The sequence below is a fragment of the Carlito syrichta genome, unplaced genomic scaffold, assembly GCF_000164805.1.
Source record: "Carlito syrichta isolate Samal-C Ts95f unplaced genomic scaffold, Tarsius_syrichta-2.0.1 Scaffold67282, whole genome shotgun sequence".
Classification (NCBI taxonomy): domain Eukaryota; kingdom Metazoa; phylum Chordata; class Mammalia; order Primates; family Tarsiidae; genus Carlito; species Carlito syrichta.
In genome coordinates this window covers 194,291-338,469 of record NW_007011378.1, presented here as the reverse complement: position 1 = coordinate 338,469, position 144,179 = coordinate 194,291, and the positions used below count along the sequence as shown (strand labels likewise).

General features: G+C 36.5%; 1 protein-coding gene across 13 annotated transcripts; it reads right to left on the bottom strand.

Moving 5' to 3' along the window:
• Positions 1-32,489: 32,489 nt before the first annotated feature.
• Positions 32,490-118,549, bottom strand: PRKACB (protein kinase cAMP-activated catalytic subunit beta). Of its 13 annotated transcripts, XM_021709146.1 has the most exons (14): positions 96,984-97,095; positions 96,399-96,477; positions 87,699-87,722; positions 85,988-86,011; positions 84,997-85,005; positions 81,700-81,761; positions 79,214-79,342; positions 78,447-78,545; positions 77,506-77,588; positions 67,761-67,887; positions 66,667-66,762; positions 62,594-62,716; positions 50,945-51,109; positions 32,490-35,786 (listed from the first exon to the last, which is right to left on the bottom strand). In XM_021709146.1, exons 2-14 carry the CDS (start codon positions 96,403-96,405, stop codon positions 35,661-35,663), a joined length of 1,074 nt encoding a protein of 357 aa, XP_021564821.1. In that variant the 5' UTR covers positions 96,406-96,477; positions 96,984-97,095; the 3' UTR covers positions 32,490-35,660. The 13 variants fall into 13 exon arrangements, with proteins under 13 accessions (XP_021564821.1, XP_008049864.1, XP_008049869.1 ...); XM_008051673.1 differs by lacking the exon at positions 96,399-96,477 and having other exon boundaries at positions 96,984-97,222; XM_008051678.2 differs by lacking the exon at positions 96,984-97,095 and having other exon boundaries at positions 96,399-96,764.
• Between the last annotated feature and the right edge of the window lie 25,630 nt (positions 118,550-144,179).

The following is a 144,179-nucleotide window of genomic DNA, read 5'->3' as shown; positions in this document are numbered from 1 at the left end:
TTGATTATTCACTGCCCTCGAGAAGATCTGATCTCTGGACCACAGACGTCCTGGAGGTCAGAGGGTGGAAGCCACAGAGGCAAGAGAAGCCTCTCAGGTCCCCCGCAGTTGTCTGGAATTTCCCTGAGAAAGCAAATGCAGACTTTCACCTTGAAATGCCATAAAGGTAATAAAAGCAGGGCCTCGTGGGTTGGTTTGCAAGGCTCCCACTTCACTTTTTATGTAGTTTCCAAGCAACAGAGCTTATTGAAACTGGAGAAGTAGGAAAGTGAGTGACACGCCCAGCAGATTCAGCCATTGGGTGCACCAGGCAACTTTTGATACAAGAGAGCAGACTGCTCCGTCCCTGCCTCTGCTTGTGAAGTCAGCGCGTCTCCCTGACTTCAACCCTGCTGCCCACCGTCCTCCTGTGTATCTTTACCCCTCACCCCTCCGAACCTTGTGAAATTCCCTGCACAGATGAGCTGTTCGGTCAGTACACATATCCTTGCCTTCATGGATACATACACATCCATCCTACCTATCAATCTTAATTTATCCAGGAACCACCTAATGCTAGTAGGAAAATAGGTTCCGTCCACTGCCTTCCAGACTTTTGTGTGGCCATGTGCTCTTTGAGCTGTGGCTGTCGCCATGTTTCCTGACATTGGCCCCTTTTCCTACCTTGGGGAGGTGAATCTCCTCTTTCCCTCTCTCTAATTTACTTTTTAGATAAACTATATTTTCTAATCTAAAAAAAAAAAAATAGTTTCCATCCTAACTTCCCTTGATGTATGTTGGTTAGGTAAATTAAGTAAGCAGATCAGCGTTTGGGATAGCCCTAGGTTTGAGTTAAGTCATTCAACCTTCGGGACACAACTCTCCTCCATATTGTAAATAGACTGGTTCTGGTTTTGGGTGTTAAAACATCAGCACTTCATGAAAATTAATTTAATTTTAACTTAGCCATTGAGTTTTCTTTTTTTTTTTTTTTTTTTGAGTTGGAGTCTCACTCTATTGCCCAGGCTGGAGTGCAGTGACATGCTTATGGTCACTGCAGCCTCAACCTGCTGCTGGGCTCAGGCATTCCTTCTGCGTCTGCCTTCCAAGTAGCTGAAACCACAGGCACGTGCCACCACACCTGGCTAATTTTTGGACGTACTGTAGAGATGAGGTCTCGCCAAGTTGCCCAGACTGGTCTCGAATCCCTGGACTCAAGCAATCCTCTTGCCTCTGCCTCCCAAAGTGCTGGGATTACAGGCATGAGTCACCACGCCTGGCCCGTTGAGTTTTCTTAACTAATTTTTTTTTTTTTTTGAGTCAGAGTCTCACTCTGTCACCCAGGCTAAAGTGCAGTGGCATGCTCACGGCCACTGCAGTCTCTACCTGCTGGGCTCAGGTGATCCTTCCAACTCAGCCTTCCAATTAGCAGGAACCACAGGTGCACACCATCATGCCAGGCAAATTTTTTGATTTATTGTAGAGATGAGATCCCGCCAAGTTGCCCAGGCTAGTCTCAAACCCCTGGGCTCAGACAATCCTCTCACCTCCATCTCCCAAAGTGCTGAGATTACAGGTGTGAGCCACTGTGCCTGTGTGCCTGGTTTTCTTAATAACTTTTTTTTTTAACACATAATGCTTTTTACCTCTTTTTTCACTCAGTGAAATGTATATTAAGTGAAAGAAAATTGTGAAACTTCCGAAGTCTGGGTTTACAATTAATAAGGTGCTTAGGTACCTATCAATATACCTGTTTGTACTAATGTCATAAAATGTACAATGTCATACAAATGGACTAAGCATAGCAAAAACGAAGTAAAAGCTGCCTGTCTGGAAACTAATCCTCGTCGCAGGAAACCCACGATAATGTCAAATGCTAAGTATATGAAAATTAATATAATATGTTAGCACATTGTTGCTACAAATTCTGTTACTAAGCCAACCATGGGAAAGTTGGCTAGAAAATAGGGCTAGAAAGTAGCCAGTCCATGGACCAACCTTCAATTTGAAACACTTCCACCAGCCATAACCACAGAAACCTTTCAGGCCCTGAATGGTCAACACCTTCTGGAAGCTAGGATTAGGACATTAGCAAATGTTGGCTCCAAAGACTTTAGAATCGATTTTCGGCCTGCACAGATTGTCCAAGTTTTTTTATAATTGTCTTTATACTTGTGTTATTTTTAACATTACTGGCTGTGGACATCCTTTTATACTATTAGTGAAATGGGCACCGTCTGAGAGGTTATCAGAGAATTCAGATTCTATAACTGTATTTCAGAGTGGCATCTGTGATGCGTTTGGTGTTCTCCCCCTTCTTAGGGACCTCCCTAGCCCAGGTGGGGAAGGCACCCCACACCCACGAGTAGCAGGATGCTCAGGCTGGTGCTCTGTGCTTCTGAGGACCAGATGGAAGCAGCCACAGAAATCCCAGCACCTCACTGTGACTCTTCTTTTTATAGTTTAACTCAGGCATGTCCAACCCACGGCCTGCAGGCTGCATACAGCCCAGGACAGCTAGTAATGCGGCCCTACAAAGTATCTCAACATCAAGTATATTTTAGCATTTATTTTCTTCATGACCCCATGCATAGTTCTATTTTTGAAGTTCACAGTTGTGCCTTATTTATGACATCACTTTTTTTTTTTTTTAAGTTGGAGTCTTACTCTGTTGCCTAGGCTAGAGTGCAGTGGCATGCTCACGGCCACCCCAGCATCGACTTGCTGGGCTTTGGCGATCCTTCCATGGCAGCCTTCCAAGTAACCGGAACTACAGGTGCGTGCTACCATGCCAGGCTAATTTTTTGATTTATTGCAGAGATGAGGGCTCGCCAAGTTGCCTAGGCTGTTCTCAAATCCGTAGGCTCAGTCAATCCCCTCATCTCAGCCTTCCCAAGTACTAGGATTACAGAGTTGAGCCACCGCACCTGGCCTATGACATCACTGTTTGGCAGCACATTCATTTGTGAGCAGCTGCTTTCAATTATGAAGCACGCAAAGAGCAAAATTAGAACAAATATTTCTGACGAGCACCTTGAGAGCTCACTAAGAATTGTGACCACTTCCATTGAGCCAGACATTGATAGATTCATTCTACAAAAAACAAGGTCAAATTTCCCACTAGTTTTATATTATTCCCATTTTTCTAAACTTTAAAATAAAAAGGATTAAAAATAAAAAAAGTCTTAACATGTATATACACTAACTGTATTATATAATTTATGGGTGACCCAAGACAATTCCTCTTTACTCGATGTGGCCTAGGGAAAGCAAAAGGTTGGACACCCGTGGTTTAACTCTCATCTTCCTCCAATTTATAATCTCATGAATTCTTCTGATTTAGCAGTTTTAATCCAACTGATGACCTTCCTCCTTCTCCCTACTCCCGTACCCTCCGTACCCTCTGTTTTGATTCCTCTTCTTTGATCTGTGCTTGTTTCAAACAACAATCTCAGTATCTGACCCATCTGCTCAGCCCAGGACCCTCCTGAAATATTCCCAGGAGCGCCGCTGAGCTGGCTGCTGGCCCTGTCCCCTGTGAGGCCATCCCAGTGTTTCCGGGAGACCTCAGCCAACTCCTGGGTTCCTTGCTCTGATTGGAAGAATTTCTGACTCTCCAGGCTACCTCGGTCCCAGGTGAGGCATAGCACATGTGATAAGAGGCATTCCACCTGACCATTGAGGTCTAGGCAAAACCTTCCCATGCGGAAGGGCATTCCCTGTTCAGAAAACATGGGGTCTCGTCTGAGCCAAGACCTATGCACCACATGGATACAGGGATATTCAGTGATTAATAATGATTAATGCACACTTGGCCAGCGGCCAGTCCTGTGAGCCTTGGTGGGTCACTCGTGTTCCCTGAAATAACACCGGCATCCCCAAGCTTTGTCATCTGCATCTCCCAAGTAGAGCATGCTTGTAATGGTATTTGGTCTGAGCCTCAGCAGTGCTTAGGACCTAGTAATCCTGGGATTTCACTGCTTATGGGCTTCTTGGGTGACAGAATGATCAACTGCTCAGATGAGGGCTCACATGAGCCTCTGTTTAGATGCCGCCTCTGTCACAAACATGTTGGCCAAGAGAATGCAAGCCAGGTATTACTGCATAGTCCTGTTTTTTTCCCCTAGAAAAAAAGAAATCTTTTTATTGATTTATTTATTATGAATAAAATATACATAGTACACTTTTTTTTTTTAGAAACAGAGTCTTGTTCTGTTGCTGAATTTTGAGTGCAGTGGTGGCCCAATAGTTCACTGCAAACTTGAATTCTTGAACTCAAGTGATTCTCCCACCTCAGCTTCCCAGGTAGCTAGAACTACAGGCATGCACCACCACATCCAGCTATTTTGATTTTTTTTTAAGAGATAGGGTCTCTCTATGTGGCCTAGACTGCTCTAGAACTCCTAGCTTCAATCAATCCCCTCTCCTTAGCTTCTCAAAGTACTGGTAACAGGCATGAGCCACTTCACCTAGCCCATTTTGGCCTTTTTTTTTTTTTTTTTTGAGTTGGAGTCTCACGGTGTCGCCCAGACTGGAGTGCAGTGGTACGCTCCCAGCCACTGCAGCCTCGACCTGCTGGGCTCTGGCGATCCTTTCGCCTCAGCCTTCCAAGTAGCTGGAACTACAGGCGTGCGTTACTACGCCCGGCTATTTTTTGATTTATGGTAGAGATGAGGTCTCGCCAAGTTGCCCAGGCGGGTCTCGAACCCGCGGGCTCAGACAATCCTCTCGCCTCGGCCTTCCAAAGTGCTGGGATTACAGGCTGAGTCACTGAGCCCGGCCTGGTCATTTTTAAGTGTACACTCCAGTGACATTCAGTACGTTCACACTATTGTGCAATCATCACCACCATTGACCTCCAGAGTGTTTTCATCTTCCCAAAGGAAACTCCATACCCACTAAACAATAGCTACATCTTCCCTCCTCCTCCAAGCCTTTGGCAGTCATTCTACTTTCTGTCTCTGTGATTTTGACTACTGTATGTAATTCATATGTAAATGGACTCATACAATATTTGCTCAATTTTTTTTGAGTTGGAGTCTCACTCCATTGCCCAGGCTGGAGTGCAGTGGCACACACACGGCCACCCCAGCATCCACCTGCAGGGCTCAGGCGATCCTTCCGCCTCAGCCTTCCAAGTAGCTGGAACTACAGGTGCATGCTACCATGCCTGGCTAATTTTTTGATTTATTGTAGAGATGAGGTCTTGCCAAGTTGCCCAGGTTGTTCTTGAATCCATGGACACAGCCAATCCCCTCACTTCGGTCTCCCAAAGTGCTGAGATTTTAGGCTTGAGGCACCATGCTCAGTCAATGTTTGTTCTTTTATATCTGTTTTATTTTGCTTAACATATATATCTTCAAGGTTCTTCCTTGTTGTAACATGTATCAACATTTTCTTCCTTTTTGTAGTTGACTAATATTCCATTGAATGCACATACCACATTTGGTTGATTTGTATATCTGTCAATGAATTCTTGGGGGTGCTTACACCTTTTAGCTACTGTGAATAATACTGTTATGAGCATGGGAATACAAATATCTGTTTCAGTTCCTGCTTTTATTTTTATTTATTTTTTATTTTTTGAGTTGGAGTCTCACTGTCACCCAGACTGGAGTGCAGTGGCCGCTCCTGGCCACCGCAGCCTCGACCTGCTGGGCTTCAGCTATCCTTCTGCCTCAGCCTTCCAAGTAGCTGGAACTACAGGCACGCGCTACCCCGCCCCGCTAATTTTTTTTGATTTATTGTAGAGATGAGGTCTCGCCTGCCCAGGCAGGTCTCGAAGCCGTGGGCTCAGGCAATCCACTCACCTCAGCCTCCCAAAGGCATGGGATTACAGGCTGAGCCACTGAGCCAGGCTTCAGTTCTTGCTTTTAATTCTTTTGGGTATATACTCAGAAGTGGAATTGTTGGCTCATATATAATTCTTTAAAAAAATTTTTTTAAGGAAGCACCATGCTGTTTTCCAAAATGGCTGCACCATTTTATATTCCCACCAGCAATACGCAAGAGATGGAATTTCTCCATGTCCTCAGCAATACTTGTTCTTTTCTGTCTTGTTTGTTTGTTTTATGTAACAGTCATCCTAAGGGTGTGAAGTAGCATGTCCTTGTGGTTCTGATTTTTCACTTCCTTAATGATTAGTGATGCTGATCATCTTTTCGTGTGCTTATTGGCCATTTGTATATCTTCTCTGGAAAATATCTATTCAAGTCCTTTGTTCACTTGACAATCAGGATGGTTTTTTGTTGTTCAGTTGGGCTGGAAATCTGATTTTTAAAACGTCTTTCCCAAATGTTAAATATTGGTTACTAATTAAACATTTAAAAAAAAAACAAACTGTGAAGATCAAACAAATCACACCAGCCAGGTGACCTTGGCCCAAGTGCTGCCAGTTCACCACCTCGTTCTCAAACAGGCACTAAGGAGAATTGTCCAGAAAATGAAGCATGATGGAAGGAACCAAATGACATCTATCTGCCCCATGGGCACGGGTCGTGCTTTCCAAAGCTCTATCCTCACCCACCCCTTCTTTTTTTTTATTTTTATTTTACCAAAGCCAAAATCCATATGCCTGGCCCGGGTTTACCTCAGCAATGAAAGCAAATGACATATTCGACTTTATTTAAGGAGGGCCTCATTGGGTGGTGGGGGTCAGACAGTTTCCCATCCACCGAATGAGAAACGTTGAGCCCTCTGGCCCACTGTACAACTTTTCACCAACAAATACTCCTTTGTAAGACACTTGTTGACTCACTCTGTTTACAGAAGGAGAAAACAGCTCCTTGATATGGAAGTACATTAACTAGATAACTCAAGGAGACGGCCACTGACCTTCATGCTGATCTGTTTCAGTTCTGCTGGGAAATGTACTTCAAGTGGGCTCGGTGGAAACATCCTAGACCGGAGAGTTCTAAGATTGATTTCTGTGCCTGTGACTACACTTCTGTGTGAACTTACTGCTCTGAGCTCATCTTCTGCCCCCTATAAAATAGGCTTAATCACACCTTTCCAGGGAGTCCTTTGCTAAGAGTAAATAAGATTTTATTTTGAAGTGAAAGTGGTTTCTAAGTGTAATGTTCTTTGCAGCACTGATGAATCTTCATTCTTCCGGGTCCCTTTGGTCCCGGGGACAAGCAGGGGAGTGAGTGACACCTATAATGGTGTTTGGTCTGAGCCTCCTGAGTGTTATGCTGAGACTGTGAGACCCCTGGACCTTGCCCCTTAAAGGCCAATGAAGTTTTTTCTACTGTAGTCATTATTGTCCCTTGGCGTTCTGCACTCGGCAGGTGGCCTAGGGGTTCCTCCTGGCTTCCCAGCGTGTCCCCGGCAAAGACATTGCTGTGGTTAGCCAGGATGGCCCTGTCCCTTGCTGTCCACATCCCGGCAGGTTCAGCACTCACTCCTGAAGCACCTGTCCACACCTGCCCAGGGCAGTGTGGGCATCTCCCCAAAGGCAAGCACTGCTCTCCAGGCCAAGGTCTCTGAAGTTCAAGTACAGGCTCTTGAAAGGAGGGAAACCCATGCTCACAGACCTTGAGGACCTATCTGATGACCTCCAGGCATCTTTGGATTCCTGCTCAGGGAATGGTGTAGAACATTGTCCTAAAATGTTCCAGTGATGGAAAACGAGAGGGCAAGTGACAGACAAAGTCACGGGCTTGGCATGCCCCCTGCCCTCTCCTTGCTAACTGTGTCCCCTTGGGCAAGATGATCAGCTCGCTGAGTTTCAGTATCCTCTTCTGCAAAATTAGGGCAATGATCCCCATCTTATCCATGTGGTGAGAGGACGCAATGAGGTATCAAACTTAACATGCGCAGTATTCAGTGGGAGCATCACAAAAGACACTTGACAGCTCAAGGGTGGAGAAACCTGCAGGAAAAGGCCATGGAGTATTTGTTGGGTACCAGCCAGACAGGCAGCCTGCACCATTCTTCATCTCTCATGTGCCAGGGACCAGAAGGGATCCAAGCACAGGGCATTCTCATGCCACTCTTTGTGTTTCCTGCTCATAGTGGGCGGTTTCCTGGGATGTGGTGGGCCATGTCACCTCAATGCTATGTCATAAATGCTCACCCTCTGTTCATCACTTCTCTTGAAAGGCTTGAGAGCCCTTGTACAAATACAGCTCCCAGGGATCTGCCTGATAGCCTAATTGCCCCAGAATGGGTAGGAAGATTGGGCTCCTTGCTGTGTTCTTTCTACACAAATGGCCACAGCTATCATTATTCAGGGCTGAGCCTGTGGAGAAAATTGTACAATTGTGCAGATTAAGGCCGTGACAAATTCCTGGTTTGCAACATCAGTTAACTCTTAAGGACCCTCTGGCCATGGGTCAGCTGTTTCTCCGAGTCCCTCTGCGGCTCTTCCAAGCCTTAACCCTTTCCCACCAGTGCTCAACTGACCACTGCTCCCACCCTCTCTGCACATGTGCTGGCCTCCGCTCCTCTGGGGAAACCCAATTTTATAGGACTCCTTCTCACCCCTGCATCTTTGAAGTTGTCCACGTTGGCATCAACCCTTTCCTCTTTCCCTCCAACCTGAGGAGATGAGTGGCACTTCCTTCTACTCAAGAACAACCCCTTCCGCAGGAGACTCATGCTCTTTCTGCCTCCCGATGTCCCTTCTTCTAGCCAAGGAGTCTGTATATCTTCCCAATACCAGCCCATGGGGTTGAGTTGGCCTTGAGTCCATTGTATTCATGCTCCAGAGGTGGACATGTGACCAGTCTGGGCCAATCAAAATACCCCATTCCCCCCAACCCCAGAGTTATTGGGTCAAAACAGACACAACTGGCACCTGGTACAGTCAGAATCAATCCAGAGTCTCTTAACAGAATTGTTGAAGGCAAGCTCTTGTACTGAAACTGTGGGTCTTAAGGGTCATATAATGATAGAGATAGTGAGCACGATTTTTGCTACTACCTGGGCGTAGACTGCCTGAAAATGAAGCCACCAGAGAGGAAAGTGAAGCTGAAACAGAGAGGAAGGGAGAGGGAGAGTGATGGGGAGATAGAGAATCCTGGAGACATTTTGTTGGATCTTTGGAGGCTGCCCTGCCTGAAATTTTTCAGATACTTGGATTGGTCAGTTCTCTTTTTTCTCTGAAACTGGTAGGGTTTCTGTTATTTGCAGCTAAAGAGGACTGAAAGGATACATTCTCTGGACTGTAAATGTCACCAAGAAAGGACTGTATCTGTCTATGTTGTTTATTCCTGGCACTTAGGACAGTGCCTGGCATCGTGTACGTGCTCAATAACTAGGCATTGACTAATGCTGTCTGTGACTAGGATGTATCCTGTCTCTTCCCCACCTTCATCTTTTTTCCTTTATCATTTATTTCCTATGTTGCAGGTCTCTCCTTTACTCAGATAATTTATTTGTTTAAGCCCCTTTAATCCTAAAAATAAAACCAAGCAATCAACAACAGAACAAACAAAAGCAAAATCTTCCCTCATGATGGCATTTCTTTCTAGCATCCTGAGCTACATCCCCATCTTGTCTGAGATTTTCAAAAGCATAGTCTTACCCCCCTGCCACCTGGCTTCTGTCCCACTTCTGTCACTGTTGCCACAGTTGTCTCTGCCATCAGTGACACAACACATAGCACTCTCTGCCACCCCCTCTTATTCTCTCTGCACAATGACTGAGCCTTCCTTCCTTCCTCATAGGAGGCAGGATGTCCCTCAGCATTCCCCAGACTCCATCCTCTGGGTCTCAATTCGTGACTCTTCCTGTGCCTGGAAGATTGGCTTGGAGTTCCGGCCTTCCTTGCAAAGTATTTGGAATTCTTCTCTTAGTTTGGAACAGAAATGGCACAGCAGTGCCTCCCCTTGACTTTGGTCATTTGCCCCACGTAGCAACGGAGATAGGACCTTCATCATCCAGCATGTTGGGAACCCACCAAAGGTCAAGATTTGACCTTCAAAATTATGACACGCCTCCAAGGAGGATGACTATCCTGGCTCAGCCTCCCAACCCCTCACCCACCCCCACAAGACTGGAGCTCTGAGCTCACCAGGTGTCTCTGAGGTCAGCTCTGTAGTTATTGGACTGGGAATATTCTCTTCATTATCCAGGAGTGATAGAGAGGTGGATTTCATTTTATTTGGGCCAGTATATTATTACCAAAAGCAATTTCAGTAGCGGGGCTGTGAAAGGAGGTGCTTTGTCATCTGATCCAAGAGCGCCTCTTAGGATTAATTCTGTCTGACAAGCCGCAGAGGGTTCCAGGCTTCTGAGTAGAAAATTAGGACCCCACCCATGTAACAAGAGAAAGTGCATAAATAACCTGAATTATTTAATTCATAGAGGATTAAGAGAGCAATTCTCTCTGTTCATTCTGCAAGTTTGGAAAACAATTGAGTCCACAAATGGTTACATTCACTTCATGAATCTATTCGGCAAATACTGAGCTGTAAGGAGTTTATTATCTACATAGGAACAAAAATCACAGAGATAAATCGCTTTAATAAAACGTGCCATTAGATTTCAAATGGGCTTTTTTTTGGTAAAAGTCCACAAGGAACCTCCAAAGTGAGTTAAGTCAACGATATGAAGTGCTCATTTAACTAATAAAACACAGGATCATCCATTCACTGGTGGCCAAACCTGGCTGCATATCAGAGTCTAGAGTGGTCGTCTGGGGTGGACTCTGGGAACGAGTCTTTCTGGCAACGTCCTTGGCTGACTCGGATGTGCTTCTAGGTCTGATCATGGCTGAAGTTCGCCCTTTGCCTTCATAACTGGACTTGACATCTCAGGGTCATTTGATGGTGTCACCCTCTTGAAAACAGGTCATTTCCTGATTCCTAACTGTACTTCCTCTGGCGATCTCCTCTCTCCGTCATTCTGGTTTTTCTCCATCTCTCCTTGGGTTCTCCTTTTCCACCAGCTGTGTATTAGTTTTCTATGGCTGCTGTAACAAATGACCTCCAATGTAGCAGCTTGAAACAATGCAAACTTACTATCTTATAATTTTTATAGAAGTCCTACCCAGGGCTCACCCAGCTAAAATCAAGATGTTGACAGGACTGCAGTTCCTTTCTGGAGACTTTAGGGGAGAATGTTTCTTTTCCTTTTCCAGTTTCTAGAGGCTGCCCCATTCTAGGCTTATGGCCCCCTTTGCCATCTCCAAAGCCTGCAATGACTGGTGAAGTCTTTCTCACGTTGCATCATTCTGACCATACTTACGCAGTCCTCTCCTCTCTCTCTCTCTCTCTCTCTCTCTCTCTCTCTCTCTCTCTCTCTCTCCCCTCTTGTCCTCTTGGGTCTCCCTCCTTCATTTTTAAAGACCTTTCCATTCCTCCATTTTCAAAGTCAGCAACATTTGGACCAAATTCTTCTTGTGTTGTATTATTCTGATCTCCTCTTCTGTCTTCCTCTTCCACTTTTAAAGATTTTTGTAGCTGGGCAGCGTAGCTCATGCCTATAATCCCAGCACTTTGGGAAGCCGAGATGAGAAGATGGTTTGAGCCTAGGAGTTCGAGACCAGCCTGGGCAACTTGATAAGACCTCATCTCTATAATAAGCTAAAAAATTTTTTAGCTGGGCAGAGTGCTATGTGCCTGTAGTCTCAGCTACTTGGAAGGCTGAGGTGGAATGATTGTCTGAGCCCAGCCGGTCAAGGCTTTGTAGCTATGATTGTGCCACTGTACTCCAGCCTGGGCAAGAGTGAAAACCCAGTTTAAAAAAAAAAAGGGGGGAGAAGGGGCCAGGCAGTGATTGATTATCCCTGCAGTGGCTGGTTATCCCTGGCCAGTTGTCACTGTGTGAGAATGTGGACCAAGTGTTGCTGGTCTTCTGATTTTTCAGAAAAGCAAGAACTTTAGATTTTCATTCTTTACTATATCCCCCAACTTTTAAATTGTGGCAATGAATTGAAATATTTCGGAGCATCATGCAAGCCAGGTCAAACACATCTGCTGCTGCATTTGGCCATGGGGTGTCCGTTTGTAACTTTAGCACTGCATGTTTCCCCTGAAAATGATCTCACTACGTTTAAGGATTATGCGCCTATGCTAGTCGTGATGACTTGTAAACCCATCTGCCCATCAGACCTCCCTGACAAGCTGAGAACAAGCTGCATGCTGGACAGCCTCATGACTTGTTAGCCCCTACACACATCTGCTGCTCAGGCCGAAAACCCGGAGTCTCTTGCTTTCTAATCCTTCAATCTGTTCCCTCCTTTGTGCTTTACTTTGGGCTTTAGTTGCCTCTTTACTGTATTATTATAACACTCCTTTTTTTTTCTGAGTCAGAGTCTCACTTTGTCACCCAGGCTAGAGTGCCACAGTATGACCACGACTCACCATAGCCTCGACCTGCTGGGTTCACATGATCCTTCCACCCCAGCCTCCCGAGTAGCTGAGACCAAAGGCAAGCGCCACCACACCCAGCTACTTTTCTTATTTTTTGTAGAGATGATGTCTTGCTGTGTTGCCGAGGATGGTCTCGAACTCTTAGGCTCAAGCAGTTCTCTCCCCTCGGCCGCCCAAAGTAGTGGGATTACAGGCGGGAGCCCCTGCGCCTGGCTGTTACAATGCTCTTTAAACTCACCTCTTAGGATCCATTCTTCCTCCCAATCCTAGCCTACCTTAGTCAGTTCAGGCTGCTATAATAAGAAACCATAGACTGGGTGGTATCTTCTCACAGTTCTGGAAGTCTGAGATCAGTGTGACCTCATGGTCAAGACTCTCTTCCAGGTTACGGACTTGACAACATGATTTTCTCACGTGGCAGAAAGAAAGCCAGTTAGCTCTCTGGCCTCTTGCTATACAGCAGTAATCCCATTAATGCAGGCTCCACCCTCATGACCTAATCCCCTCCCCAGACCCCCACCTCCTAATACTATCCCACTGGGGATTCGATTTTAGCCTACGAATTTGGAGGAAACACACACATTCAGTTCATAACACAACTCATCTCTAAACTCACAAGCCATCATGTCTCTCTTCTGCTTGACATCCTTCAATGGTTTCCAACCATCTACAGGATTAGGTCCAAAGTCTTTAGTATGGCATTCCATGCCTCTGGTGACAGGCCTCTGCACTACCCTTCATCTTCATTTCTTACCGCTTTCTCTCCGGTACTACAGAACATTCATTGCTGTTTTCTATATGTTTAACACTTGGCGTCTAGCACTTGCTGCTTGTTCCCTCTGACTGCAGAACCCTTCCCTATCGGTGTGCATGGAGACCCACTCATCTTTAAGCCAAAGCCTAGGTCTGTCTTACTCTGTGAAATGTTCCCTGATTCACTTCCGCAGCCCTGTCTCCAGGCCATCACTGCGTCTTGCTTATGCATTTTTCATTGCACCTGCCTCACGTGACTTCAATTCTTGGCGCACACGCCTGCTCCATCTTTGTTCCTTACCATCTCTGTAGTGTAAATGCTTAGCACAGGCGCCTCACAACAGACAGGCCTGATAATGTTTCTGAATGAACAAATGAATGAATGAAGTCATGCTAGACAGATGGCATCTGTCCTATTTATGATCAAAATTACCCTCAAGGAGGTGTAATTCTTTGATGAGTCTCTGGTTCCTCTCTTCAAACAAGTTGCTATCTTCCACCCAGCTGCGGAAGCACTTTGAATGATTTAAAATGTGGAATTCAAAATTGGCTGCTTAGAAATGCCACTTCATTTCCTTTCTAGAATAATGTGATTTTCCCTGTGACCCAGGCAAACAACAGGCCTTGGCTAATGTTTCATAAAAAGGAAAAAAGAAGGGTCAACAAGAGTATAACATAGCTTTGCTTGCTTCCTCAGTGTTTCCTAAGTATCTCTGCCCAGGTGTGAAGCCTCCTGTCCCGAGGGCACAGGGGATGGCCTCTTCCGGTCAGGCTTTTACTCTCCGGTGATGCCATCTCAGGAAGTCTTCCAGGCCCCTGCAATATAGTCATAGGTTGAGCAAGGACCATAATTCACACTGCATCGCTCTCTCAGACAGAGAAAGGGTTAGTCATCTTCTAAAAATGGAAGGAACAGGCCCAAAGGGGCACTTGTCCTCACAGGGACCCGTGTCAGCAAAGCCTGTAGACTGACTACAAGAGTCGGGCTGAAGATCAGCCTTAAGGCCACTTTCATGGTCACTCACATCTGCCCAGCCACAGGGCAGACACCAGGCGCAGAAAAGAAAAACCAGCTCCCAGGCCCATATTGTTACAGACATCATCTCTTTGTTGCTTGAAGTGGTGGGAGCTTGTTTCCTCTCTCCCCACATCCCTGGGCCTATCATCTACCCTTCTACTTTGAGGGGAAGAGAGATAAGAGACGGAAAGAATGAATGTTTACTGCATATTTACTATAAATCAGGACATATGCTAGATGCTTTTTCTTTTTAAATTTGTTTTACTTTATTTATGTGTTTAACCCTCTATTTTACAAATGAGGAGGGTGGCGATCAGAGAGGCCAAATAACGACCTCAATTTTACACATCCAGTAGATGATAGGGCCAAGATATTATTCCAGGTGGATACTATTTTATTATTTATTTATTTATTTATTTGGAGTCTCACTCTATCGCCCAGGCTGGAGTGCAGTGGCAAGTTCACGGCCACTCCAGCGTCGACCTGCTGGGCTCCGAGGATACTTCTACCTCAGCCTTCCAAGTAGCTGGAACTACAGACACGCGCTATCATGCCTCGTTAATTTTTTATGTATTGTAGAGATGAGGTCTTGCCAAGTTGGCCTCAAGCCCACAGGCTCAGGCAATCCACTCGCCACGGCCTCCCAAAGTGCTGGGATGACAGGCTGAGCCACCGAACCTGGCCTGGATGCTATTTTAAAGCCCAGGCTTGTTCCATGTATGCTGCTGCTGATATAGAAAATAGCTGTAAAATCTAACTTTTGCATTTGTGTACCAGAATCCACAGCTTATGTCAGCCTATTCATTTATGACCTTATCGGGTCAATGTGTTTAGAGTATTCTCAGCCCAACATTTAGGCCATCAACACACATTATGGGAAGGAACTACAGGTTGATTCAAAGCGGCCTAAGGCCCAACCCCTGCCTGCCAGGTCAACACACCGTCTGGTGAGATGAAGACGGCAAGAAATAATACAAGAGCCATGTGATAACACAGGAGCTGGCTTGAGGAGGCCTGCCTGCAGTTCTGCTCTTTTATGCTATGACACACACCATGGCGATGATCTCATGTGTGACACACTCCCCTGGGTATTTGTGGGGCCACAGCTATCACTCTTATTTTGCTCGCACAAGGAAGCATGTTAGATTGCAAGTAAAATTGGGAAAATGCTTTTAAAGGGATTACTCAAATCTGCTGGAATGCTAAATCACAATAAACCAGTGAGGCACTTTGGCCTTTTAATTATGAGTAACTAAATCCCAGTAGCTACCTCACAACAGATGACAGTACATTTTGTGCTCAGAGCCGTTGTGTCTGAGAATCATTGCACGGGGCAACCAAAGGTCTGGTGTGGACAAAACATGCTGGGACTCACGGCGGCTAAAGCAAACTGTGGTGTCTTATGGGAAACAGTGATGATGTAGCCTGGTACCTAGCACAGTGCTTGACATGTGGAAAGCTTCACAAAGGAATTGAATTGAAAAATGCAGGGCACACATGAGAGCATGCCAAAGAGCTGCAGGGGCTGGCCAGTCACACCCAAAGTCTAGCACAGGCCAGACCCCTGTTTCCCAATGCAATAAAGATACCCGGGTAAACCATGCCCCCTTTCTACCTGCGGACATGTTATCTCAGGTGGAGAGTTGGATGGAAGGGGTACTTTCTGACAGACCGACTATTTTCTAAAGGGAGTACTTTATCCAGCTGTATTGTGCTTGAAAATGGATAGCATAAAAATGATTTTCTCCTTTATCCAGTTAGAGGGGTCTTGGAGAGAAAACCAGATTGATAAGGAACTTAATAAAGGGGCTATATTCTCTCTGTCCTGAGTGGAGTGTGAAATAATTGTGTGACTTCATTGTATTTCTATTGCTATTTGCTTATTTAATCATGTTAGCTATTACCTTATACCCTCATGTCCCTTTCTCCCTCTTCCTCCTAATTTTTGAGAGTTAATAATGATATCTTTAGTTCTATGGGTCACTTTGTGGAACTTTTTATCTACTTAAATCTATCTTTCTTGTTCTATCACCTTCTTTCTTTTCTTTTCTTTTGAGTTGGAGTCTCTCTCCATTGCCCAGGCTGGAGTGCCGTGGCATGCTCACGGCAACCCCAGTGTTGACCTTTTGGGCTCAGGAGATCCTTCAACTTCAGTTTTCCAAGTAGCTGGAACTACAGGCGTTTGTTACCATGCCCAACTAATTTTTTTTGGTTTGTTGTAGAGATGAGGTCTCTCCAAGTTGCCCAGGCTGATCTTGAACCCGCAGGCTCAGGCAATCCTCTCACCTCAGCCTCCCAAAGCTGGAATTACAGACTTGAGCCACCACACTCGATCTTTTTTAATTTTAATTTTAAAGATGTGGGGTACAATTCAGAGTTAGGTATACAAGTGGTCATTGCACAGGTAAAGTTTGGGCTGCCCTTTGGTCCCCACTTTGTCTGGTGTTCTATCAACTTTCAATGATATCTCTATACCTTCGTTTTGTAAGACAAGGCTGTTTTTTCCATCCACTACTCCTTCCACCTTCATTTGAATTATTCATGTTTATCTTCTGTTCTATATCCTTGCTTTACTCTTATTTTACATTGCCTTGTAGGTTGATTCTAAAAAGGTTGAGAATCAAAAATAAATTTATGCTGTTTTAACTATGGCAATATTTTTCTCAGCAGAGCCACCTGTCAATACAGTGACTCTTGCTTCTCTCAAGTGCAGCTTGTTCCAGCTGCTGCTATAACAAATTACTATGGACTTGGGGGCCTAACACAACGCAAATCTACTTCAGTTCTTTTTTTTTTTTTGAGTTGGAGTCTCACTCTGTCGCCCAGACTGGAGTGCAGTGGCCGCTCCCGGCCACTGCAGCCTCGACCTGCTGGGCTCCAGTGATCCTTCCGCCTCAGCCTTCCGAGTAGCTGGAACTACAGGTGTGCACTACCACACCCGACTAATTTTTTGATTTATTGTAGAGATGAGGTCTCACCAAGTTGCCCAGGCGGGTCTCAAACCCGCGGGCTCAGGCAATCCACTCACTCAGCCTCCCAAGGCGCGGGATTACAGGCTGAGCCACCGAGCCTGGCTTACTTCAGTTCTTGAAGTCATAAGTTTGCCATAGATATCACTGGACTAAAATCAAAGTGTCAGCAGAGCTGTTGGCTTCTGAAGGCTCTGGGGGGAATTTTTTTCCTTGTTTTTTCTAGCTAAGAGAGGCTACCTGTATTCCCTGTCTCATGGTCCCCTTCCTCCACCTTCAAAACCAGCAAACATTGCTTTTCTCTTAACTATCATCATTGCTTATTTCTCTTACTGTAACCTGGAAAGGTTCTCTGTTATTAAGAATTCATGTGGTTCAACTGGGCTTGCCTTGATAATCTAAGGTAATCGCCCCATCTCAAATTTCATAACCTTAATCATATCTGCAAATTCCCTTTTTTCAGGTAAAGCATATCAATAGATTCCAAGGATTAGGGCAGGAACATCTTTGAGGAGCCATTATTCTGCCTACTACACAAAATAAAATATTCTGGATGTGAATAAAAATGGATTCTCCTTCTTATATACCTGTGCGACCCAGAGAAGAGTTTACCAAGACCCATTATTATCAAACTATCAAAAATCAAAGACAAAGAATTCTGAAAGCAGCAAGAGAAAAGAAGCCTATAACATACAAGGGAGCCTAACTATAACTATTAGCCAATTTTGCAGCAGAAATCTTGCATGCCAGGAGAGAATGAGATGAAGTGTTGAAAGAAAAAAGACTGCCAACCAAGAGTACTTTACCTGGCAAATCTGCACTTCAGAAATGAAGAGAAAATACTTTGTCAGATAAACAATAGCTGAGGGAATTTATCACCACTAGACCTGCCTTAAACCATAAACTTAATATTAATGCACTGAAAAGCTCCACCAACAAAAATGTATTATTATTTAAATTTATTATTTTAAATTTATTATTTTAAAATAAATAATATTATAAAAGAAAATGTTGCAATATATATTACAAAGGATTAATCTCCACTATGCACAAAATAACTCTTGTAAAATAACACAAACACAAAAAAAGAACATGAACAACTTGTAGAAAAGAATATAAAGGACAAATAAAAAATCATATTAGGAATCTGAATCAAGGAAAGGCAAACGAACACGAGATGATGATAAAACATCAAGGTGTTAACAGAGAGAAAAATGGAGAGGAGTCATTTTTTACATGGCTGTTGGATACCGAGGGAAAAATAACAAACATGAAGATGTGGAAGACGTAGAATATAAGAAATGGTGGGTTTTAAAAATGTAAATAGGGAGAGGCAAAATGGCAAGCAGCCCATTACTGCCTTTCTCATGGAGCAAACCAAGGAAGAATGCCTAGCAGCTAAAGACCCCCAAACAGTGGGACCAGCCTGAGATGGAGTACATAACCCACAGGTGAACAGTGGGACCCACAGGAGCAGGGAGGAGAGAGGACAGGCCACCTGTTTTGGAGCCAGGAAGCCAAGTTCCAGCCAAGTTCCAGACTTGGAGATGTGATTTCTCAACCCGCCTGGGGCATATCAGAAACAAAGAGAAGCCTCTGGAGGTGGGAAATGGTGAGTTTGGAAAATGAGGAATTCCAGACCACCAGGGTCCCCCTGGGACTCATGGGACTTCAGTTCCGCATGAGAAATGGCCTGTGAACGATCACAGAAACAACAAACGGAATACCCCATGTGCTCACTCATAAGCAGGCCCGACACACTGGGCATCAAGCACAAAGACAGGAACAACTGATGCGGGGCCCCACTCGAGGGAGTGGGGTAGGGAGGGAGCCGGGGGAGGAACACACCACCACCCACTGGGTACCGGGTCCATTCCCGAGGGGAGCAAGAGTCCACTAGAAGCCTAGATCTCACCTGCACACAGTTTACTTGGTAGCAAATCCTTCCATGTAGTCCACCGCTCTAAAAGTTTTTTTAAAAAGAGAAGAGAGCCGGGCTTGGTGGCTCAGCCTGTCATCCCGCGCCTATGGGAGGCCGAGGTGAGTGGATGGCCTGAGCCCGCGGGTTCGAGACCCGCCTGGGCAGCGAGACCTCATCTCTACAATAAAATCAAAAAAATCAGCTGGGCGTGGTGGCGCGCACCTGTAATTCCGGCTACTCGGAAGGCTGAGGCGGAAGGATCGCCGGAGCCCAGCAGGTCAAGGCTGTGGTGGCCAGGAGCGGCCACTGCACTCCAGTCTGGGCGACAGTGAGACTCCAACTCAAAAAAAAAAATAAAATAAAATAAAATAGAAGAGAAATGGTGGGATCAAACCGGGAGTTCAAGGGCAAGAAATCTCAGATAAAAAACAGAGCAGCAGGCCTAGAAAGCATTTTATCCTATTTTACTCATTTTTCATCTCTCGGTGCTGCATTTTGAGTTGCTTATTCAGTTCTTTCCAATTTTACCTCCCAATAGCTACGTGCTTTGTTTCTAGAATTTCCGTTGGATTCTTTTCCCAATTTTTCCATCCTTTCCATTTTTAATTTTTGAGGATAGATTACTTCATTTTCGTTGTTGTTTTATCACCCCAAATTGCTGGAGTGCTGATTTCCTGTTTTGTTGTGTTTGCTAGCTCTCCTTCATGGCAGTTGACTCCTCAAGTGACTTATAATTTTTTTTTTTTTTTGAGTTGGAGTCGCATTTCGTCGTCCAGGCCGGAGTGCAGTGTTATGCTCATGGCCACCCCAGCATCGAACTTTTGGGCTCAGGTGATCCTTCTGCCTCAGCCTTCCAAGTAGCTGGTACTACAAGCACGTGCTACCATGCCCGGCTAATTTTTTTTTTTTAATTCATTGTAGAGGTGAGGTCTTGCCAAGTTGCCCAGGCTGTTCTCAAACCCGTGGGCTCAGGCAATCCCCTCACCTTAGCCTCCCAAAGTGCTGGGATTACAGGCTTGAGCCACCATACCCAGCCTGTAATTTTTTTAAACATTGTTTTTAGCCTTTTTTTTTTCCCCAGGGGAAATATTGAGTTGTAGAGATGTCAGCATCTTATGATTTTGCGTTTACATCTGACCAAGGGGGTTTAACTAGTTCCAGGCAAGTTTCTACATCAATTGCTCTGCTTGAGGTTTCCCATTATATGCTTGATCTCACATTTGTGTGAGTTCCAGACTTGGAGATGTGATTTCTCAAACCGTCTTTTTTTTTTTTTTTCCTTCATTTACCCCCACATGGTGAGCTTCTTTTCTGCAATGGACCAGGGCTGGAGGGCTCAACATTTAATGCATAAGTATCTGTTACTGTCCTTGTATGTGCTTAAGGCCCATCTCTTGACCCTAGTGGGTAACATCCCAGTGGCAGTCCCTAGAGCTTCTAGCAAGTTCTCTATTCCATGAGCCACAAGAGTATCAGCTCCTGCTTGCACATGGCTTTGAGAGCCCTTTTCATTTATAGCAACTGGGGATTTCCACTGAAATTATCTGCACATTTGAGCTGTTGTTGCTCTATTTTGCTCAGCATTTCTATGTGCTTGTTTATTGAGAGAGGCATTTTCTTTTTTTTGAGTTGGAGTCTCACTCTGTCACCCAGACTGGAGTGCAGTGGCCGCTCCCGGCCACCGCGGCCTTGACCTGCCAGGCTCCAGCGATCCTTCTGCCTCAGCCTTCCAAGTAGCTGGAATTACAGGCACGTGCTACTATGCCCGGCTAATTTTTTGATTTATTGTAGAGATGAGGTCTCTCCAAGTTGCTCAGGCGGGTCTTGAACCCGCAGACTCAGGCAGTCCACTCACCTCAGCCTCCCAAAGGCGCGGGATTACAGCCTGAGCCACCGAGCCCGGCTGAGAGAGGCATTTTCACATGAGCTCAATCCAGAAGTATCGTTTCACAGATTTAATATGTATATTTGGTTAAGATTTTCCCAGAAATCTTGTAATAGGCTTTATTAGTTGTTTTCACTAATCATTATGGGATATTTAAGACATACAAAAATGTATAATAGTATAGCAAACACCCATGTATGTATCATCTGAGTTACAAAAGGAAACACTGATATTACAATGTAAGTTTCTCATGTCACTCACAAGTCTCATCTCCATTCCTTTTCTCTTCCCCACCCTAGAGGTACCATTATCCTGTATTTGGTGTTTATCATTTCCATGCATTTCTTTACATTTCACAAATAATACTATTAGACAGATGAGTACTTTAAAAGTTCCAGGCACTCTTCTAAGGGCTTTAAAAATACTACAGCCTCATAATATCATTTATAAGATAGGTAATATTATTATCACCTCCTTTTTGCTAATGAGGAAACTAAGTTCAGAGAGATTATGTAACTCTCCTGCAGAAGCTTGGTTAGTGTATGTGTGTAATTTAAACCCAGGTGGTCTAGGTCTTTGCAATCTTTGTAATTAGCCACTACGCTGCTACATATATGTGTATCTTTAGATATTATATTAAGTAATAATAGTCTTATTTTACATGATATTAAACTTTATATAAACCTTATACTTACACATTTTTCTGCAGTTAACTTTTTTCTACTCAGCATTATATTTCTGAGGTTCATTTATGTTGATGTTTGTAGGTTTAATTCATTTATTTTCTCTCCTAATTAGAATTCAGTCACACAAATTTACCCCTACTTATTAATTCATTTTCATTTTGGTGGCTACTTAGATGGCTTTCTTTTTTTTTTTTTTTTTTTTTTTTTTGCTATTATAAGTAATTTTGCAAAGAACTTTTAAATACATGTCTTCTAATAGACAAATGTGTTTCTCTAAGCTATAGTTCTGTAATAAAACTGGTAGTCACATGTACTTTGGCAATTTTACTAGCTTTTGCCAGGTTTGCCTGCCTTTTAAAATGGTTGGTCAATTTACGTTTTCAGTGGCAAGTGCTTGAGAGTTTCAATTGCTCCATACCTTTGCCACAATTATATCATTAGGCTGTTGAGTTTTTGCCCAGCTGATGTGTATACCATAGAATCTTATTGTGACTTCACCATTACATTCTTAATATCTGGGCATACTTGTCCCATTTCTCTATTGCTGCCATAACAAATTACCCCCCCCCCCCCCCATTTAGCTTCTTAAGACTAGTTTATTAGGTTTAGAAATTTCGTGGATCACAGATTCAAAAGGTAAGAGAAATGGCTTATCTCTGCCTGGAATGTCTGGTCTCCCAGCTGGGAACACTGAACTGCTGGGTATGGCTCAATAGGTAAGGGCTGGCATCCTGTGAAGGGATCTTTACGTATGCACGCGACTGGTTCAAGCCTCCCATGAAGACACAAGTCAAAAAGGTAAGCACATGTTCAGAGGGAGGGGACATCAGACCCCACTCCTCAAATATCTATGTGTGGCCTCTGTCTACAGCCTGGGCTTCCTCACAGCTTGGTACTTCAGGATAGCTGGATCTCTTATGTGGTGACTCAGGCCTCCAAATTAGAGTATCTCAGTAAACAAGGTTGAAACTGTGTTGCTCTTTTATGACCTAGCCTGGGAAGTCACAGTTGTTCCTTCTCCTGGGATATAGGAAGTAGAAACAAGTCAACAAGGTAAGCACATGTTCAGAGGAAGGAGACATCAGACCCCACTCCTCAATGGAAGGAATATCCGATAATTTGTGGACAGGTTTAGAACTGCTATAATGTGTCCCACAAGTGTTTAATCATTTCCCCTAAAATAATATTCACGTAACAGGGTACAGTTGATTTTGAATATCTTACATTAATTGCATGCTATTGTTAGATTTCATACTTTATTGTTAAAAAGTCTTCAAAAAGCTTACTGAAGGATGAGAGTAATGATAGCAATAACATAATAAAGACCTCAGACATTTAAAAATGCTAACTAGGTAAGTGGATTCTATTGAGACTATGAGGGAAGATTCCCCCCAAAACTCAGAATTATCTTTGGAGGGTGGGCCCCTTGTAGGACAGGCTCCCTTTGCTGGGTACATGTTCGAGGAATCCATTGGCATTAGTGTACCAGCTAGCGTTGTTGTGAGAAGCTGTGTTGGGCTTCAGTGCATTTTTTTTTGGAGATTCTTTCAGCGTGTTTGTCCATTTCATGATGGATCGTGATTTACACAAACAACCTGCCCACACTGTGCTGAGTGTTCAGGAGTTTTTTACCAAAATGACATGAGCCCTCTCCCATGACTCTACCCTCCCTATTCCCCTGATCTTGTCCCAGCAACTTTGTTTCCTCGGATGAAAAAAAGTCCTGAAAGGGAAATCTTTTGCTGAGGTGGAAGAGGTGAAACAAAAAACAGGGGAAGCACTAAAAGGCATAAAAATTGATGAGTTCAAAAACTGTTTTGAGCAGCGGAGAAAGCATCTTGATAGGTGTATTGCATCCAATGGAGAGTAATTTGAAGGTGACAAGTTTAAACATATAAGAATAAATACTTCTTTTTAAAAAATGAATTCCATTTTGGGGGACTTTCCTTTGGGCTAGTTGTGAATCTGTGTATCGGGAGAAATAAATCTTTAAGTGTGAGTATTTCTCACAAGCGGAAGAAAAATAAAAGTGAAAAGAGGAAACAAACATAATCTTTGAAAATAAGATTTTGTAGGATTGGGCAGTCATTGACCCCTCATTCATGCTGTCGTTTATTAGGCTACCTTCTTTTTTTTTGTTTGTTTGTTTTGAGTTGGAGTCTCACTCTGTCGCCCAGACTGGAGTGCAGTGGCCGCTCCCGGCCACCGCAGCCTCGACCTGCTGGGCTCCGGGAATCCTTCCGCCTCAGCCTTCCAAGTAGTCGGAATTACAGGCATGTGCTACCGTGCCCGGCTGATTTTTTTATTTATTGTAGAGATGAGGTTTCGCTGCCCAGGCGGGTCTCGAACCCGCGGGCTCAGGCAATCCGCTCACCTCAGCCTCCCAAAGGCGCGGGATTACAGGCTGAGCCACCGAGCCCGCCTAGGCTACCTTCTTAATACGTGGTTTGGTATCAGTGAAATTTTACATCTGCCACTCTGTTCAACTCCTAAAGTTTTTCCAGAACAACAGAAAGTAATTATTTTCTGTACAAAATTGTTGGATTTTATTTTTAAAGATGTAGAAGGGATTTAAGTGAACATCAGCTATTTTCTTGCCTGACCTGCACGTCTTTCACTGGAGAAATAGCCCTCTCCCAATCCACGTAATTCTGGTGAGGCTGTCAATCAGGTATTTCACCTTTCCCAGCTATAGAAGTAGGCTCTGACCCAGGCTGGACAATGAGTCCCCTCTGGGGCTTGATATAGTGTAGGAAGGATGTCCTTCCTCTTGGATCAAAACTCTTGAAAATGCGAGTCTGGGGCAACTCGCATTTTCTGTCCCATGGAGCATGCCTACGGAGGAGGATGTTAATTCTAGGAAATCAGGTCCAGAGGTGGAGAGAGAGTGGCAGAGTTCTGACGATATCGTTTGACCTTTTAGATTTGGAAGTCCACCCTCGGTCTTCCTGGTTATGAGTGCCAACTGTTGCCCTGCTTTTGCTAAAGTCACTTTGCACTGTGTGGCCTGCCACTTGCTGGGGAGGTGGTCTTGATGACCATCAATCCCAAAAGTACAAAAGCAAGGTTCCGAGTCTCCCTCCTTGGTCAAAATCAGTATTAGTCACACCATTGCTAGGAAACGTGTAAAACCAGTCCCAAATAAATGACAAGTGTTATGTATGAAACAAAAACAAAATGAGAAAAAAAAAAAAAATTAGTGGCACACGGTCTAGAACAAAATATTTTTACCTGAGACCTGAGTAGGACTGCTGATGGGGAGATGCTGAATTGGTTTTTTGGCTTTGGGTATCATGAAGGAGAAGCACTCAGCAGCTTTTTGTTTATCACACGGAGGAAAACCTTTTAGGTTAGTGATGATTTTCTGAGCCATGGTATAAGCAGAAATGTGGTTATCAACAAAGAAGTGAGTGACCAAAGAAGGGGATTGCGACTTGAGTAAAAGAAGGTTTTTCTGGACACTCATTAACCATGTGATTTTTTTTCATAGCTATGCAATTTCTGACATGGACTCACTTCAAAAAAATAGTAAACATTTAAATAACAAGTTGACTTTGGTGATTGTATTTTTTATGTTTTTAGCATACTGTGTGAAAAAAATGGGCAGTGAAGAGTTATCTTCCCCCCACATGACAGTGGTCTGGCTGTTAACGGTAGGGTTTTTGTGAGCTTGAGAAATGAGAAATGAGATAAGAACATTTCTTCATGGCAATCATAATGCTGGTGAAGCCATTTCTGTGATATCTGGTGGCTTGCTCAAAAGCATGTTGGTGATATAACATCTCATTTTCGATCTTGAAAGTAAGGAATCAGAATTTCTTCAAAAGACTGAACTCGGGTGAAAATGCCTTGGTATTTTCAAGTAGGATTCTTGCAATATTGCTGATTTTTTTAATGGCTAAAAAAAAAAAAATCAATGCTCTGTTACGAGATCTATTATTTTTATTTTTGATTAATTTCTTTACCATTATAAAGAATGCAAACAATTCAGTGAAGTAAGAAGGAGAAATTAGGAAATGACCCCAAATGTCATACATCAGTAACATGATCACACTCTTCTCTCTGGACACAGACAGAAGAGTGGAGGGACAGAGAAGTATAGAACTGCATACCAGATAGCACTAATTTTATAAAAATTGTATCATACTTTTTAATAGAAAGTGTTCAGTTTAATTTTGCCTATATTATAAAATTCAATTTACCAGAAGAAGAAACAGAGATGAAAATAAATATAATTAAACTCAACACAATAAAAGGAAGTAGAAGTGAAAATGAAAACTATTGATTTATGTTCCTTCCCCACAAGACAATTACAAAATCATAAAGAAAAAATTGCAAGGTCAGAGTCATTATCTGACTCAGCCGCCCGCACTAATTTTAGACTCTATTAATTGACTTCCTGCTATAAACAGTACGGAAGTTAGAAGTCTTCTATTTTCTCTCACTTCCTTCTTTCTTCACCTTCCGATTTTGTTAGTTATATTATTCTAAGTTTGTCCAAGTTTAAAGCATTTCTATTCGGTTCTATAATTGCAATGATCACAGTTGCCTATAATTAGAACTACATCTAGACAGACTCAGGGTTTACCATGGATTTTCTATCACTGCTTCTGTGTTACTAGGTTCTTCATTTTGATTCATATCCTGTTGATGAGAAAAGCTCATAGACTTTCTTTTTCTTTTGGGTATTTAAAGGGGTCTGGCTTGTGCCTTTAAACTAAATGTGGCTCTTGGTTCATATTTTCTCTTCTCTAGAACTTTACAGCCATTGTCTTTTGGTGCTGAGTATTTTTGTGGAGACTTCTGAGGGCTGCCCAATTCTCTCCTGTCTCCACATCTCAACCTTGACTTTTATGCATCCAATTTTAATTGTTGGAATTCAAAAATCTTCACCAGAATATGGCTTAGTGTTGAAACCTAGGGTCGATTTTTCCTCAACAACATTGTTCTTTCAGTAAATTTAGTTCTTCCTTCATTTTAGGGAAAAGTTTCAGGAGGGTAGATCTGAATATGTTTTCTATTTTGTTTATTCATTTCGGATGTCAATAGTGGATTTTTGTTCTCAATATCAATGACCATCTTGAAATTTTCTTTAATCTCTTTACCCTTTTCTTCTGCACTTGCAGAATTATCTCACTGTAATTAAAGTCTTTTCTGTATGTTAGTAAGTCTGTGGCTTCAGCCACCGCATTTCCATTCTGTGTCCGGTCTGTGGAGATATTTATCTTTTTCTGAGTGCAATGTATGCTGGTAAAGATATTTTAAAACATGCCCTGTCATTGCTATGTGTTTGTGGAGGGATAGTGAAGAGAGGAAAGAAGCATTTGTGTGTCTTTAAAGTTTTAGTATGAGTAGAATTTTCTTCTAAGTTTTAGAAGCTATTCTGTATCTCTCTCATTTCTTATTCCTAATGATGTTTTATTTTGAGGTTTTCTCTTCTCTCCCTCCCTTCCCCCCCTTTCTTTCTTTTTCTTTCTTTTCTTCCTTCAGGCTTCCCAGAGGCTGTTTTTTCTTTCTAGAGCCATTTTCTTTCTTCCTAAAATGATTTTGGAAGTTCCTTAATGGGAATCTGTTGGTAGAAGATTCTCTCTCTTTTATTTGATATGGTATTTATTTTGCCATCGCTGTTTCTTCTATTAGAGTAATGACTAGAATCATTCAATACAATGTAGAATAGAAGTAGTGATAACAAGAACATCAATCCGTGTCTACACAGGAAAGCAGAAACCATTCTAGGTATTTCAACTGAGGAGTTTGACTAGCGGAACACATTGGTTACACAGGTGATGGATAAATACAGAGCCAGGTAACTGCACTTCAGGTAACAAAAGCAAGTCACAGTCGCATTATTTCTAAGAAGTGTATAAGACCAGCTAAGAAAAAAGACAAATAATAGGCTGGTAAAATAACTCACAGATGAGCAACAGCTCATCTTAGAAGAAAATTCAGGTCAGGCTGAAACTTTAAAGACACACCAACGTTTCTTTCCTGTCTTTACTATCTCTCCACAAATACATGGCAACGACAGAGCATGTTTTAAAATATCTTTACAAGGATTGTAAGTAAAAAGGAGAAATCAGGGTTCCCAGAGTTCAGAAGCTGGGGTCCCCCAGTGGAGCATGGAGCCATGACCATAACCAGTTGGGACAGTGAAGACCGGGAGATTATAGTACTCAGAAAGCAGAGGGAGAGAGGTGAGGAGAGAAACACTCTGGCTTTCCCTTTCTCCTGCCCTTCAGTCTCTGACCATTACTTCCCTGGTCAGGTCTATCTGGGTGCCTGAGGGTTAGGGTGTCTGAGAACTACAGTCCCCCACTTGTGCACTTTGCACACTGAAGCAATAGTTTGCTTAAGTATATAATGCTGAGGAAAAAAATATTCAGAAAGTTGCAAACATTACTTCTTTACCTCCTTGTGTAAATAAGAAACTGTTCTTTTAAGGATAATCTATTCTTTTCCCCTCTAAAAGCTAACTGGATTTGGTTTCTAAAACCCTAAAAAAATATATCTATATGTGTTCATGTGTGAATGCATATGTTTTGTCTTCAAAACATAGCGATTTTTGAGTCACTTGATTAGAAGACTTGAGTCTTCAGCTCAGGGATATTTCTTCTGTAAATTGTCGATTTCCTTTCCATTTCCTCAGTCTCCACCTTTTAGAGCTATTAGACAAGTACTGTGTTTCTTGAGGTAAAATTCTGCCCATTGAAAGTGGACTGGATCAAGAAAAGGTGGTACATATACAGATGGAGTATTATGCAGCCATAAAGAAGGACAAAATCATGGACTTTGCAACAAATTGGATGGAGTTGGAGACCATCGTATTTAGTGATCTATCACAGTAACAAACGTCACTTGCACATAGATTACTTATGTACCTAATCCTGATTTGTACCCACATTTCTATAATAAACTTATAAACAAACAAAAAACGAAAATAGCACAGACTTAAAAACCCATGAGCTAAACATTCACTTAAGTCATTTAGGGCAACCCCTTTGGGTCCCCTCCTGCTGTGAGAGCTTTTCTGTTCTCTCAATAAATCCTGCTTTCTAAAAAAAAAAGTCATTTAACTTAGCATAATGTGCTCCAAGTTAATCCATGTTATGGCAAATTATATCACAACATCACATTGCACCCCATAAATAATTATTATTTGTCAATTAAAAGCAAAATATAAAGAAGTTTTATAACTTCAAAAAAACATAAAAACTTTTTTGGGGGTATTTTTTCTATTTCTGTCTTTTTTTTTTTTTAATTTTTATTTTTTGAGTTGGAGTCTCACTCAGTCACCTAGACTGGAGTGCAGTGGCCGCTCCCAGCCACCGCAGCCTTGACCTGCTGGGATCCTGCGATCCTTCCGCCTTCCGAGTAGCCGAAACTATAGGCATGCGCTACCATGCCCAGCTGATTTTTTAAAAATTTTATTGTAGAGATGAGGTCTTGCTGCCCAGGCGGGTCTCGAACCTGCGGGCTCAGGCAATCCACTCACCTCAGCCTCCCAAAGGTGTGGGATTACTGGCTGAGCCACCGAGCCCGGCTTATTTCTGTCTTTTAAAGACTCATTCTGAGAGCTTCCCCAGACCATATCATCTAGATCAGGGGTCCCCAACCCCAGGGCCATGGACAGTACCAGTAAGAGGCCTGTTAGGAATTGGGGTCGCACAGCAGGAGATGAGTAGCAGGTCAGCAGAGTGCCATGTTCTGTCAGGTCAGCAGAGTGCCATGTTCTGTCAGATCAGCTGCGGCATTAGATTATCATAGGAACTGAACCCTATTGTGAACTGTGCATATGAGGGATACAGGTTGCCAGCTCCTTATAAGAATCTAATGCCTAGCCGGGCTTGGTGGCTCAGCCTGTAATCCCTCGCTTGGGGAGGCTGAGGTGAGTGGATTGCAGGGTTCGAGACCCGCCCGGCCAACTTGGCGAGACCTCATCTCTACAATAAATCAAAAAACTAGCCGGGCGTGGTAGCGCGCACCCGTAGTTCCAGCTACTTGGAAGGCTGAGGCGGAAGGATTGCCGGAGCCCAGCAGGTCGAGGCTGTGGTGGCTGGGAGTGGCTTCTAGTCTGGGCTACAGAGTGAGGCTCCAACTCAAAAAAAAAAAAAAAAAAAAGAATCTAATGCCTAATGATTCCCCCCCACCCCACTCCTGTCCGTGGAAAAATTATCTTCCATGAAACTGGTCCCTGATGCCAAAAAGGTTGGAGACCACGATTCTAGATTACTAATCTTCTATGATAATCAATTCTCAATTTTATTTTTTTGTAATCTTAAAAATCATCTTTACTGAGGTATAATGTACTTATTTTGAGCACACAGTTCAAGTTCTGATAAATGTATATAATGAAAAATGCTTTTTAGATGCATTCATATTGTTGCTTATCTCAGTAGTTTGTTCCTTTTTATTGGTGAGTAGCATTCCACTGCATGGATATACCACCATTTGTTCATCTATCCACCTATTGCTGGAAATTCAGATTGTTTTCAGTTTGAGCTGTTTTAAAGCTGCTGCCAACAATCACGTCTTTGTGTAGACATATGTTTTCATTGTCTGGGGTAAATACCTGGAGGTAGAATGGCTGACCATATGGTAAGTGAATGATTACTTTGTAACAAACTGTCAGTTTTCCAAAATGGTTGTCGCACTTTACATGCCCACTAGCAATGCCTGACAGTTCTGGTTAACCTACATCCTCACCAAGACAAGATATTACCAGTCTTTTAAACCGTAGCCATCTATTGGGTACGTAGTGGCATTTGAGACTTTAATGTGCATGTTGCTCGTGGTAGAGCAGATTCACTAATTACCAATCCCAAGGAAGGATTCCCACTGCATGGACGGATAACAAAGATCATCACCAAGCCAACCACCAGAAACAGGAGTCCCACCACTTCTGCCCACTGCCTCTTGGACTAGTTCTACCACTTGCCTGAGTCTGGTAAGACCGAACGTGACCGTACACAAGTTACATGAAGACGGTTTATTACCTACAGATAGGCAAGGAATAAAAAGAAGTCTCAGATCCATCCTCAGTCCCTCGAGGGTCGAGGAAGCTGCTGGGAGCAGATGGAGTCTCAGCTGTGCATGTCCCACTTGCAAGGTAGCTGAGGAACCCAGAAAGGCAGCCTACCTGGGGTTATACACCTGAGGAGCCACATGACTCGCTGGGCAAGCTTTGAAGGACATCCTGTCCCAGGCTGTTCCTAATTTGAGACGTTACATTTCCTTGGAGGGACAGGAACAAGGCCAAGCTTCTTTCAGGGAGTTCCTCCCTAAACTGGGGTATTGCATTCCTAGCACATTCTGTGGTTATTTTGAGCATCGCATGCAGGAAATGTGGGGAGGGAGAAATGAGTTGGTCCAAGGCTACTCAGAGAACTGTCCTACAGTGGTAAGTAGTGATGCTGAGTATCTTTGAAGGTATTCAGAATTGACATGGTTACTCAATTAAGTTCTGTAACAATGCACTTTAATACTCCTTGCATGCTAAACACTAGGCTTCAGGGAAATCTCAGTTTAAACCGTTATGGTCTTCGAATTGTGAAAAGATTGCCTTTACTCCCATCTTTCAGATAACAATATTTTCCATCTAAAACGACACCATTAAGCATGGTAGGGAGAATAATGCCTTTCTCCCCACAAAATGTCCACGTCCTAATCTTGAGAACCTGTGACTATGGTCAGTAATATGGCAAAGAGGAACTAGGGTAGTAGATTGGAATTAAGGTTGCTAATCAGCTGATCTTAAACAGATTAGCCTAGGTTACCCAGATGGGCCAAATATAATCATAAGAGTTTTTAAAAAATAACAGGGAGGCAGAAGAGAAGGTGAGAGTGTTTGACAAGGACTTGTCCCAATGTTTTTGGCTTTGAAGATGGAGGAATGTGACAAGTTAAGAAAAGCAGGTGGTCTCTAGAAACCAGAAGAGGCAAGGAAACATTCCTCCCTAGAGCCTCCAGACAGGAAGGCAGCCCTGCTGACCCTGTGAACTTAACCCACTGTGACTTATTTTGGAGGTGAGACCTCCAGAGCTGTAAGATAACACATTTGTATTGTTTTAAGCCTTACTAAGTTTGTGGACATTTGTTAGAGCGGCAGTAGAAAATGAATCTTATTAAGGTAACTATGGGCTGTGAGCCTTGCTAGCCCCTAAATCAGGAGACAGTGGACTGCTGGGGCATCGTCATCAACCCTCAGTTGGCATTCCTACTTTTCCTTTCAGTCCTTGTACTGTTAGAATCACCAATAAGAGATGGGCAGAGACTCCAAACCCAATGAGCCTGGTGTGCTCAGTTTTATGTGGCATTAGCACTTTTTTTCCTTTGAGTTGGAGTCTCACTCTATTGCCCAGGCTAGAGTGCAGTGACACACTCACGGCCACCCCAGCGTCGACCTGCTGGGCTCTGGTGATCCTTCCATCTCAGCCTTCTAAGTAGCCGGAATTACAGGTATGTGCTACCACGCCTGGCTAATTTTTGATTTATTGTAGAGACAAGGTCTCACCATGTTGCCCAGGCTGGTCTTGAACCCATGGGCTCAGGCAATCCTCGTACCTCGGCCTCCCAAAGTGCTGGGATTACAGGCTTGAGCCACCGTGCCCCAGCCAGCACTGCTTTGAGGGGAGATAACTTGATGCCTGGGATTAGTCTGACAGGAGTTAGTAGTTCATTGTTACAATATAAGGATGAGGGCCCTTGTAGTAGCAAACTCTACAAATATGACTACTTCTGACTTTATGTTAGGATTAATTTGGAGGCATGAGAAGAAAGTAGAAAACACTTGTGAGAAATAATGAAATGAATGGAGCAGTTTCTTAGTAAACATTCAGACTGAGTAGACTGATGGACTCTCTTCCCAAATACATAAAACTAGGAATCTATAAGCATCTGTAGTGTCAACGGAAAATAAGCCAGGAGATAAGGGCATCAAATAGAATTCAAGATTCAATAAATTGTCATATCCATTGAAGATACTTTAATTTTGCAGTTATTGATTAATTAAAAAACACAGTTGTTTTCAGCATTTCCTAGCTACAGCAGTGCATAGGAAATTCCATTCTAAACAAAGAAGTAATTAATGAAATAACAACACATCTTAACATTTTACATTGATAGGTTACAGTTTACAAGGTGCCTTCACATACATTATTTCATTTGATTCTTACAACAAGCAGAAAAAACAGTCAGTGAGAAAGAAAAATGATTTGTTTTCAGGCTTACAATGAGTATTTTCAGGCCAATGGGCAGTCAATACACGAATATACCAAGAACAAGACAGCAATACCCATAAGCCACAGTATCTGTTTTGGTAGGTTGACAGTTTTATATCAACTGGGTAATTCAGTATCAGTGAATGAGGAAGGAATTAGGACAGACATGAGGTTCTTATGATATTCAAAAAATTGCAAGAACACTGTCATAGATAAGAAGAAAAATGCCCTCACAAAATATATCGCCTTACTGAGACTTACTTCAAAGCATGATATCTTTTCAAAATATGAGATAAGAGAATCTTGTCATAATTCATGAAAGTTAGAACAAACCTTAGAAACTGCCTAATCCAAGTCTTCCATTTTATGGATATGAGAACTGAGGCCAAGGTCATACTGATCATTTGCTGGCCTGAAACTCAGCTGTCTTGACTTTTGGTTTAGGGCTCCTTCTTATACAATGCCATCTCTTAATTATTTACAGAGCCAAAGCATAACGTCTTCTGTTTCAAATAATGCAATTTGAGGTTAAATACTGATTTATACCACTTATTTCTTATTCAAGTGTTTATCTTGCTCTTGGCTAAATTGTGGCTGAAACTGGGAATGTCACATAATTTAAACATGCTCTAATTTAGTGTACTTGACTGGCCAGACACAGACTCCCCTGACTCGCTGGCTCTTGATGAGCTTGCTCGTGCCCTTCAACAGAGAGAGGGGGTGGCTGAACAGCCTGCAAGAGCGGTGCCTGCTTGGGGCCACCTCCCCAGGTGAACTCATAGCTGGGCGCTAGTGAGTTCACAGAGAAAAGTATTTTTAGAATTCACAGAAATCTTTTCAATTACTGAAAACTAAATTGCAATAGTCACATTGTCATCCTCATGATTTATTAAAATAACTTTACAATAATATACAACAAAGCTACCATAGAATTTGTAGTATACACATAGAATACAATGATCAGCATGTTCTTGGGTCTAAATGAAATACAAAAAAATTAAAATATTTTATACAAATGATGTTTTAAATTTATCAACATGAGAACATATCTTTGTTACATAAAACTTGCTACAACAGGGTATTTCAAATTTTTCTCACACATTTTAAATATAGGTGGACCAACTGAACTCAGTATCAGTTTATGTGACATTACCATGCAGAAACACTTGACAACCAAAAGACGAATAGAGAATATTTCAAACAGGATTTTCTAATGTCTTCAAAGGTTCTACGAGGGTGTGGTACAGATGAAAAGAAGTGGTGTCAATGACCTACCTGCACCGATAGTGAAGCAAATAGGATGGTTATATACATTGAGATCGCTTTGATTAAAAACAATTCACTCTGTATGCATGTAAATTGATCATAAAAAATGAACACAGTTTATTTTAAACTATTCTGGTGTGTTGTTTCAAAGTAGGTCACTGAGACACAGAGATAAAACCGGATGGGGAAATAAAAAGCAAAGAAACAAACAGCAAAACAACTGGGTTAAGCCATGGATTCTCAACAAACACTGAACTAAAATGTGCAAAAGTGCTTGAAATTTCCACCTGACAGCAATGTTGTTAAGTCAGTGGCAAAAAGTATAGGAAAAAACCAAGACAAAACTGGAATATTAAAGTCATATCTGCATGATTAATCATACGTTCTGCTTACTGAGAGAAAAGAGGCCAGAAATTATGACAGATCTGAAAATATCACACCTCAAAATTAAAATACAATTGTGGCAGTTTTATAAACATTGTCCCTTTTCCTCATCGAAGAGGCATGGGATGAAAGCAGAGGTTACAAGCAAAGTCCCTCCCTCAGGCTCACAAATATAGTACACCAGGACAATCAGCTGGTAACAACTCTTTGTTCTTAACTGTTACAAAAAACACAAATATTTAAATAAGAGTACCTCTACATTGTTTGCAATAATCAAGCTATTTATTTGGCTTAGCAAAGTATTTATCCAAACCAAGGCTCTTTTCAGTTTACTTCTTTTCCTTTAAAAAGCTTACAATGAAGACTATTAGAGAAACTTTACAATTTGTCACTTTCATTAATCTCGTCCTATTAAAATACTGGCTAAAATCCTTAAAGAAGCGTAAAGGTTTAGAAAACTTCAAACTCCTCTCTAATGCCTGCAGAAATGCTGGTACCAAGTGAGAGAATCAGGGTGATGAGCTACATCATTAGTTTTTCCTGCTGAATGAGACACATTTGTCACACTATACAGTCTGGTCATTTCATTATTCAAGGGGAGGATATAAAAGGAGGCAAAGGGAAATAAAACCTCTGATCTACAGGAATCCAAAATGCTGGGTCAAGCTATTCTATATTATCCAAATTTATTGCCAGAATATCTAATTTCAAGAAAGTTATTGTCTTAATTTATATAAATTTCCTTGGTGACAAAATATTCTGTCTTTGAAAACTGTCAAGAGTTTTGGCAACACTGAGTCAGAGTTACTCGAAGTAAAAGTAATTATTAGAAAGTCTACCTTCAAGCCATTGACCAACAAGAACATTGGCAAGAACGACTAAAAGCAACACACATCCTTCCCTTCAAATATCACATAGCCATAACACTGCCCGTCTTCAACACCGACAAAGTAAAATGGAGCACTGTTTAGAAAAAGCCAATGAAACCGAAAGAGGAAGAGATGGACACAGGGGAAGAGAAAGACAACCCAGAGAGAAGCAGGAAAGGGGTCTGGTCCTGTGTGGTGGCACAGACAGTGCTTGCTCAGCGGTGCCTCGTTACAAAGGTGGCTGCAGACTGCACACACGATGACGGCGATGAAGGCCTCACTCAGTGGCTGGAATGAAGGAACTGGGTAACTGCTTCAACAAGGTGGTCTCAGCCCACCTCTCTCAACAGGGTGCAAAGACTAAGTGTGAGCTCTGATGTCATCTTGTTGCTCTCTAAAATTCACCAAATTCTTTTCCACATTTTTCTGTTATAGAGACACGGATATCTTCTTCTTCATAGTCATCAAAGTTGCTGGTATCTCCAGAGCCTCTGAACTTTGGTATGAATGGAGCTTCAACCTATAATTGAGAAAGGAAGATGGGAAAAATGAAAAACAAATTCCAAGTTTCAAAATACTAGGAAACATAAATTCCCAGTGTTGCTATATGCTGGCATCCTTAAATGCCATTAAGTCTCTAAAATATAGTAGCATTAGAAGAAGCAAACAGTAGGTCTGCTATTAATTTCAACATTTTTATTCAAAGAATAGTGTAGGCCAACAAAATATCTCAGAAATTTCTAGGATAATTAACTGTTGGCATCCAAATGCTGGCTCTTAAGTTTACAAAAACTTCGGTTTTTAAAAAAATCAATTCCTTATTTCTAAAGCTTTAATTTTTCTATCTCCTTTGTAAACATTCTTTTCTCCTGAAGTTACACTTACTTTTAATCACCTTCTCCCAAAATATCTGGCCATGAAAATTTTCTGGGAGGTTGAAAAGAAATACATCTTTTGGAATCCCAGAACTGTTAAATTTTAAACATTTTTCTCCTTTGATCCTAAAAGTAAAATGTCCTTCCACTATTTAGAATATGGTCTTAATTTTTTTTAGTTTTTAAAAAGTATTTTATCTTAATTTTAAAAAAAATTTTATTTTAAAGAGTGGGGTACAATTCAGAGTTAGGTATCCAAATGGTCATTATGTAGGTACCCTTGTTGATGAGATGTGCCCCCCTCCCCTGGCAATTTCCCACTACTGCCAATCCTTTTCTTATACTATAATGATAATTTTCAAGGTCCGCTTATGAGTGAGAACATGTGATACTCAGCAGTTTCCTATGTGGCAAAACATTTTAAAATCAATCATTCGGGTAAATACCTAGGAGCACAATGTCTTGACTGTATGGTAAGACTAAGGTTAGCTTTGTAGGAAACTGACAAATTGTCTTCCAAAGTGGCTATATTCGTCTCACCAAGAATAGGCAAGTCCCTGTTGCACCACATCCTTGCCAGCAATTGGCATTTTTGTTAGGATTCAGTCATTTGAATAGATGCTTAGTGGTAGCTGGTTGTTGTTTTAATTTGCATTTCCATAATGATAAAGAATGTTGAGTGTCTTTTCATAAGCTTATTTTATTTGCCATCAGCTACCTTCTTTGGTGACGTGTCAGTCAGATCTTTGACCCAATATTTATTTTTATTTTATTTTATTTTTCATAAAGAAAAGAATTTTTTATAAAGATTACATGAGGGTGCTGAATGCATTTGAGGAAAATATTTTAAAAGCTGAAAAAATTTCACAATTTGCACAGCATACATGGAATTTATAAGCAATAACACAGTTGTTTAATTTCTTTCTCAATACAGCACTGTGAGGAAGGCAGGGCAGGTATTCTTACTCCCATTTTGCAGATTATAAAACAAGAGTTGACCAAATTCATTTGACTAAAAAGTGATTAAAGCAGTTTACAAATTCATGGTTCTCCACTTGTGGTGCAGAGTGCTTTCTACTATCTACACTAGTGGTTTTCAAAGATTTTTGGTTTATATCTCTTTCAGTAAAACATTTTCTAGTATACATCACCAATATATGAAGTTTTTTATTTCTAAATTACTTGTACCATGACTATACTAATATAAGATACTCAAAGAAGACATTTAAAAAGAGTAAGGTAAAAAAATAAGTAGGAACGGAAATTCTCACATTCTCTTTCTGTTTGCCAGCTGGTTGCCATGCATACCATGCTTTGGAGACTGCTGTTTTGTAAGAAGAAGCAGCAAGAGCTAAGCAGATAGCTGCTTCGTGTCCAGCCAGGTAGCAATTTAGAATTGCAAACCTATTGGGGCAACCGGGTCTAGAGAATGATCGTACAGTTTGAGCTGTCCATGCCACTTCTTTATTCTTTTTTTCCCCTTTCTGCTAGATGTATTTGGATTTCTCACTGTTGATGAACACTGGTCAGGAGATAAAGAAGACTATGAAAACTATTCAAATATACTATCATTTCCGTACTGCTGTGAATAGTTATTATAATTGAGAAGATATTAAAGCAAATGGCTAAATTACAATACTGGATTATTTCTACTTGTAAATTTTCCAGGGATCTTCATGTCTGTTTTACCATAATCAAGATTTGGCTGTCAATCAATTTTTCCAATACTACAGTCTGTTTGTTATAGTGTGCCGCTTCTTAGTTAGCTGTTTACTACCTGGGACAAGTCAAGCCCTTTGAGAAGCAAGTAAATTCTAAACAAGCTGTAGTAGTTCATTTCTACCCCATTTTAAGAATGATTGTTTAAAATTCAATTCACAGCATGAGTAGATTAGTAAATGATTGCTACTTGGCAGACGTTTTTATTTCTAAATATAAATATAAAATGATTCACAATATGTAATAAGCCAAGTGCAGTGGCTCATGCCTATAATCCAGTATTTTGGGAGGCTAAAGTGGGAGGACTGTTTGAGTCCAGGAGTTTGAGACTAGTTTAGGCAACATAGTGAGACCTCATCTCTACAAAAATAAATAAATAAATAAATTAGCTGTGCGTAGTGGTACACGCCTGTAGTCCCAGCTATTTGGGAGGCTGAGGGGGAAGGATCATCTGAGCCCAGGAGGTTGAGGCTGCAGTGAGCCATGGGGGTAACAGAGTGAGACCCTGACTCAAAAAAACCACAATTATATATATATATAAATCTTTGAAATACTAACCACATTGACACACCTCAAGGAAACATAAAAAATACACCTAAACATAGCATTAACTAACAATAAATATAATAAAGATAATACAAACAGTGTTAATTACAAAGGGATATGGACGATTTTATAGAAAAACATGTTTGTAAAACTGACTCAAGAAGAAGCAAAAACTTGAAAAGACCAATATCCAAGAGTTAGTTTGTTAGCACTCACAAGGGAAAGACATAAGATGATTCCATGTTCCTGAATTTTCTGAAGAAGAAAAAACATGTAAAATTTCCACATTTATTTTATGAATCTCATATAATCCCAAGTCCAGAAAAACAAAGACTACAGATCAATGTATGACTATGGAAGTAAAAATCCTAAGTAAAATTGTAGCAAATTGGTTTCAGGCAAATACTAAAATAAGCACTCTATGATTAAATGATGCTCATTCCAGGACTGTGAGGATATCATACTGATATAATTAATCACACTGACATGGCAAAGAAGATCAAGGAGGGCCTACTGGGAATCAAGCATATTGTGTTAATCTGATAAAGAGTACATATCTCCACTAGCTTCATCTTTGGTGACAAAACATGAAAGGCATTTCCATTCAAAGCAAGAATGAGTCAAGAAAGCTCAAGAGCCCTACTGTTGTAAAATATTGTTCTATACATTCTAGCACATATATTAAAGCAAAACTGAAATAAGAGATGTGAATATTGAAAAAGAGCAGACAAAAAGATACCCCAGCCTTCGGTGAGTGTCAGTAAAAATCCAAAGGGATCACTGAAAAACCTATGGGAATCAATAACAGAATTTAGTAAGGTGGCCAGTTATAACAGCAACATGGAAATCACAGTTTTGCCCATATCCTACCATAATGGGAAAGCAAACACATTATAATAGCAACCAAAATATAAATTTAAGGAATAACTTTAAGACATACATTGTAACTGTAGGAAGGAAGGGAGGGTCTCTGAAATGTTACTAAGTGACAGAAAATATTTGAGTACATGCAGAAACATATTCATTATGGCAGGTTCTCAAGATTCAGGTTCTTCCCTAATTAATTTGCAACTTTCCTGTAAGCCCAAAATACAATATATATCTTTAGAAAGACCAGTAAAACAAACCACTGACAAAAGAAAGGAAGAAAGAAAGAGAGAAAACCTACAAGAGATACGATTTCCTAGGCAATATAAATTACAGAAATTGACTCTAAAATAATGGACATGGAGCAAGAGAACAAAATTTGGAAAAGGTAAACAGGGATGAAGGAACTGAATTCATCTGATATTAAACCACATTGGAAAGCTGGCAAAGTGGTAATGTATATAGGACAAGACCAGAAAAAGAACTCATTAAAAAGGGAGTTCGGGGCTTCAAGATGGCTGAATGGAGGCACCTGGCACTCTCCTCCAAGGAAGGACCAAAGCAGCAAATAGATAATCACATGTCGAATAGAGCATCTAGAGAGCACTGGGACTCAGTAGGGAAGTGACAGCTGGCCTGGCTGGCACCCTGAAGAGCTTCCTCAGTGCAAGGACAGGGTACTGAGATCCACAGTGGGTCACATTCCCATCATAGACTCCTGCAATCCTAGCCATGTAGTCCCGGGACTAGACTGGACGCGCCGGAGTCGACGCAACAGCACTGCCCCAGAAAGGGAGGGTCCCGCATACCCCTGAGACCCAAGACACTGCAGCACGCCCGCTTTGAGCGCCCAGCCCCCACAGCCTGCATCCCGCCCTGAGGCCTGACAGCCCCTGTACTGTGCCACGCTCCTTGGAGCCCTGCTGACAGTTCCCTGTGTCCACCTGGGGGCTGCAGCAGCACAACCCTGGCTGGACCCAGTGGAATGGAGGGTCCCCAGGACTCTAGCTCACACAGTCTTACACTCCTAGGACTAAGTGGGGCAAGATGCGAGGGAGGGTGCTTCTGACACCAAGAAAGCGGAAGCGCATGCTCCCCAGAGTCTGAGAATCGTCTGTCTGGGGCCACTGTCACCAAGAGCAACTGTCCCCACTCCCACCTCATGCACCTTCGGCAGGCCTAGGGACCGACCTGCCTAGATGCTGCTCAGGGCACGAGAACAGACTTCCCCGGCTCACCACCGCCCAAGGACGCCATCCGGGGCCTGGGAACAGCCCTGCCCACCCCAGCTTGCCTCGGTGCGCTCCGAGGAGGGCCTGAGAAGACCTGCCTCTTCACGCTGCCCCTCCGAGGCGAAGCGTGCTGCCTGGGAGCTTGAGGATCACTCCACCCTGTCCGTCAGGCTGGGCACATACGCACACCATCAGGAGGCACAACAACAGACCCCGCCTACCTGGCGCCAGCATTCAGGCATGCTGTCCAGGGCCTGGAGGTTTGCTCTGTCCTCCACATCCTACACATAGGGTCACCAAAGGGGAGATGGAGGACAGGCTTGCCCCCCTGGTGCCATCCCCACAGTGCCTGAGTACACCATCGGGAGGCCTGGGAATCTCTCTGCTCTCCCTGCACTTGAGGTATGTACATGCACCACCAGGGACTGGTGCAGACCACGTGTCACTGGTACTCAAACACACCGAGGGCCTGGAGATGGCCCTGCCCTGCATGCCACAGTTGTGCCTAAGTGTACCATCGAGGGGCTTGAGGAAAGGCCTGCATCGACACTGCAACTTCAGTACCCAAGCATGCTGTCTAAGGGTTTGGGGATTGTCCTGCCCCTGCTACCACTGTTAGTCTCTGCACTCCCCCAGGGACTTGAGGACGCGTCCACCCAGCCAGGCAGTCCACCACTACCACCACTGGCACCCACCCGCATATACCACCTGGGGGCATAGGGACGGCCTACTCAGTGCATCACCACTGAAACTGGCAGCAGCGTGTGTTGCCTGAGAGCCTGAGGGTTGGCCCGCCACTGCTATTGCCATGGCTGATGTCACCTATGTTGTTTAGAGGCCCAAGGACATGCCCACTTGCCCAGCCTCCTGCTGCTCCTGCCAGCACCTGAGCAAGCAGCATGAAGTTCCAAGAATTGGCCTACCTGGACCCACTAACACTCATACCGGTTTATGCCACCCAAGGGCCCAAAGACAGGTTTGCTTGACCTGCTGCCACTACCACTGGAGCCCAGGAACCAATCCGCCTGGTGGGCCCTTTCCCAGCAAAGCCTCACTACTGCCTCCACTAATAACTGCTGTGTAAGTCACTGAGGGAATCACAGACACTGATGCTGATAACAGCTGAAGAAATCATATGGTGCCTATAGTATTGCACACACTTAGCATCAAAGCTAAAGTGCCCAACAAACCAACACTACAGATATATATATAAGTCTTACCCTAAAAGAGCCAGTCCTAAAAACTAGAAGAAGTAACTGTCACACCAGATGTGCAGATATCAATGTAAGGACACAAAAAACATGAAAAAGCAAAGGAACATAACACCTCCAAAAGAACAAAATAATTACCCAGTAAGATTCCCCCCAAAAAAGCTACGAAATGCCTGACCATGAATTCAAAATAATATACTAAAAATCTCAGTGAGATATAAGAGAATACAGATAAACAATGCAAAGAAATCAGGAAAACAATTCAGAATCTAAATGAGAAATTCCACAAATAGATATCATTAAAAAGAACAAAATAGAAATCCTGGAACTGAAGAATTCAATGAATGAAATAAAAATTACAAACAAGAGAGGCTACATAAAACATAAGAATTTCAGAACTTGAAGACAGATTTTAGAAATGACAGAACAAGAAAATAATAATAATAATAAAAGAACAACGCCTGCATGAGATGTGGGGCAACTTTAAGTGACCAAGTATTTGAATTACAGGTTTTCCAGATGGTGAAAAGATGGGTAAAGACACAGACACCTATTAATGAAATAATAGGATGAAAACTTCCCCAAGTCTTTAAAGAGATTTATACATCCAGATACAGGAAGCTCAAAGATCCCCAAATAGCTACAACCCAAAAAGGTCTTCTCCAAGGCACTTTATAATCAAACTGTCAAAAGTCAAAGACAAGGAGAGAATTCTGAAAACAGCAGAATAAAACATTAAATCACATACATGGGAACATCCATTGGATTAAGACTGGATTTCTCAGCAGAAATCCTACAGGCCAGAAAATAACAGAATGACATATTCAAAGTGCTGAAAGATAAACCTGCCACCCAAGAATACTATATACAGAAAAGCTATCCTTAAAAAAAAAAGACTTTCCCAGACAAGCAAAAACAGAGAATTTATCACACTACACTTGCCCTGCAAGAAATGTTTATGAGGTCCTATATCTGGAAGTGAAATGACAAGATCTACTATAATGAAAACACATAAAAGTAGGACAGACACATAAATGAGAAAGAGAAAAGACCCAAATATTACCACTTCAGAAAACCACTAAATTGTAATAGTGAACAATAAGAGAAAGAAAAAGGAACAAAGGATATACAAAACAACCAGAAAACAATTAACAAAATATCAGAAATAAATCCTCACCTATCAATAATAATCTTGAATGCAAATGGATTAAGTTATCCACTTAAAACATAGATTGGATGAATCAATAACATAATATGATCCAACTGTATGTCCTCTACAAGAAACTCACTTTACCTGTAAATACACATATAGATTGAAAGTGAAGAAATGGAAAAGATATTTCATGCAAATGAAAACCAAAAGTAAGCAGAAGTAACTATATACAGATCATGTGGATAATCAACAAACACTGGACTTAAAGTGTACTGTACAAAAAATGGACCTAACAGACATTTACAGAGTATTTTATCCAACAGCTACAGAACACACATTTTTCTCATAAGCACATGGAACATTCTTCAGGACAGACCATATGTTAGGCCACAAAACAAGTCTCAACAAATTTTTAAAAACTGAAATCATATCAAGATTTTTTCTTAGACCACAATGTAATAGAGAATTAGAAATCAATAACAAGAGGAACTCTGGAAATTGTACTAATACATAGAAAAGAAACAACATGCTCCTGAACAACCATTGGACCAATGAAGAAATTAAGAAGAATTTTTTTTTTAAATCATGCAACAAAATGGGAAACAACATACCAAACATTTATGGAATACAACAAAACCAGTGCTAAGAGAGATGTTTATGACAATAAACACCTACATCAAAAAAGTAAATAACCTAACACATACTTCAAGGAACTAGAAAAGCAAGAACTGAACTGAAAATTAGTAGAAGGAAAGAAATAGTAAAGATCGGAGCATGACTAAATGAAATAGAGGAAAACAACCAACACAAAGGATCAACAAAACAAAAGTCTGGTTTTTTGAAAAGATAACTAAAATTAATAAACCACTAGCTAGACTAATCAAGAAAAAAAAAAGACCCAAGTATATAAAATAAGAAATGAAAAGGGTACGTTACAACTACTGATATCACAGAAATACAGAAGATCATCAGAGACTGTTATAAACAACTATTTGCTAACTAACTGGAAAATCTAGAGGAAATGGATATATTCTTGGACACATACAATCTACTAAGACTGAACCAGAAAGAAATAGAAAACCTGAACAGACCAATAATGAGTAACAGATTAAATCACTAATAAAAAGATTCCCATCAAAGAAAAGTCCACGGTCAGGTGGCTTTATTGGCAAATTTTTGCAAACTTATTAAAAAGAACTAATACTAAATCATCTCAAGCTACTCAAAAAATTGAAGAGAGGAAATTCTGACTTATTCCATGAGGCCAGCATTACCTTGATACCAAACCAGATAAGGACACAACAACAACAACAGAAACTACAGGCCAATATGCCTGATGAACATAAAAGCAAATCTCATCAACAAAATACTAGCTAACAGAATTCAACAGCACATCAAAAAGATAATATGTCATGATCAAGTGAGATTTATTCCAGAGATGTAAGGATAGTGCAACACACACAAATCAATAAATGACATAATCACATTAGCAGAATGAATGACAAAAACCCTATGATTATCTCACTAGATGCAGAAAAAGCATTAGATACAAGTCAACATCTCTTTGTAATAAAAACTCTCAACAAATTAGGCACAGAAGAAACAAACCTCAACATAATAAAGACTGTATATGACAAACCCACAACTAACATCACACTGAATGGGGAAAATCTGAAGGTCTTTCCTCTAAGAACTGGAACAAGACAAGAATGCCCACTATCAGCACTCCTATTTAATGCAGTATTGGATGCTCAAGTCAGAGCAATCAATCAAGGGAAATAAATAAAAAGCATCCAAATCAAAAAAGAGGAAGTCAAATTGTCCTTCTTTGCAGATGGCATGATCGTCTATTTAGAAAAACCTAAATATTCCACCAAAAATGTTTAGAACTTAAACAAGTTCAGTAAAGTTACAGAATACAGAATCATCATAAAAATCAGTAGCAATTCTATGCACCAATGATGATCTAGCTGAGAAAAAAATGAAGAGGCAGGCTGGGCACCGTGGCTCATGTTTATAATCCTAGCACTTTGGGAGGCAGAGGTAAGAGGATTGCCGGAGCTCATGGGTTTGAGACCAAACTGGGCAACCTGGTGAGACCTCATCTCTACAATAAATAAAAAAATTAGTCGGGTATGGTGGTGTGTGCTTGTAGTTACAGCTTCTTGGAAGGCAGAGATGGAAGGATTGCCAGAGGCCAGCAGGTTGAAGCTGCAGTGGCCGTGAGCATGCCACTGCACTGCAGCCTGGGTGACAGTGAGACTCCAACCCCCCCCCAAAAAAAAGAAAGAAAGAAAGAAAGAAATCAAAAGGCAATGCTATTTATAATAGCTATAAAAAAATAAAACATCTAGGAATAAATGTAACCAAGAAGATGAAAGATCTCTACAAGGAAAACTACAAAACACAGACGAACAATACTAAAAAAGACAAACAAATGAATAGACATCCCATGATCATGAATTGAAAGAATTTATTTAAATGACTATATTACCCAAAGAAATCTATAGATTCAATGTAATCCTTATCAAAACACCAATGACATTCTTTACAGAAATAGAAAAACATTCCTAAAATTAATATGGAACCACAAAAGAACCCAAATAGCCAAAGCAATCCTGAGCAAAAAAAAAAAAAAAAAACCCCAAAAAACCAAACAAACAAAAAAAAACACAGCTGGAAGGCATCACACTACTTGACTTCAAAATGCACTACAACGTTATAGTAACAAAAACAGTGCAGGATTAGTGTAAAAATAGACACATAGACCAATAAATAAATCCACACATCATAGTCAACTGTTTTTCGACAAAAGTGCCAAGAACAACATACACTGGGAAAAGGACACCTTCTTCAATAAACAGTTCTGGGAAAACTAGATATCCATATGCAGAAGAATAAAAACAGACCCCTGTCTCTCACCATATACCAAAATAAATTCAAAAGGATATAAGTACTTAAACATATGATTCCAAACTGTAAAACAACTAGACGAAAATACAGAGATAACTCTCCAGGATATTGGTTTAGTTAAAAATTTTATGACTAAGACCCAAAAGCACAGGCAACAAAAACAAAATTAGACAAATGGTACTATGGTAAACTAAGAAGCTTTTGCACAACAAAGAAAACAATCAAAAGAGCGAAGATACCACCTGTTGAATGGAAGACCACATTTGCAAACTATTCTTCTGAGAAAGGACTAATATCCAGAATACATAAATAACTCAATAGTCAAAAAAATAAGTAATCCCACTAAAATGTGAGCAAAAAATCTGAGAAGACATTTCTCAAAACAAGACTTCAAAATGATCAACAGGTATATGAAAAAATGTTCAACATTACTAGTCATCAGGGAAATGCAAATCAAAATCACAATGAGAGATCATCTTACCCTGTTGAAATGGCTATTATCAAAAGATAAAAAATGAAAGCTGAAGATGTGGAGAAAAGAGAATTCTTATACACTGTTGGTGAAAATGTAATTACTATGTGTGGTAGCTCACGCCTGTAATCCCAGCACTTTGGGAGGCAGAGGCACTAGGATTGCCTAAGCCCAGGGGTTTGAGACCAGCCTGGGCAACTTGGCAAGACCTCATCTCTACAATAAATGCAAAAATTAACCAGGCATGGTGGTATATAACTGTAGTTCTAGCTCTTGGAAGGCTGAGGCAGAAGGATCACTTGAGCTCAGCAGGTTGAGGCTGCAGTGGCTGTGAGCATGCCACTGCACTCCAGCCTGGGCAACAGAGTGAGACTCCAACTTAAACAAAAAAAAAAAAAAAGAGAAAGAAAATACTTAGTATGAAGAAATCTCAAAAAACTCAAAATAGAATTATCATACAATCCAGCAATCTCACTACTGGGTATTTATCCAAAGAAAGAGAAATAAGTATACGAAAGGGATCTCTGAACCCTCATGTTTACTGCAGCACCACGCCCAGCCATTGCATTTTCTTTATCTGTCATCTGTTGGGCGACTTGCACTTTGGGAGGCTGAGACAGGAGAATTGCCGGAGCCCAGGAGTTTGAGAGCAGCCTGGGCAACATAGTGAGACCTCATCTCTACAAAAAATAATTTTTAAAGACTAGCTGGGCATGGTGGTGCATGCCTATAGTCCCAGCTAATTGGGAGGCTGAGGTCAGAGAATCTCTTGGGCCCAGGAGGTCAAGGCTATGGTAAGCCGTGGTTGTACCACTGCACTCCAGTCTGCTGGGTGACAGAGTGAGACTCTCACTCAAAAAAAAAAAAAAAAAAGAAAAGAAAAGAAAAAATAAAATAAAATGTGATACATACACACAGTGGAATACTATTTGCTTATAAAAAGAATGAAATCTTGTAAAGACAAATATCACATGTTCTGACTCATGTGTGGAATCTAAAAAAGTTGATCTCATGGAGGTAAAGTGTGGAATGAGAGTCACCAGAGGCTGGTAAGTGTGTATGTGTTGTGGGGAGGGCAAAAGATGAAGAGAGGTAGGCTACTGTGTACAAAAATACAGTGAGATAGAAGGAATAAGTTCTAGTGTCTGATAGCACAGTAGGGTGGCTATAATTAACCATATGGTGTATATTTCAAAATAGCTGGAAGAGAACATGTGATATGTTCCCAAAACAAAGAAATGATAAATGTTTGAGGTGATGGATAAATGCCCAAGTTTGATCACTACACTTTCTAGGCATGTATCAAAATATCACATATACTCCACAAATATGTAAAAATATTATGCATCAATAAAAACAAATTCATTAAGCTCAGAAATCGACCAAAATATATATTAATTTTACATTAGTAAAGGTAGAATTTCAAATGAGGGGCCAAATAAGAGTTATTCAGTAACTGCTGAGGGTATAATTGGCTAATTTTTATACAATAACAAAAAATAAGTTAGAGTTTAAAAAGCACTAAAAGAAAATACAGGTGAAACAGACACACTTAGGGTGGAGCAGACTATTTTTTTTTTTTGAGTTGGAGTCTCACTCTGTCGCCCAGACTGGAGTGCAGTGGCCGCTCCCGGCCACCGCAGCCTCGACCTGCTGGGCTCCGGCGATCCTTCCGCCTCAGCCTTCTGAGTAGCTGGAATTACAGGCATGCGCTACTACGCCCGACTGATTTTTTGATTTATTGTAGAGATGAGGTCTTGCTGCCCAGGCGGGTCTGGAACCCGCGGGCTCAGGCAATCCACTCACCTCAGCCTCCCAAAGGCGTGGGATTACAGGCTGAGCCACCGAGCCAGGCTGAAGCAGACTATTTTAAGACAACTGTGTAATGTGGCAGTAAGTCATTCAGATGTAACTGTGTAATAGGTAGCAACTGTAACATAAGGGATTGAAAGAGAGAGGAAAGTACAGAGCTACATTAAGTGGATCTTAGATGGCTACTTGGAATGGACTGCAGTGTTAAAGAGCAAAGAAAAAGTGAAAAGACATATCAAATATTAACAGAGGTTCTATCTGGAGGGCGGAATTATGATGATTTCAAATTCATCTGCTTAACAAATTATCTGCTTATAAGTGTATAAAACATATCTCAACCCGACAGAAAGACGGAGCCTGGGTTGATCTATCTAATCTTTCTCCCCAAACTACTCTTCTTCTTGTATTTTCTATCTTAATGCAAATTTTAAGGATGATAAAACGGATACTTTGTAGAAGGTAAATTATTTGCTCAGGATCATACTGCTAAGAGTTGGTTGATCTGAGATTCTGATTAATGTCTACCTAGACCTAGATTTCATAGTACTCTTTGGCTACCTTTAGAGGCAGAGTCTTCCTACCGACAAAATGCTCAAAGCATAAAAGTTAAGCAGATAATATGGAAAAGCTATGAAAATCTTATGAAACAATGTATCATATGATGGTTTGTGGATTCACTTTAAGAACCATGTTAAAAGGACTTTAAAGGGAGAATGTGACCCAAGATTGGGAATCTGAAGAACCTGGGATCAAATATAGATGTTATTTAGCAATTGTTTAAATTAATTAACCTTTCTTCACTGATTTCCATATCAGTAAAATGGGCAAAATGAGATCACCTATTTTACCAGGATTACTTCAAAGACCATCATGAGAAGTTACAGAGTGTTGCTTTTATTAATTATAGAGTACTACATTGGTGCCAACAAATGTAGAAAACATATACAAATATAAACTTTTTATGAGGTCTACAATGTATCTTAAATTGCTATGGACCTTGTTCTTGCCCTCATGACACATCCATTTGAGATAACAACACCAGCAGCTATGCGTCATAAACTTCACCTTAGAGACTTTCAGGATACCTTGTGAGATAGGAAACAGTACTATACTCCCATTGTTTTGGTCTTGCTATATTTTCTATTTACTGCATTTTAAAATTCTTTCACTGCTTTGTTTTAATAATCTTTTGTAAAAGATATAAAGTAGAAAAATTATGCTTTTGATACTTAATTGGGACATCACAATTTTTTCCCAAGGATGTTCACTCATGTTGCTGCACAGCACTGCTAAAGAAGGCAAGTCTCTAAAATGTTACAAGTTTGGGGTTTATTTTTAAAATGCAAACAAAAATTAATAGATTCAAAATGAAAACATTTTATTCATCTGTAAGTCAGTATTAAAGAAGCAAAAGGAGAGATAAGAGTAATTTGGCACCGCAAAATCTTTTCTTAAATGTCTCAAATTATTACAAAGGTGAAGTGATAACTACTATTAATTAACATGCTACTGTTACCACAGGTATTATACCGGCAACTTTGGTTTTTAAAAAACTGGTTTCTTTTAAACATGCTACTGTTCTGCTGGGGTTTATTCTTTATTATGGTGGTATATTAACACTAGATATTAACTGGGTTTTTACTTAAAGTTAAGCATTTGAGTTGCCTGGATTTTTTTACACCAAGAAGCCCTTTAGCAAACAAACAATACAAATCCCAATAATCTCAGATATAAGTTTATTCTTTCTGCATTTCAGCATTTCTCATAGTTGCACCTTTACGTTTATATATGGACTTTTGATTAATCTCCTTGTCCCCTGAAAGCATGAGCTTCATATGGGCAGGAACACAGGTTGATTTTGCTCATCGTTATGTTCTCAATGCCTTGCAAAATACCCAGCATACAAGCAGGCACCTGATAACTATCTGGGAAAGTATCACATGAGTAAATAATTGTTAAAAGAAAAAATGTAGTAGTTTCAGATAAATTTTTTGAACTTCCAAAAAGGCATTAATTATATTCTGTTTCCTTATTTATGTTCAAAATAGCTTTCAAATGGATAAAGGAAACATATCTGAAGAAAGACTACTGCTCAGTAAGTAGTTTAGTAAATACTTAGTGAGCACAGATCAACCATAAGGTTCTTGCCAGATGACAGGAATATGAAAATTAATGAATTAAGGTGCCTATTCTGAATGGGATATTTTAAAACAGTGAGTATATAAAATACTAATGAAGAATACCTGTCAGAGAAAAAAATGACAGAAGAGGTAATATTTAAGCTATGTCTTAAAAGATCAATAAGATTATGGCAGATGTGCAAATAGCATAAGTCTTTCAGAGTAAAGAAAAACACTTTTATAAGGACATAGAGTGTGAAAAAACATGGTCTGGATGGGGAATACTACATAAAAAATTTGGAATCCTGATAAATAGTACAAAGAGGTCAAAATAAAGACTGAAAAGTGATAAATCTAACAATTAAATGTTATTGGTTGTGCACCAATTCTGGATAGGGAACATTTGTTTATATATTATGTTTCTAACGCGGCTTCACATCACTTTTGAAATGCAAACCCTTAGGACATTGTCTAATTTCCATAGTATTATGAAGACTAAAAGGCGTGGGAAGAACAAATTTAACAAATAAAACATTTCAGATTGGTGGTCAAAATAGAATACATGCTTTCCCTTAATTAAGAAAACTCACTTTTAAGTTGTGGGCTATAAAGTACTTCAGATACTGCACAGGATTAATTAAAAAGGTAAAAAAAAAAAAAAAAAATTAAAGCCATATGCTAAGTTGAAAATATCTTTACCACATATAATTTAAACACCAACTTTCAAAACGCTTTTAAATTAAAAAGAAAAGTCTCACCTTCCTCTGGTAAATAGCAATCCAATCTGTTGTGGCAAACCACTTGTGAGTTTTTATATCACTGACACCATTTTTCAGATTTCCAAATCTCTTTGTCAAATCCACCTGCAGCAGGTTCCGTAGAAGATCCTTGAGATCTGAACTGAAGTGGGATGGGAATCGGACCTGCACAAACACACCATGTGGTAAAACACACATGCCAAGACTCACAATTTTTCTGTTTTGATTTCAAAGAGGCTTTTTTAAGGTGGTAGGCCATTATATAAACAAAATATATGGTGATGACTTTCGCACACTTTTAACCACACATTACAATCCTCCCAGTAGTCATAAAGGACAGAATTATTTGGGTGAATGAGCAACATCTGTTATCTTAGGGCCTTGATTTGGCCATGAGCTTCTTTAAAAACATGGATCACTCTCCAGAAAAGTGTGCATACATTAACAGAACTTTTGCAAAAAAGAAGTTTCACCTATCTTCAAGAGAGAGCCCTTTGGATCTTATATTATAAATTTGTCTCTGAGATATACAAATTTAAATTTGTAATATAAATAGAGCAAGCAACATATGAAAGAAATCAGTATGTACATTTTGAAAAGAGACCTATCAAAAAGGAAGGCTAAAAATGGTTGTAAAAACCCACACTGCCTTTCAAAGCACAGCAAACCAGTTTTCATTTATCAGTAGTTGGCTTTTAAGCACAATTTTGCTATTATGCAACAGTATAAAAGTAATTTAGGCTGGTTTAAAGGTATTTTTCTTCCTCCTAAATTGTGAAGACTTTACAATTAGTAGACTGGCCTCTGGCCTCAAAAACAAATAGAAAACCCCAAGTAACTGAAGATGTTACATATTTGGCAATCAATAAAGTACCATGCATAGGAGACCGAGGTTTATTTTTTTGTTTTTGTTTGAACACATTCTTCTCCTCTACCCCAACCTAACTCCCAGTTCTCCCTTTTTTATATGAGTGCTGAGAAATTAAAATGGGCACTGCTGAGCCATTTTAATGCTTTTATTCTCAGCATTTATTAGATTATTTCATGTTCTGTATAGTTCATTCACTTGACAATTACTTACTGAGTATCTACTAGGTTCCAGGCATTTTATTCTAGGTGCTAGCTATATAGCAGTGAGCAAATTCAGGCAAGTCTCTGATTTCATGGAACTTACATCCTAATTGGATATGACAAACTTGATAAATATCGTCTTAAATCTATTCTAAATATGGAGAAACTAAGATTCAGAAAGGTTATATAACTTAATCATCAGGCTATTCAATGGCAAAGCTGGGACTAGAAATCTAGTCTTATGATTTCATAGCCTCATGTATTTTGATCTTTATTACAGTGTCTTCAAATATATCAAACTCAATTTATATTTTGACTTTCAAAAAGCTTAATGTACTTGACACACATTCTCATGTTCTCAAAGTAGAAGTTAAATCATCATGCAAAGAGAGATATTTGGCAAAACTAGATTTATAACCATAGTCTTTTGACTGACACCCTTGTGTTATTCTTTCAATAACTGTTTCTCAAAATGTGGCCCTAGGACCCACTTGCATCAGACTCAACTGGGAGGATAAAAATGCATTCCTGTGGCTAATCTCAGATGATGGGGGCATTCAGCCTGAAAATCTGAACTTCTATCTCCAAGAGATTCAGATTCTTGTGAACATTAAAGCTTGGGAAGCACGATTCTCAACTCTATTCACTACTTTATGTGGAGGTTTTATTTTTGATACTAGTGAAAGATCATAAAATGTTAAATGTAAATAATAAAATGTAGTAAACTGAAATCATCATCATACCAGAGGAAAGCTAATATTTGTGTCTAGCAACCAAAGACTACGAAGGCTGAATCATTTATGAATGACCAGGATTTAGGCTCAATTCATAAACTAGCAACTAAAAGCCTCATTTTTGCAAGGCCTGTATTATCACAGATTATGAGTGGTTTTATGTTCTAAAAAAGCAAGACGTGATCTAATTGAGACCTACAGAGATTAAGGATCAGAGCTGATAAATAGTACAGCTGTAATTCCAAACTGGGTATTCTGACTCCAAGGTATACTTTTAATTATTTTATACTCCTTCCATTATTCAATAACCTGAAAATAGCCACTGTCAGAATCCTTCTAGAAGACTGAGACTTTTTATCTTAACAGTATTTTGCTGCACGTTTCCTCATTTATCTTGAAGTCATAAATAAAATAAGAGATAATCAAAAGGCACAATCTCTTCTTTAAAAATAACATGATGTTTTTCCAATGGGTTAAGTTACCTCAAGTTTTTTCAGTAGTAAATCTAAACTTCATTTAGATTCCTCCCAAAAAATAACTTATCTGAAGCACACCTATCTTTGTTTAAGATAAAATTTGCATGAGCTATTCAATGCTAATGTGCAAGTTATCCCCTTCATCATGTTCAGAATGTGGATAGTAATGTATTACATATAAATTATATTCTAAACTCAGCTAATATGCAGTGCAATGCATGAAGATTATAAGCACCTAAATAAAGTAGTTCTTGATTTTGGAATGCAAATAAAGTGATGGTCTTGAATTAGTCAATGTGGGTGAATTTTGTGTGTGTGTGTGTGTGTGTTTAATATTCAGAACAGTGATTCTCAAATGGGAAGTGGTTCTGGGTTGTGATGTCAGATACCAGAATCATTTGGGAAACGTCAAATTACAGATATAACATCTTCACCTCTATATCACACCCTCTTCTTCCCAAGAGATTCTGATAGGTAGTCCATACTCTCACAGTAGTTCACACTAATGATGGAAATCTTGTCATATCTTTAAAGTATATTTGAGGGAGAAATAATGAAAGTCATTTTAAAAGTGTTTTTTCCATGACTGTTCTGATATGTAACCTGAAATGTAATTTTCTTGTTGATTGAACTTTCCAAAGAGCCATGTTGCTTCATCAAAATGGAATTAGCAAAAAACAGAAAATAATTTCAACCAAATTGATGCAAGACCTTTATTGCAAAAATTGACCTGAAAAAACCAGAGGCCTCTATGATGGAAAGAGTGGCTATCTAATTTTTCCTTCAATACTGTATGAAGAAAGTATTATTTTTATCATCATTATCAATTATAACTACTACAGAAAATAATATCAGGATCCTAGAATATTGGAACTAGAGGAAGTTTAGTTTAATTTAGTCTGAACTCTCATGTTAAAGATAAAGAAGCTGAGCGCCAGTGAGGATACCAACTCAGTTAGTGGGATCACTGGGAAAATGACTTAATCCTCCTCACTTCTGCATCTATGAGCTTTCTGCCAGTCTATGAAGGGCCAATAATGTAGAAGTAGTTGTAAAAAGCCAGATACAGAAAAGAGAAAGTCAGTCTAAATTCATTAAATCATTAGTTTTGAGAGATGTGGTTCCTGGAAACTGACATCATTTAACGTGGAAGAGGAGTCTGTACAACATAGAAAAGGTGTTTATGAAACATACACTTACTAAACTGTTTTATTTAACCTTTTTTTCTTTTCTTTTCTTTTTTTTTATTGAGTTGGAGTCTTACTCTGTCACCCAGACTGCAGCCTCGACCTGCTGGGCTCCGGCGATCCTTCTGCCTCAGCCTTCCAAGTAGCTGGAACTACAGACGAGTGCTACCACGCCCGGCTGATTTTTGATTTATTGTAGAGATGAGGTCTCGCCAAGTTGCCCAGGCAGGTCTCAAGCCCGCGGGCTCAGGCAATCCACTCACCTCAGCCTCCCAAAGACGCGGGATTACAGGCTGAGCCACCAAGCCCGGCTAACCTTTTTTTCTTAATATTATTTCCTGTTTAGGATTCTTTTCTAACCATTCGAGACCTGCTACTTCTGGTTTTCCTAATGATATGATATATTATTGATATATATCTATTTTTCTAGAGTGGTATAGATACACAAAACAAGTTTTCAACACATGGTGTGTATCAGAATTGTCTGAGGCAATTTAAAAAACACAAGATATTTAGGATCTACAGAAGGCCTATTTAATTAGTATTTCTAGAGAGAGACACTGAAGATGAAGTACACTTTATGAAAACTTCATGATGACAGAAACCATAACTGATTTGCTGTACCCAGCATGTAGAACTGGTAAGGCACATGCTATGAGCTTAATAAATGTTTAATGAATGCAGGAATTCATATTTGACAAAATGTTGATTGAACCCCTGCTATGTGCCATGCTTGGACCAAGCAAGTACTATGGGCTTACTCATATATCACAGGACACGTGCTTGGGATTTATTAGTAAACAAGACAGGGTGAAGATTTCTACCGTCATAAAATTTACCTTCTAGTGTGGAAGACAGACAATAAAAATTTGGTAACAGAATTATCCTTCAACAATGCCTATCACTACTCACAAAACTTTGCATTGCAAGGTATTTGACTTTTATTCTGAAGGAAATGGGGAGTCCATGCAAGGTTTTGAAAAGAATAACAGGATCTAATTTAGCATTTTAAAAGACCCACTCTAGTGACTCAAATGAGAATGGTAGCAGTCAGTGTGGTAAGAAGTGGTTGAGAATTTTGTATATATTCTAAAGGTGGAGCAACAATGGTTACCCTGTGCATTAGATATGAGGTGAGGACTCCAAGGTGTCTTGGCCTGACATGCCAAAAAGTTAAAGTCACCATCAACTGAGATGGGGGAGGATGTGAAAACAGATTTGCTAGAGGGGGACAAAAATCTGTCATTTTAAGTTGAATTTGGGATATCTGACATCTGAGTGGAAATCTCAAGTTGATATAAGAGTCTGGAATTAAGCCGGGCACGGAGGCTCAAGCCTGTAATCCCAGCACTTTGGGAGGCTGAGGAGAGATGACTGCCGGAGTCTAGAGGTTCGAGACAAGCCTGGGCAGCTTGGTGAGAACTCAGGTCTACAATAAATCAAAAAATTAGCCAGGCATGGTGGTGCACGATTGTAGTTCCAGCTACTTGGAAGGCTGAGGTGGAAGGATTGCCTGAGCCTGGCAGACAGAGGCTACAGCGGCTGTGAGCGTGCCACTGCACTCCAGCCTGGGCGACAGCGTGAGACTCTGACTCAAAAAAAAAAAACACATAAAAAAGTCTGGAATTCAGGAGTCAGGTATGAACTGAAAACAAAATTTGGGAATTGTCAGTGGTATTTAAGTCATGAGCCTGGCTGAGACCACCAACAGAGGAAGGGCAAAGAAAAAAGAGAAGCAGACCAAGCCAAGGAGGTTGAGAGGGAATTATCAGTGACTTAGTCACTGAAGCAAGTGAAGGAATAATGAATAAGCCCCTGAACTAGACACTTTTTATTTCTTGCTTTGCCATAAACTATCTTTGTCTTTGGAAGATTCTGAGTTTTGATTTACATACTATAGAATAAGAGAGTTGAACTAAATAACATTGAACATTCTTGCCACCTCAAGAATAATAGAAATAATTCTTGGGTTCTAATTCCAACTCCAATTACATACATGCTGTTACTTAGTGCAAATCCAGAAAGGTAAAAACCTTTCTGAGTCTCAGTTTCTTCATCTATGAGAGTAAATCCCCTCTGGAAGTTTTGAAATCAAGTAACTTTTATGAGACTTCCTCCATTATACCGATATTCTATAGACATTAATTCAATTCATTTTTCATTTTTAACCTTCCCATTGGAATACTATTTTAATGACCTGAAGCTGAATTTTTTAATCTAAGAAGGAGCTTGGAAGATAGCAAGATCTTCTGTTATATTTCCAGACTAGCCAGGGACAGCTGTGCTAGAAACGTCACTTGGCCAGTATAGGAAGTTCCTCCTTTCTTTTTGTCTCATGCTCCACCTATTAATTTATAGAACATATTCATCTTTTCTTAAATTTGATAGGGTGAGGGAGAAAATGGATGACTATAACTTTGTTTTCTAAGGACAGCATTGTCAATATTGCTGAAATCCTAAACTACTTTGCCAAATTACATTATGTAATATGTTAAACAAACTATAAAACTCACTCTGAATTGTGCAAACTCAACAGAATACTTGTTCTTCTTTCAGCACTGATTATAAAGTCTTATACATTTTGGTTTTAGGAATGACTATTACTTTCTAAAAATTTAAGAGAATGTTACACCCCAAAAGTAAATCAGTTCATGTTGTTATGATAGCCATTTTGAGAGATTTATTTATTTATTTTTGAGTTGGAGTCTCACTCTGCCACCCAGACTGGAGTGCAGTGGCCGCTCCCGGCCACCACAGCCTCAACCTGCTGGGCTCTGGTGATCCTTCCGCCTCAGCCTTCCAAGTAGCTGGAACTACGGGCGCGCGCTGCCACACCGGCTAATTTTTTGATTTATTGTAGAGATGAGGTCTCGCCAAGTTGCCCAGGCGGGTCTCAAACCCGCGGGCTCAGGCAATCCACTCACCTCAGCCTCCAAAGCGTGGGATTACAGGCTGAGCCACTGAGCCCGGCTTTGAGAGATTTAAATTCACTAACTGGTTTGCTGAGTTTTTTTTCCTTTAGAAATAAAGTGAAGCCAAATCAAATTTATTTACACTGAGCTTAATCACAGATATTACAAAGCTAATCTTTGAAAGAAGGAAAAAGTCTCACTGCTGAACTGCAATTATGCACAGAGGAAAAGATCATTTAACTAGTAACATTATCTTTTACGTACTGGGATCAAATTTACTAGGCTTAAATGATTCAAGAGTTTGTACACAGTCAATAAGCAATAATCTATTAACTTCTGGTCATAAACATGCTGGAATACATTTTAAGAAATTATCTCTCTGAAGTAGGAGCAATAGATTCAAAAAAATCTGCAATTCCAGTAAAGGGTGATCTAGCAAAAATGAACATATACATTAGTCTATTTCTCAAAAGACAAATTTCCTACAGATTTTCTACAGACATGGTGTCAACCTTCACACTGCCTCATAGGACCTGAACAACTTTAATCAGCCTGGATTCTAATATAAAAAAGAAAGAGCAAAGACATTAACAATATTTACTTATAAATATTGGTACCATGTCTGTGGACTGTTTAATCTGTTCTCTTTCTTTTGTAGAAATAGTGGTAGATACAGTGAATCTAGGCGGTTGCAGAAGGCTACAACCCACCCTGTCCCTACTCCCTCCCGGCAAAATAAGGAGCCAGTGTTGGAATTATTTGCTCATAGAGCCACTAGAGTAAAGAGCTGTCACAATGTAGGCATTAATAAGATTTTTAAATGACCACAGCAAAGTATTAGGAAATAAGTCTGAGTTTCATGCCAATAGTAAATCTGCTTTTGTCTTTTATGAAAATGATTTCAGAGTACCTCTAAGTCTCTTTAACTATAACCACAAATAGAAAATGACATTTTGGCCATTGCCTTGCTAGACTCTGGTGTGGCCATGTGTTCTCTGAGCCATGGCTGCCACCATGCTTTCTGGCTTTGGCCCCCTCCCCCACCTTGGGGAGGTGAATCTTCTCTCTCCCTTCTCTTTCTCGCTCTATTTTAAATAAACTATATATTAAAAAAATAAAATGACATTTTACCTTCTACAAAAGCATTGACAACAGCATCTTAGAAAAAGTGTAGTGGCATGTTTGTATATGTGTATGCTATTCTGAAAACAAAATGTGTGCAGAAAAGAGTGAACACAGCAGGCCTGGGACTGCTACCATTAGAAAGGACTGCTTCAAGTTTGGCCCTTGGTAGGTATTTGGCAACTTGAATGGTACCAGTTCTTTATAACAATATGAAACTTTCCCTAAATAATTAAAGTGAGTCACTCTGCCAAGATTGTTTGTATAAACAATATGGTTTATGCTGACCATCTGCTTTCATTGTGGGAGACTAGGATTTTGGTATGTGCTACGCAGAGGGTGCATATGTGACTAGCTCCCAATAAAAAACCTTGGGCTTTGAGTCTCTAGTGATTCTTGAAAATTTGTGCCTGGTTTTCTCTGAATTTTGCCCTGCCTGCCTTTTCCCTTTACTGATTTTGCTTTGTATCCTTTTATGGTAATAAATCTTAGTGGTGAGTACCACTATATGATGAATCCTGTGACTCCTCTTAGTGAATAACCAAACTTGAAGACAGTCTTGGGAGCCCCTGATACAAAAGGGGAATAGTCTTTGGCTGCAAATCAATTATCTGTCATGTAAATGTTCAATTTCCTTTCAGGAAATTGAGCACCTCTTTGATCATTCAGTATATACTTTGTTTATACCTTTGTATTTTGTACAGTGTGTCCTTGTACATTGTTCATTAAAAGTAAAATAATATTTACACTAGATATGATAAAGTTAAGAATTTTTTAACATTGTATAAGTCAAGGACATTAAGTAATGGTTTCCACAACAGTTATTACTTGAGTAGCTTATTTGCAAGTATCATTTTTGACCACAATATAAACGTTTATATTTTCATGGGTAATGCAGCCAGCTAGAGTTGCTGTGGAAACCATAACTGATTCTTGTCATGGATTATATGGCACTGAAGCATGAAATTTAAAGACTATATACAGAAACTCAGCATATGCATTGCTAGGATGAGGCATAGTTAATGAAGGAATTATAAATCATTTCTGTCAACTATGCATTTCTAGACTTGAACTTTAATATTGCATGAATAATTTGACATTTAAATACCACCTCCTCTGTTTTATTAAAGGCAAAATATGTGTAAGAGAGAATCTAACAGGCTGATTGATCATCTTTCTGTGCACTTAAAAACACCAGCTTGAGTTAAAATATTGTAATAGAGAAAGTGTTTAAGATCTAATGTTCAAATATATGTGCTTTAGTGAATTAATCACTTAATAAATTTTATTTTGATTTTGATAAGTCTCTGACACCTTTAATCTTTATAAAATAGCTCCAGGATAGAAGATATAATAAATAAAAAATGTTGCATAACTAATATGCTTTTAAAAATCAGAAAAACAATTCTGAATGAAAAGTATATTCTTAAATAATATATTATGTCATTAAAACCATTAAAAATTCAAATGCAAATACAGGATTTACAAATATAAGACTAAAATTGGATTTTTTAATAACTTGAACAATTAAAACAGTTTTAAAAACTAGTTGGTTTCCACTTTAGCTTTTATCTACTAACTAGAGAGACAATAATATTTTTGTAGTGTGGATAGAGATACATTCTAGTTTATGTTTGGGTGTTGAAACAGACAGTTTTATTGGGTATGGTGAATATGATCTGTATTTCACATAATACAGATTCAAGAGATCATTTAATGGCAATATTCTGTTTTCAGAAGCTCTATCTTAGACTAGTAAAGAGAGTAAAGTATGAGAATAACTTTATATCCAATATAGGAAGAAATAATCTGGCACCTTCAGTTAAAAACAAAAGTACATCAAACACTCTGTCACATTTCTACATAAATTATGGGGAAAAATCAGATACTGTGATATGTTAAAATTTAATATTGTTATCTTCTAAGGTGACTAGGGTTTAAACTATTATGATTTTAGAGCATATGCAGATTATTCGATACAAAATGTTACAGCTTTATATGAAATGAAAACATATTCATAAACAACTAAAAAAAATCTTATCCAATGTAGGATAATTGGCAAACAGGTCAATATATAAAAATGAAGTACATATCTTTCAACTGAAGCAACTGTTCTAAGTAAGTGTAAATGTAGTTATGACTGCATCTTTGTTATAAAATTTGAATAAGTATAAGTAATGCAATAAATATTTAAGACCTTCATAATTACCCTTAATTATTTGAAACTATTATTGTAATTTTGCATTCTTAGACCTTGTATTCTTCTAAAATATCTTCTGAAATATTCTTCTCCTGTTTGTGATATTAAGGTATTTTATTTCTCTCATCATCCTTCATATGGTTTTTGGCTATTATGCTCTTGAGAGTCTACATAGTCATTACTCAAATTCTTCAAAATCAAATCACTGTCTTGGATATTAATTTTTTTCAATGTTTTGTTTTGTTCATATCAAAGGTTCTCTTACTGCGAATTTCATATTCCTGCTTCATATTCAATTGCCGGGGGAAAACAATTACAAAGATAAAAAATCTGAAGCCTAGAGATCTATAAATGTAACAAGAACAACAGTGAAAATTATTTAAAATAAATACTGTAGTCTGCCTTTCTGTATTGCCTTTATCACTGAAAATCTTTTAACACCTAAGCTTGGTTTATTTATCTGTAAGAAGTATTTAATTTTGACCTTTGACATAGTTGAGACATAAATTATTTAGTTAATTCCCTCATTTGTCAACACTGACATAACATACAACTTTCCCCATATAATGCAGCAAAATATAAGGGAAAATCTTGTGACCGCCATAGAATGCATATGCCCTACGAGACACAGAACAATACTATGTTGAGATGTGGATTTTTGCTGGTTGGATAGACTCATTCTGTCGGTATCTTCTTCCTATAGCCCAGATGTACAACATTCATGATTTAAATTTGGTTCTTGACAAAAAACATTAATTACTACCTTATGGATATTCAGGGATCCTTACGAATGGTTAACATTGTAAATTTTAAGTTCATAAATGCCAAGAGTCAGCTTTCATACTAAATGTAGAGGTTGAATCTGCCTGAGATACAAAGAAATAGAGACTTTGCTCTATTTCCTACCAGATTCTTCAGGTTGATTAGGCTTACTTCTTCCCAAGAAGTCACAGAATACAAAACATAACTCAACTATATCACATCTCAGGATAATGTGATGCTCTATTTCCTGGTCCTATTCTAAATGCGGCTATGAGGTCTTTAAAAAAAAGAAAAGTAATAGAGTATACCACATATAAGAATAGGAAGAACAGAAAACAAGCAAAATATCCCTTCCCATGTACTGTGTTTTTAATGTATATAGAAGGCCTCCTGGGAGTGTTTAAAAGTCTACCCTACTCTTTCTTTGTTACGTGGTGAGATATCAGGCTCTGTTTTACTGGCTGAAAAGATTTGAGATCTGAGCTAAAGCAAGAGCAAATGATGAATCCTAAACCAAATACTCTTGGAACAAAAATTAGAGATTATCAATGCAGAAGAAGGAAGGTTTATGGAGTAATTTACAAAGTGCAAAATACTATGCCATAATAAATCTCATGTTCAAGAAAAATTAAAATTATTTCAATATTTGCTAAAAATCAATGACAATTTTAGTCACAATTAGCATGAACAATTGTTAGAAGCCAATTCTAAGAATTTCCATCTTAAAATGGCTTATCCATTTTATGTTTACTTCCAATTTTGTGGTGTTTGACATTAAAAAAAGCAGTCTTTCCTGAAAAAGCAAAGGCATATAAAAAACAGCCTCAACACTTTTCTCCAAGGTGATATTCACATAGAAATAATTACCCATTTTTAAATTTACTTGAAGAAATACTGAGAAGTACAGCAACGATAATGATAAAAACATTAAATATGGAAATTGTCTTATTATTTTGCTATTTTCTTGTAAAACTGCTCTTTTTTTCTTTAGAGATGTCAACTATTCAATACTTAGGCTATTATCGTAAATGAATGCTAGATCAAGAGCAACAACTATTAATTTTTCTGTATTTTTCCTAATTTAAGATTATATTCTGATGACCCAATATGGTTTCAATCTACAAAACTCAAAATTCATGTATAGAAATAATGAATATGAGGGTCATAATAAAACATATAACTTACCTTTCCAGAAACAATCTTTTCATAAATCTGAATTGGTTGGTCTGCAAAGAATGGGGGGTAGCCAGCTGCCATTTCATAGATTAGCACTCCTAATGCCCACCAATCCACTGCTTTATTGTAGCCCTGGGACAAACCGACACCAATGCCAATTATTACTTAAGTTACTCAGTTGTGCTCCACATCTTTAAAATAAAAAAATTTTTTAAAAGTTACTCAAAAAAATGAAATTATAGGTAATTTCAAGATGACCTAGAAACATATGAAACGTTTTCAAAGCAGTGACTGAGCAGTTATTCAGGACAGACTTTTAAAATGAAAAAATATATCAGGTCAGATTTAAATTAAGCAACAGGAGAATTTCCAGATACTGAAATTGGATATCAGGAAAGATTATTAAATCTTCTTCCTAAAATTGTTAAGAATACTGTAGACAATGAAATGTGCTTTATTTCACCAGGATAATTTAGTTCTTACTCAGTAACGGGAAAAGAGTAGGACCGAACTACTTCTTAGGGTCTAGGTCCATAATCTTAAGAATCATGTTTTCAATAGCATACCTGGAAAGATCAAAAGTTTTGAAGCAAAACAGTAGATACTGGAGTTCATAGTAATAATGGAGCTGAATTCAAATTACTCTCTATGGTTGAAGTTAGGAGGGTGAATGTACTAAAAACAATGTTACCAACTTCACAGGATCCTGTGAAAGCTAAAATTTTAATGTGGAATCCAATTAATGTAAAGATTTAAATATGTTTTACTTTTGCTATCTACTGTTTTATGTCTCATCTCTAAAAGAAGGTATACAGCACAGAAAATGAATTCACAGGGTTTTGTGAGGACTATATCAAACGAAAGGGAGTAACATGTACCAATAGTGCTTTGCAAGCCACAAGTACAATTCAAAGGCTATGTTTAAGCCGGGCTCGGTGCCAAGTTCTTCCCAGATCTACTATTCTGCCTCCCTCTACTATCCCCATATTTCACCCTTCTGTCAAAATTTTTGCTTTACAAACTAGTTTTCAAATTACTAGCTAAAATACAATACTATAATACTACAGAGATTCTCTTTTTTTCACCTGATTTTGCATGTTTTTTAAAGGAAGGGACTGTCATAATAGGTCAGCATTTTGTTTTGCTAACAGAAATAGGCAGCAACTTTAACTCTTGCTGGGCTTGGTGGCTCAGCCTGTAATCCCGCGCTTTGGGAGGCTGAGGTGAGTGGATTGCCTGAGCCCGCGGGTTCGAGACCCGCCTGGGCAACATGGCAAGACCTCATCTCTACAATAAATAAAAAAATCAGCCGGGCATGGTAGTGCATGCCTGTAGTTCCGGCTACTTGGAAGGCTGAGGTGGAAGGATCTCTGGAGCCCAGCAGGTGGAGGCTGCGGTGGCCGGGACTGGCCACTGCACTCCAGTCTGGGTGACAGAGTGGGACTCCAACTCAAAAAAAAAACCAACAAAAAAACTTTAACTCTTTGATTTCTATATTTTAAATTGTGTGCTAATGTTTACAGTAAATATGCCAGGCTGGGCGCAGTGGCTCAAGTCTGTAATCCCAGCACTTTGGGGGACTGAGGCGAGAGGACTGTCTGAGCCAGTGGATTCAAGAACAGCCTGGGCAACATGGTGAGACCTCATCTCTACAATAAATCAAAAAATTAGCTGGGTGTGGTAGTATGCATCTGTAGTTCTGGCTACGTGGAAGGATCGCCGAAGACCAGCAGGTCAATGCTGGGGTGCCACTGCACTCCAACCTGGATAGTGGAGTGAGACTCCAACTCCAAAAAAAAAAAAGAATGCCAGATACAAGTTAATACCCTAGGCATAGAGAATTAAAATAAGTTAATAAGAAAAACATTAAATTGCAATAGATAAATGGGCAAAGAATATGAACTATTAATTTACACAGACACATAGAAAATACCTAATGGCTATTATGTATTTGAAAAAAATCTAATAATAAGAGGTATGAGAATTAAAGCAGTAAGATACCATTTATTGCCTATTGATTTAGTAAATCTTCTAAAAATGTGAATACCTAGTGCTAGAAAGAGTGTGGTAAAATAGGAACTCATACACTGCTGATAGTAGTGTAAGTGGTACAATCTTTTTGGAAAGCAATTTGGAAATATGTATCAATAGCTTTAAAAGTGTTCTTATCTTTGGACCCAGTAATTCTACTTCTGGAAATTTAGCCTGAGAAAACAATGTAAAATGCAGAAAAACCTTATGCATAAAGATGTTTATCATAGTTATTTATAAAGCAAAAACAAAACAAAACAAATAAAAGGAAAATCTGAATATTTAACAATAGAAACAGCAAAATAGTTGACAGTACATTTGCAAGCAGTCCGTTAGAATGATGTTTACAGGCTTGTTCTCATGCAAGTAAAAACAGATATAAGACTATACATTCACCATGATTTTAACTATGGCAACATGCATTTTTTAAAAATCAAGAATTTTAGCCGGGCTCGGTGGCTCAGTCTGTAATCCCGTGCTTTGGGAGGCTGAGGTGAGTGGATTGCCTGAGCCCGCGGGTTCGAGACCCGCCTGGGCAATTTGGCGAGACCTCATCTCTACAATAAAACAAAAAATTAGCTGGGCGTGGTAGCGCACGACTGTAGTTTCAGCTACTTGGAAGGATGAGATGGAAGGATTGCCGGAGCCCAGCAGGTCGAGGCTGCAGAGGCCGGGAGAGGCTACTGCACTCTAGTCTGGGCGACAGAGTGAGACCTCAACTCAAAAAAAAAAAAAAATCAGCCGGGCGTGGTAGCACACGCCTGTAGTTTTGCAGCTACTTGGAAGGCTGAGGCGGAAGGATCGCCGGAGCCCAGCAGGCTGTGGTGGCTGGGAGCGGCCACTGCACTCCAGTCTGGGCAACAGAGTGAGACTCCAACTCAAAAAAAACAAAAACAAAATCAAGAATTTTTTTAAAAAAGGCTGCCTTTTTTGGTGGTGGGATTATATACAGGATTTTTTGGTTGTTTCTTTGTATTTTTCTGTATTTTCCAAATTTTGCACAGTGAACATCTATTACTTTTACAATATGTATACATTTGTCACAGTTGTATGTGTTTATCCTGGTCATATTATTTTTGAAGAGTATTTAAAGAGAAAGAAATGTGTTACCAGCAATGATGTTTAGATTATAAAGGACTAAAAAGTTATATATAATTTGAATATGAAAGATAATGACAGGAAAACTTAAAGAAATCTTTTATTTTACTATAACACTTCTATAGGTTAGTCAAATTTCAACAAACCATTTTGCAAACCATCGAAGCTCATGTTTTAACCCTTTTCTTTTCCTCTCCTATTTGTGCCCAATTATTGTTAGTTTCTCCTTTCTAGCTTTCTCCATCAAGGGATGGCAGGGAAAAGGAAATTGCCGGGGTGGGGTGGGGTGGGGGGTAGAATTGGCAGTTGAAGGAAACTGCTAGGGGAGGGAGGAGCACACCTCATCAACAAGGGTACCTGCATAATGAACATTTGTATACCTAATTTGAATTGTACCCCAGATCTTAAAAAAAAAAAAAGAAAGAAAAGAAAGAAATGTTAAACCATTCTTTTAGATATGGTTTCAGTTTCTCTCACTGCAGTTCACTATTTTGAAAAGTAGCACTGCCTTCAATAGTACTAAAAACTATTCAATTTCTGTAATATTTCTATTAAAGTAAAATTTCCAAACAATTCTCATGCATTCCTTTCATGGAAGTGGTAAATTTGAAACAAAGGAAGAACTGAAAACTAGTACATATCATTTCAAGATTTGCTTCTCGGTGTAATTCAGAGCATGACTCCCCTACCTTCGCGTTATTGGGAATAATCATGAAAAGACTATATTTCTGGCTTTAAAACATGGATGTAGAGGTCAGACTTATTCACACTACATCTCTAAGATCTAGAGTTAAAATTGACAGAAGTTATGGGATTTGCAATAGACTCTAAATAATTCTTCTTTAGTAGTCAGGCACAAATAGATTTAAATGTATAGTGTTTTTACAAAAGTCCATAGTGATGCATGCATGCCTTGTATGTCTACTCCTTACATATTGACATTATGAATATACCTTGCTGAGGATTATTTCCGGAGCCAGATACTCTGGAGTGCCACATAATGTCCAAGTTCTGCCTTTAACTCTTTTGGCAAACCCAAAGTCTGTGACCTGAAAAAAGAAAAAAAATACTCATGAAAATTTATTCCTTCACAATAAACATATTTACTGTACCTAAATTGAAAGTTAAAATTTCAAGCGTTAAAGTAATGAAAAAAAGGGAAAAAATAAATTAATATAATTGAGACTCATTCATGAAGGCCATTATGTAGTGAATGAGTTTAAACAACCCAAGTTGGAAACTCTTTATCCCACTCAAAATAAAGAAACAAATGAACAACATCAAAATCCTTTTCATTCACTGCCACAGATCCCATTCCCAGGGAATTAAAAAGTGAAAGCAAAAGTTAAAAATAAATAGCAGTAATAAAAATGAAACAATGCTTAAAAGTACGCCTTCAGTCCAACGTGTCCCTTCCCATTAACTGCACTATCAGTATGTGAACATATCAATGGGAGGCTCTATTTATAACTGTATAAAAAAGGATGCTCCCACTTGAATAACAGCAGAGGTGAAAAGACAATATTGCCACCAGCCCAGTCTTGGCAATCAAGTCTCCCTTGGAAGCTGCATTTTAGTAGTGAAGATCATGAGCTCTGGGGTCAGACTGGGACCAAATTCTGACTCTACCATTTACTGGCTACATAACATTGGTCTGCCTTAGTTTTGGTCATCTTAAAATGAGGATAATAACAGTAGTTCTACTTATAAGGTTATTGAGACAAAAAGAGATAATACATACAAAACACCTGGAATATGCCTGCCACTAACAAGTGCTCGGAAATTCAGCTACTGTTATCTCCTTATGCAGGAGCCTGTGCTCAGTTCACGGCTACAGATTATGGAAGAGATGAGCAGGTTCCTTTCTCAATGGGATTTTTGCTTCTCTGTAACAGCAGTAGAATTATGAATTCAACGTAAACTATTAGGAAGAAGTAATTGTCTCCCTCAAAAAAAAAATTCCAATATTGATAGTTGAGGATAAACACATAAACTTCTTGCCTAGTATTTTCTCAAATATATTATATTTAATATGTTCAAGTCATACCTGGATATAACCTTGATGGTCGATTAAGAGATTTTCAGGTTTCAGATCTCTGTAGATGAGGTCTAGTGAGTGGAGGTACTCGAATGTTAGCACTATCTGAGCTGCATAGAACCGTGCATGGGGTTCACTGAAAAGAAATAAAACATTGATTTTTTGTAAAATGTGTTAACATGTACTAATTAGATTATATATCAAAATTAACATGAGGTAGAGGTATTCTGGGAGCAAAAAGTATTTTCTAAACATGCAAAAAGTGTTCTTTCTGTTAAACATATATAATCTTGTTAGTTTCCAAATAGTAAATCTCTAAATTGCCTTCAAATAATGCTTTGATAAGTTTAGGGGTCACCATATGTTGGAAAAAAACACCTAAAATAGTTATCTTATTGTAAATTATTATTGCCTATATTAGAAGACATGAATGGCTTTATAATTATGCCCTACTTTGGGAATGATTGGAAAGCAAATGTGCCAACTGGATTGTCTGTAAGGACCACTGTTCCACCTAAGAGCCTTCATCTACTTTTCTACAAATTGCAAATGTTATAGAATTTCACTACATAGAAGCTTTTTAACTGCATTAATTGACAGATTAGTGTAATTTTGATATCACAATCTGAGTATTACTCCAAAAGGATATATCAATTTTCTAATTTGAGTTTGCAATTCATCTTCTAGTATATCCACTGAATTCTACTAATGTACCTGATAAATTGCAATGACTTTCAGATTTGTGTCCTCTATGAACACCTTAACTATGAATAATATTTCCTTCAAGATGGTTGCCATGAATTTGATCCGGTAACACCAGAAATAGAAATTCCGAAAAAAGGTTATATATGCTTCTCTTTTTGCTTGTCACTACATTTCAAAGGTCCTAGCCTAATACACAGCAGTTGCTTAGTAAATATTTGTTGAACAAATGAATATGTAAGGATAAATATTTTGAGGGACAGAATTTTATAATATCGTTACGGTTTCAGCACTGTAACAATCCATTCCAGCACTGTAACAATCACTTTGTATGTCACATAACAAAGAATGAGGTGAACATTGTAAGCAGAGATAGAACGAATCACTCTGGTCACTGCAACATTTATTCTTAAACTTGGAAACGTTTGACCTGGGAAGTCCCCTCTAATTTTTTCCTTATTTTTATAAATATCTTATAAATATAAGATGCATCTTATATTTATTTCCATACAAGGGTGTTTGATTAGAGGAATACAGAGATTACATAGATCTATAATCAAATTGTTGAAAGGTGAAAGTAAAATATTCTAAGTGACTTATTATTAGGTATTTCTACTTAATATTTAAGGGAAGGCAGGAAGTCAACAGGAAGGTTTAATGTAGAAGTTGTAAGTATAGACAACTATCTAAGAGAGAATCATAATGACTCCGTTGATTCTGATTAAAGCCATGCTAAACAAGAACTCATATTCTTCTCGCCTCAATGTTTCTAAGATGGAAGTTAGCAGGCTTTCAAGTGCATGAATAGTATTGAAAGGTTAGACAAAACATTGTCTCCGGTGTGAATTATTTCAACCAACTTACTTCCTTGTAGAACCAAATTGAGCATTTAAAAAACAAGAAAGTAGGGAGCTGCAAAGAAAAGTTACTAATGATAGAAAATGAACAAAATATTTTTTAGAACAGGTTTAGGTACGATACTTTAGTGTAAAACTTTAAATAAGCCGGGTTCGGTGACTCAGCCTGTAATCCCGCGCCTTTGGGAGGCTGAGGTGAGTGGATTGCCTGAGCCCGCGGGTTCGAGACCCGCCTGGGCAGCGAGACCTCATCTCTACAATAAATCCAAAAAATCGGCTGGGCGTGGTGGCGTGCATCTGTAATTCTGGCTACTCGGAAGGCTGAGGTGGAAGGATCGCCGGTAGCCGGCCACTACACTCCAGTCTGGGTGACAGAGTGAGACTCCAACTCAAAAAAAAAAAACCAAAAAACAAAACTTTAAATAATCAGTGGGTAATATGAGGATTCTGCTTAGACAAGGGGCAGTAGGAAAGAGAGGGCAATAGGAGGTGAAAGAAAATTAACAAAGATAAACAGAAGCTACTTTGCATTAGTACAGGGCCTAACACATATTAACTGGCCTAGACATATTAGATCAGTAAATGAATTTTGGCTTAGGCTTCAGGTAACTAAAAGAACTAATATTTGTCCATTACTAGATATCATCTTGTGATAATTTGAGTCTACCGTGATCTTTTTAAGAATCAAATTACCACCATCAATTCTGTTTAAACTCATATTTATGTTTTAATTATGCCAATAATGCAATTGTGAAAGTTGACTATACAAATTGAGTCATTCTTATCATACCCGATTAAATCAGAGTTGAGGGGCCAGGGAGATAAAGCACTCAAGGCACATAGCACTTGCTCCAAGGATTAAATTCTCCACAAGTTCAGCTGCTAAAACTGCCTATTGCAATCTGAAACCAGTTTTATCTAATAGCTCCTGAAATAATCCACTGCCACTCTGAGATTGTTTTATCCATCAGCATCACTCACCAACCAGAGCTTGCCAGCTCCCCCAAACTTTACTGTGTGAATGAACTTTGTTTCAAAGCTAACATAAAATTTCTCCCTTCTATAAAACCTCCAAACTTTTCTTTGTTCTTTGGTCATACCAAGGACCATCTGGTCTATGTGCATGCCCTGAATTTAAATTCTTGCTTCCCAAATAAAACTTTAAATTTAGAGATTCATCTTTGTATTTTTATTTTGACTTTGATATATTTGACTTTGTCAGAAATGGAATGCCAAAGCTGACTCACTTTTAGGAGAATCACTGGTGCTTGGAACTATGGCATGAAATACCCACACTGGGGCCCTTTAAGGCCCTCTGCTTCTGTGGGTTGTCTCTTTTCCTCTGGTGAGTCTCTCTTGAACCAAACTCCTAATTTTGGTTAAGTTCTGTATTATTTGGGATTTGGTTGGGGAGGGTTTTTTCTCTTCCTGTTTGAGAGGGGTCTTTTACCTCCTAGTTGGGTGAGCTCCTGTTAGGGACAGTTATTATTCTTCCTGTTGACTTCAGCTGAAAGATTTAGACCTTGGCTTTGAAGTTGGATGAGGAGGTTTTCTTTCATTTAGAGAAAGTGTATTGTTCTTCCTGGTAAGTACATACTTTATTTTCTGTTGGCACCTGTGATTACTTGGCCTTCATGTAATCAGCAATTGCATTTAATTGAGACCAAGAAAACACTGTATAGATATTGTTAGAGAATTCTTATCATTTGGGCCTCCTTACATAATCTAGTCACATGTTCACAGTTAACTATTATTTGTCCAATCCAGTATGTATATAACTGACTCAATTGCTTTATCAAAATTTGTCGCACAGACTTCATAATATTACCTATTTTAAGGATATCTTAAAGTTTACTTTTATCTCATTTTGTTAGAAAAATAATTTGAATCCAACTGTCTTTTATAAATTGGTGAATTTGTTTTACTATCTAATGACTGAAATTCTAAAATAAAAGCTAGAAGATTTTAATTTAAATATATGTCTATGTGTTTAGATGTGTTTACACATACATACATACATTATGTTGCATGTTGTGTCTATCTACGTGATAAAATCTGGTGTAGTTGGCTAATAATCCCTTAAAGAATTCTATTTAGATAAATGGGCACTCATATAAAATACCTATTAGTAATTAATCAAGATGCTTTTCAATTCATATGACTTAAGTAAATATTTGATAAATGAATTTGTTTTAAAATTATTGATAAAATTAGAAATGTTTTCAAAATTGTCAACATACATTTTTGCCTGGGTATCCAGGTCAGACAGTTTTATATTTGCTTCTGCTATATATATAGAGAGGTTGTGAAGCTATAAAGCCAGCCTAAAACTAAATGATCTGTTTATACAAGTCTTTGAAAATATGATTAATCTAATATTGTTGCTGTAGCTCCTAAGTTATTGACAGAATATTCATATATTTAATTTTAAAGTTTTTTTTTAGTTGGAGTCTCACTCTGTCGCCCAGACTGGAGTGCAGTGGCACACTCCCAGCCACCGCAGCCTCAACCTGCTGGGCTTGGTGATCCTTCTGCCTCAGCCTTCCAAGTAGCTGGAACTACAGGCGCGTGCTACTACACCCAGCTAATTTTTTTGATTTATTGTAGAGATGAAGTCTCACCAACTTGCCCAGGCGAATCTTGAATCCGTGGGCTCAGGCAATCCATTCACCTCAGCCTCCCAAAAAGTGGGATTATAGGCTGAGCCACCAAGCCTGGCTTACCTTTAAAGTTCTTACTTAGGGAAGCATTTGATATTAACAGGCTATAAAACTGTCTTAAATAATGAATGATTTTCTAATATCTCAATTTTTATAAGTATTCCTATAATCTACATTTTTATAGGTTATAAATATAATTATAGGCATACCTTCACAAGGATACCGATAATCAATTTTCACAAATATACTTTGGTATACTTGCTAAAAAAATAAAAAATAAGGTAGTTGCAAATAGAATAAACATTTACAAACGATCTTTTCATGTAATTTAAGATCTCAAAGTTATGTATGTTTTATTAAATAACAGGTACTCATTAAGTTTCTGAGCCCAAATAAGATAAAAAGTTGAGCTGTATTGATAAATAAACATAAGTTTGCTAAATAAATATGAGTTTACTCTTTGCTTCTTAAATTTTATAAAAAGACTCAGTATATTTAGGTTTACTAATCAAAAGATGACATTAAGAAAAAATAATCTGTATGAGAAATTGTCTTATGTGGTACATTTTTGTCTTAAGATAAAATGACTGGTAATTCCAATGAACAAAAATAAGAGAGAAGTCATAGTATCAAGATTGGGGGTTGGAAAATGATGAATGGTCTAAGTAAGTCAACGTGATTTATAAAAGATGAACTTTGTGAAGGAAATTTTATGTGTGAATGATTTGTCTGGGACTGGAAATAAATTATGTGTTTTTCCAAAAAGTAAAGATTGGTGTCCGGGGTGCACTGATATAGGACTACGGTCTAGTTTTCTATATTTAAAACAACAGGTTTTCTTGAGGTATTGATCTGTTTTAATAATATAGCAGGAGATCTGATTTGTTTCTTTCATAGCCATCTTCCAAACTGCAGGCAGTTTCTACTTCTGCCATGTTTTCTTTTCTGAGATCTAATTAATCTCCTAGGTTTCATGTTAAAAATGCTGTCTTCTTCATTTAAAATGGTAATTTTAATTTCTTGAGTTAATGCTTTCCTTCTTTGAAATTTCTCAGATTTATATTTCAAGAGCTCAACTTTTGCTGTACCTTGCTACACATGATTGGCAGGTCATACATTATCACCTTCATGGTCAAACATCATTACCTTCTGTTTCTTCCCCCCCCCTTGAAACAATGTATCTTTTTGCTTGGCTCAGGTGATAACTCCCTCAACCTTTTTTTGTCAACTACTGTAACTTTTTTTCTCCAGTTCTAATTCTGCTTTTATGGCCTAATGCTAAAATGTTTATCTTAAAGGCCTAGTAAAGCAAAGTGTTCCTCTAGTATAACTTGATTCTGTATTCTTGGCTTTCTTAATGTCTTAATTGTTTCATGTAACCAGAAAACTTCCCATGCTTTTAGTAAGAACCTTGTAGTCCCCTGCTCAAGATACTAGTTTCCTTGTTCATATTCCTCTATAAAATAGTGTATGTTCATAACTCTGCAAACTTTTTGTCTGGATTCGATTAAACTCAAGTGTCCAAGGCATTAGGTCTGACTTCCAGGTTATCTATCTAAACTAGTTTCCTATGCGAAAAATAAAACAAAACAAAACAAAACAACAAACCGAAGAATATTTTTCTTTACTTTTTTAGTAACTGGCTAAGAAAACAAACGCTTTATGCTTTATCAAAATAATTTCCTATGTTGTTTTTATTAGGTTCTTCTTAAAGACAAAGTGATCTTTAAGAAGAGTAAGGGGCAGTTTCTCTCGCCCATGCCACCAGCTTTGGCATGTCTCCCTTTCTTCTCTCTCTTCTTTCTCTAATAAACTTTGTTTGAAAACTTAAAAAAAGAAACAAAAAAGAAGAGTAAGATTTTCACATCCAAGTAACTCTCTGTATTGATTTGGTATCTTTTAATTATTACTCTGGTTAAATGAATGGTAGTTACTTTACACTGACCTGTGGTTGTTTTGATCAAGTGTTTTGAGCATTTTAACATCTTTGATAAGCTTCCTCAAAAGCAAATCCTAAATTAAGTGTTCTTGACCTAGAATTACTTTTGGGTATTTGCAGTTGGGTTCCTGGAAAATCTCAAAAGATACAGCTCTCATCTTGTAGTGCTATTAAGTAATTAGTTATTTGGTAAATTATAAAAGCAACACTATCAAATATAAGTGATATTAGATCTTCTTTTAGTTGCTAATGGGTATGCTGTTGATATGAATGTTTCAAAGATTATATAAATTCATAGAAATCTAACATGTCATCAGTCTTTTTTTGGTAGTTATCTTAAAATGCTGTATATAATATAAATTTATTTTCTTGTTGATTGTAAGCTTTCATCAGAATTTTAACCATGGGCATTCTGTTTTTGTCATGTGCACTTCCTGTTTTGAATTTTTCTCAAAAAATATTTACAATCAGATTCATGGAAAAGACTTTAGCAAGTTATCTTAAATACTAGTTTCTGATAGCTTTTAGAGCAATTAACTAAATGAAAGTCTTCAAACTAATAAAGCAACTCATGAGTTCATGAAAGCACAAATCTAAATCAAGTAGAGCAATAATTAATTACATGAAATTAAATAATTGATAAAGATAATGTTTTTAGGATTCTTATTTTAAACATTGTTCATTATTAAATGTTTTTGTTTTCCAGATTTAAGAAAAATTTATCTCTTAAGCTATAATTCACAGTAATTTGGTAAAGTATATTTTTATAAACAAAAATAAAAGGATTTTTCTCCTTATTGATTCCTCAGGAACTCAAAAACTACTTGTGAGTATTCTTATGACAATATGGTTTTTTGCAATAACCCTATAAAATATGCTCTCTCTTTATAGCATAACACAATTGAAAACATTGATCACATTACTAAGGCTTTGACTAAAATGTCATATCTGCAAATATGCATAAAATGTCTGATTTCAAGGACTCTCAGTCTTACAATAAGTACGTAAAACTGTCACTTCCTGGCAGGTCCAGGAACCTTAAGACTGTAAGTACAATCTACAGTCTGCCTTGGTTTGGCTTCCTAGCCACAAGAGGTTTTTAAATCTGAGATTCTTATGTGATTAATGTAGAGAAAAAAGTTATATTTCTAAAGAAAAGCTATAATACACCTTTTATTAGATTGGAACTATGTACATTGTTTTTGAATTCTTGTTATCTACTTATAGACTAGATTAGGTCCTAAATTAGCCTAGGTTCCTCCATAAAATTACTAAAATGGAAACTTCTCTGTTCTTGAAGCCCTATAACTTGAAATTAGATAAACTTTACGGAACAAGTCTCATGCCGGATATACGGGTCATGCCAAAAGTTCACCACAACATCCAATGCAGTAGCCAGAGATATTCAAACTGCAAACCAGGACAAGAAAGTTTTCTATGCTGTAAACGGCTTTTCTCAAGACGTCAGAATAACGAAACTCTTACTCCTCATAATGCCCATTTTTCACTTAAAATAATACTGTAATTAAAATTTCACAAACAGTAACTGCTATAAGTAACTTGACAAAACTTAACCTAAGTAATTATTTTGGTCTACCCAGTAGGCAATTTTGACAATATCCCTGACATCACTTTTTGTTCAAATTGTACTGATGGTCCCTTTTATAAAGGCGGCATTCTCCGCTTTAATTCAATAAGTTATAAAATGCTGTCTATAACAGGTCTCATTTAGTTACTCCTACAGATTTGTTTAGCTTATTGCCCTTAGGTTTGGGCTTAAACCACTACACAAACTAAATTTCTTATGTTGTTGTTAATTATTTTGTATTATTATTTTTAAGTTTTATTCGTTTGCCTATCTCGTCTTTGTAAAGTCAGCTGTCCCAACAGAATAATGTTAGCCCAACACTTCAAGATGATTGCTAATATCTCTGGAAGTAAAAAAGTGGAACTCGATGCTGGACTCCTGCAAAACGTACCCTGAGGAAAAAAGTCTTCCTTCTGGCCTCTTTGATACCCAAATGGCCCAGGTCCCTGACACAGACCCCAACGACCTCCTAACACACAGGACAGAGAACACAGGAGCAGGTTCATCCTGACACTGAGAAACAACTAAGCCTAACTTCAAGATGGCTGATCAGTGATACCTTCAGAGAAAGATCTTTATCAAAGAGGGAAATATGAAAGTTGATAAAATAAATTGGGTCATTCTAGTCATACCCAACCAAATCAGGATCAAGGGGCTAGGGAGATGAAGTATTTGGGGCACATAACACCTGCTCTAAGAATTAAATTTTCTACAAGCCTCTCTTCTGAAACTGCCTATTGTAACCTGAAACCAGTTTTATCTAACAGCTATTGAAATAACCTACAGCGACTCTAAGACTAGTTTTATTTACTGCCACTACTCACCAAGCAGAGCTTGCCAGCTCCCCAAAACTTTACTAGTGCCAATGAACTTTCTTTCAATACACTATGTAACACTGCTCCTTTTTATAAAATTTCCATCCTGTTCTTTGGGCATACTAAAGACCTCCTGGTCTGTGTATATGTTCTAAATTGCAATTCTTGTTTCCCAAATAAAATGTTAAATTTAGTGATTCATCTCTACATTCTTATTTTGACTTCAAAATACTGTATGAGTGAAACTGTCCCTCTTCTTGGTTTTAGCTTTATATATTAATAAACAATAGTGACTTACAAACTATTACGCATAAGTACAAACTAACAGAATCCATAACCTATTCTAATAACGGTGAGACCTTATTAGTTATAATCTAATGATAAGGTATAAGTTCCTTTTAAATTATATACATATTTAACAAACTCAATTTAGTAACAACTTTAAGGAGAACTAAATTAAACGTGTGAAGAACAAATTCTTCTAATTTCATCACCATAATAACATGATTAACATTCTATATACATATATTTCTTCCTCATTTTCATCTTTATACAAATCTCTGTCTCAGAGTTATTTATTAATATTGGTTCAAGTTTGGGCTTGGTTGGCTCAGCCTGTAGTCCCAGCACTTTGGGAGGCCGAGATGAGCAGATTGCCTGAGCCCACGGGTTCACGACCAGCCTGGGCAACTTGGCAAGACCTCATCCCTAGAATAAATCAAAAAATTAGTTGGGCATTGTAGCGCACGCCTGTAGTTCTGGCTACTTGGAAGACTGAGGCAGAAGGATCACTGGTACCCAGCAGGTTGATGCTGGGGTAGCCATGAGTATGCCATGGCACTCCAGCCTGGGCAGCAAAGTGAGACTCCAACTCAAAAAAACAAATTTTTGTTCAATAAATGTTGGTATTTTAAATTTAATTAATTTTTGCATTTTCAGAAAACTCTTAAAATAATGGATCCTCACAATATCTACCAATGGTATAATATTTAAATTAGTTTCATAGTGCTTTTATTTAAATTTTAAAAATTAAGTAGGTATGGCCTCATCTTAATGTTTCCACTAATGCTATATATGCCAAAAATATTAATTCATAAAATAAAATAATTTTTTTGCATTGACATTCACTTAAAAATTTAGGTTAAAAAAATACAAGCATATAAAGATTTGAGAAAGAGAAAAGCATTAGTTACCTGAACCTTCCAATTCTTCTTAGGTGTGAAAACATTTCACCCCCAGGGACATATTCCATAACCATGTATAAATTAGAATTATCCTATGAACAAATAAAAAGTAAATAAATTAAACTTATGAAACTTAGGTAAAACTTATTTTAAGATTACATTATGTTCAATTAGAAAAAGAAACATTTTAAATCCATCTGACAGATTAATAAAATTGGGAAATAGAGAATAAATAGAAAATGCTCTAGTTTTTCTATACTGGGGTACTCATCCTTTTTTTTCCCCTAGCTTTCTTGCCACAGATTAGTCTGAGACTTTTGTTGGTCCTGCTCTTGCAGGAAACATTTAACTCTTGAACAATTAAACACTAAGGCAATAAGATAATGCTATAGTGCAAAGGAACAATAAAGTAAAAAAACAATCTGAAAATGATTAATAAGAATACTTATATTTTTATGTTTGAAAATATAATGATTTTATATCTTACACACATAGGTTTTCATTTCTTTAAAGCATAAAGAAATGAAGGTTAAAATGTTTCACCTGATTTAATATTGCAGGAAGATGCCAGGTATTATTCCAAACAGTAAAAGAAGATGGTGAAATCATGGCAAAAAGGGTTTTAAAAGTAGGTGTGTTGGGTATATACATTTGCAAGAGTGTAAGAATTGCTTAGTAAGATATCCCTATGATTTTTGATAAATTAAAATATTTGATTTTTTAATACCATCTAATGGAGAATTATACATATCATCTTGAATCATTTCCCCAAGAACCAAACCTTTTCAAATGTTACCCAAATTTATAAGCACAAAAGATTTAATTACATAATTATTAATTATTAGTATTTCTCCACGTTTACCATCTGGTCTAGAATATTATTTATAATTTCAGATTTTGAAAAACGTGTCAAGTTGAAAATATCTGATTTAGATATTACTAAAATTTACCTTAAAAGAATATTCCAGTCGAACAAGAAAAGGAAAATTCACTGCCTGTAATATTCTTTTCTCATTCAAAGTATGCTCTATTTGCTTCAGTTTAACAACCTGTAATTGAAAGATAAATATGTTCTGTTACATTTAAGCAAATTTAAAAAGTTATCATTTTATAAGAAAAAAATAAAATGCTTTCCATTAAATGATGAATATGGATAAGCAAAATTGCTAAACTTAGATAAGAAAGATAATAGTCCATAATTATCACAAATTACAGTTGTCCCTTAGTATCTGTGAGGGATTGGTTCCAGGACTTGCTGCAAAAACCAAAATGCCCGGATGCTCAAGTTCCTGATATAAAATGGCATGGTATTTGCATATAGCCTATGCATAATCTCCATATACTTTAAATCGTCAGTAGATTACTTACAATACTTAATATAGTGTATATCCTATGTAAACAGTTGTAATACTGTATTGTTTAGGGAATGGTGACAAGAAAAAAGTCTTCACATGTTCAGAAGAGACACAAGTTTTTTCCCAAATATTTTCAATCTGTGGTTGGTTGAATCCACAGATGTAGAACCCATGGATATAAAGAACTGATTGCATATTAACTATGTATCATATAGTCACAATAAATAAATAAGAATAAAAATTAAGTGCCACAATAAAATTATTTGAAGGTGTCAATGGTAAGTTATTATATTGCATCTGTTTAATAGTATAGCTGATTTAACTAAAGTTCATTCTGCAGGTAAATAAACAAATACACTAACCTTCTGCTTATCTAAAATCTTCATGGCATAATACTGTTCAGTGGCCTTATGTTTCACCAACATTACTCTTCCAAATGAGCCTGTTCCAAGGGTCTTTTTCCTTTCAAAATCCTCAAGTCCAGCATTATTCTACATATATGTAAAAAAAATTTACTTTAAAATTAGACATTCTCATAAGACCATAATAATTATAATCATTTTAATAATATATAATCAGAATGGATAATTCATTCCATAACTACCAACTTTAAAACAACATAAAAAGATTTTGAGATCCCAGGTTATTGATGTTATTTTCACCTTTGAATAAGAAAGGATCTAATATCTGAGAACAGAATTATACTGTAAAACAAAGCATAATAATAACAGGAGGAGATAAGAGCCTCAGCTGAAATATTAAAGGTATTATTCCAATATGCATTCCTAGTACTGGAATTCTAATAAAAATTAGTTCCATATTTTAGTAATTACAAATTGATTATATACTGACAGAGTCATATAAGTCATAGAGTCTTAGTGTACTTGCAAGTAACTGCAATGACTCGCTGAGAGATCAGAGTCCTTTACTAAAGCTACCTGTGAAAAAGCACTGTCTTACTTCATTTCTGTCTTTATACAAGCTTATAGAACTAGGTAACTAGCATGAGTGATCCTAGTGGCTTGCTTTCTCTGATGCTATAATAATCCAGTATTACCTAAAACAACAATAAACAAAGAAGGGTTCCTCATTTCACAAAGAACCAAAAGCCAGAGTCCCAGAACAATAAGCAGACTCTTAAAACTTGAATAGATGTTTTGTTACAAGGAAACATCTTTGTTTGGCTTTGACTACAGCATAGAAGCAAAGAATTGGCAGAATCAACCTATGAATTTGTTGCTGCCACAACAAAATGAAAATTACTAGGAAGAAATTACGTGCTAAATAGCAACAAGTAGTAATTGCTAACCCATTTATTTTACAGGTTTTCATTACAAAGTCTCCCTTAAAATTTCCAAAAAAATATTTTGAAGGCCCAGTTTGTACAGCATTTAGCTTGAGAAAACTGTGATGCAATATAATTCTTGTATAAGTGAGGAATCTGGATAGTTATTGTGGTTCACTGTAGCTAGATGTGATCTCTTACAAATCAAACTTTGCCTTTTAAGACACATTTTAGGTTCTTGTTGGATTATTACAGAAGAAGCAAGCAATTCTAAGTTTTATTTATAACTTGTTTTCATTGTATTCTAATTTTTCATTGCCATGAGATACCTTATTAACGCAGAAAAAGCCCTTACAAATATGATTAAATTAATTGATTTTTTTGATTAACATTTAATTTCTGGTTTTATCAATATAGATTCATTAAAATGTTTAAGACAGTCCCAACCAAATCGTGGAAACAACAGAACATGTCTATGCTAGTCACTGTTTTTCTTTGTAAAAAATGTCATCTTCCTCGTCTCCCTTAATGTTTCATATTACATAATGTCTAATGTTTTATAATCCATATTATGTCTAACTTTTGAGACTATGTTTGAAGTTATAAATCATCCTCTAAATCTTGTGATGGCATCTTAAGAAAACATTTACTTATAATTCTTTAGTGAAAAACATAATTGAAATAAAAACATTTATGTACTAGAAAGAAAACAGGCTTTCAGTATGTAATGTACTATTAAAGTTTATTCATTATTTATAACTCCAAAAAGATTTTTTTGAAAGTACAGATGGCTTATTTTAAATACAGTTTTTAGACCTCAGTTAAGATTTAAAGCATCTAAATTATATAGAACATGCCTCATCAAAATGTTGATAATGGATCCCTGTTGTATTTGGTATGTTACTAATAATCAAACATTTGTGAATAAAAATTTGGAACTGCAGTTAATAAAAATAATAAGTATGCTATAAAAGGCATAATTCAAAATGAATATATTAAAAAATATCAATATTTAATAGCATCTTGGAATGAGTATCAAAATTATAATAATCAGGTATTCTACTGAAAATTAGTTCCTTCTCCTATTTAGGTATACATACAATTATTAAATAATAAATCAAAATATAACTATGGCAAAATTCTAATTTTAAGTTTATGTTGACTAATGCTACTTAAAAATTAAAATTTCTTTTTTTTTTTGAGTTGGAGTCTCACTCTGTCGCCCAGACTGGAGTGCAGTGGCTGGGAGTAGCCACTGCAGCCTCGACCCACTGGGCTCTGGCGATCCTTCCGCCTCAGGCTTCCGAGTAGCCGGAATTACAGGCATGCGCTACTATGCCCGGCTGATTTTTTGTAGAGATGAGGTCTCGCCAAGTTGCCCAGGCGGGTCTCGAACCCGCAGGCTCAGGGAATCCATTCACCTCAGCCTCCCAAAGCACAGGATTACAGGCTGAGCCACCCAGCCGGCTTAAAATTTCTTAAATATTAAGTTTCTTAAGCAAGAGTCATGATTTTACATAACACAGGACTTTTAAATTGTAGAAAAATCTAAATATTCCTTACCGGAGCAGGATTCTCCCATTTTTTCAAAAAGTCTTCTTTGGCTTTGGCTAGAAACTCTTTCACTAAAAATATATGTAAAAACAAAATTGTCTTGTAAGAATATTTACATTATGTATAGGGATATTTACATATGTTTTTATATTACATGTCTATATTTTTGTTTAAGAAAAACAGACATGTCAACTTTGTGATGAAATGTATATTCACCACCATGATATACTAGAGAACTATTCAGTATCTCTAAGCAAGAAGCAAACACCTCAAATTTCTAAGAATCTCTAATATTGCTCTATATGGAAATCATTTTGAGAATTTCAAATCTAATAACAAAAATACTGTTCCTGAAAACATACCAGAAAGTAAGAAAGTAAGACTCAATCTAGGATAAAGCAGTGATTATAAATAATTCAGCAGTGATATTAGCAGAGTCTTTAAACACAATAACTAAAAACATCTGAAGAACATGAATCTGTTTTCTGTGGAATTTAAAAAATAATTGATCTTGATAATGATCTGTTTTCAGGTATAAGGATTTATGTTATGTATTAGATTTGTGTTTTCTTTACAAAGGGCGGACAGAAAAGGAAAACTACAGACTAACACATAACGGACACCCACAAAAGACTTACAAACAAAACAGAACAAAACATTACTCACAAAAAATCCAAATGGCTTAAAAATCTCACTCTAAATTTACAGCAAAAACTAAATGTCTGAATGTCTAATTTAAAATGTACACTAAAGTAAGTTAAAACAAGATGATGCTTTCATGATGATCAATAATAATCGCATTTTTTAATGGAGCTATGAAGTTTTAAATTTATTAAATTATGAAACATTAAAAAATTTCCCCTTCACTGTATTTCCACAAAGTTATTATTAACAATGACCTCTGTTAGTAAAATAATTCAAGTATTTAAAAACAAGCAATAAGAAAAAAATACCAAAGAGATAAAATGGCATTAACAAAATGTATTCTTGTTATTTTTAGTTATAAGAATAACACATAACTATACAAAAAGTAATTAATGTTTCTTTTTATACAGAAAGTTCCCAATATTTCTCTATTTTAATCTATAAATAAGGAATAAAATGACAAAAAATAAGATTTAAATCATGTTGAAATAGTAAAAAGTTGGAGTAGACAAAATGAACTAACTTGCAGTGGTACAATGGCAATTATTTCAGAAATATTAAGAATGATGATTATGATGATGATAAAAGAATTAAAAGTGGGAGTGAAAGCCTCACAAATTCTTTAAAATCCTTAATTATACAGCAATATTAAAGTGAAACATTTAAAGATATGTATTATTATTTCCTCCTTTATCCCAAAATAGTAAACTTTGGCAAAACAGTTACTAACCAAAAATACTATTGGTATTCTAAACATTTTGATTTCAAAATGACGATGATAGGCACCAAAAGCAGGCATTAGTTTTGAAGTGATGCTAGAGTATAAGTTTCTGAAAGTTACTACTTTCTATAAACTGTCCTCTTTATTTTGCAGTAAAATACTCTCAAAATGCTTGTTTTAGAAAATTTGAGGAAAAAATTGTTAAACTAGGATTTTCCCATTGTCAGAAAGTCTCATGCACCAAAACAATGAATCAAATAATTTCACCTAATTACTCAAATATGATCTAAGTCTTTCCCAGGTAGGGAGATGGATTAAGAGTGGCAAATTCTTACATTTTCTCGGAGTTTGGGATAGTTCAAGTAATACTACTTTTAAAAGTTAATGTACCAGCTACAATTGAAGAGTGGTTTTATAATTTTTTTTTTCTTTTGCATACAGCAGACTTATCTGCACATGGCCTTGACTTGGGCATGATGGCTATAAAATACACTCAAAACATGATTTATTGCAAAATGCAACTGTAGTTTTTAAGAAACCACAACTTGTGAGTCTCAAAATAACCTCTTATTTCCTTTGAAAAATATTTTTAGGTATCTTTTATTTATAGAACTTGCACATCAAGTTACAGTATAAACTCTCCAGATGCCTGCATGAATATAAATAATTTAGAGACAAGGAAGAGAATCAGGGAAAGAAAAAAAATCCCTAACATCCCATTTCAGCTTCTGCTGTCACTTTATGCTAAGTGGATCTGGAGTTGAGAAAAAAACAACGATCAAAGGAAGGTTTGGAAGTATTTACCAAAGATGGTAGGTTGAAAAATATTCCATTTCCCTGCCAGTGATGAGCTAAAAGAAAAAAAATTCAGGTACTACTTCATGTTACTCACTAATAGAATATTCAGGAAATATTATATGTACTCATCAGTATTCTAACTTTACCATTAAGTAACAATGTAGAAAGTAAATAATAGTTCTCATAAGGTCTTATGTGAAAATAATCAGAAGTGGATATTAAATGTATTAAATTTTGTGAATTATTTCAGTATATAAAGGGATTTCCTTTCAGAGTAATGATGAGCATTAATTATAATGTTATTAAATAGTTATATGATGAAAATTCTGTTCCTGAAACATTTTTTGTCATATAAAAATATATACAAACATGAATTCTACAATTTATATGTGCACTATTTAGGTACAAAGATAAACATTGTTAATGTTTTGTAAAGATATAAGTTAATCAAAATATACATCTTTTAATAACAAAATAAGATTGCCAAAAATAAAATATTTTACACTATTTTGGATTACAAATAGCCCTAAAACAATAGACAATACAGAATCATATGTATTTGTTTTGAATTTTATTATTTTTTGATAGTGGGAGATTTAATTTTTAAATGTTCTTCTCTAGTTATTTAAAAAATTTCTATCCACTGTCATAAGGTTAGCAGCTAATTAATAAGAGGATGGAGAGACAGCCAGATTCAAACATTGCTCCACATTCATCCAGAGTTCCCTGTAAAGTATATACTTTGAAGTTCTTGGTTTTTAGTTTGCTTGTTGTGTTCTAATGTATAAGCCAAATCTGTATTTAACCATTGTGATGATTTTTGAGCGTGGCACATCTGAGTTAGAATATTAGCTCTAATCCTTCTTAGCTGTGTGATCATAGGTACCTATCGCCAAAGCACCCAACAGTGCTTAGTAACTCTTCATGAAAAAAATGCCTCAAAGAAGAATTTTCCATAAATATATTTTATACTGTATTGGTCAATAATGGAGCAAACTAGGTACTACAAAAATGAGAAGAATACACCAAAAATCAACTCAATTTATTTCCAGAAGTATACATTTTAAATTATATTTATTTTCTTTTCAGTTGGTATCATATAAAGAATTTATCACAATGCAGTCCAGAGGAAATGAGCATACCAAAGGAATCTATATGTTCACCCAAGATTTGTTTGCAGGAATATTCACCCACATTCATGAGATGTAAAAAGAAAAAAAGAGATAATTTTTTATGCATTTCCATAAGTTCATGAAAACAACTTAATTCTTATCCCTCCAAATATGTTTGAATACATTTATATACAGGATATAGTTTAAAAATTAAATTTCAAAGTGAATTTTAAACATTAGGAAAACTAACTAAAAATTCATTCACAATATAACTTTATCTTCCATAATTGAAATAATTCTACTATGATAAAAACATTCCACTAATAACATTTAGCAAATGTATTTATTAGATATTTTTGAGTACTGTTAGATAAACTAGATTACTATTTATCATAAAAAGAATGTGTTGTTAGTATATCATTACCTAATTCTTAAGAGTATCATTCATATTTTCTAAGAAGAGTTTATAAATCTATCTTAAGATTTATAAATAAATAACAACTACTCTAAATGTTGCATTCTCCAGTTACTTTGTAATGAGACAAATTTCACCCTCATCTTATATTCAACTCTTTTATTCAATTTGTGTGAGAAAAATAGAAAGGAAATAAACAGACAATGGGACAAAATAAACTAAAATCTTTCCAAGGTAAATACCCAGTAAAAGTATTAGCCACTTCATTCTAAATTTGCAACAGTATATATGTTTTCAAAAACCACTCATTAACTGAGAAGTCTAAGTGGTGTGTATTAATCTATCTTCTGCTACCCTATACAACTTCCACTAATTCATGGTGCTATATTCATTATTTCTAAAATATCACACAAGAAACTGTAATACAAATAATTTCTATAGATAAAACCCAACATAAAACTAAACAAACCATTTCCTTCATCAATTAATATATTTTATTAACTCCATATACTTAACAAAATATAACTTTATAAGGGGGAAAAAACTTGCAAAAACACATAAAAATTGTAAAGGTAATATTTGTTTTATTAAAAAGTAGTTGCCTACCAGATATTTCTGAAGACGAGCAAGCTGGTGTCCAAAAAACAAATTAAACAATGATTAAATTACACACATAAAAAACATATTAATATAAAGTCATCTATACATATTTCCCAGAATGTTAAACACAGAAAAAGTTAGCGTAGAAACTCAATTATTTGACTGTATGTATTCAAATAGTATATCCTAAAATTAACTGGTAAAGAAATGAAATTAATAACTACTGTTAAGTGCCAAAATTAATACCATTGTAATTTTCTTTAAAATAACAACTAACAAAAACTTTAACTCCTCATAACAATAGGGCTGATATCAAGAAACAAAGACACATCTGTGCAATACCATCTCTGGACTTCTGTTTTTCAGTCAAACTCTTATAGGAAAGGCACTGTGAATTATAACACCTTGTTTATTCCCTTCTGAAAGACAGTGTCTTTCAGGCATTCTACTTCCTTGATGCTGGTTTAACAATCTTTCGCCATTTACTGAGCACTATTCAGTGGTGTCAAAATCACTGGTTAGTAATTTTGAGCTATACTCTATGAATACTACAAAGAATAAACATATCTCCACAGTTAAGTAAACGTAAAGTCTATGGGAAGATAGATGCATCATAATGGAATGTGACAAGGACTATGACAAAGGCAATTATAATGTGCCATGAGAGCCTGAATGAGGAAATTCTTGGATAGTAAGTTAAGACCTAATAGAGGACACAGGATTTGTGCTGAATCTTGAAGAATAATGGATTCCTCTGGCAGATAAAGTTGGGGAAGAAGACATTCTAGGCTGAGATGATTTTGTATAAAAGGCATGGAGGAAGAGCATGGTTTATCCAGGAAACGTCAACTAACTTTAACAACTGCAGCATAGTATAGAAGTGTACAACAGCAGCTGGAGGTGAAGTGCACAGGCAAGCAGGTGCCCAATAATGAACGTACTCGCTCACCATAGTGATGCTTTTTGATGTGTGGGAAGGAAGGAGAGTAAACTGACTTTAGTTCACAGTTGCTAGCCTCTGATTCTCCTGGGAAATAGAGGGCAAGACCTCTTGCTAAGGGACAGGGAGCAAGATAGTAATGAGGGATGATGAGGATTAGAGGCCTATTTAAAACCTTGATGGCCATCTATGTAGGGAATAAGGGACTGGGCTGTTCTAAAATTTTCTATTAGGGAAAGGACAAGCATTATGTTCTATAAGCAATTATTTTTTTAATGGTATCATTTTTGTAATAACAGTTTAAAAATTTGTTATTAAACAGATTATAGTTTATGTGCTGTTGCTGTCTTTATAATTATTTTAACATTACTCTTTTGTCATAAAATTATTATTTTATTTAATAATTAGTGTATATTAGCATAAAACAGGATGAAAACTGAGGTAAATTAATTACCTATGAAATACCAAGTTCTATAATCAAAAAACAGAAAAGGACAGTCTCTCAGAATCTCTGGAGAGGGTAAATCCTGTGGAATGCCATTAGTCTGTCTTCTGTCATCACTAATTTCAAACACACACCTCTTCATGGCTCCATACTTGGTATTTCTAAGACTACCCTTTCTTTCCCCACATATACACACTGTACTATCAGTATTTTCAGTAAATAGAACCATAAAAACAAAATATAAATATTTCAATTGTCACAAAACAACTCATAAAAGTCCAACTTATAACAATCAAAGCAAGAGAATTATTCTGTAAAAAGCATTTTCCTACCAGATGCATCTGATGATTTGCGTGCTTGATCAAAAAGAATAAATTAAACAGATTAAATAACATATAAAATAACATACCCACAAGAAATTACCCCATCCATACATGTTCACTAGTAAATTACACAAAGAAATATGATAAAAAAAACACTTGAACATGCACATTAAAAGTATTTTATATAAGGATTACAACAAATTCTTTGGGTAGATATATTTTTTTAACCAACCAAAACCTTACTCTAAAAATGTGTTAATAAGTTATCATATTCTATCCTTTTATTCCGAAGGATAATTGTGTTTACTTTGCTGAAAGGACATTTTACTTGCCTCACTATATTCAAACAAGTTCATTCAAAATAAACTTACCATAACCTTAAACTGATAGTAGGTATAAAAAACAACTTTAATACTGCAATTGTATTTGTGCAGTTTAGTGGATTAGACCATGTCTAGTTTTCATTTTTAAGATATTAATTTGTCTTTCTATAAAGACTAAAGTCACACATGAATGAGTGTTTGGAAATTTAATAGGCATTAAAAGTTGCATTTCCTATTATAAAATTTATTTACCTTTCTTTTCTCTTTTTAATGTTTTATTCTTTGGTAATTCTTTATTAAGTTTTGGTTAAAAGCGAACAGTATAACTTATTGACTCAATGAATTGTGAATAAACAAAAACTTTTATGATTTGTATATAGATAAATATATAAACTTTTAAAGAGACATATATTCAAATAATCGTTCTAGAAAGAAATGAATAAACTTATGTGACTAGCATGTATATACGGGGATGCCAAAAAATTGTATCCTCATTTTAAGAGATATTATCTATGTATTACTTTTAGTTCTCTGTAATCAGAAGTGTCTGGATGCTGATGGTAACCACTTTGAGCACCTCTTGTAATTGCAGAAGTCAAAAGTGACTTGTATTCATCTTTTGTTATTGGTATATATTGAGTTTTACAATTTTAATAGTTTTCCGTCCTTAAAATGTGTATACATGTTTTTGGCATCCCCTGTATACATGCTTTCTCTACCAACAGTTCTCTATCGAGGGATGCTGGGGATTTTATAGGCCCTCCATGCCATGTTTGACTGGAGATGTCTTCTAAAGAATTTTGTAACGAAAACTTAGACATAGTTTATAGTCAAAACTAATGCCCCAGGCAATCTTTGAAATGCTACTTGAAATGCACTTAACTTGCTTAATTGTTTACAGGCTTTTTCTCATAAGAATATTACAACTACCACAATCATATGTTCAAGATTTTACAGACAGTTTTGAATTTGAATATTCTGTCGCCAGACAATACAGTATTAGGAGCGAATCCCTAGGTGATAGGAAAAGCACATTATCAACCTAGATTGTAACAAATGGATCAATAAATGGTAGTATCCTACCATATTCTTGATGCTCCATATCCTTAACAAAATATGTTAATGTCAGATTTTCTAATTTTTGTTAATATAATGAGTATCTTCTTGCTAAAGATTAGCTAAATATCTCAGTAGAATCTTATAATTATTCTCTTAAAGATCTTATTACTCTTTTACTATATTTATTGCTAGGTTCTTTAGATGTTTGGTTGCTAGTATAAAAGGGGGATTTTCTAAAATTACCTTTTTTTCCTAAAATAACCTGTTGTTGCTGATGTATAGAACATAGTTGATGTTTGTGTATTGAGTTAATTATTTCTGGCCATCTTGCCAGATTCTCTTACCAATTCTAAAATTACATTGGTAGATTCTCTTGAGTTTTGTATGTAGACAATCATACATCAACTGTGAATAATGACAATTTTGATCTCTCCATCTTTTTCTTGTCTTACTGTGCAGGTTATAACTAATAGTGCAATGAGATGTACAACCAGGAACAGTGTACATCATTTCCCTATTCCTAAATTAAGAGAAAATGCTTCTAATTTTCTTTTTCCATGCTTGTAAAACTATTCTACTCTCAATAGAAAAGTTTAAGAATATTTCCTCTTTTCTAATGTTCTGGAGGACTTCGTACAGGATTGAAATTTTTGATCTGTGAATGTTTCATAGAACTTGACTGCAAAACTGTCCAGTCCTAAGTTGTTAAGTTTTAAATACAGATTTCAACTGTGATTTCATTTCTTTTTCTTTTCTTCCTTTTTTTTTTGAGTTGGAGTTTCACTGTGTCATCCAGACTGGAGTGCAGTGGCCACTCCTAGCCACCGCAGCCTCAATTTGCTGGGCTCTGGTGATCCTTCCACCTCAGCCTTCCAATAGGTATAGTTCTGATGGCTTTTTTTTTTTTTTTTTTTGAGTTGGGGTCTCATTTTGTTGCCCAGGCTGAATGAAGCGCAGCGGCACAATCATGACTCACTGCGGCCTTGACCTCCTGGGCTCAGGCGATCCGACAGGCATGTACCACCATGCCTGGCTAAGTTTAGGAATTTTTGTAGAGACAAGATGAGGCCTCGCTGTGTTGCCAGGCAGTTCTTGAACTCCTGGGCTCAAGCAATCTTCCTGCCTTGGCCTCCCAAAGTACTGGTGTGAGTCATGGTACTCGGCTCCTAATCACGCCTTTTAAAAGGGTTTTCTATGAACTAACCTTTTGATTATTACGTATCTTTGTTTTTTAATCCACTGATCTTTGCTCATTTCTTCTTGTTTTTGTTTTGTTTTGAGTTAGAGTCTCACTCTGTTGCCCTGGCTGGAGTGCAGTGGCACATTCACAGCCACTGCAGCCTCGATCTGCTGGGCTCAGGTGATCTTTCTGACTCAGTCTTCATTTTTTTAAATTAGTTTCTTTAATCTATCAACCAAGCTGTGCTTTTCCCAACTTGTTTACTTACATCTTAATTTTCTTTCTTCTTTTTAAATTTAAGTATTAAAAGTTTATCTCTAAATCCACATTAGCTGCATTCCACAAGTTCTGATATATTGTTGAATTTTAAATTTACATTATGTTAATTATTGACCAATGAATTATTAAAAATATTTTGATCTCCAAATATAACAAACATTTGTTAGGTTTTTTTCTTTTTTAGCTTTTTATTATTGATTGAACTTAGTTGCCTATGGTCAGAGACTGCAGTTTATAAATCAATTCTTTGAAATTTATTGAATACGTTTAGTCATATAACCAATTTTGTCAGTGTTCTATATATTTCTGTATATTCTCCAATTACTGGGTAAAGAATTCTCTCTATATACTGATAAATCTTATCTATTATAACTTCTCTTAAATGGGTCAATTTTGTTTTATATATGTTGAGGTTCTGTTAGACATGTACATGACTTTTTTCTCTTATATTTCTTTTCATGTCATTAATTTTAAATAGTAGTCTGTACGTGACAATACTACTATGTCTACTGATGTTCTTGGGAGGGTCTAATCCTGTTGTGTCTAAATATCATTTGTAGTACATGTGTGTGCATATCTATTTTGTTTTCAGATTGTAAACTCAAAGTTAAGTGGGGCTTTATCTGTGAGAAACCTGCAGAGCTTGATCTGAGGGTGTGTCTCAGTGCAAAGTTTTACATTAGCTTATATTATGTTACCAGTCTTTCTGGAATGTTCTAAAACCACCTGTTCTGATACTACATTTTATTGGTAGTTCCTAAACAACACAATTAATACAGATTAAAAAGTGAAACCTGCTTGAGAAGAGGCAGTTGATTACAAATTCTCAGAGAGGCATCTCATACATGCACACACATCTCTCTGCTACCCTCAGGAATCAAAGCCAAGAGACACAAGCTTTCTTATTTTTTCCCTGTGTCGGTAGAAAAGTTTATTTTCTAATATGTACTTTCAACTGAAATTATGATCCTTTGAGAAGCCCGGTTTTATATAGTGGCCTAAGAAATCCTTAACTGCATGAATCAAATAACTTGTCTTCCATCTCTGGGAGGCCATTTTAAGCAAAAGCTTTTGGGTCACTAGGGTCTGCAAATTTCCTCAGGGCAGACGAAGTATGCTTCTCCTTATGGCTCTGGTTTTCACTTATTACTTCATTTTATGCACTTAGGAAATTTCTTTAAATTCTTATAAATTCAGGCATTCATTTAAAGGAATGTTTCTCGTAGTTAATTCAAGGTGCTGTTAGTCTTCAATATTTTTGTTCTAAAAAGATTTTAAGTTATTTTGTCTCCAATTTTGGATTATTTTCTTTATAGGACAAGCTTCATGTTGTAAGATGCAAAGACCCCTAGATGTTTGTGGAATTCATTTTTATGCTTGAAATTCCAATTTTCGCCAGGATATATTTAGGCATTGCTGTCTTTGTTAAACTTACCAAAACACAATGAGCTCTTTTAATCTACAGACTCAGGTTTTTCTTCAACTGAGAAGTTTTCCTGGATCCTATTTCTGACTATTGTTTCTGTTCTATTAATTATATCCATTCTGTGGGAATGTCATTCATTCAATTTGTAGACTGTCCTACCTTATTTTATTTGTTTTTAATTTTTTTGTTTTATTTAACATAATTTTCGCCTCATAATTTTTATCTTGTCCATTTCCCTTGCATTCTGGTAGAGTTTATCTGGTTAGCGCTTCATATTACTAACTTTTCTGCAGTGGTTATTCTGCTCTTTACTGCCTTTAATGTAGCTTTATATTCTGCAAATATTATATTTTGTCAAGTTTATTTTCTTACAACCTTTCCTTATTACACCCATTATGCTTCTTTTCCATCCCAGCCTAACTCCCAGCCAGTTCTTTTTTCATTCTAGTCTCATCTTATCTTTCAAGTCTTAATTCACTGATTCTTATACCCTTCTGCACAAATGTTTTCTAAACATAAGTTCATTTATCTTCATCTTGAAGACTATGATTTTATTCTTTCATAGTACATAATCTCTTCTGTAGGTTCCATGTTGTTGCTTTTCTTACTTATTCATAAACAATTTGAAGCTTTTCAAAACTTTACAAATGCCTCAAATAAGGTAGGTGGTTTTACTTTGGACTCTTTCACTTCCTATTTAGGTGCTATTAAAATAATCTTCTCAGATCTTTTAGTTTATATATATTTACATTATCAGTTAAACAATCCAGTGACTTTCGGGAATGGGAATGTAGCCAGGACTATAGGCTACATAGTCTCCTTGCTGGTGGTTATGCCTTCTGCATCAGAAAAGAGACCATTCCTGCCTGAACGAGGGGAAGCCACGTTTTCAACTTGTAACAGCAAGTAACTGACTGGGCTAATCACAGTTCTCACCTAGGATTTTGATATAGTGATGCTAGTTATGTGGATAAGCACATGAACTAGGAGTACACATAAATTCTGAACCTATCAAATGACTAAGTTCCATCTTGTACAAGCAGCAGAGAAACCTATTCTATATCTAGTTATGATATTAAAGCAGATACAAAGAGAAAAGTCATGGGATCTCAGAGAGAAAAACTGAGAAAAGTATTGTTAGGATTCCAGTTAGTTTTCCAAATCTCAATGCTAGTCCTTGGTAAAGCTCAACTCTACTTTTTGTCTTTGAGTTCCTTGACATACTCTGCTCCTTGATAAAACGAAACCCCTCCCTCCCTCTCTCCCTCCCTTCAGGTTTCCATACACAGCATTGAATGTGCATCTTTATCTGCTTAAGCCTATTTGAGAAGGTTGCTATTTCTTCTAATCAAAAGGGCCTTATAGACACTTCAGTAGATTTTTACAGGGGTTCCCTTAGTACTTCTTTAAAAAACTTGTTTTCTTAACAAGAGCAAAAATTTCATTAAAAGGTTGTAAGAAAAAAAAGTAGAAAGTGAAGGCTCTTTTCACATTTATAACCAATTTTTTAAATACTAGAAAAATAAAAGTTCTAATTGGTACAATTTAGTTTCTTAATCATTTTATATGACTTCATACTTCAAAAATGGTACGTAAGTAAACACTAAGATTAGTATATTTTTTAACCAAAAAAATCAAAACACACAACTGATATTTTTCATTGATAAAGTAAGAAAAGTGTTCAAATATGTAAAACTAAATACTATTAATCATTCATTTATTCTACAAGTACTTATCGGTTCCTTATCATGTCTGGTGTATTGAGATGATTACTGGAAACACAATAAGCAAGGCACGATCCTTGGCTTATGCAGTTCAAAGTAGAAAGTAGAATGCAAATATATGATTTTGATATAATACAGTAATTGTTATAGTTTGTAAGTATACTTTGGGAGTGTAGATAAGTCACCTAATTCTACAGTATCTATGTTGGAGGCACTGAAAATCATACTTGGTTCTTAGAATTTTTATGATTAAGAATATAAGTGTGGAAAGGTAGCAAAGAATTATATATAGTATAGTATAGGCTAGATCAAAATTGGTAAGAAAGATGCAAATTGGTCACTGATCTTGTATGCCCTCCTAAGAAGTTTACCATTTCTTGGTACAGGCAGTAGGGAGAAATTGTACATTTCCATGTTGGGTTAAGAAATGGGTATATTTGCACTTAAAAAATTGCAGTGTGGAAAATGGTCTGGAGGAATATAAAACTGGAAGCTGGGAGACCAGTGAAGCAGTTATTACAACAGAATTGAAAATAGATCTAGAATGCCTAATCAAAAAGCAATCCTATGTCCGTGAGACTGGAGAAAACTGAAAAATTTCAGATGTCAAATCAATAGAACTTTATGCCTGGATGCATGTCTCGGGGTAAGAAACAAGTTAAAAATGACTATAAGGTTTCTGTTTTTGCTTTCTACATGGGCAGTGGGATCACTGACAGAAATCAGAATCTATAAAAAAGGAGCAGATCTGGGGATGGGAAGAGAAAATTTACTCATGGACTGAACTTCCAGGTAATGATGGAAGATGTCGGCAGGCATGAGATTATTCACAGAGAATGTAGCACTAAAACAAGGCCAAAGACAGATTCCCAGAGAAAACGAACATTTAATTGGCAGGAAGGAGAAAAGGAACAGCTTCACTAGGAAAGTACTACATAAACATAAATATCACATATATAGATATCTATAGTGATAGACTTAGATAAAAGGGCCCAGCATTTGCTTATTTTTACAAATAAAACCATACGTCACTTGTAATTTTTCACATTTTGAAATGGCTAGAGCATTTAACTGTTTATGACATGATTAAAATTAGTAGAAATTGGACAATCCAGAAAAAGTCGAAATGTCTGGTTGTGATTACTATGATTACTATGGTAGAAAAAGGCTGTAAGAAAGACCAATATGATCAAGCATATAACATACTATTTATAATCTATACCTTTCCTGGGGAAAAAAAAAAAATTCAAGCAATAGAGAAGCAGCAACAATTTTCTTCAGCTAAATCCAACACACCCTATTGTAAAGTCTCCAGAATACCACAGTAGCTACCTTAAAATTCTAGGTTATATACCAAATTTCAGTGAGAAAATATACATCGGGCTGATTCAAAGAAATAAAAGTATGATAGCCAGATATAGTCAGTTTTGATATCTATAGAAATCCTAAGAAACGTTAACATGTTGGTTTTGTAATATTAGTTCAAATTTAAAATACCAGATCAGAAAGATCTACTTTGATAACAGCAAAAAAAAAAAAAAGTCCAGTTGATTTTTAATACTTTACATGTAAAAACGTTTCTTTAATGTTTAATATCATTCCATAAACAAATGTATACCAGTGTTTAAGAAGTCTTACAGCAGAACAAATAATATTTATTGGTGAAAATATGATAATTTCCCATTATGAAAGAAAAGCTTCATTGATTTTGAATTCTGTTATTATATAGCAAAAAAACAACTCTCTTAGGATCTGAATTTCAATCCCAAATCCTTTAAGTCTAAATTATAGAACTGTATTATCAGAGAAACCATATAACACTTCTAAAAATATCTGAATCAAAGGTCAATTTCTAAACATCCTCTTTTTTAGCTAAGCAAAAATGCTAATGAAATATGCTCTAAGCAAATATTTCTCACTCTAACAACAGGATATCTATTTTTAGCTGCAGGACTGGCTTGAAGTGACAGCTTATACCCTATGATAAATTGCAGTATATACTGTAGTATATTTTCTAAAAAAAAAACACACACATTTGTAGATGTTTAGAAAAAATAAATCATATTATAATAACAAAAAGGAGACTAGTTATCACAAAAGTACTTATTCTAATATAATTATTCCCCCAAAAACTGTTTCTTAAAAATATTTACAAAGCCTCCAAAACCAAAATGCATATATTTATTTCATTATTAAATCCTTACTTCTCAATAAATTTTATGTAAAAACAAGCAGTAAACAAGCAAGATTTGGGGAACATCTTATTTTCAAGACAAGTATTTAAAAAATATAATAAAAAAGAAATAACAAAAATTAGTATTAGGATGACAGAGCTAAACAAGGGAAAGTTAGACTGTCTTCAGGGTCAAATACTTAAAAAAAAAAAAAATTATCTTACCATGGTGGGTTTTCTACTCACTTCTACTCAATGTATAACACAATTAATAACAGTGCATAACAAATACACTAAATCAAGTCATAAAGAAAATTAGAAACCGATTATTGGCATTGACTATTAACCATGGCATTAACTATTTACAGTTCTTAATAGTTTTAAAAAGCAGTTTACTATAATACCTAATTGCAAAAGCATCGACACAAAATATAATTCACTGTAGCTCTGGCTTTATAACTGTCCCTTTAAAAAATAATTTTTCTTCTTATAGTTAAATATTTTTCAAAAATAAACAGCTGCAGAGTCTCAGAGAGCATACTCACCACTCATGATGACAATCAACCTTTCCAAAACATATTGCTCAAAACAACAATCCAACAGCAAAGGGAGTTATGCTAATCTCTAGAGGGAGAAGAACCGATGGTGTAAACACATGCACTGGAACATGCAGCCCACAGAAAAGGAAAAGAGCTTTCTTTTGTTTTAAAAAGAAAAGCCTCTAGAAGAAAGCAAAACTGCCTAGCATGAGATATCACTCGTAAACACCAGATTCATGCCAAAGAAACTAGATTTCATTTCCTTCAAGCTAGTTATCCTAACCTCCTTCATATACCACCAGAACAACTCAAAATGGCAGGGAGAAAATGTTCAAACCAGGATGTATAAGATGCTCTCAATTATATCAGCATGAGTTGTTACCACGGCAACATTAGACCAGAATTATCGGTTCACTTATAACCAAGGAATAGGTTTTCTAAAGCTCTAATCAACCAAGATAAATAAAACACCTTTTTATTTTACAGTCGTATGATTTCAAAACTACCACGTTCCTTAAATTTAAGCACTAATCTACCCTTTTTACATCTTTCAAAGATATTTTTAAGAAGCTGTTTTCTTCAAATACTCACACAATCCCATGTTGAACCTGGCAAGGAACAAACAGCAGAACGATTGCACCTAAACGTCTTTCAATTACACCAGCTCTTACTGCTAGCTGTGGACCTCACTGATATTAAAATGCTGTGTGCTGTTGCTAGTGACTATTGGCGATGAATCTTATTGCCCAGATCGCTGATAGCTTTCATTTTTCATGAGCCAGAAAGCTCTACTGCAGCACAAATGTTAACCATTTAAACATTCTGTTTTATGAGAGAGACTAAATATAATGCCATATATGCATATCTGCATTTATAAAAGAGAAAGAGAATCATCGAATAATCTATTTGTAGATGTCCATTAAATTCAGCCTTACAAACAGTGTCAGATGCCATCCATGCAGTATTCAAAAGAAGACAATACACAAAAAGTTAATTATCGCTGAAGTGTAAAATTCCTCACATCAAAGGATTAAGATGACAGATTGTGTAGTAAGGTGGGCAGACTGGATGGCATGGTGAACAGACTGCTGTGAATCCCAGAGACCCCACATTTGCACCAAAAATCATACAAATAATCTACAGAATGGTGCCTTGTTAAGTGGAACTTGAGCAAGTGAACTTGCCATTTTGAAAGCTGCCAGGTGAGGCAGGACTTCTGGTGATGGGGAAGTAAGTCAGGAAGTTTCCCCAAGAAACTGGACATAACTGTCAAAAACAATGATTTCATACCTCTGGAAATTGAGCAATCATAAACAACAAATTGAGAAGTATTTACTCATGAAAAATTGCTGTCTTGCCTAAGAAGCATGGAAGTCTGTGGTGCTCTTGCTGGCAGCTACTCCTATTCCTTCACAGTTCAGTCAGTAGAGTACTCCCACCAGGGAAAGGCTGCTCAAGAGGCCCCCAGCTTTACAGCTGGAGGGGCTGACTTAATTTGGAGAGAAGGCCAAAAAGCCAATTTGTGATATTATCAATCACAAAAAGTGAATTGTTAGAAATTAATGAGTAAAGTGCTCAGCTCTACAAGTCTAAGGTAGCAAGAAATTTAACAGGGAAAATGGAAAGGAGAGAGGCAGGGAGAGGGTGGATAAGCTCTCCATGCATCCTTGGCTGACTAGGAGGCAACGACATGCACAAAGGAGATCCAAAAGGACCCAGTGGAAAGTTAAGGCAGAAACAGACTTGAAAACTACCTGAACACTGAATGTGCTCCATAATCTGCACACAGTTCCATCAGCACTGAGGGGTCCAAATGTTTGAGGGCAACTTCGGATCAATCACTGAACAACAACTAAGCTATGGAAACACAGGGCAATCCCTAGGAGGCCAGGTTAAAAAATAAAAATTAGAGTAAGAAAAAAAAAACTGAGCATAGAAATCAGCAGTCACACATCATGGGGTATATAGATCCCATAGATTGAGACCAAAGAAATTACTTTTTAAAAAACCAAACCAAACCAAAAAACATTAAAAAACCCAACCCAGGGAAGAAACAATAATCAGAACCCAGAGCTATTACGATATGTTTTTAAAAGTCAATTTTTGACAAAAACTTGTGTGAACTATAATAAGGGAAAAAAGCAGTCAATAAAAAATGTCCCTGAATGGGCTCAGATGCAGGATTTAGCAAAGACTTCAAAACAGCTAATGTAAATATGTTAAAAGAATTATACTGTGCTTAAAGAATTAAATGAAAGTATGATGGCAATGAAATAACAAGTGAAACTTCAATGCAGGAAGAAAAAATAAAAAGTACAGACTTGAAAATACAATAACCAAAATCTAAAAACTCACTATAGGCCCAGCAGCAGATGTGAGAGAGTGAAAGACCAAGTCAGTGAATCTGAAGACAGAACAATGGAAATTATTCATCAGAACACAGAGAAAAAGACAGGAGAAAAATTAGTAGAACCTCAGAAACTTGTGGGATATCAAGGGTACTAACATACGTCTAATGGGAATTAGAAGAACAGGAGACAGACAAAGGGTAAAGACAAAAATATTTAAAGAAATTATGGCTGAAAATGTCCCAATTTGATGGAAAACATTAACCCACAGATCCAAGAAGTTCAACTAATGACAACTATGATAAACATAAAGAAAGAGATCTATACTTAGACCCATCTTAGTCAAATTCTTGGAAGATAAAAACAAGGATAAAATCATGAAAGCTGCAAGAGAAAAGTGACAAATTATTCCAGAGGAAGGGCAATATGATAACAAAATAAGAGAGGCCAGAAAGCAGTGGGGTGACCATAGGTAAAGCACTCAAAGAGAAAATAAAATAAGCCTGTCCACCAGCAATTTTCTATCCAGGAAATCTATCCTCCAAAGATGAAATAAGGCACTGCCAGAGAAACAACTGAGGATATTTGTTGCAAGCAGAAATACTTAATGCAGTATTTAAGGCTGAAAGGAAGTAACACTAGGCAATAACTCAAATTCACAGAAAGAAATGAAAAGACTAGAAATGGTAAGTATACAAGCAAAAAGCTGTGTAAATATATATTTTTCTGTTTTCATCTCTTAATTTCTTTAAAAACTTAGAACTGCATAATGCAATAATTAAATTCTATATTGCTGAGTTTATAAAATATAGAGCTATAACACAAATTTGAAAAATATTGGATCAAAGTACTTCTGTTTCACTAGAATAATGTCACTACTATCTTGAAGTAGATAAGATAAAGTGCACAATTATAGCTCCTAAAGCAACTATTAAGAAAGTTACTTTAATTTAAAAATTTAGTTAAAAAATCAAAACAGAGGAATTAAAATGGCATACTACATATATTTATTTAATACAAAAAAGGCAGTAGAAAAGGAAAAGTGGGACAACAGCAATAGCAAAAACTATGAGACATATAAAAAACAAACAGTAAGGGCAACCCCTTCAGGTCCCCTCCTACTGTGGGAGATTTTCTGTCCTCTCAATAAATCCTGCTTTCTAAAATAAATAAATAAATAAACAAATAAACAAATAAAAATAAATAAAAACCAGTAAAATGAATGCTGTAAGTATAAGAGTATCAGTAATCACATTACAAATGAACAGAAGAAACACAAATCAAAAGTCAGAAATTATCAGATTGAATAAAAAGGCAGTCAAACTACCTGTTATCTACAAAAGATGCATTTTAGATTCAAAGATATAAATAGGCTGAAAGTAAAAGGAGGAAATAAAGATTTACCATGCAAACAGTAACTATAAGAAAAACTGGAGTGCCTATACCAATATCAGACAAAATAGACTTTAAGTCAAGACATATTACTAAAGACAAAAATGACCTTTCATAAAAGGCCCCAAACAAATGGAACATTTAACAATTATAAATGGATATACATTTAACTGAAGAGCCCCCACAATACTAAAACAAAAATGGACAGAATTGAAAGGCGAAATAGATAATTAAATAACTATAATTGGGGATTTCAATACCCCCCTCTCAATAATTAATTAAAAAAACTAGACAGGAAGTTGAAAAAGATGCAGAAAACTTAACACCCTCAAAAATTTACACTAATAAGATACAGAACCTAACACCAGCAGAACACACCTTTTTTTCAAGCGCACATGGAAATTCTCCATATTAATCATATGCTAGGCAATGTAAGTATCAATTAATTTGAAAAGATTGCTAATTTCTTTAATAATATGGTCTCTGATCACAGCAAACAAATTAGAATTAAACAATACAGAGAAATTTTAGAAATCTCCAAATATTTGGATATGAAATCCCAAATAAATTAGAAAAATTTTGAACTGAATGAAAAAAACCTACAACATATCAGCATTTACTGAATCTAAATAAAGCAGAGCTTAGAAAAAAAATTCATTGCCTTAACCACTAAGGTTAGAAAAGAAGAAAGATCTCACAAATCAATAATTTAAGCTTCCACCTTAAGAAACTAATAATAATAATAATAATAATAATAATAATAATAAAGAGCAAACCAAACCAAAAACAAAAAGAAGGAAAGATCAGAGCAGGATTGAATAAGATAGAAAACAGAAAAACAACAGGCAAAAATGAATGAGACCAGAAGTCTTATTATAAAACTTATTCTTATTAGCTAGAATAACCAAATATTAAAATAAAACAAAACAAACCAGAGAAAATATTACTTATAAAAATCAGAATGAAAAGACAATATCACCATTGATGTTAAAGAAATTACAAGAATTTTAGTTACAAGGGAACACTATAAACAACCTTATGCCAATCATATAAGATAATGTAGATGAAATGAACAAATTCTTAAAAAGATACAAATTACCAAAACTATTTCAAGAAGAAATAGAAAATCAAAATAAACCTACAACAAATAAAATTATTACATTAGTAACTAAGGTTTTTTCCCACAAAGCTCAGGTCCACTGGGGAATTACATGAAATATTAAAAGATAATACAACACTACACAAGCTCTTGCCAAATTCAGAGGAAGAGGAAGCACTTCTCAACTCATTTTGTGAGGCCTGATACCAAATTCTGAAGGCAAAGATCAAAAGAAAACTATAGACCAATATTCATCCCAAACATTGATGCAAAAATTTTTTTCAAAATACTAACAAGCTTAACATAGTAATATGTAAAAAGGATTGTATATCATGGACATGTTCCAGAAAGGCAACGTTGGTTCAACATTGAAAATCTATTAATGAACAACTCCATATTAATAGAGTAATATGCAGAAGAAGCATTTCACAAAATCCAGCAGCCAGGATAAAACCACTCAACAACTAGGACTAGAAGGGAACTTCCTCAAACTGAAAAAGGGCATGGGGGTCGGGGGAGACCCTACAGCTTTTGTCATATTTAAATGGTTGAAAATGTAATGTTTTCCCCCTAAGACTGGGAAGAGGGCATTTACTGCTTCTATGCAACTTTGTACTGGAAGTTCTAGTTGGTGCAATGAGGCAAGAAAAAAGAAATTAAAGGCATACAGATTGATAAAGAAGAAATAAAGCTGTCTTTATTTATTTGCAGATGAAATGAATCTATATGCAGAAAATTGTAAGGAATCTGTAAAGAAACCATCAGAACTAAAAAATGAGTTTAATGACATCATAGGATATAAGATGAATATGTAAAAATCAATAACATTTATACATACTAGGAACAAACAATCCAAACTGTGAAATTAAGAAATAGCTCATTCACAACAGTATCAACAGAAATATAATACTTAGGAATTACTTTAATAAGACTTGTACACTAAATAAATTAATAAAGAACACTTACATAAATGGAGAGACATTTCATTTTCATGGACCTCAAGACTCAATATTGGTATGATGGCAATTCTCTATAAATTAATCTATGGATTCAACATTACCTCTGTGAAAATTCCAGCAGCCTTTGCTTTAGAAACTGACAAGTTAAAACCAAAATTTATATGAAAATGCTAAGGACCCAGAATAGTCAAAACAATTTTGATAAAAGAAAAACCAAGTTGGAGGACCTGACTTTAAAATTTACTTTAAAGTACAGTAATCAAGATAGTGTGGTACTGACATGAAGGTAGACGTATATAGTCACTGGGACAGAACTGAGAATTAGAAAATGAACCCTTACATTTATGGTCAATATGGTCAATATGATTTGACAAAGGTGTCAAGACAATTTAATAGAAAATAGAAAGTCTTCTCAACAAATAGTATAGTAGAAACTGTATAACCATATAAAGAAGAACTTCAATCTATACCTCACACCATACACAATACTCAAAACTGAATTTTTAGAAGGAAACGCATATTAAAAATCTTTATAACCTTGGGTTAGACGTAGATTCTCTAAGATCTGGTACCAAAAGTACAATCTATGGAGGAAAAAAAAAAAGATAAAATGAACTTCACTAAAATTATATACTTCTGTTGTTCAAAGACATCATTTTTAAAAATGACAACAAAAGCCACAGACATGGAGGGAATATTTGCAAAGTATATATCTCAAAAAGAACATGGTTCAGCATATATGAAGAATTCCTGACTTTATCATAACACAAACAACTAAATTTCAAAAGTGGGCAAAAGATTTGAAAATACATTTCTCCAAAATAGATACACAAATGGCTTATAAGAACATAAAAATATGCTCAATATCATTGGTTATTAGGGAAATACAAACTGAAATGATAATTTTGAAATACCAATTCATATCCACATGATGGCTGGAATGAAAAAGACTGATGATACCAAGTACAGACAAGCATGTGAAGAAACTGGAACCCTGTTACATTAGTGGTGGAAATGTAAAATGGCATAGTCATTTTGGAAAACAGTTTGGGAGTATCTTAAAAAGAAAAACATTAATTCACCATATGACCCAGAAATTCTACTTCTAGATATCTACCCAAGAGAAATAAAAATGTATGCCCACACAGTTATTTAAAAATATTTATAGCAATATTATCAAAATAGTCAAAAACTAGAAACAATTCTCATGTTCATTGATTGCAGAATGGATAAACAACAAAAAAATAACCCAGCAATAAGAAGGAACCAACGATAAATGTATTCTACAACATGGATGAACTTCAAAAATACTATTCCAGTGAAAGAGGCCAGAAACAATAGATTACATATTGTATAATTCCATTCATATAAGATGTCCAGAAAATAAAATCTATAGAGATGAAAACAGATCAGTGTTTATCCGAGGTTGGATGAGAGTGGGAATTGACTGCATATTCGTAACAAAAGAACTTTTAGAGATGGTGAAAATATTCTAAAACTGAATTATGGTGATGGTTGGTTGCACAACTCTATGAATTTACTAATTAACATTTAATTGTATACTTACAATGAGTGAGTTTTATGTAAAAGTGACAGTCTGTTTGAGACTGATTTTCTTTGTTGTGGGAAGAATCACTTCAGTGGACAACTTAATTATGTAAATGTAAGGCTGGTAGACATCCATTACCTGAGAGAGTAACCTAACAAAATCCTTTGGGGCTAGGTAAAAGAAGTTTCTTCTAAAACTCTGTGGTAAACAGAGATAATTAAGGGAAAAAAGATAAATAGATCTGCATAAAAAATAGAGCAGGAATTCTGAAAGGGATTGTGTTGGTCCATTTTGCATTGCTCTAAAGGAATCCCAGAGCTGAGTAATTAGTAAAGAAAAGAAATTTATTTGGTTCAGTGTTCTGCATGGTGCCAGCATCTGCTCAGCTTCTGGTGAGGCCTCAGGAAGCTTTTACTCATGGGAAGGGAAGGAGAGGCAGCACAACACAGCAAGAGCAGCAGCAAGACAGAAGGAGGAGGTGCCCGGCCCTTAGCCCCCAGTTCTTGCATGAACTCAATCTTTGGAACAAGAACTCATTCATTACTTCGGGAGGGTACCAGGCCCTCCTTGAGGGACCCACCCCATGACCCAGACTTCTCCCACTAGGCTCCATCTCCAACACTGGGAATCACATTTCAATATGAAATTTGGAAGGGACAAACATCCAAACCATATCAGAGAGTAAAACCTAGATCCCATCCTTTCTGAGGTTCAGAATGACCAGAATCTCTTTCATGAATATTAATAATAGATCTGTGTCCATGAGCAGGAAGGCACACAAAGAAGGCTTTATCAAAGAGAAAAGGATAATCTGAGTTGGTGATTTAGGCTGAACTTTAGAGACATTGCAGGCCAAAGCCAAGTGCCTACAAAGGCTAGGTAGGTAAAACAACAGAAGCAGTGAGGTTAGAACAAATCAAATTGTATAAACCCAACTAATGAGGACAGTTATTCAGTGCTGCCTATTTTTTTTCATGTGAGAACAAGATGCCACTAAAACTAGTTTTTCTAATGGTTTTAGACTATGAAAGTCCAGATATTTATATGAATCTCTTGATTTAGAATCATGGTATTTTATGTTTATATATAAAATACTGACATCAAATTCAATTATTTTAAAAAATACCACACAAACTAAACAAAGCATATCTGTGAGCTGCATTTGGGTCACAGACCACTGGTTTGCTATCCTTGGACTAGATATTTTAGAAAGGTCTGATTCTTGTACGGTGTGGAGATGGGCTGAAAGTACCTTCTCACACATTCAACTTGGCAAGGAAGCCAGGATGACTAAGCATATGAGTATAAATTAAGAAAATGAAATCTTGTGACATAACCCTTGAAGGAGCATAATACTGAAAATATTGGCTCATCCTGTCATCAAGAACCACTGAAGTCTCTGCAAGGATCAGTAGCATCCCATCAATGAGAACAATGATACATCAAATTCAGTGGGACCACTTTTTAAATCATAAAACAGTACAGCAGTGGCAAAATCAACAACAGCTGAAAATGAAATCACTAGCTTACATACTAGTAAAAAAACCCCATCTCTTTTCAACTAACCTTTGGAAAAAAGATTAGTTCCTTCAAAATGGGTAAACTCCTAGAAGTTCAGCAAAACTTGAAGTGGTTGAAAGAAGATTCCAGGAAAGAGGTACTTGTAAGTCCTGATAATTTGAGTAGGTAGATGTGTTAGTGATCAATTAGAATATTTAAAAGATGAGACCTTATTTGTAACCCAATTGAGCCATACTTTAGTTAAACAATAATAACTAGACCCCAGAGCTAAAAGCAGCATTGTTTTAGAATTTGCCAGTAATATTCAATCCCTTAGACAACATCTCATTTTCCCAGTTTCAACTTCTTATCTCTTTCTAGCTGACATCTTATTTTCTTTTTTCTTCTTCTTTTTTTTTGAGTTGGAGTCTCACTCTGTCGCCCAGACTGGAGTGCAGTGGCCGCCCCGGCCACCACAGCCTCGACCTGCTGGGCTCTGGCGATCCTTCCACCTCAGCCTTCCGAGTAGCCGGAATTACAGGCGCGCGCTACCACGCCCGGCTGATTTTTTGATTTATTGTAGAGATGAGGTCTCGCTGCCCAGGCGGGTCTTGAACCCCCAGGCTCAGGCAATCCACTCACCTTAGCCTCCCAAAGGCGCAGGATTACAGGCTGAGCCACCGAGCCCAGCTTGACATCTTATTTTCAAAGTTCTTTATCTCTCAGATCAATTGCTATTACTAACTGACCAATTTTTAAAAGCGAAAATTTTTGGCCCCAGCGCAGTGGCTCAGGCAGTAATCCCAGCACTTTGGGAGGCCTAGCTAAGAGGATTGTCTGAGCTCAGGGATTCGACCAGCCTAGGCAACTCGGCGAGACCTCATCTCTACAATAAATATTTTTTAAAAATCAGCCAGGCATGGTAGTGCACACCTGTAGTTTCTGCTACTTGGAAGGTTGAAGAGGAAGGCTGCCTGAGTCCAGGAGGTTGAGGCTGTGGTGCCCATGAACGTGCCACTGCACTCCAGCCTGGGCAACAGAGTGGACTTCATCTCAAAGAAAAATTTTTTTGCTAAAGATTACATTGCTTATTGGAATCTTTTGTGATTCCATATAAATTTTAGGATTTTTTTCTATTTATGTGAAAATGTCATTGGAACTTTGAAAGAAATTGTATTGAATCTGTCGATTGCTTTGGATACTATGGACATTTTAAAACTATTAATTCTTCCGATCCTTAAACACAGATATTTTTCCATTTATTTGTACATTCTTCAATTTTTTTCTTCAATGGTTTATACTTTTCAATGTACAAATCTTTCATGTCTTTGGTTAAATTTATTCCTGAACATTTTTTTGATGCTACTGTAAACAGGATTGTTTTCTTGATTACTTTTTGGCATAGTTTATTGTTACTTTTGAGAAACACTACTGACTTTTTTTACATTTTGATTTTGTATCTTGCATCTCTATTGAATTTGTTTAATAGTTCTAACAGTTTTGGGTAGTCTTTAGGGTTTTCTATATATATAAGATTATACCATATCATCTGCAAAAAATGTACTTTTTTTCTTTGCAAATTGGATGCCTTTTGTTTTTCTTGTCTCATTGCTCTGGCTAGGACTTCCAGTACTACAATGAATAGAAGTGCTAAGAGTGAGCATCCTTGTCTTGTTCCTAATTTTACTAGAAAAGCTTTCATGTTTACACCATTGAGTATGATATAAACTGTGATTTATGGGCTTTATTATGTTAAGGTATGATATTAACTGTGGTTTATGGCCTTTATTATGTTAAGGTACATTCCTTATATAATTAATTTGTTGAGAGTTTTTATTGCGAAAAAAATGTTAAATTTTGCCAACACTTTTTTTGCATCGATTGAGATGATTATATGTTTACCCTTCATTCTGCTTTTTTGGTGTATCACAGTAATTGATTTTTATATGTTGAACAAAACTTGCATCCCAGGGATCAATCCTCTTTGTTCATGGTATGATCCTTTTAAAGTGCTGTTAAATTCAGTCAGCAAGTTTTCGATAGAAGACTTTCGCATCTATATTTAAATATATACTACAAAGCTATAGTAATCAAAACAGCACTGTAATCGTATAAAAACAGACACAGAAATAATGACATATAGAAATAAATCCATGCATTTATAGACAATTGATCTTTGACAAAGGTGCCAAGCACACATTATAAAGAGAAGACTTTTTCTTCAATAAATGGAGTTGGAAAAACTGAATATCCACATACAGAAAAATAAAATTGAACCCTTATCTCACACCATATATAAAAATCAATTCAAATTGGATTAAAGATTTAAACATAAGGCCTGAAACTGTAAAACTACTCAAAGGAAACAGGGGAAAAGCTTGCTGACATTGGTTTGGGCAATGAGTTTTTGACCCCAAATGCATGAGTAACAAAAGCAAAAGTAAACAAATGAGGTTGCATCAAACTAAAAAGCTTCAGTACAGCAAAGAAAACAAGACGGTGAAAAAACAACCCACAGAATGGGAGAAGATATTTGCAAACCACTATCTGTTAAGGAGTTAATATCTAAAATATATAAGAAACCTCAATGACTCAATAATAACAAATAACCTGATTAAAAAATGGGCAAAAGATCTGAATTGACATTTCTCAAAAGACACAGAAACTGTCAACAGGTATATAAAAAAATACTCAATACCACTAATCATCAGGAAAATGCAAATTAAAGCTCCAATGAGACAGCCCTTCATATCTGTTAGGAGGATTATTATTAAAAAAATGAAAGATAACAAGTGTTGGTAAGGATGTGGGGAAAAAGGAATCTTTGTATACTATTGGTGGAAATACAAATTAGTACAGCCATTATAGAAAAGAGTATGGAGGCTCTTCGAAAATTTAAAAATGGAAGTATTATATGACCCAGCAATCTCACCTCTGAGTATACATATCCAAAGGAAATGAAATCAGTATGTTGAAGAGATATCTGCACTCCTATGTTAACCGCAGCATTTTTCACAATATCCAAAATATGGAATCCACTTAAGTGTTAACTGACAAATGAATGGATAAAGAATATGTGGTGTATATACAATGGAATACTATTCAGGTTTTAAGAAAGAGAAAATCCTTTCATATGTGACAACATGAATGAACCTGGACATCATTACACTAAGTGAACTGTTAGACACAGAAAGACCAATATTGCGCAGTCTGATTTACACGTGGAAATTTAAAACGTCAAAATCATGAAAGCAGAGAATAGGATAGTATTGTCAGAGGCGAGGGGTGAGGGTCAAGGAAGGTGGAGATATTGGTTAAAGTGTACAAAGTTTCAGTTAGAAGGTGTTCTTAGCAGATATTGTCCTTTTTACAAATTGAAGGTTTTTGGTAACCCTGTGTCAAGCAAAATTTTCAGTGCCATTTTTCCTACAGCATGTGCTCACTTCATGTCTCTGTATCACATCATGGTAATTCTCATAATATTTCAAACTTTTTTATTATTTATCTGTTATGGTAATCTGTGATTAGTGATCTTTGATAACTGTAATTGTTTTAGGGTACTACAAATTGTGGTCAAGTAAGAGAGTTAACTTAATTGATAGATGTGTGTGTTATGATGGTTTCACCCACTGGCCATTCCCGTATCTCTCCCTTTCTTTGGGTCTCTCTATTCCCTGAGACACAACAGTATTGAAATAAGGCCAATTAATAACTTTTCAATAGCTTGTAAGTGTTCAAGTAAAAGAAAGCGTTGCACATCTCTCATTTTAAATCAAAAGCTAGAAATGATTAAGTTTAGAGATGAAGGTGTGTCAAAAGCAGATAGGCAGAAAACTAGGTTTCTTGCACTAGGTAGCCAAATTATGAATGCAAAAGAAAAAAGTTCTCAAAGAATATTAAAAGTGATACTATAGTGAACACACTCATACTTAAAAAAATTTTTTTTTTTTAAAAAGCAGGCTCACTAGCCGGGTTTGGTGGCTCAGCCTGTAATCCCGCGCCTTTGGGAGGCTGAGGTGAGTGGATTGCCAGAGCCCGTGGGTTCGAGACCCGCCTGGGCAACTTGGCAAGACCTCATCTCTACAATAAAACAAAAAAGTAGCTGGGCGTGGTAGCATGCGCCTGTAGTTTCAGCTACTTGGAAGGCTGAGATGGAAGAATTGCCGGAGCCCAGCAAGTCGAGGATGCAGAGGCTGGGAGAGGCCACTGCACTCTAGTCTGGGCGACAGAGTAAGACTCCAACTCAAAAAATAAATAAATAAATAAATAAAAGCAGGCTCACTGCTGATATGGAGAACGTTTTAGTGGTCTGGAGAGAAGTTCAAACCAGCTACGACATTTCCTTAAACCCAAGCCTAACTCAGAACAAGACCCTCTCTTCAACTCTATCAAGACTGAAAGAGGTAAGGAAGCTGCAGAAAAAAGTCTGAAGCTAGCAGAGGTTTGGTTTATAACTTTTAAGGAAATCAGTTATTTCCATAGTGCAAGGTGAAGCAGTGTGTTGATGGAGAAACTTCAGCAAGTAGTCCAGAAGATCTAGCTAAGGTAGTTGATAAAGTTGGCTACACTAAACAACAGATTTTCCATGTAGAATTAACAGCCTTTATTGGAAGATGTTATCTAGGAGTTTACTAACTAGAGAGGAGAAGTTAACGTCTGCCTTTAAAGCTTCAAACAGGCTGACTTTCTTGTGAAGGGCTAATATATCTGGTGATTTCAAGTTGAAGTCAATGCTCATTTACCATGACAAAAAACTAGGGACCTCAAGAACTATGCTGAATCTACTCTGCTTGTGCTCTATAAAAGAATAACAAAACTTGGATGACAGCACATCTGTTTATATCATGGTTCACTGAATATTTTAAGCCCACTGTTGAAACCTACTACTAGGAAAAAAATATTCCATTCAGAATATTATTGCTCATTGACAATGCACCTTGCTAACACAACATCCATTCTGCAGTCCTTGAATCAAGAAGTAATTCTACTTTCAAGGCTCATTATTTAAGAAATACATTATACAAGGCTATGAAATGCTATAGAACATGATTCCTCTGATGGATTTGGGCTAAGTAAATTGAAAACATTCTGGAGAGGATTCACCACTTTAGATATCTTTAAGCACATTCTTGATTCATGGGAAGAGGGTCAAAATAAAATATTAATAAGTTTGGAAGAAGTCGACTCCATTCCTCATGGATGTCTTTGAGGGAGGATTTCAAGACTTCAGTGGAGAAAGTAATTATAGATGTGGTAGAAAGAGCAAGAGAACTAGAATTAGAAGTGAAGCCTGAAGTTGTGACTAACTTACTGCAACCTCATGATAAAACTTGAATGGGTGCGGATTTGCTTCTTATAGATGAGCAAAGAAAGTGGTTTCTTGAGATGAAATCTAATCCTAGTGAAGGTATGGTGAGCAGTGTTGAAATGACAATAAAGGATTTAGAATATTTCATAAACTGAGTTGATAAAGAAGCAGCAGGAGTTGAATATTGCCTCCAATTCTGAAAGAAGTTCTACTATGGGTAAAACGGATGCTACAGAGAAATCTTTCATGAAAGAGTTCATTTCTGTGTAAACTTCATTGTTATGTCATTTTAAAAAATTGCAACGGCTACCCCAACCTTCAGCAAACACTGGGATCTGTCACCAGCCATCAACATTGAGGCAAGATCCCTCAACAGCAAAAAGGTTACAATTTGCCGAAGGCTCAGATGATCGTTAGCATTTTTAGAAGTATTTTTAAATTAAGATATGTACATATTTTTAGACAATGTTTTTGCCCACGTAAGGGACTATAGTACAGTGCAAATAGAACTTTTATGTGCACTGGGAAAGCAAAAATTTGTGTGACTCACTTTATTATCATATTCTTTTGATTGTGATGGTCTGGAACCAAATCTACAATATCTCCAGCATATGCTTGAACTTGAAAATTGCTATGTGAGTCTATCTTAAATAGGATTTCACCAAAAAGTATTAAGTACGTGAAATGATAGATATGTTAGATTGTTTTAATCATGCATATGATGTGCACATATATTGAACCATAATGTTGTACACCAAGAATATATACAATTTTATTTATTATAACTTAATAAAGCTGGGGGGTGGGAGCAAAAAAGAAATTTAACTTTTCAGTGTCAACAGCCTATAAATGATGGAGTTAAATTCTCAGATCCGTTTTGTGCTTCCACATTTGTGTTCTTACCATGGCACAGTTGTAACATAAGTATATTATGCCTTAAATTTTATTTAATGTCAATATGTTTTGAGAGAATTTATTTCTAAATGTTAGATTTCTTTAAAAAATCATCTCATTAAGGATAACAGCTATACAATTACTTTTAGAGTCTCAACTGCTATAATTTATCAAAAATAATTACAATAAAAATTTTAAAGTACCTTGGAAAAAAGCAGGAAAATTTCTGACAAACATTTGTAAAAAGGAAAAAATAAAGCATGCTTGAAGTGCCAGAAATTTTTTACTAAGGAATTTAAACATTGCAATATTGTAACCAAGAATCCTGCTTTGAAACATTTTTTTATCACTCACCTTTTTTTTTTTTCTTTTTCTTTCTTCTTCCTTGTTCCTTCCTCCCCCGTCCTCCATAAGGCATGCTTATCTGGTTATATGCCTGCTTAAGAATTCCAGAGGCTAATCTTAAAATACACCAGAAAAGAAGTCCTAACTATGAGACCCTTCAGCATAGGGAGAGTCATCAGAAGGTTAATCCATAACCTGACTGCCACCGAGATAACACCAACCAGAACTCTGGAAGGATCATCACTTAAGATAAGCCATCAGAACAAGACTCACAGACCTGTACCCTGAGCCACTCCCATATTTCCCAAACCAAGTTTCCTTTTAAAAACCCTTCTAATCAGTCTGAAAATTTGAGATCATCTTTGTAACTTTACTTGGCCATCTCCTCAGGTTACTGGCTCTTGAATAAAGCATATTTTGCCTTCCACCAAGTCTTCTCTCTTGAGTTTGGCTTTTGGGTGACAAGTGGCTGAACTTGGGTCCAGCTATAATATGGTAAGTGCTCTTTACTGAATACTGAAACTTAACTCCAAAAAGATATACATGTTTATCTGGGATGTAATTAATTTAATGCAAAAATCTTAAAATGGTCATAACATCTTAGAATTTTTCCTATAAAATATGATTTTGAATATGCACAAATATTTAGTTACAAGTATTATTATCATAGCATTTTTTATATAATAGCAAAAAGTTTAGAACAACCTTGCCAGGTGTGATAGTCACACCTGTAATCTAAGCACTTAGGGAGCTGAGGCAAGATTACTTGTGCCCAGAAGTTCGAGACCAGCCTAGGCAACATAGCAGTACACCAACTCTACAAAAAATAAAAAAGTTAGTTAGGTCAAGAGGTACACACCTGTAGTCCTAGTTATTCAGGAGGCTGAGGAGAAAGGATCACCTGGACCCAGGAGGTTAGGCTGCAGTGAGCCATGAATGTGCCACTGAACTAGAGCCTGGGCAACAGAGTGAAACTCCAACTCCACACAAACGAATAAACAAAACAAAAGCCAACCTAGATCACCAATACAAAAAGATACTGCAGAATAACTCTTTATAAGAAAAAAATTTTATGAAACGTGTACTGAAAGATCCAAATTTTGGAACTGGTGGAAATTTATATATCTATATACAAAATAAACTATATATACATAAATGTTAATAGTGGTTATCTTTATGTGGTGTTTTTTTGTTTTTTTTTTACTTTTTTCTTTGTTCTTTTCTACAGTTCCCAAATTTTCCCCAGTGAAAATATAGTACTTGGAAATCAGATTAAAATATTAGGGAAGAAGTGATTCTCAATCTTTAATGTGCATGTGAATCAGCTGGGAAGTCTTGTTCAAAATGCAGATTCTGACTCAATAGGCCTAGGTGGAGCCAAGATTCTTCCTGTGTAACAAGCTTCCAGGAGGTACTAATGATGACGGACTGGGACTACCTTTTGAGTAGCAAGGCTCTCTTCTAACCCTGTCCTTTGGCTATTTTTGCAAAGTACAAGCAAGTAAATCTACTCATTATGTTAGTACACTTATTATGTTAGTACACTTAATATATAGTACTTGGTGACGCTAAATGGCCCATAAAAACATTTTTAAAATTTCAAATCATTTAGTACTCCAATTACTTTAGTGTTACTATAAAGTCTGCTGATTACTCAAATGTTTATAAAAAGTTATGATTAAAATTACACACATGATACTGAAAAGTTCAGTGTCTCTGGAATGTGGTATTTACCATGGTCAGGTCAGCATTTACAGCATTTTACTTTTGGTTAATAGCCATAGGGCCTTTAAAATAAACTGCAAAGATCACAATAGAGCATATTAGAAGAAGCTTGTCAGTGTAAGACTATAGTGATATTTAATGTTAATCCAACAAACAATTCAGCATTTATCAAGAACCATGCTAGCAACACCAAAATAAGCTGACAAGTTACTTGCCTTTAAGGAGTTTAAAATCAAATAAAGGAGACAGATACATAAGGAATAATAGTAATATAAATTTACTACTATAAAATATACCATAGTAAAAGTCAGTGTAAGATGACATAAGAACATAAGGATGGTCATGGACTCTCTAACAAGATGAAGGATAGATACACGTGATGCCTTGGTGATTGTGCTACAGAGATCATAGCTGAGAGGAGGCTTAAAGTATAGCAAATCTCATTACTGGTAAAGTAGAGAAAGGGAATTCCACACAGAAGAAGTATCTTGTACATGTGTTGTCATAAAGAGGATCCATGATCTGACTATTCATTGCTATGTTCACTGTAGTGTCCAAAGCATTCAGTCTAATTATGTGCCCAGCAAAAACAGAAAGTGTATAGCAGCTATACACATTTCCTTGTAGTAGAATAAGCAAGTTACCATATTCTATATTATGTTAGCTAAAATTCTTTAGGCTTTGTTAACAAAGATTACATTATATTATTTTCCACTTAAAAAAAAATTGCATTGGCTCCTTACTATCTATTAGACTTTAGTAGAAAATTCTGGATATCTAATAGAAAACTTTTAAAGATCAGATCCACAAACTAACTTCCAAACAATATCTTACTAATTCTGTTTAAGTAAATTCTAAATGTTCCTATTTTCACATATTTGTGTATGTTATTTTCGTATAATAAAATCACTTTTTCCTCCTCTTCTATGTCTCCAAATTCGATTCATTCTTTTTTTTTTTTTGAGTTGGAGTCTCATTCTGTTGCCCAGGCTGGAGTGCAGTGGCACACTCACTGCCACCCCAGCGTCAACTTGCTGGGCTCCGGCAATCCTTTCGCCTCGGTCTTCCAAGTAGCCGCAACTACAGGCGTGTGATACTACGCCCGGCCAATTTTTTATTTATTGTAGAGATGAGGTCTCGCCAATATGCCTGGGCTGGTCTTGAACCAACGGACTCAGGCAACCCACTCACCTCAGTCTCCCAAAGTGCTGGGATTACAGGCTTAGCCACCAAGCCTGGCCTTCTTCAATATTCTTAAAGTCCCCCATATTCTCTTTAGTAATAATTTTTCTTACACTTAGTTTCTACAATAAGCTACTTATACATTTTTAAGCAATCATTTCATTTTGCCTTGAATACTATGTATGTTTACTCTTTCTACTCTTGTTTTTGAGAGTAAGAAAATACCTTATTTTTCCTACAACCTTGTTTGCTTACTATAATAAACACTCAAAAAAGGATTACCAAATGAGTAGAAATTGACTACTACCAAGAAACTTATGGAATAGTTGCAAATGGAAAAAGTAGAAAAAAAGATAATGTGGAAAGATAATTTTAAGATACTTTCTAATTTGGAAATTAAATTGATACAGATTCTGTGGACTAACAAATAGGAAGTAAATTGTCTGAAAGATCGTATGAAATTTGGAAAGGTAAAACTGACTAGATAAAGTGGTCTATTAGAAACACTTTAGCGATCTAACTCTGCCTGAGGAAATCCATAATCAAAATTGCTCATTTGTTCAATATAGTATTTAAATCCAAGATCCAATGATATAGATTTATATCCACAAGAAAAATAGACTACCAATTCATGGGAAAGGAGGACAAGTAAGGTGTTTGATGGTACTGACCTATTCATTTGTTAAAATGCTGCAGCTAGGCATTCATTAAGCTAAAATCCAATATTTAAAATGTATTTTGGGGTATCAGCTTGTGAGCCCCCAATACATACAAAACTTTGATCAAGGTCAGTATTATATAACTCAACACCAACATTTATGATAAGAAATATTTAAAAGCCAACCATAATAAGTTTGCTAGAAAGAGAATTTAATGAATATCAATACTCTTATTAATTCTGTGTCAGAACAAAAAGCAGAATTCCTCCATGCTTTTCTTTGAGCTTCATGTACTCATATGTGCATAGATTTAGCAATTACATATTTATGTTATCAAACAGGAATTCCTGTTACTTAATTTAATAGTAAAAAAGATGAAGAACTTTGAAACCACTATCTGGCCTTTGTTCTGCATTACTTCCTACATATAATGTCACTGGAGAAAAAAGAAACTTGGATTAGAGCTTGTTACATTTCATATCTGCCTAAATTGGTAATCAACCTTTATTCAGTAGTTCATGAACCTAATTTTTAAGAAAATTTTCATGTAGTGTCTGTCCTTAGTTGATTTCATAAAATAGCACTTTGGGAACAAGCATATTCAGAGTATTTACCATTAGGAGAAATACATTCTTTCTTCTTGTCAAACAAGTCATGCAAGTACACTGCTTGAAGTAACTTTGAAGAATGTGGTTTGTATGAAACTTTGTAAAGTCAGAACTTCTTTCCTAATTCACTCTACAAATGTACAAAAGCTTGTGTTTTCACCAAAAAAACTTGGAAATCTGAAACGATAGGATTCCTCTGTTTCTGTTCTATCAGTGTTTTCTTCTGTATATCAACATATTAGATGATAGGAAATTAGAGCTTCATGCTACCATACTCATCCTTACGTATAAAATTGTTGTTGTCTATTATGATATTTTTGGGATATGAAAAGGAGAGTAGAGGAATAGCTAAATCATGTGCATTCAGCTACTCTTTGAGTATTTTTTGTATCATGTACATCAGGGTTACAAAGTTTGCTCCTTATTTTATTTGGGTACAATTATCCTATTTATTTTATTTTTTGACTTCATAATAAAGAAAAATGTTAACAGAATTTTATCAGTCTGTTTTTCCAAAAGAAATCATGGCTCATGATACTATTTTCCATTACTATATTTAAAAATATATTTCAGAAAGCATCTCAGGTCAGATACATTTAAAAAATGCTAAGCGTTTAGTTCAAACATAACTTTTAATTATTAAAAACCCGTGACATTCATTTGAGATGCATTTACTAAATGCCCACTATATGAGGAACAGGTATTAGTACAACAAAAATTAATTCCATTCTGCCCTAATTCCCCATTTAACTTTAAATTCAAAGATCTCTGAAATGCATAAAAATGATTTTCAAAAGGGCTTAGGAGACTGCAATTTAACAGAATAGTATATTTTAATAATGTATCATTATTTCAATATTCAACAGTTCATTAACTTGAAGAATACATATATGTATATATTCATATTCCTCATCCATCAATTTGCTATATAGTAAAAACCAACCATAAATTACCAAAACCTTGAATAAAAAAATTTTGCACAAATATATGTTCTTCTCCAACTTCTCCCCTAAAATAGTTTGAATAAGGTAAAAAAAAAAAATTCTGATTCAGTAAAATATAAGTTTTTAAAAAATGCTTCTGTAGAACTGCCAAGGTGCTGTATAAACCAAGGAGTAAATTTTGTAAGCCATTCTTTTCTTTCTTTCTTTTTTTGTTAAACTATGTTTTCTTCTGTAACTACTAAGGAATATATAAGCAGAGGCAAACCCTAGTATTATTTGATGATCAAACAAACACACCAAAAAGGGCAAAAGCGCCAAGGGTAATTCTATTGTTCCTTTAATCAGTGACAAAAATACCTAGAGGAGGGTCCAAGGTGAGATGTGGAATGGAGGCACCAGTAATATTTATATGCGAAACTTATCTTTTAAAGTGCATGTCACCAAAATGATTCGATATCACTATTTTAGCAAAGCAGTAAGCCCAAACATTGTAACATGCCTGGAAAGAATGTGATGCATGCATAAACAACTTTCCCTCCACTTGTAGACATACGTATAAACAACATAAAATATAATTATGAAAGCTTTTGATAGACTGTTCTAAATGTAAGATTTTACATAGAATAATCATGCTTTATTTTAGAATAAAATAAAACTTGTAAAACTGAAATAAGTTGTAAAACTGAAATAACTTTCACACATGCATTTAAAAGTAAAAAGTGGTTAACATCATAAAAATTTAATTATAAATTTAGGAGTCTTCTTGCCTCTTTCAAAGTTTAAAACTTATAAATACAATAAATTTTAAAAAGTAAACAGATCATTGTTTCTAAAACTTAGTTATTTCATTTTTATATGGGAGCAACAACAGAAAATAGTACCATACACTTTCTAGTTGTAAGAATTTCATAGAAAATTTTCTCACTGATATTCAACTTAGTCAAATATAAAACAAAACAATGATGAAAGCTACATGATTCTGCTCAACTTATAATCAAGTTTTTGTGGAATTCTTTCAACTTCATCTACAAAATGTCCTTGTGCAAAATCTAAAATGACAAACAAAATGGGGTTCTTTATGTCTGATTCTAAGACTCCAATTATTATTTTAGCTGTTAGTTATATTGTACCATTAAAAAAAAAAAAAAAAAAAGAACTTACTTGATCTGTCCCATGAGGCAGTATGTTCAGAGAAATGAAGGCTGTCATTTTCCAGAGCTGTTTTCTGATCATGTGCAGTACCTTTAGAGTGTCTATGAAATAATCGGCTAGCAAAACCTTCCAACTTCTGAAGAGCGGTAGTTGTACCTGTATACTGGTTACAGGGCAGTTCTCTATAAGCTGCCATTCATGTGCATTTACACTTTACTTAAAGTAACTGCAAATATTTCCAAAAGGAGCTCAACAACTTCTTACTCAGAAGCTAAGAGCTATGCATGTGTCAAACTTCCTGTTTGCAGGGTATTCAAACCACTACTGCTGTTCTGTTTCCTGTTAATATAAAACAGCACATTTCTGAGCTTTTCTTTGCAAAACTTTTCATCTCAACTAGAGACGGGGATTTTTAAAACTTGCAGTATCTGTTTTATGTGTGAATGTTTTAATATTAATATACAGGTAAATGACAGCAATAAACATACAGCTTTATGTAAATAGTAGGCAGAAAATTTCTTTTAAAAAAGAAGACTAATTAAACATGTATTACAACCAGTGCAAACAACTAAAGGCCATACTAACCTCCAAATACAACATGCGAAAGACAGGCTGTTATTTTTCCAGCAAATCAGCTAAAATACAGATTTTATGAATCCTTACAAGCAGATAACTTTTTACCAAAAACTGGTATGAAATGTATAAGACAAAACTCTTGCAAAACAAACATATAATGCCTATGTTATTACTAAAAGAAAAATCTGAAATAGCACTTAAATAAACCTGATTGTTACTAACTCAGTAATTTAGGTCTAATATATACAAGAACTACAAAAACTCAGAATGACAGTATTGCTTACCAAACTTGTAATTTGCTGACAAATGTCTGACTACCTGCAATGTACTTTAAAAATTCTAAAATTTGAAAAAAGGAACAAAATACAATATTTAAATTATATAAAATCAGTCATAGCAAGAAATTTCAATTAGAAGAAAAACATTTTCTTCTAGTTGGCTGAGACATGTTAATTTTAAAATAACAACACTGAAGACTACTGCTTACCTAAACCCCTGATTTTAGTGGTCTCACTTAAAAACTTCTCTTTTGTTTAAAAGTAAATAAAATTTGCCTCATCAATTTTCAGGGAAAAAAGTAACTTTTTTGGAATTTAACAAGAATTTTGAGTACTTGCTTTTTGACACTAATTAAAAGATGAGAAATTTGTGTTGATCTCTTTGGAAGTGGAAGTGGAAATGGAAGGGAAGAGCAGAGAAGAAAAGGGAAGAGAAGGGAAGAAAGAAAAGGATATTTTAAAAATATACCTAAAAAATATCTTAGTCCAGATTTCCTATCAACTGTTAAACAAAAATAATAAATAGAAACCATAATGAAAAACAAAAATAGGAACAATAATGTAATCAAATTAGGACAATGCATACACACACACAGTCATTTAGGAAATACTGACTAATGAATTTTGCCATGTAACAGATCATTTGTTACATTTTGTTTTGTGCAATAAAACTAATTTTAATCTAAACAAATAGGCAACAGTATCTATAACTAAATTTCTTAAATGTGTAGTTTTATGTATAAATAATTTGTTTATTAACATTTGACAGTGCCTTACACAAAACAGACACCGATTAAGGGTCTGTGGTCTTTAATAAACATCTATAGAGCATGAACTGAGTCTGTATAGTAAGAAGTGAATAAAATTCCTAAATTCCTTTGAGGGAAATTTTATTCAAGGTTCAGTACAAATATCATCTCTTCGGTGAAGTCTCCTGCATACTACCTAACCAAAAAAAAAAAACAAAAAAATCTATTCTCTCCTTTGTTTTCACTGATCATACAATATTATGTTGAAATTTGCTGTTTATTAATTTATGTGACCCAAACAGTGAGTTATTTAAATTCATAAAAGCAACGCATGCATTTCATACTCAATAAACATACGTTAAATGAAGAAAGTATTAATTAATTTTTAATAATTTAAAGGTTTAAGCAGAATCATTAAATAGTTGAAGATTTAAAAGTTTTGTTTATAATAGGAACATATTTGTTAATAATCCAACAAGGACCAAGTTTTTCACATAGACAACAGTGATAGAAGTCAAATCATTGAACTTCTTTTTATCTATATTCAGCAACTAAATTGTATTCATTCTTTGAGTTCCATTTTCACTCAGTGCCAATGTGGATTTCTTAAAACAGCTTCTTGTTTCCCCACTTCCAGTCACCCGCTTTAAGTATTCACCCTCAGACATATTAGCCTCCCCAAAATGTTACACTCATGGTATTCCCTGGACAAATACACAAACTAATCCTAATATTTCAGCCCAACCATATTCATTTTTAACATGTCTAGCCAGACTTATTTACATTCAACATTCCTTAAGCACAGAAATTCCAGATTCCTAACTAGAACACTAAGTTTTAAAATAAAATTATTATAGTAGGAAAAAAGTAAACTTCACTAGATGAGTATCTCCAAAACACTACATTTTAAATCTGCACAATTGTTTTAAAAATAAATTTTCTTCTACTTGTTATAAAATCCTTACAAAAAGTAGACTACCTTGTCTCCAAAGTCATTTTTCTATATATGGTAACATGGCTAGGAAGCTGCTGCTATGGAAGTGCTTAGGCAACTTGATTTTCACTTTAAAAAGAAGAACTCTACTGGCATCTGCTGCTAGAAAGAAACAACTACAGTTTTAACTAAAACTGAATTCCTTCACAATTCAAAGTAACTTTAAGAAGTATATTGCTTGCTAGTCTTCCTGATGGCATTTTCAGAACTTTAATTTGCCCTGAATGTCTGGCTATGTATCCAAAATTAGCCACAACAGCATATCTTGTGATTAAATAATGTTAAGATTTTTAAACTAGCATGTAATCAACATCATGAGGTTATAAAATATTTGTTCATTTTGCATTAATTTAGAAATTATAGCAATTTTCAGAGTTGAATCTGCTTTAACTGTCAAAATACAACACACGATGCCGGTTTTTGTCATTTAATATATTAGCCAAGTACTTTACAACAAACTTGTAAGAGTGATATGTGTTATGAAGTCGTGAAATTACCGTCAAGTTTATAAGATTCCTCCAAATAAAGTAAGCAGTACAGGTATTATGATCTGTATTTTAAGATGCAAAATCAAATTTATAAATATTTAGTGACTTGCCTAAAGTCACCTACGTCTTCTAACTTCTAGACCAGGACTCCTGGACTTCAGGATGCTGATTACCAGAGGAGGAAAGCATTTTTTCAAATGTAGTATTTTTCAAACAAGGGTGGGGAAGTGGGTGTGAAAGAACAGTGGTGGGTAAGATTGGTTCTCGGATATATTGTACAGGATCTAAGAATCGGCTATGAGAATGTTTTCATTCAGATAGTCACCTAGAGTCATTCAATGTCACTGTTCATATTTGTTTACAGTCATGTTGGGCCAAGTTGAACTATGTACTTTAGAGTCGGAAGGTTAAATAAAACATAAAAGCATATTTAATATGTAAATAATGTATTTATTCCATGTGGAGGACAAATGACATGACTATGACCCCTGCTATTCAAATAAAGGTTTTAGGGCAATAGTTTTACTTCTTCCAAAATGTTATGAGTGGATTAATATACTATGTAATCTTTTAAAACTGGCTTCTTTCATTTAGCAGTATACAATTCAGATTTATATATGTTGTGTCTCTTAATAGTGCACTCATTTTTTTTATTGCTAAACAGTATTTCATAGTATGGATTTACCACATTTTATATATCCATCCATAATTGAATTGTCTTTGCACTTGTGACAAAAATCAATTGAGTATATTTGAACGGTTCTATTTCTGGACTTCATTCTCTTCCACTGGCTTACATGTCAGTTCTTTCACTAATACTGCAGTGTCTTGGTTACTGTAGTTTTCTAGTAAGTCTGAAATCTGATAGTGTCAATCTTTCAATTTTTTTCTAATTTGTTTTGGCTATTGTAATTCCTTTATCTTTCCATATAAATGTCAAAATCCGTTTATCTATGTCTACAAATATAATCTTGCTAGAATTTTATTTGGCTTGTGTTTATTGGGAGAAATGACATTTTAACTACATTGAGTCTCTCAATCCGTAATCATAGTATGTCTATTTATTTTGCTCTTTGATTTCTTTCATCGGTCTTTTATATTTCAGCTTACAGATCTTGCACATATTTTATCTATGAATTTTTAAATTGAAGCTACTGTAAATGGTACTTTGAAAAAATTTTTACAATTGTTAATTGCTGCTACATAGAAATATACCATTTTTATTTATTGTTGTATACTGCAACCTTGCTAAAGTCACTTATTAGTTTTAGAAGTCTTTTCTTTTTGTAGATTTCTTGGGATTTTCTAAGCAGGCAATCATATCATCTTTGAAAGTTTTTCTTTCTTTCCAATCCCTATGTCTTTTATTTATTTGTCTTGGCTTATGGCACTGGCTAAGACTTAACTTACAACATTGAGGAAGTGCTGAGAGTGAACCTCCTTGCTTATTCCAAGTCTTAGAAAGAAAGCATTCAGATTTTCATCATTAATTATGATGCCAGCTGTAGACATTTTTTTTATAGGTGTCCCTTATTGAGATAAGAACATTTCCTTCATTTCTGGGTACCTGGAAGCTTTTATTTTGGAGAGATGTTTCACCTATTGGTTTTCAGCATCTGCTTATATGATCATGTGGCTTTACTTCTTTAGTTTGCTAATATGGTGGATTACACTGATTAATCTTGAAATAAGTTTAATTTTGAACCTGCCTTGAATTCCCAGGATAAATATGGTCTTGTTGTAATATTCTTGTGTTTCATGTTCACAAGCAATATTGCTTTGTAGTTTATTTTCATTTGCTGTCTTTGCATGATTTTGGCAGCAGGTTAAAGTTTGCCTCATAAAGTAAGATGAAAAGTGTTCTGTCTTCTATTTTCTAGAAGAGATTGTGAGAACTGGTATCATTTCTTCCTTAACTGTTCAGTAGACTTTTCCAGGAAACTAGCTGAACAGGTTTCTTTCTTTTCTTTCTTTCTTTCTTTCTTTTTAGAATATTACAAATACTAACACAATTTCTTCAATACATACAGCACCACCATCTTTTTCAACTTGAATAAGTACTGGTAGTTTGTGTCTTTCAAGAAACAGTCTATTTCAACTAAGTTGTCAAATTTATGTGACTAAAGTTGTTTCTAATATCCCCTTATTTTCTTTTTAATGTCTGTGGCATTTATACAACACTATATTATTTATTTTGCTGGTCAGATTATTCCTGCTTTGACCACAGGAAGCTCTTCCAATTACTTCCTAATTATTCTGTATGTGTGTGCATGTATGTGTGCATGTGTATTTAAGCACCTCCCTACTTTCTAGCACTACAAGATGCCCTGTGCTTACTTTGCATATTTCCTGCACCAGTCCTCGCATCGGCCATTTCTCCAAGGAACCCTATATTCTTTGACTAAAGATGGTATTAGGAACTGGATATGCTTACTGCTACTGGGGTGCTGTGGCTTTTAGGCCCTCTTAGCTGAAAGAACAAGGAAATATGTGTATGTACTAAAGTTTGCATATTTTCTTATTTGATAAGTATTTTTCTATGTGACCATCTGTGTCTATAAGCTAAACATAAGTTCATCCTGGTATCTCCAACTAATCCATTACTGCATGATTCCTTTTAGCTGCCTCCCCTTGCTTAACTGTAAATTCCTATTCCAAGAGTGAAAAACTTGGATTCCACAATCTGTCATCCATTTATTTACTTGTTTAATTTCAGTATAAACATATAGCAATATCAGAATTGTTTCCCAAGGAAAATAACTTTATCAACTAGATTATGCTATGTACTTTGTTTTGCTTCAAGTCTTACAGACTTCATTTACTTCCAAAGTCACTTGAGGCAAGCTCTTTATCTCATTTACCTAAGTAGGTGGTTTCATACATTTGTAATACAATTAGATTGCTTTCTCACATTCTGCTTTCCATCCTGGAATCCACCGACCTTCTAAATATTTTTTTAACTTTTGTATACATTAAGGCTTGCTTTTTTTCTGTAAGTGCTTTGGGTTTAGACAAATGCATGCCATGTACCCACATTTACAGCAGCATACAGAATAATTTTACAACCCTAATAAATCTTCTGTGTTTCCTTGGATTCTTGGCACCCACTGATCTTTTTACCATCGCTAGAATGTGACTACAGGATTGTATGGTAATACTATATTTAGTTTTGCAAGAAATTGCTTAACTGTCTTCCAGAGTGGCTGTACCATTTTCATTATCACCAGCAATGAAAAAGAGATTCTGTTGCTCTGCATCCTTGTCACAAATTAGCAATCAGAGAGACTGTGATGTGTGTGTGTGTGTGTGTGTGTGTGTGTGTGTGTGTGTGTGTGTGTGTGTGTGTAGGAGGCTAGCAATTCTAACAAGTGTATATGGTATTCCATGATTGTTTTAACTTGCTATTACCTTATCACACATAATGTTGAATTCTTTTTATAAGTTTATTTGCTATCAGTATCTTTAAGAGAGATGTCTGTTCAGCTCTTTTGTTCTCTCTTTAATTAGGTTGTTATTCTTGGAATTGAATTTTATTTAGTAGATTTCATAGAGAATCATTCCGATCCTAATGCTTTCACTTTTTGGAAATTATTAACTATACTTTCAAAATTACTGATTCAATTTTAATAGCTATAGATCTACTCAGATTTATTTCAACTTGTGTGAGTTTTGATAGTCTGTTGGAATTGGTTCATTTCAGTTATCAAACTTGTGGGCATACATTTTTTTGTAGTATTCCTTCATTATCTTTTTAATGCCCATGGAGCCTACAGTGAAGATCTACCTTTCATTTCCAATACTGTATTGATAATTTGTGTCTTATTTTTTTTATTTACTAGCCTGGCTAGAAGTGTATCAGTTTTATTGTTTTTTCAAATTACAAACTTTTGGTTTTGCTGACTTTCTTGTTGTCTTCATGTTTTCAAATTCAGTGATTTCTGCTCTAATTTTTATTATTTTTTATTTTGCTTATATCAGGTTTACATTGCTTTTCTTTCTCTAGTTTCCAGAGCTAGAGCCTTATGTTGCTGATTTAGATCTTTCTTCTTTTCTAGTATATGCATGTAAGGCTATATATTTCCCTGTGAGCACTGTGTTTGCTAAATCACATACACAAAAAATATGACAAATTTTTTCATTTGTCATGCAAATTGTACTTTGATGATCACTTAGCTTAAAATATTTTAAAATTTCTCGAGATTTCTCTGACTCAAGTGTTATTTAGAAGTGTGTTATTTAATTATTTCCAAATATTTTAGAAATGTCCAGCTTTCTGTTACTGATTTTTAGTTTAATTCCACTGTGGTCTGAGAATATACTTTGCATGATTATCATTTTAAAAATTTGTTAATGTGGTTTATGTCCCAGAATGTGGTCTATCTTGGTGATTGTTCCACATAAGCTGGAGAAACATGTATATTTTGCTGTTATTGAATGAAATATTCAAAGATGTCAATTAGATCAAGTTGATTGATAATGCTATTCAGGTCAGCTACATACTGATTTTTCCACCTGCTTAATCTATATCAATTGTTAAAAGAGGAGGGTTGAATTCTTCAACTATAATAGTAAATTTCTCTGCTTTTCCTTTCAGTTCTATCAGCATTTCCTTCATGTATTTTGACACTTTGCTGTTAAGTGCATGTTTAGGATCAGTATTTAGCATTGACTGCAAAATAATTATGTAATGTAGCTTTTTTATTTTTGATAATTTGTATTGCTCTCCAGCATCCTTTTAGTTAGCAATAGCATGGTATGTTTTTTTCTCCATCCTTCTCCTTTTTACCTTTGATTCTATTTAAAGTGGGTTCTTACACACAACATTTAGCTGGGTCTTGCTTTTTATGAATCTTGTTTTTTATCCACTCTGACAATCTCTAACTTTTATCTGATATATTTACACCATCCACATTTAAAGTGACCATTTATATAGCTAGATTATATATTTTTACATAATTTCAAATTTTCACAGCCACACTTCATATTTTTCATCCTTGGACTCTCCATAATACCTAAAATAATACATAGTAGTAAATCTCAAAGTATAATAAACTAAAAATAAGTGTATAATCTTGCTAAATATTAAGGAATAAGATAAGTATGATTCAAAAAAATCTTACTATTCCATGTCAAAAGAGAAATGAAAGTTTATCGAATCTTAAAATTTGAATGTAAGAATATCCAGTTGCTCAAAACATACATTCTACATTGAAAGATAAGTATCCCCTACTTTTTCTGTCAATAATTTAAATTGCTTATATTCAGATTGAGTCTAGAGTACATTGTCCAGTATGATGGTCATTAGTGACACATGGCTATTTAAATTAATGAAATAAATTGAAAATTTAGTTTTTCAGTCACAATAGCCATATTTCAAGTGCTCAGCAAACCCATATAGCCAATCGTTACCTTTTAAACATCAAACATTTCCATCATCGTAAAAAGTTACACTGGACAGAACTGGGCAACAGGAACATTCATAATTTTATGGAAACACAATTCCTGAGATAGTTACAGACCAGAATTGTGTTCGCCCTTATTATTTTATGCTTAGAGAAAATAACTTCAAATCATTTTCTATTTAAAAAATGAACTTAAGTACAATTTCCCACTTGCAAGTATTTTTAGGAGCTACCATACGCTATTATGTATATTATTATTTATTCTAATGTTATTTCATCAAGCTATCATTTGATTCAGGGATTACTGAGTAGATACACTTTATTGAAGAGATACAGAATTATGTAAATTCTAGAAGAAAAAACAAACAACAATCGAAGAAAGTTGCTTGATGACTATCCAGGATCAAAAGATCAAAGGGGAAAAATACTGTGAAAGGTTGTATTATCTTGGCTAATTGTCTGCTTAATCACTGAATAATGATAGGCATATTAATAATATTAAACTGAACTGCTAGTAGACATTTTTTAAAGAAATAGTTCTGAATAAATGATGATTTGAAGAGAATATTGTAGATGGAAAGAACTGTAGAGACTGGTATTCAAGTTAGTTATTTCTATATCTAACTGGTTCCTTATACATGGAATATTTTAAAGAACCTAGGACTTGTTAAGTTGAGAGATGTTTGTATGCAACTTTTAAACTAATTAGTTGTTCTAAAACTTGTTCTGTTGTAACATTTGAGTGTTGTCTATAAAAAAGTGGTAGGAGTGTCATAACAACCAACTGATGCAATTTGGACAGAATTGATCTAAATGAACAATTCCGGTGACATCAAGGTAGTATTCCTCTTAAAGCATGAAAGGTGTCAGTTCCGTGTCCCATACTCTCTAACATACCTTGTATAATAAAATATCCTTTTTTTAAAAAAAAATTGTGCTTCTTTGCAGCTTCAGTACCCACATTACAGAAATAATTTTAACAAAGAATATATTAAATTCAGAGCAATCCTGGGCAACCCCCACCTTTTATATAATGTAAAGCCTTCAAAAATTGATTTTCTTTAATTACAAAAGTTTTCTTAAACATATATTTATTCTTTTTTTTTTTTGAGTTGGAGTCTCACTCTGTCGCCCAGACTGGAGTGCAGTGGCCGCTCCCGGCCACCACAGCCTCGACCTGTGGGCTCCGGCAATCCTTCCGCCTCAGCCTTCCAGGTAGCTGGAATTACAGGCGCGCACTACCACACCCGGCTAATTTTTTGATTTATTGTAGAGATGAGGTCTCGCCAAGTTGCCCAGGCGGGTCTCGAACCCGCGAGCTCAGGCCATCCACTCACCTCAGCCTCCCAAGGCGTGGGATTACAGGCTGAGCCACCGAGCCCAGCTCATATATTTATTCTTAATATAATTTTATAATTTATGAATAAAAAACTGCATTCTTCAAAATGTAAAATATATTTACAGGAAGAATTTTTAAAACAAACTAGTAAATATCCAATAGGAAAATGGACAAAATAGACAATTCAATGTGTTAGCAATGTAACTTTCAAAATCAGAGTCCAACAAAAATAAGAACTAAATGTGCTCTCTATAGCTATCAAATATATGAAAGAGAAAAAAACCCACAAAACTCTATCTCATAGTCACAGTAAAATAATAATTCAGTAATATGCCAGGAATGATTAAACCTTTATGGCAGATGATCAACTGTTCTGAACTCATACTGTTTACCTAATTTAATACAACTACCAGTAATGCCAGCAGGTAAATTAACTACATTTTTCTTTTCTGGAAAAATAGACTTTTTAATACTGACACAGTTGAGTGTATCTCCTGCAATGTTGAATAGAACAGCATTTTTATTGTAGTTTTTGTTCTTTTTTCCCAAAAATAAAGGCTTTAGACTGCCTACCTCAATGTCTTACAGGTATTTTTAAGGAGCAGGGGAAAAGTAGCATGCCTCTGAATGATATGTTTAAATCTCTGACACAGCTATTACAGATTTAATTTGATAGATTGCAGTTTTTTAATTGTTCACCTTAGCGTATTCCACCCGTTAGTCTTCCTCTGTTATTTATCTTCATCTCACGTACAAATGTACCTTTCATATATTCTATTTTGGGTAACATATACAGTGGAATTTATTCCATTGCTTTACATCCACTCAAATAGGATATAATGGCTGTCTTGAATCAGTAAAATTCTACACATGAATATTTTAGTCCTTAGAGCAGATATTTCCAAAAATGAATTAGCTTTCTTAATTTTTCAGAAAATGTTTTTGATATTGGTACAGAGCTCATTTAGAAGCTTGAGTTAAGTAAGCTAAGTTCCAAATAATGCGTTCCAATAGATCTTGATATTTTTATATCTAATCAACAATTCAAGAAATAAAGAATATCCAACTACCCATAAATATGCATTGAGTACCTACAATATCCAAGGATGGAATTATAAATAATATGTTTTAAATTAAGAAGAATTTTAAAAAGTTAAATAAAATCTAGTAATATTTGCTATATGCAATAACTCAAGATTTACATGACATATCAGCAAACACATAACTGTAGAATAGAGGCAATTTTTTCCATAAAGTTATTTAACATTTTATGGCTTGTAATATCATTTTTTAAAAAAATTACCCTATTGATATATACTAATCCAAACATGTTCATGAAATACTTCTCATATATCAGGTAATTTCAGTCACTGTCTACATGGAAGATACCACAGCAAATGTAAATAAAAGGTTTGACCATTGTATAAGCCTAGCATTTCTATTAATTATTCTGCTTTATAGGACTCTAAAGGGATGAAAGGGATGAAGGGACTTTAAAGTCCCAAAAGACCATAAAGAGTAGAAAGGAGAGTTCAGGGTATAGTAGGTATTGATAAAAATAGAATGGCATATGTGAAATTTCAGAAGTGTCCTGGGGTATGGGAAGGATTAAGATAGATCAGAAAACGTAACAAGGGTAATTCAAGAAGATGACATTATATAAATGAAGAAGAGCAGAAAACCCCTGTGAAGTGTTCAGAATCCGTGTGGGCATGTAATCGAGAAGGTTTTATTAGTTAAATGGGGCCAGATTTTGATTCTCTATGACCCGATAATTACTTAGAGATGCCTTCCCTGACCTGCTCTACTCTATCAATTCACACTCTTTTTTGGATTAAAAAATGTGAAGAAAGAAGACAGAAGATAATTTGTGGGTAGAGGTCCATTTTAATATAGTATGATCTAAAAATGTCTGAGAAACATGACTTTTTCTTTCAGTTGTTGGGACCTGAAGCATAAATAAAAAGAACAACTTAGGGAACGATGGAAGAAGAGTACACCAAGCAGGACACTGAATTAAAGACCCTAAGACAGACATAAGGTGGAAACAGTATGACTATTGGGAAGAGAATGAATTGGGAATTTTTCTGTATAGTTAGAGGATAAGAATGGAAACATAGACAACAGTTATGGACTACTGCAGAGTCCAGGCAAGAGATGGTGGTGACTTGAACTGAAGCTGTGGTGGGAAGAGAAATAGACAGATTTTACATACATACATACATGCATACATACATATATATACATATGAAACAGGAAGATTTGATGATAGATTAAATGTAGAAAATCAATAAAAGGAAGTAATCAAAGACAATTCCTAATTTTTTGGCTATAGCGATGCCAATTACTAAGGGAAAGGGTGAGGAAGGAAGAGGTTAGAGGGATGTTGTAATAATAAAAAATTCTTGTGGACATATTAAATTTGAGAAGCTTAGTAGACGTACAAATGGAGATTTCAAAAAGATAGTTAAGAATATGAGTCTGGAACACATCACTGCACTCTAAATTTTGTTTTAATCATATGCATACCTGCTAGCAACAGGTTATATTTCTGGTAAGTATAATAGAGAAAAGAAGGCTTAAATTTGCTTGAAATATTAGACAGATCCTCCTCGCAATTGTGACTATGAGTCTTGATATGTATATCTAGGTCACAATCCCTCTGTATTTCCTCTTCTTTCCAATCTTTCAGTACCTTAGTTCCTACTCTTATATGTCATATTATTAAAGCACAATCAATCATATTTCTAAAATACAGTCATTCCCCCCCAAAGCAACTTAAGTGACTCCTCAAGACCTACAAAGTCCAAACCCTTAGGACCCCCATCAACCTTAAATAGGCTTCCATTTATTTCCATTTCACCCATATATAGTTTTTTTTTTTTGAGTCAGGTTTCTCACTCTGTCGCCCAGGCTGGAGTGCAGTGGCACAATCATGGCTCATCTCAGCCTCGAACTCCTGGGTTCAGGCAATCCTTCCACCTAGCCCCCCAAATAGCTAGGTGTGTGCTACCATGCCTAGCTAATTTTTTGAATTTTTTGTTTGTTTGTAGAAATGAGGCCTTGCTATGTTACCTAGGCTGGTTTTGAACTCCTGGACTCAGGCAATTCTCTCGCCTCAGCCTTCCTAGTGCTGGAATTACAGGCATGAGTCACTGTGCCCAGTCTTTATTTTAATTTAATATTGAGTGCAAAACTATAAGAAAACATAAAAGTTATTGTCTAAAATATTTTGGAATCTATTTACTTATAAATTACAATGTAATATAGTCTAAATGTTGTAAGATTGATGATAACAATGCTAACTTGTTATATGTCAGGCATTGTTTTAAGTATTTTTTGGAACAATTAGAAGTAAATACCATACTTATTCCTCACAACAACCTATCTTTAGATTGGGTATTATTATTCCATTTTCCAGAGACACCAAGAGGTTAAGTGTGTTACAAAAGGTCACAAATTGCAATACTCTATAAAGTACTCTAATTTCTTTTCTCTACCTCTTCCAAAGAAGCTTATCAAACTAATTTCAGAGAAATTACATTTTCAAAAACTTTAAGCTTTCTAAAAATCTTTTCTGAATACATAAAGATACACCAGAGTGTCACAAAACCAGCGACGTAAATTACTAAGATTTTTATGTCCTCTGTTGCTGTACATGTGGTTTCTCCTTCTATTTTAGAGCTCTAATGATGACTACTAAACCCAACATTCGTTTCTTTATACGGATTTGGCAGTGATTTTAGTAGCTTTCATTTTTATATCACTCTCCAAATATCTGTTATTGTGACTGTGATAAACAGCTAACAAACTTGATATGACTTTAATATCAAGTAATAATTGAAGAAACTTTAAGCACTGTAGAAAAGTCAAAAGTAATTATAACTCCGTGCTTTGGGAGAAAAAGTTCCTAATTGTCCTATGCTAAATTCTAACATATTTTAGAATTAAGAAACAAATGTCCCAGAATTGTACCCCACATCTTTATAATAAAAAAAACACAAAAAATAAAATAAATAAATATATATGAACCTAAAGGACTAGAACTATATTATTGCTTAAACTGATCCCATTTAAAATGACCGATGCCTCAAAATAAACAATCTGGTGCCAACCATGGCAAAACAGATGACACTGAGCTCACAGCCTACAAACTATGCCGTAAGCCAGAAGGTGGCAGAATGGAGCCATTTTGGCTTCACACACAAATCCAGAAAAATTTTTCATTGTCATTACCTTAAATTTTGGCAATATAAGATAACCACAATTTTAGATTTTTATATGAATAAAAATGTAAAGCAGTAGAAATATGCAAAAACATTATTTCATGTATACTTATAAAACTATAAAATTCACACATAGACCACCACATCAGAAACTAATACCCATTTTCCCTCTCATAAATCTATAGCACAACCCTCTGAAAAATAGAGTCTTCCAGAGTTCCCCATATCATTTCAATATTGCATTTTAATTCACTAATAATTCAATGGAGAATTATTACTAATAAGTGTTGCATTATGTTATATATCTAATTTGGTCAGTTCAATCATAGTTCTTATATAATGGCAAAGTAAAGTTTTTCCTAAAATCTCACATAACTTTTAAGAAAATAGTTACTTTTTGGGTTTGTTTAATGGGCTTTAGACACTATGGTTTAGTAGATGGCAGATTAACCATATTATCTTTATATTAAATTTGACTGCTTACAATGCTTGTTGGTCTCTGTATTCCTGGTACCTAACATAGGACCTAGAACACATACTTAAGCCCTCAAAAAACATTTGCTCGATTGAGTACAAAATTTCAAGGAGAAAACTGAATGCTGAAAGTAATTAAGCAGATAGCTAAAACACGAAAATGTATTAAATGGTTCTCTTCATTTTTCCATCACAATGGGAGCTAACTGCCTTCAGGCAGGGATTAGGTCACCAACAGAGACAAAGAGATTATAAAACCAGATTTGCCAACATTAGCCAATTTACTTCAGAGGGAGAAGCTGAAGTCCCAGGAAGAACTGCGGTGGAGCAAGTTGTGAGGTATGTACCACCATTTAGGGAAGGTGTTTCATCCTCACCTCAAATCAAGTGAGGTGATCAAGGAAACGACAGAGATTTGACAGGTATACTACCCTTTCAAATCCAAAGGAGTTGGGGTCTGTTTGGGGAGACTCACCAAATGTACAAAATATAATGGTACTAAATAACGACAATCTGCCAGTGGCAAAGCAAAAAAAGTTGTGTTGAGAGAAAACTCCACTGCAATAGCAGGGAAAATTCATTTATGCCCTATGACCCCCAGAAAAGGGAATGTGGGCAAAGGAATTATAAATGGCCAGCCAGAGGTGAGGCATTTCTTTATGAAAGAAACTAAAATTGAGGAACATAGCAGATTTACTGTGACGCTACAGAAGCTTAAACCTTAGGACACCTCAAGCATGGAACTCTTCCAATACCCTGGGAGAGAGTCTAGCATTGTGTTCACAAGGACATATGCTTTTGTGAGATTTAGATAGGTAAGATATTTTAATTGCAATTGGTTAAAACAGCAGTTTTCTTTTTCTCTCCAACTTCTCCTTCTTCACACTTTAATGTCAGGTACTAATATAGTGGCTTCAGGAACTTTAGCATCTTGCTAAGGGAAAGTTGACATGGGAATATGTCATCTTAGTTGTGGTTGGGAAAAATTTGGGGAACTTTTCAATAAAAAAGTAAAATATTATAGACTTGATTTGAATGTATATGAGCACCTCCTTTTTCATCTTTAAATTTATGTACTGAAAAAACAAGGTAACATTTAGAAAAAAATAGACTATGAAACAGAAGATACAGATATGCCATAAAACCAATAACAATTTTCTTATACAGAAAAGTGAGTTATATTTTGTAGAACATGCAAATGCACTAACTTATTAAGAAGAGGAGCCATTCCAAACAGAAATAATGAGGAGGCACTTTGTTTTATAATCTAATTAATGAAGGGATTATGAACATGTTAGAAAAAAGATTTTCAAATCTCTTGCTGATTGACACAAAATATTAACAATAATAAAATGCATAAAACTAATAATAGTACAAGGACTTTAAAGACAATTTACTAGTGAATACTGTTCATTCAAAAATTATTTAAGCTTAGTTACTGTCAAGAAAACTTGAAAAGCCCAAGAAATGTGTCAGGAACCAGTAATATAGTGTTGCTTCTTCAACCATAAAAACACATATCTTGGAATCAGAAGGTGGAAGTGAAAATGTTAGATCTCACTACTCTATTTCATTGACTCTAAGACTATCAATTGGAAAAAATCATCATTTCATTTCCCACTAAGAAAGAAAAAAGCACAGCAATTAAATTGTGAGGCACAATATTAGTTACAATTTTTAGTTTTCTTTATTAAGAGAACCATTATAGACTTAAATATGACTTTTTATATCACTCCTGTACACAGATCAATAAAAAACATTTAAAAACTGGTTAAGAAATTCCTAAAACTTTTAACTTCAGTTTGATTCTTCCAAATTTTGACTCAGTCATTATTGTGTTTTTACAGTTTTTGTTCTTTGCGACATCAAAAATATTGTTGATACAGTATTTCTCAAAGTGCTCTACTATCAACAACTACATTTCCTTCCAAGCTGTTGATATCCATTTTTATGCTTGTGCATGCATAGTCAATGACACGTCACAAGAACTGCCTGGCTGAAGACACCAGTTTACAAAGCATCCTAATTTCAGAGACTAAAATACGGGGGTAAAAGTATACAGGCTGGCTCTAATGAAACATAATATCATAGTTATCTACTTGAAAAACTTCTGCTTCCTGTCCTTGTAACTTTGGACTCTAATGGTTCAGAACTCTTAGTACACTTGGAAGGAATGCTTCTACTAAGAGGGCACAACAATGAATCCCTTGATCTAGAAGCCGAGAATGCCACCTGAATAATCTGGTCACATTTCTCTAAAGAAATGCAAAAACTGAGTTATTTTTGTTTGGGTGATTAATCCTGGTTGTCAGTGAGGTCCTGTTATACAATAGAAACAGGAGAAACCCAGGAGATCTTGTGGAGTACCTTCTTGCAATTTCCATATCAAGTGCAAAAACAGAAATAACTTCAGTAATCCAACGTAGAAAACACTACCAAGGTATCAACAATTCAAAAATAATGGTCTGAACTACTGTCCTGAAAAATAGCCCCTCCTAGCTTATATGCTGCCAGTAAGAACACAGAGTAGTGTAGTTATAATACCAAATTCCAAACAGAACAAGCACTACAGCTGCTCCCCATAAATACTACTTTGTTCTGCAATATGTGCACGTATGTATGTGTGTAAACAAAAATACATTGATTTTCTTCTCCCCTTTTCCCAATAATTTTACATAAGTGAAATAATGGCCATTAACTTTATAATTTAGCATCAGGACTGGAGAAAATCAAGGTGATACTATGATTAAATGACATGAGTGAATATCATCCGGAGATTGATACAAGTCCATATTTGTTTATAATTTAAAATTTATACAAATTGAATACAGTATATATTTGGACATTGGAACATTACAAGTAATGGTATTTTGCTTTAAGATGACTGAGTAGAGACATCAGTCGCGTGTACTCTCCAGAAAAAAGAACCAATATTATGAACAGACAATCATACCTTGAATCTAACATTTAGGAAAGAACATTAGAGTCAAACAAAGGACTCAGGGGGAATACCTGAGGCACCAAAGGAGAAGGAAGCAAGTGGTCCACTCAGCCAAGATCAGTCAGGAGCCTGGAAGGCCTCATTATTACAGAGAAAGTGTAAGGGAGAGAGCTTTGGTGGGTCACATCTCTGCTGCAGACTGCTGAAATACAAACCGTGGGAGAGATCCTCCACCCACGGGAACCCTGACCCTAGTGTGGGTAGTGATTTGGAGATCCACGGGCTCACCGCTCCACACAGGGAACTTGGGCTGGGTCACTCACCCCCACCCAGACCTGAATGCCTGTGACAAGTCACCATCTGGGGAGCACAACTGTCATGGGCTACAACAAGAGCCCCAATATCTTCACATTGCAAGAGCTCCTGTGGGCATTCCCAAGCATCCACTCAGAGGGATGCAGCAGCACAGGGCTGGTTATTCCCAAAGGTGCTGCAGGGTATCCAATACTAGAGCCACAGGAGTTACTACTCCCCAAGGAAAGGATAGTGAAGCATACCAAAAGGTAGCCCCTGGGGCAAAGGAAGCCAAGTGCATGTTGTTCAGAGGCCAAGAGCTCCCTGTCTAGGACTGTGAAAACTGACCCCACAGCCAGCAATGCACAGACTTTGTGCTTGCTTTGCAAGAGTAAACTCCCCTCCCACCAGTAAAGCAGGCTTTGTACTTGAGCTCTCATATAGAGAATGGGGCCTGTCCTTCCCTGCACACCTGTTCCCACTGCTGCCAGAGGCCAAGGCAAGTGAGCTGGTTGGCTATTTGTCTGAGGCAGTGAGTGACAACTGTGACCCCACTGGCAGTGTGGTCTCCATGATCAGGCATGCATGTGAAGGCAGGGTCCCTCCCACCCTGTGCGTGGTCCAGTAACACCACTGTAGTGGAGGCAGGAGAGCCTAAAAGCAATGTGTCTGGGGCTGTTGGGGATGACCACAAACATCAGCCTGCAACCCCAGGACAGGAGATCATCTCACCACTGTGATTGCCCACACCACACTGGCTGCCCAAGGACCCAAGAACCCACTCACCCACCTGGCCCACCCCTTCACTACTAACATCTGAGCAAGCCACTCAGAGCCTCAAGAATTGGCTCATTATTAACAGCCAACAAAAGTGCCAGTATATACTACCCTGGGGCACGAAAACAGGCATGCTCATGCTGTCACACCAGAGCCTGAAGATTGGCCCACCTGGCTTCCCAGTCTCCACCACAACTTCAATACAGCATCCACGAATAACTGCACCTAACCCTCTGAGGACATCACAGAAAGCACTGTTCACAGCCAAAGAGATCACAGAGACTATGCTACTGCATGAGTCAAAGCCAAAGTGCCATCCCACCCACACCACAGATACATCTTCAGGAAAAAGTCCTCCCTTATGAAAGTAAATTCAAAAATAGGAAGAAGCAACTGTTATACCAGATTGCAAATACCAATGTAAAGACAAAGGAAACATGAAAAAGAAAGGAAATAGGACAACTCCAAAGGAACACAATAATTTTCCAGCAACAGATCTTAAAAAATAAATCTAAATTCCATATAAAGAATTTAAAATTTTTATTTAAATCTCAGTAAATACCAGAGAACACAGAAAAACAACACAAATAAATCAGTAAAAAATAAAGGATATGAATGAAAAATTTACCAAAGTGAGAGATATTTTTTAAAAAGAACCAAATAAAAATTCTGGAATTGAAGAATTCATTGAAGAAAATACATTATATTTGAAAGTTTCAACAACAGACTAGATCAGGCAAAATAAAGACTTCCAGAACTTAAAAGACAGATTTATTGAAATAACTTAGTAAGAAAAATAGTAAAGAAGGTCAGGCACAGTGGCTCACAGCTGTAATCCCAGCTCTTTGGGAGGCGGAGGTGAGAGAACTGCCTGAGCCCACAGGTTCAAGACCAGCCTAGGTAACATGGTGAGACCTTGTCCCTACAATAAATCAAAAAAATTAGCTGGGCATGGTGGTACACTCCTGTAGGTACAGCTACTTAGAAGGCAGAAGCAGAAGGATCACCTAAGCCCAGCAGATCAAGGCTGTGGTGGCTGTGAACATGCCACTGCACTCCAACCTGGGTGACAGAGTGAGACTTTGACTAAAAAAAAAAAAAAAAAAAGTAAAGAAAATAAGATAATAAGTAATGAGCAAAACCTTCATGACATTTGAGACAACAAAAAGCAACCAAATATTCAAATTATCAGTACCCTCAAAGGCGAAAAGAAAATGAAAGAATTATAAAATCAATTTAGTGAAATAATAGATTAGAAGTTCTCAAGTCTAGCAAGAGAATTAATCAGATAAAAAAAATCTCAATGAGTCCCCAGAAAGAAACAACACTAAAAGGTCTTTTCCATGGGATGTTATAATTGGATTGTCTAAAGTCAAAGAAAAACAGCAAATCCAAAAAAGTGCAAGAAAAACCTAATCATCTACAATGGAAAATTCATCAGACTAACAGGAGATTCCTCAGCAGAAACATACGGGCCAGAAAACAATGCAAAGATATATTTAAAGTACTAAAAAAAACTCAACCAACCAACCAACCAAATGCCACCCAAGAATACTAGATCCAGTAGTATCCTTCATAAGTGAAGGAAAAACGAAGCCTTTCCCAGACAAGCAAATTCTGAGGAAATTCAATACTACTAGACCAACCCTGCAAGAAATGCTAAAAGGAGCCCTAAACCTGGAAGCAAAAGGACAATACTGACCATCATAAAAACATTCACGAGTTTAAAACTCATGGGTGAAGTGATCACACAAGGAAGAGAAAGGACTCAAATGGTACCACAGCAGAAGTCCACCAGATCGCAATGACAAACAAAAAGAGAAAAATAAATGAACAAATAAAACAACCAGAAAACAATAATATGACAGGACAGCCTCATATACCAATAATGGCATTAAATGTAAATGGATTAAATTCTCCACTTGAAAGAGACAGAATGGTTGGATGGATTTTAAAAACATAATTCAACTATATGCTGCTGACAAGAAACTCACCTAACCAGTTAAGACACATATAAATTGAAAATAAAGGAATGAAAAAAGATATTCTCTGCAAATAGAAACCAAAAGCAAGAGTAGCTATACTTACATCAGATAAAACAGATTTCAAGTCAAGAACAGTAAAAAGGACAAATAAGATAATTATATAATTCAGCAAGTGAATATAACAATTCTAAATATATATGCACCCAACACTGGAGCACACAGATTCATAGAGCAAATATTACTAAATCTAAAGAGAGAGAAAAACTGCAATATACTAATAGTGGGGAATTCCAACACCCCAATCTCAGTATTAGACAGATCATCTACACATAAAATCAACAAAGAAACACTGAGTTAAAACTGAACTTTTGATCAAATGGACCTAACATATACAGAACATTCTACCCAACAACTGCAGAATATACATTCTTTCTATCAGTAAATGGTACATTCTCCAGGAAAGACCATTTGTTAGATTACAAAACAAGTCTCAACAAATGTTTAAATATCCAAATCATATGAACTATCTTTTCAGACAACATTGAAATAAAACTAGAAATCAATACAAAGAGAAATTTTCAAAATTATACAAATACATGGAAATTAAACAGCATGGCCCTGAATATTTACTAAGGCAATTAAGAAATTAAGATAAAAATAAAATAATTTATTCAATCAAATGAAAATAGAAACACACGTACCCAAATCTGTAGGATATAGCAAAAGCAATATAATAAAATTCACATGTACCCCATAAATTTGTACATATTAAAAAAGAGAACATTACAAATAGCACTACAAGTCTTTCTGATTACTCATTCTGATTCTTCTCTGGTCCCTAGAAGCAATCACTATTCTAAATTTTCTTATAGCCTTCAAATCTCTTTTTATATACTTTTATATACACGTTTACACAGAAAACATATACTACTGAGTTTTAAAATATACCTGGATGGTGTCATGCTCTACACATTCTTTTCCAAGTTACTTTTTTCAAATGTATCATATTTTACCTGTTTAATGATAGGCTTTTAGGTTATTTCCAGTTTCCATTTTTACAAATAATTCAATAATGGACATCATGTTCATATATCTCCGTTTCTCTCTCTGTCTCTCTGTTCCACTGTATTTCTCCTAACATCATGATATGCCTTTAGCTATGATTTCTCCAGCTATCCTTCATACAAGTATCAATCTACCATATCAAGCTATAATAATGTTTATAAAGTCCCTAGAGAGTAATCATTTCTAAGTTTTGATATATGTGCCATAAAATTCACGTTTTAAGCTATAATTCAATGACTTTAGTAAGTTTATAGTTGTGCAATCATTATCATAATTGTTGCAATTTATCCATTACCCCCATAAGAAATCTCATGCCCATTTGTAGTTATTCCTTGTTCCCATGCCCAATCCTAAGCAACCACTAATCTACTTTCTGTATCTACACATTTGCCTTTCCTCTTCATAGAAACGACATGACACATCATGTGGTCTTTTGTGTCTCATCTCTTTGATTTAGTATAATTTTTCTGAGGTTTATTCATGTTGTAACAAGGATCAGTACTTCGTTCCTTTTTGTTGCTGAATAGTATACTATTTTATGGACACATCACATTCTGTTTATTCACCAGTTGTCCCTACCTTATGGCTATTAAAAATAATGATACTATAAATATTCATGTACAAATTGTTGTTAAATGTTTACATTTCTCTTGGATATTCTTCTAAGAAGTACAAGTTGCTGGGTGTGGTAATTTGATGCTTCACATTTTGAGAATCTGCCAAATGCTTCCAAAGTAGTTGTACCAATTCATATATCCACCAGCAAGGTATGAAGGTTCCAGTATCTTCATATCTTCACAAATGTGTCTTTGATACATACTTATTTATGCACATGTATAAATACTTCTAGCCAGAAGATCCTGAAAAGGGGAATTCCTGAGTCAGTTTATACCCATTTTCAGCTTTGATTGATATAACCAAATTGTGTCAGGAGTGCTATCCCAGTTTACACTCTACATGCTTGCCATACATAACAGTACATGACTTATTTATCTTTGTTAATCTGGTAAATAAAAAAGGTACCTCATTTTAAGTCACATTTCACAGATCATTAGTGAAATAAAATATATTTTCATACGTCAATTGATCATCTGAATTCATCTTCAGTAATTTATCCATATCTCTTGACAAGTTTTTCTTTCCCTTCTGATGTTTTGTCTCTTTTTGCTGATCTATAAAATGTTCTTTATTCTAGTTATGAAACCTCTTTCACTTTTATTTCTGGAATACATATCCTGCCAAACTTTCTTTTTGTTTGAGTTGGTGTCTCATTCTGTCACTACGGCTGGAGTGCTGTGACGTACTCATGGCCACTCCAGTGTACACCTGCAGGGGTCCGAGGATCCTTCTGCCTCAGCCTCCCAAGGAGTCGGAACTACAGGCACATGCTACCACGCCCAGCTAATTTTTTTTATCGATTGTAGAGACGAGGTCTTGCCAAATTGCTTGGGCTGGTCTCGAACCTGCAGGCTCAGGCAATCCACTCGTCTCGGCCTCCCAAAGTGCTGGGATTACAGACTGAGTCACCAAGTCCGGCCCAATCTCTTTTATTAAGAAAGTCTGGGAATACGGCAGGAAGATGGTGGCCCAGTCAGTTGAACTATGTGAGTGCTAGTGTGAGTGAGTGTATGGAAAGTTTTGTGTACATACTGGTGAGTGAGTGGGCGTATGAGTGGCTGACCGAGTGAGGGCTAGGGACCTAGGGGCCAGGGCTATCCTGGTGTAGCAGCTGGTGCCGCAGCTGCTGGCCTTGGACCCTAGCAATTCCTGGGATGCAAAAGCTGAGCATCATTTTTTAAAAATCAACAAAACCCTTCCTAGGAAGAAAATATTGGGAGACACTGACTCACTGACTAAGTGGGCCAGGACCTTGGTGCAACAGCTGGTGCTGCAGCTTATCTGCTTGGTCCCTGGTTCTTTCCAGGTCACAGAAGCTAAGCACCATTTTTAAAAAACAGACAAACGTTTTCCTGTAAAGAAGCAGCGGGGAGACTACTGCCACAGGCTCTGCCTCATCACTTCAGCACCCGGCCGGGCACTGGCAGCAGAAGCTGCAGAGGGAGCCCAGAGGCAGAGTCCCACCGAAGAGGACAAGAGAGGCACCCCACCACCATCTTGAAGGTGGGGCAGGAAAGTGCTCCGACTTTCTCACCATGGAGCAACAGACCCGATCTCTGTGACTGGTGGATCAACTACTCAGGGGTTGATCATGACTCAAAGACAATATCCTGAAAGCACAAACTTCAGAGGGACCTGATGAGTGCTGAGTCCCAGGCACCTCACCTCCTACCCTGATCCAGCCAGAGGACAAAGTGTGTGGCCAGAAAAGGATGAGGAAGGACTCCAATGAGATCAGTGGTGAGTCAGGGGCTGACCCGAACCCGCTCCTCCCCAGCAATCCTCTGAATGTCAGACCTAAACAGCTGGCCTCGATTGAGAGGGACAAACCCAGGCAGAGCCTGGACATCAGTCGCAACAGGAGAACTCCATTCCAGGATAGGCCTGGCTGGGGCACCCCCTGCCAGTACTTACCTGGGGAAGAGACATCCCACACCTCTCCACTGGAGATGTCCCTGACCATAGGCGAGTGGGAGGGGAGGACTGCAGCCCCACCCACCTCCACTGCCCCTCCACCTTCCCTGCTCTGGATACTGGGGAGAGAGCGAAAGAGGTGGAAGCTTTGCAGGAGAGACCAGACTAGAGGAACAATTACAGAGTCTGAGACCAGAGGGCAGGTCTTAAAAAAATTTTTTTTTAATTTCTTTTAATTTTTAAAAACTTTTTCCTGTTTGTTAGTTCAAATATTTTCCCTTTGTGCATGAATGTGTATGTGAGGATTTGATCTGCATCCCTCCCATTTTTTTCCTTTTCTTTTTCTTTCTTCTTTTGTTGTTTTCTGTTTATGTGTGTGCGTGAATGAGTGTTCATCTTTCAGTTTTGTTGCTGTTGGTTTCTTTTTGCTCTTTTGTTCTTGTTTTTACATTTTTTATTTTTTAGTTTAAGGTGTGTGTCAATATACGTATGAGGGCTCAATCTGAATTCCTTTTTTTTCCTGGATATTTCTGTTTTTCTTATCCATTCACTTTGTGCTAGGCGTGTATATCTGTGTTTAGTTTTTTGATTTTTTGGTGTTTGTTTTGTTTCACTTTATTGTTATCCCAGTTTGTTTTCGGGTGTGTGCATATGTCTGTGTGTGTATGTGTGTGTGTGTTCCATTGTTTTTGTGTTGGTTTCTGCTTTCTTTTTTTTTTTTTTTGAGTTGGAGTCTCACTGTCGCCCACACTGGAGTGCAGTGGCTGCTCCTGGCCACCGCAGCCTCGACCTGCTGGGCTCCAGCGATCCTTCCGCCTCAGCCTTCCAAGTAGCTGGAACTACAGGCGTGCACTACCATGCCCGGCTCATTTTTTGATTTATTCTAGAGATGAGGTCTCGCCAAGTTGCCCAGGCGGGTCTCGAATCCGTGGGCTCAGGCAATTCACTCACCTCAGCCTCCCAAAGCACGGGATTACAGGCTGAGCCACCGAGCTGGCTGGTTTCTGCTTTCCTAGTTCTGTGGGGTTGTTTTCTTTTTCTTTCTTTTGTTGTTTAGTTCCTGTCCATCTTTCTTCATTCTGTTTTTCTCTGTCCTCCTCATTGCTGTCACTGTATCTCGGACTCAGGGGCACACGCACATACCCATTGCATCGTTATATAGAGTGGTGGTGGGAGTAGGTCTCAGGCAACACATACCACAATCAGCGAACACTGTACTTTGCAAGTCATTTCTGAATCCTAGCGCCCCATTCCCTACCTTATTTGATCTTCAAAACTACAAGAGACAGCAAAGCTTCCCACCCACAGTCCTATTCCAAAATAGAACAAATCCAGAGCCTGGATCAGGGAAGAATAGAGGGCTGAGCAAACATCAGAAGGGAAAGCCTCTCCCACTGACACTGAATAACAGAACTAAAGAGAAAAACAAGAGATCTGTCACAAATGATGAGAAGTCAAAGGAAGACCACAGGTAATTTCCAGTGTAACAAAGAGAAAACTGCTGAAAAATCAGACCTTGGAGCCCAAACAATGGAAGTCACCAAGTACTGGCCCCAGAATACAACAGGGATTAGGGAATGAAAGGAAAGAGTGAATAAGGCTCAAGAAAGGCAAGATGCAACACTGAAAGAACTTGTAACAGACATTTTGGCAATAAAAAATCTCATCCAGGAAATAAATAACATGATGACAAGCATGGAAAGCAGAATTAATCCAGCTGAAGAAAGAATCTCAGAACTTGAAGACCAGAACATGGAATTAATCTGATCTGTGAAAAACATAGAAAGAAGTCTCAGAAAGAAAGAACAAAGCCTATAAGAGATGTGCGATTATATCAAGAGGCCAGACCTATGCCTGACTGGTATCCCAGAAGAAGAAAGGGAAATGGAATACAACTTAGAGCAAATATTCCAGGAGGTAATCCAAGAAAACTTTCCCCATCTCACCAGAGAAGTGACCAACCAAGCACAAGAGATACAGAGAACCCCTACAAGACATCAAAT

Excerpts from the sequence above, each read along its gene's own strand:
- PRKACB (XM_021709137.1), bottom strand. The coding sequence starts at position 118,252 with ATGGCAGCTTATAGAGAACTGCCCTGTAACCAGTATACAGGTACAACT. Across the intron at positions 79,343-81,699 it reads AATGGGAGAATCCTGCTCCG|AATAATGCTGGACTTGAGGA; the intron begins GTAAGGAATATT and ends ACATATATGTAG. Across the intron at positions 62,717-66,666 it reads CGGAAATAATCCTCAGCAAG|GGCTACAATAAAGCAGTGGA; the intron begins GTATATTCATAA and ends GGTTTGTCCCAG.